Genomic DNA, 142,317 nt, shown 5'->3' with positions numbered 1-142,317 from the left:
GAGTTCTGTAGCCTGGCATAAGGCATACGCAGTAATTGGGATTTCTATATCCTGAGTGTAGGAGACGCCGCTTATGGCAGCTCCGCTACCTGGATATAGATAGAAGCAGTGTACCGGAGTTCTCTACCCTTTGTGTAGAAAGCAGCTGTTTACTGGAGTTCTGTAGCATGGAATGAGGCATTCGCTATATGCGGGTTTTCTCTATGCTGAGTGTAGCAGATGCAGCTTTTGGGAATTCTATACCCTAAGTGTAGAGAGATGCAGTTTCCAGGAGTTCTGTATGTTGAATGTAGAGAGAAGCTGTTTCCAAGTGTTCTGTAGTCTGAGAGTAGGCATACGCTCTATATGGGATTCCAGTAGCCTGAGTGTAGCCGATTCAGCTTATGGGAGTTCTGTAACCCTGAATTAGAAAGTTACATTTTAGCGAAGTTCTGTATCAGAGTGTAGGGAGAAGCTGTTTCCAAGAATTCTGCGGCGTATGAGCAGGTATTCGCTATATGCGGGTTTTCTGTATGCTGAGTGTGGCAGACGCAGCTTATGGAAGTTCTGTATCTTGAATGTAGTGAGACACAGTTTGCCAGAGTTCTGTATATGGGTGTAGAGAGAAACTGTTTCCAAGAGTTCTGTAGCCTGGCAAGAGGCATACGCAGTCATTGGGATTTCTGTATCCTGAGTGTGGGAGACGCCGCTTATGGGAGCTCCGCTACCTGGATATAGAGAGAAGCAGTTTACCAGAGTTCTCTATGCTTTGTGTAGAGAGCAGCTGTTTACTGGTGTTTTGTAGCCTGGAATGAGGCATTACATATATGCGGGTTTTCTGTATGCTGAGTGTAGGAGACGCCGCTTGTGGGAGCTCTGCTACCTGGATATAGATAGAACCAGTTTACTGGAGTTCTCTATGCTTTGTGTAGAAAGCAGCTGTTTACTGGATTTCTGTAGCCTGGAATGAGGCATTCGCTATATGCGGGTTTTCTCTATGCTGAGTGTAGGTGACGGCGCTTCTGGGAGCTCTGCTACCTGGATAGAGAGAGAATCAGTTTACCGGAGTTCCTTATCCTTGTTGTAGAGCGGAGCTGTTTCCAGGAGTTCTGTGTCCTGGAATTAGGCATTCGCTATATGTGGGTATTCTGTATACTGCGTGTAGCAGATGCAGCATTCGGGAGTTCTAGACCCTAAGTGTAGAGAGATGCAGTTTCCATTAGTTCTGTATGTTGAATGTAGAGAGAAGCTGTTTCCAAGAGTTCTGTAGTCTGAGAGTAGGCATACGCTGTATATGGGATTCCTGTAGCCTGAGTGTAGCCAACGCAGCTTATGGGAGATCTGTAACCTAGAATTAGAGAGACGCAGTTTACCGAAGTTCTGTATCAGAATGTAGGGACAAGCTGTTTCCAAGAATTCTGTAGCCTATGGGCATGTATTCGCTATACGCGGGTTTTCTGTATGCTGAATGTGGCAGATGCAGCTTATTGGAATTCTGTATCGTGCTTGTAGTTCGACACAGTTTGCCAGAGTTCTGTTTTTGGGTGTAGAGAGAAACTGTTTCTAGGAGTTCTGTAGCCTGGCATAAGGCATACGCAGTAATTGGGATTTCTATATCCTGAGTGTAGGAGACGCCGCTTATGGCAGCTCCGCTACGTGGATGTAGATAGAAGCAGTTTACCGGAGTTCTCTATCCTTTGTGTAGAAAGCAGCTGTTTACTGGAGTTCTGTAGCATGGAATGAGGCATTCGCTATATGCAGGTTTTCTCTATGCTGAGTGTAGGAGACGGCGCTTATGGAAGCTCTGCTACCTGGATATAGAGAGAAGCGTTTTACCGGAGTTCCCTATCCTTGTTGTAGAGAGGAGCTGATTCCAGGAGTTCTATATCCTGGAATTGGGCATTCGCTGTATGTGGGTATTCTGTATGCTGAGTGTAGCACATGCAGCTTTCTGGAGTTCTGTCATCTAAGTGTAGAGAGATGCAGTTTCCAGTAGTTCTGTATGTTGAATGTAGAGAGAAGCTGTTTCCAAGAGTTCTGTAGTCTGAGAGTAGGCATACGCTGTATATGGGATTCCAGTAGCCTGAGTGTAGCCGATTCAGCTTATGGGAGTTCTGTAACCCTGAATTAGAAAGTTACATTTTAGCGAAGTTCTGTATCAGAGTGTAGGGAGAAGCTGTTTCCAAGAATTCTGCAGCGTATGAGCAGGTATTCGCTATATGCGGGTTTTCTGTATGCTGAGTGTAGCAGATGCAGCTTATGGAAGTTCTGTATCTTGTATGTAGTGAGACACAGTTTGCCAGAGTTCTGTATATGGGTGTAGAGAGAAACTGTTTCCAAGAGTTCTGTAGCCTGGCAAGAGGCATACGCAGTCATTGGGATTTCTGTATCCTGAGTGTGGGAGACGCCGCTTATGGGAGCTCCGCTACCTGGATATAGAGAGAAGCAGTTTACCAGAGTTCTCTATGCTTTGTGTAGAGAGCAGCTGTTTACTGGTGTTTTGTAGCCTGGAATGAGGCATTACATATATGCGGGTTTTCTGTATGCGGAGTGTAGGAGACGCCGCTTGTGGGAGCTCTGTTACCTGGATATAGATAGAACCAGTTTACTGGAGTTCTCTATGCTTTGTGTAGAAAGCAGCTGTTTACTGGATTTCTGTAGCCTGGAATGAGGCATTCGCTATATGCGGGTTTTCTCTATGCTGAGTGTAGGTGACGGCGCTTCTGGGAGCTCTGCTACCTGGATAGAGAGAGAATCAGTTTACCGGAGTTCCTTATCCTTGTTGTAGAGCGGAGCTGTTTCCAGGAGTTCTGTGTCCTGGAATTAGGCATTCGCTATATGTGGGTATTCTGTATACTGCGTGTAGCAGATGCAGCATTCGGGAGTTCTATACCCTAAGTGTAGAGAGATGCAGTTTCCATTAGTTCTGTATGTTGAATGTAGAGAGAAGCTGTTTCCAAGAGTTCTGTAGTCTGAGAGTAGGCATACGCTGTATATGGGATTCCTGTAGCCTGAGTGTAGCCGACGCAGCTTATGGGAGATCTGTAACCTAGAATTAGAGAGACGCAGTTTACCGAAGTTCTGTATCAGAATGTAGGGACAAGCTGTTTCCAAGAATTCTGTAGCCTATGGGCATGTATTCGTTATACGCGGGTTTTCTGTATGCTGAATGTGGCAGATGCAGCTTATTGGAGTTCTGTATCGTGCTTGTAGTTCGACACAGTTTGCCAGAGTTCTGTTTTTGGGTGTAGAGAGAAACTGTTTCTAGGAGTTCTGTAGCCTGGCATAAGGCATACGCAGTAATTGGGATTTCTATATCCTGAGTGTAGGAGACGCCGCTTATGGCAGCTCCGCTACGTGGATGTAGATAGAAGCAGTTTACCGGAGTTCTCTATCCTTTGTGTAGAAAGCAGCTGTTTACTGGAGTTCTGTAGCATGGAATGAGGCATTCGCTATATGCAGGTTTTCTCTATGCTGAGTGTAGGAGACGCCGCTTATGGCAGCTCCGCTACGTGGATGTAGATAGAAGCAGTTTACCGGAGTTCTCTATCCTTTGTGTAGAAAGCAGCTGTTTACTGGAGTTCTGTAGCATGGAATGAGGCATTCGCTATATGCAGGTTTTCTCTATGCTGAGTGTAGGAGACGGCGCTTATGGAAGCTCTGCTACCTGGATATAGAGAGAAGCGTTTTACCGGAGTTCCCTATCCTTGTTGTAGAGAGGAGCTGATTCCAGGAGTTCTATATCCTGGAATTAGGCATTCGCTGTATGTCGGTATTCTGTATGCTGAGTGTAGCACATGCAGCTTTCTGGAGTTCTGTCATCTAAGTGTAGAGAGATGCAGTTTCCAGGAGTTCTGTATGTTGAATGTAGAGAGAAGCTGTTTCCAAGAGTTCTGTAGTCTGAGAGTAGGCATACGCTGTATATGGGATTCCAGTAGCCTGAGTGTAGCCGATTCAGCTTATGGGAGTTCTGTAACCCTGAATTAGAAAGTTACATTTTAGCGAAGTTCTGTATCAGAGTGTAGGGAGAAGCTGTTTCCAAGAATTCTGCAGCGTATGAGCAGGTATTCGCTATATGCGGGTTTTCTGTATGCTGAGTGTAGCAGATGCAGCTTATGGAAGTTCTGTATCTTGAATGTAGTGAGACACAGTTTGCCAGAGTTCTGTATATGGGTGTAGAGAGAAACTGTTTCCAAGAGTTCTGTAGCCTGGCAAGAGGCATACGCAGTCATTGGGATTTCTGTATCCTGAGTGTGGGAGACGCCGCTTATGGGAGCTCCGCTACCTGGATATAGAGAGAAGCAGTTTACCAGAGTTCTCTATGCTTTGTGTAGAGAGCAGCTGTTTACTGGTGTTTTGTAGCCTGGAATGAGGCATTACATATATGCGGGTTTTCTGTATGCTGAGTGTAGGAGACACCGCTTGTGGGAGCTCTGCTACCTGGATATAGATAGAAGCAGTTTACTGGAGTTCTCTATGCTTTGTGTAGAAAGCAGCTGTTTACTGGATTTCTGTAGCCTGGAATGAGGCATTCGCTATATGCGGGTTTTCTCTATGCTGAGTGTAGGAGACGCCGCTTATGGGAGCTCTGCTACCTGGATAGAGAGAGAATCAATTTACCGGAATTCCTTATCCTTGTTGTAGAGCGGAGCTGTTTCCAGGTGTTCTGTGTCCTGGAATTAGGCATTCGCTATATGTGGGTATTCTGTATACTGCGTGTAGCAGATGCAGCATTCGGGAGTTCTATACCCTAAGTGTAGAGAGATGCAGTTTCCATTAGTTCTGTATGTTGAATGTAGAGAGAAGCTGTTTCCAAGTGTTCTGTAGTCTGAGAGTAGGCATACGCTGTATATGGGATTCCTGTAGCCTGAGTGTAGCCGACGCAGCTTATGGGAGATCTGTAACCTAGAATTAGAGAGACGCAGTTTACCGAAGTTCTGTATCAGAATGTAGGACAAGCTGTTTCCAAGAATTCTGTAGCCTATGGGCATGTATTCGCTATACGCGGGTTTTCTGTATGCTGAATGTGGCAGATGCAGCTTATTGGAGTTCTGTATCATGCTTGTAGTTCGACACAGTTTGCCAGAGTTCTGTTTTTGGGTGTAGAGAGAAACTGTTTCTAGGAGTTCTGTAGCCTGGCATAAGGCATACGCAGTAATTGGGATTTCTATATCCTGAGTGTAGGAGACGCCGCTTATGGCAGCTCCGCTACGTGGATGTAGATAGAAGCAGTTTACCGGAGTTCTCTATCCTTTGTGTAGAAAGCAGCTGTTTACTGGAGTTCTGTAGCATGGAATGAGGCATTCGCTATATGCAGGTTTTCTCTATGCTGAGTGTAGGAGACGGCGCTTATGGAAGCTCTGCTACCTGGATATAGAGAGAAGCATTTTACCGGAGTTCCCTATCCTTGTTGTAGAGAGGAGCTGATTCCAGGAGTTCTATATCCTGGAATTAGGCATTCGCTGTATGTGGGTATTCTGTATGCTGAGTGTAGCACATGCAGCTTTCTGGAGTTCTGTCATCTAAGTGTAGAGAGATGCAGTTTCCAGGAGTTCTGTATGTTGAATGTAGAGAGAAGCTGTTTCCAAGAGTTCTGTAGTCTGAGAGTAGGCATACGCTGTATATGGGATTCCAGTAGCCTGAGTGTAGCCGATTCAGCTTATGGGAGTTCTGTAACCCTGAATTAGAAAGTTACATTTTAGCGAAGTTCTGTATCAGAGTGTAGGGAGAAGCTGTTTCCAAGAATTCTGCAGCGTATGAGCAGGTATTCGCTATATGCGGGTTTTCTGTATGCTGAGTGTAGCAGATGCAGCTTATGGAAGTTCTGTATCTTGAATGTAGTGAGACACAGTTTGCCAGAGTTCTGTATATGGGTGTAGAGAGAAACTGTTTCCAAGAGTTCTGTAGCCTGGCAAGAGGCATACGCAGTCATTGGGATTTCTGTATCCTGAGTGTGGGAGACGCCGCTTATGGGAGCTCCGCTACCTGGATATAGAGAGAAGCAGTTTACCAGAGTTCTCTATGCTTTGTGTAGAGAGCAGCTGTTTACTGGTGTTTTGTAGCCTGGAATGAGGCATTACATATATGCGGGTTTTCTGTATGCTGAGTGTAGGAGACGCCGCTTGTGGGAGCTCTGCTACCTGGATATAGATAGAAGCAGTTTACTGGAGTTCTCTATGCTTTGTGTAGAAAGCAGCTGTTTACTGGATTTCTGTAGCCTGGAATGAGGCATTCGCTATATGCGGGTTTTCTCTATGCTGAGTGTAGGAGACGCCGCTTATGGGAGCTCTGCTACCTGGATAGAGAGAGAATCAATTTACCGGAATTCCTTATCCTTGTTGTAGAGCGGAGCTGTTTCCAGGTGTTCTGTGTCCTGGAATTAGGCATTCGCTATATGTGGGTATTCTGTATACTGCGTGTAGCAGATGCAGCATTCGGGAGTTCTATACCCTAAGTGTAGAGAGATGCAGTTTCCATTAGTTCTGTATGTTGAATGTAGAGAGAAGCTGTTTCCAAGTGTTCTGTAGTCTGAGAGTAGGCATACGCTGTATATGGGATTCCTGTAGCCTGAGTGTAGCCGACGCAGCTTATGGGAGATCTGTAACCTAGAATTAGAGAGACGCAGTTTACCGAAGTTCTGTATCAGAATGTAGGACAAGCTGTTTCCAAGAATTCTGTAGCCTATGGGCATGTATTCGCTATACGCGGGTTTTCTGTATGCTGAATGTGGCAGATGCAGCTTATTGGAGTTCTGTATCATGCTTGTAGTTCGACACAGTTTGCCAGAGTTCTGTTTTTGGGTGTAGAGAGAAACTGTTTCTAGGAGTTCTGTAGCCTGGCATAAGGCATACGCAGTAATTGGGATTTCTATATCCTGAGTGTAGGAGACGCCGCTTATGGCAGCTCCGCTACCTGGATATAGATAGAAGCAGTGTACCGGAGTTCTCTATCCTTTGTGTAGAAAGCAGCTGTTTACTGGAGTTCTGTAGCATGGAATGAGGCATTCGCTATATGCGGGTTTTCTCTATGCTGAGTATAGCAGATGCAGCTTTTGGGAATTCTATACCCTAAGTGTAGAGAGATGCAGTTTCCAGTAGTTCTGTATGTTGAATGTAGAGAGAAGCTGTTTCCAAGAGTTCTGTAGTCTGAGAGTAGGCATACGCTCTATATGGGATTCCAGTAGCCTGAGTGTAGCCGATTCAGCTTATGGGAGTTCTGTAACCCTGAATTAGAAAGTTACATTTTAGCGAAGTTCTGTATCAGAGTGTAGGGAGAAGCTGTTTCCAAGAATTCTGCGGCGTATGAGCAGGTATTCGCTATATGCGGGTTTTCTGTATGCTGAGTGTGGCAGACGCAGCTTATGGAAGTTCTGTATCTTGAATGTAGTGAGACACAGTTTGCCAGAGTTCTGTATATGGGTGTAGAGAGAAACTGTTTCCAAGAGTTCTGTAGCCTGGCAAGAGGCATACGCAGTCATTGGGATTTCTGTATCCTGAGTGTGGGAGACGCCGCTTATGGGAGCTCCGCTACCTGGATATAGAGAGAAGCAGTTTACCAGAGTTCTCTATGCTTTGTGTAGAGAGCAGCTGTTTACTGGTGTTTTGTAGCCTGGAATGAGGCATTACATATATGCGGGTTTTCTGTATGCTGAGTGCAGGAGACGCCGCTTGTGGGAGCTCTGCTACCTGGATATAGATAGAACCAGTTTACTGGAGTTCTCTATGCTTTGTGTAGAAAGCAGCTGTTTACTGGATTTCTGTAGCCTGGAATGAGGCATTCGCTATATGCGGGTTTTCTCTATGCTGAGTGTAGGTGACGGCGCTTCTGGGAGCTCTGCTACCTGGATAGAGAGAGAATCAGTTTACCGGAGTTCCTTATCCTTGTTGTAGAGCGGAGCTGTTTCCAGGAGTTCTGTGTCCTGGAATTAGGCATTCGCTATATGTGGGTATTCTGTATACTGCGTGTAGCAGATGCAGCATTCGGGAGTTCTATACCCTAAGTGTAGAGAGATGCAGTTTCCAGTAGTTCTGTATGTTGAATGTAGAGAGAAGCTGTTTCCAAGAGTTCTGTAGTCTGAGAGTAGGCATACGCTGTATATGGGATTCCTGTAGCCTGAGTGTAGCCGACGCAGCTTATGGGAGATCTGTAACCTAGAATTAGAGAGACGCAGTTTACCGAAGTTCTGTATCAGAATGTAGGGACAAGCTGTTTCCAAGAATTCTGTAGCCTATGGGCATGTATTCGCTATACGCGGGTTTTCTGTATGCTGAATGTGGCAGATGCAGCTTATTGGAGTTCTGTATCGTGCTTGTAGTTCGACACAGTTTGCCAGAGTTCTGTTTTTGGGTGTAGAGATAAACTGTTTCTAGGAGTTCTGTAGCCTGGCATAAGGCATACGCAGTAATTGGGATTTCTATATCCTGAGTGTAGGAGACGCCGCTTATGGCAGCTCCGCTACGTGGATGTAGATAGAAGCAGTTTACCGGAGTTCTCTATCCTTTGTGTAGAAAGCAGCTGTTTACTGGAGTTCTGTAGCATGGAATGAGGCATTCGCTATATGCAGGTTTTCTCTATGCTGAGTGTAGGAGACGCCGCTTATGGCAGCTCCGCTACGTGGATGTAGATAGAAGCAGTTTACCGGAGTTCTCTATCCTTTGTGTAGAAAGCAGCTGTTTACTGGAGTTCTGTAGCATGGAATGAGGCATTCGCTATATGCAGGTTTTCTCTATGCTGAGTGTAGGAGACGGCGCTTATGGAAGCTCTGCTACCTGGATATAGAGAGAAGCGTTTTACCGGAGTTCCCTATCCTTGTTGTAGAGAGGAGCTGATTCCAGGAGTTCTATATCCTGGAATTAGGCATTCGCTGTATGTGGGTATTCTGTATGCTGAGTGTAGCACATGCAGCTTTCTGGAGTTCTGTCATCTAAGTGTAGAGAGATGCAGTTTCCAGGAGTTCTGTATGTTGAATGTAGAGAGAAGCTGTTTCCAAGAGTTCTGTAGTCTGAGAGTAGGCATACGCTGTATATGGGATTCCAGTAGCCTGAGTGTAGCCGATTCAGCTTATGGGAGTTCTGTAACCCTGAATTAGAAAGTTACATTTTAGCGAAGTTCTGTATCAGAGTGTAGGGAGAAGCTGTTTCCAAGAATTCTGCAGCGTATGAGCAGGTATTCGCTATATGCGGGTTTTCTGTATGCTGAGTGTAGCAGATGCAGCTTATGGAAGTTCTGTATCTTGAATGTAGTGAGACACAGTTTGCCAGAGTTCTGTATATGGGTGTAGAGAGAAACTGTTTCCAAGAGTTCTGTAGCCTGGCAAGAGGCATACGCAGTCATTGGGATTTCTGTATCCTGAGTGTGGGAGACGCCGCTTATGGGAGCTCCGCTACCTGGATATAGAGAGAAGCAGTTTACCAGAGTTCTCTATGCTTTGTGTAGAGAGCAGCTGTTTACTGGTGTTTTGTAGCCTGGAATGAGGCATTACATATATGCGGGTTTTCTGTATGCTGAGTGTAGGAGACACCGCTTGTGGGAGCTCTGCTACCTGGATATAGATAGAAGCAGTTTACTGGAGTTCTCTATGCTTTGTGTAGAAAGCAGCTGTTTACTGGATTTCTGTAGCCTGGAATGAGGCATTCGCTATATGCGGGTTTTCTCTATGCTGAGTGTAGGAGACGCCGCTTATGGGAGCTCTGCTACCTGGATAGAGAGAGAATCAATTTACCGGAATTCCTTATCCTTGTTGTAGAGCGGAGCTGTTTCCAGGTGTTCTGTGTCCTGGAATTAGGCATTCGCTATATGTGGGTATTCTGTATACTGCGTGTAGCAGATGCAGCATTCGGGAGTTCTATACCCTAAGTGTAGAGAGATGCAGTTTCCATTAGTTCTGTATGTTGAATGTAGAGAGAAGCTGTTTCCAAGTGTTCTGTAGTCTGAGAGTAGGCATACGCTGTATATGGGATTCCTGTAGCCTGAGTGTAGCCGACGCAGCTTATGGGAGATCTGTAACCTAGAATTAGAGAGACGCAGTTTACCGAAGTTCTGTATCAGAATGTAGGACAAGCTGTTTCCAAGAATTCTGTAGCCTATGGGCATGTATTCGCTATACGCGGGTTTTCTGTATGCTGAATGTGGCAGATGCAGCTTATTGGAGTTCTGTATCATGCTTGTAGTTCGACACAGTTTGCCAGAGTTCTGTTTTTGGGTGTAGAGAGAAACTGTTTCTAGGAGTTCTGTAGCCTGGCATAAGGCATACGCAGTAATTGGGATTTCTATATCCTGAGTGTAGGAGACGCCGCTTATGGCAGCTCCGCTACCTGGATATAGATAGAAGCAGTGTACCGGAGTTCTCTACCCTTTGTGTAGAAAGCAGCTGTTTACTGGAGTTCTGTAGCATGGAATGAGGCATTCGCTATATGCGGGTTTTCTCTATGCTGAGTGTAGCAGATGCAGCTTTTGGGAATTCTATACCCTAAGTGTAGAGAGATGCAGTTTCCAGTAGTTCTGTATGTTGAATGTAGAGAGAAGCTGTTTCCAAGTGTTCTGTAGTCTGAGAGTAGGCATACGCTCTATATGGGATTCCAGTAGCCTGAGTGTAGCCGATTCAGCTTATGGGAGTTCTGTAACCCTGAATTAGAAAGTTACATTTTAGCGAAGTTCTGTATCAGAGTGTAGGGAGAAGCTGTTTCCAAGAATTCTGCGGCGTATGAGCAGGTATTCGCTATATGCGGGTTTTCTGTATGCTGAGTGTGGCAGACGCAGCTTATGGAAGTTCTGTATCTTGAATGTAGTGAGACACAGTTTGCCAGAGTTCTGTATATGGGTGTAGAGAGAAACTGTTTCCAAGAGTTCTGTAGCCTGGCAAGAGGCATACGCAGTCATTGGGATTTCTGTATCCTGAGTGTGGGAGACGCCGCTTATGGGAGCTCCGCTACCTGGATATAGAGAGAAGCAGTTTACCAGAGTTCTCTATGCTTTGTGTAGAGAGCAGCTGTTTACTGGTGTTTTGTAGCCTGGAATGAGGCATTACATATATGCGGGTTTTCTGTATGCTGAGTGTAGGAGACGCCGCTTGTGGGAGCTCTGCTACCTGGATATAGATAGAACCAGTTTACTGGAGTTCTCTATGCTTTGTGTAGAAAGCAGCTGTTTACTGGATTTCTGTAGCCTGGAATGAGGCATTCGCTATATGCGGGTTTTCTCTATGCTGAGTGTAGGTGACGGCGCTTCTGGGAGCTCTGCTACCTGGATAGAGAGAGAATCAGTTTACCGGAGTTCCTTATCCTTGTTGTAGAGCGGAGCTGTTTCCAGGAGTTCTGTGTCCTGGAATTAGGCATTCGCTATATGTGGGTATTCTGTATACTGCGTGTAGCAGATGCAGCATTCGGGAGTTCTAGACCCTAAGTGTAGAGAGATGCAGTTTCCATTAGTTCTGTATGTTGAATGTAGAGAGAAGCTGTTTCCAAGAGTTCTGTAGTCTGAGAGTAGGCATACGCTGTATATGGGATTCCTGTAGCCTGAGTGTAGCCAACGCAGCTTATGGGAGATCTGTAACCTAGAATTAGAGAGACGCAGTTTACCGAAGTTCTGTATCAGAATGTAGGGACAAGCTGTTTCCAAGAATTCTGTAGCCTATGGGCATGTATTCGCTATACGCGGGTTTTCTGTATGCTGAATGTGGCAGATGCAGCTTATTGGAATTCTGTATCGTGCTTGTAGTTCGACACAGTTTGCCAGAGTTCTGTTTTTGGGTGTAGAGAGAAACTGTTTCTAGGAGTTCTGTAGCCTGGCATAAGGCATACGCAGTAATTGGGATTTCTATATCCTGAGTGTAGGAGACGCCGCTTATGGCAGCTCCGCTACGTGGATGTAGATAGAAGCAGTTTACCGGAGTTCTCTATCCTTTGTGTAGAAAGCAGCTGTTTACTGGAGTTCTGTAGCATGGAATGAGGCATTCGCTATATGCAGGTTTTCTCTATGCTGAGTGTAGGAGACGGCGCTTATGGAAGCTCTGCTACCTGGATATAGAGAGAAGCGTTTTACCGGAGTTCCCTATCCTTGTTGTAGAGAGGAGCTGATTCCAGGAGTTCTATATCCTGGAATTAGGCATTCGCTGTATGTGGGTATTCTGTATGCTGAGTGTAGCACATGCAGCTTTCTGGAGTTCTGTCATCTAAGTGTAGAGAGATGCAGTTTCCAGTAGTTCTGTATGTTGAATGTAGAGAGAAGCTGTTTCCAAGAGTTCTGTAGTCTGAGAGTAGGCATACGCTGTATATGGGATTCCAGTAGCCTGAGTGTAGCCGATTCAGCTTATGGGAGTTCTGTAACCCTGAATTAGAAAGTTACATTTTAGCGAAGTTCTGTATCAGAGTGTAGGGAGAAGCTGTTTCCAAGAATTCTGCAGCGTATGAGCAGGTATTCGCTATATGCGGGTTTTCTGTATGCTGAGTGTAGCAGATGCAGCTTATGGAAGTTCTGTATCTTGAATGTAGTGAGACACAGTTTGCCAGAGTTCTGTATATGGGTGTAGAGAGAAACTGTTTCCAAGAGTTCTGTAGCCTGGCAAGAGGCATACGCAGTCATTGGGATTTCTGTATCCTGAGTGTGGGAGACGCCGCTTATGGGAGCTCCGCTACCTGGATATAGAGAGAAGCAGTTTACCAGAGTTCTCTATGCTTTGTGTAGAGAGCAGCTGTTTACTGGTGTTTTGTAGCCTGGAATGAGGCATTACATATATGCGGGTTTTCTGTATGCTGAGTGTAGGAGACACCGCTTGTGGGAGCTCTGCTACCTGGATATAGATAGAAGCAGTTTACTGGAGTTCTCTATGCTTTGTGTAGAAAGCAGCTGTTTACTGGATTTCTGTAGCCTGGAATGAGGCATTCGCTATATGCGGGTTTTCTCTATGCTGAGTGTAGGAGACGCCGCTTCTGGGAGCTCTGCTACCTGGATAGAGAGAGAATCAATTTACCGGAATTCCTTATCCTTGTTGTAGAGCGGAGCTGTTTCCAGGAGTTCTGTGTCCTGGAATTAGGCATTCGCTATATGTGGGTATTCTGTATACTGCGTGTAGCAGATGCAGCATTCGGGAGTTCTATACCCTAAGTGTAGAGAGATGCAGTTTCCAGTAGTTCTGTATGTTGAATGTAGAGAGAAGCTGTTTCCAAGAGTTCTGTAGTCTGAGAGTAGGCATACGCTGTATATGGGATTCCTGTAGCCTGAGTGTAGCCGACGCAGCTTATGGGAGATCTGTAACCTAGAATTAGAGAGACGCAGTTTACCGAAGTTCTGTATCAGAATGTAGGGACAAGCTGTTTCCAAGAATTCTGTAGCCTATGGGCATGTATTCGCTATACGCGGGTTTTCTGTATGCTGAATGTGGCAGATGCAGCTTATTGGAGTTCTGTATCATGCTTGTAGTTCGACACAGTTTGCCAGAGTTCTGTTTTTGGGTGTAGAGAGAAACTGTTTCTAGGAGTTCTGTAGCCTGGCATAAGGCATATGCAGTAATTGGGATTTCTATATCCTGAGTGTAGGAGACGCCGCTTATGGCAGCTCCGCTACGTGGATGTAGATAGAAGCAGTTTACCGGAGTTCTCTATCCTTTGTGTAGAAAGCAGCTGTTTACTGGAGTTCTGTAGCATGGAATGAGGCATTCGCTATATGCAGGTTTTCTCTATGCTGAGTGTAGGAGACGGCGCTTATGGAAGCTCTGCTACCTGGATATAGAGAGAAGCGTTTTACCGGAGTTCCCTATCCTTGTTGTAGAGAGGAGCTGATTCCAGGAGTTCTATATCCTGGAATTAGGCATTCGCTGTATGTGGGTATTCTGTATGCTGAGTGTAGCACATGCAGCTTTCTGGAGTTCTGTCATCTAAGTGTAGAGAGATGCAGTTTCCAGTAGTTCTGTATGTTGAATGTAGAGAGAAGCTGTTTCCAAGAGTTCTGTAGTCTGAGAGTAGGCATACGCTGTATATGGGATTCCAGTAGCCTGAGTGTAGCCGATTCAGCTTATGGGAGTTCTGTAACCCTGAATTAGAAAGTTACATTTTAGCGAAGTTCTGTATCAGAGTGTAGGGAGAAGCTGTTTCCAAGAATTCTGCAGCGTATGAGCAGGTATTCGCTATATGCGGGTTTTCTGTATGCTGAGTGTAGCAGATGCAGCTTATGGAAGTTCTGTATCTTGAATGTAGTGAGACACAGTTTGCCAGAGTTCTGTATATGGGTGTAGAGAGAAACTGTTTCCAAGAGTTCTGTAGCCTGGCAAGAGGCATACGCAGTCATTGGGATTTCTGTATCCTGAGTGTGGGAGACGCCGCTTATGGGAGCTCCGCTACCTGGATATAGAGAGAAGCAGTTTACCAGAGTTCTCTATGCTTTGTGTAGAGAGCAGCTGTTTACTGGTGTTTTGTAGCCTGGAATGAGGCATTACATATATGCGGGTTTTCTGTATGCTGAGTGTAGGAGACACCGCTTGTGGGAGCTCTGCTACCTGGATATAGATAGAAGCAGTTTACTGGAGTTCTCTATGCTTTGTGTAGAAAGCAGCTGTTTACTGGATTTCTGTAGCCTGGAATGAGGCATTCGCTATATGCGGGTATTCTCTATGCTGAGTGTAGGAGACGCCGCTTCTGGGAGCTCTGCTACCTGGATAGAGAGAGAATCAATTTACCGGAATTCCTTATCCTTGTTGTAGAGCGGAGCTGTTTCCAGGAGTTCTGTGTCCTGGAATTAGGCATTCGCTATATGTGGGTATTCTGTATACTGCGTGTAGCAGATGCAGCATTCGGGAGTTCTATACCCTAAGTGTAGAGAGATGCAGTTTCCATTAGTTCTGTATGTTGAATGTAGAGAGAAGCTGTTTCCAAGTGTTCTGTAGTCTGAGAGTAGGCATACGCTGTATATGGGATTCCTGTAGCCTGAGTGTAGCCGACGCAGCTTATGGGAGATCTGTAACCTAGAATTAGAGAGACGCAGTTTACCGAAGTTCTGTATCAGAATGTAGGACAAGCTGTTTCCAAGAATTCTGTAGCCTATGGGCATGTATTCGCTATACGCGGGTTTTCTGTATGCTGAATGTGGCAGATGCAGCTTATTGGAGTTCTGTATCATGCTTGTAGTTCGACACAGTTTGCCAGAGTTCTGTTTTTGGGTGTAGAGAGAAACTGTTTCTAGGAGTTCTGTAGCCTGGCATAAGGCATACGCAGTAATTGGGATTTCTATATCCTGAGTGTAGGAGACGCCGCTTATGGCAGCTCCGCTACCTGGATATAGATAGAAGCAATGTACCGGAGTTCTCTATCCTTTGTGTAGAAAGCAGCTGTTTACTGGAGTTCTGTAGCATGGAATGAGGCATTCGCTATATGCGGGTTTTCTCTATGCTGAGTGTAGCAGATGCAGCTTTTGGGAATTCTATACCCTAAGTGTAGAGAGATGCAGTTTCCAGTAGTTCTGTATGTTGAATGTAGAGAGAAGCTGTTTCCAAGAGTTCTGTAGTCTGAGAGTAGGCATACGCTCTATATGGGATTCCAGTAGCCTGAGTGTAGCCGATTCAGCTTATGGGAGTTCTGTAACCCTGAATTAGAAAGTTACATTTTAGCGAAGTTCTGTATCAGAGTGTAGGGAGAAGCTGTTTCCAAGAATTCTGCGGCGTATGAGCAGGTATTCGATATATGCGGGTTTTCTGTATGCTGAGTGTGGCAGATGCAGCTTATGGAAGTTCTGTATCTTGAATGTAGTGAGACACAGTTTGCCAGAGTTCTGTATATGGGTGTAGAGAGAAACTGTTTCCAAGAGTTCTGTAGCCTGGCAAGAGGCATACGCAGTCATTGGGATTTCTGTATCCTGAGTGTGGGAGACGCCGCTTATGGGAGCTCCGCTACCTGGATATAGAGAGAAGCAGTTTACCAGAGTTCTCTATGCTTTGTGTAGAGAGCAGCTGTTTACTGGTGTTTTGTAGCCTGGAATGAGGCATTACATATATGCGGGTTTTCTGTATGCTGAGTGTAGGAGACGCCGCTTGTGGGAGCTCTGCTACCTGGATATAGATAGAAGCAGTTTACTGGAGTTCTCTATGCTTTGTGTAGAAAGCAGCTGTTTACTGGATTTCTGTAGCCTGGAATGAGGCATTCGCTATATGCGGGTTTTCTCTATGCTGAGTGTAGGTGACGGCGCTTCTGGGAGCTCTGCTACCTGGATAGAGAGAGAATCAGTTTACCGGAGTTCCTTATCCTTGTTGTAGAGCGGAGCTGTTTCCAGGAGTTCTGTGTCCTGGAATTAGGCATTCGCTATATGTGGGTATTCTGTATACTGCGTGTAGCAGATGCAGCATTCAGGAGTTCTAGACCCTAAGTGTAGAGAGATGCAGTTTCCAGTAGTTCTGTATGTTGAATGTAGAGAGAAGCTGTTTCCAAGAGTTCTGTAGTCTGAGAGTAGGCATACGCTGTATATGGGATTCCTGTAGCCTGAGTGTAGCCGACGCAGCTTATGGGAGATCTGTAACCTAGAATTAGAGAGACGCAGTTTACCGAAGTTCTGTATCAGAATGTAGGGACAAGCTGTTTCCAAGAATTCTGTAGCCTATGGGCATGTATTCGCTATACGCGGGTTTTCTGTATGCTGAATGTGGCAGATGCAGCTTATTGGAATTCTGTATCGTGCTTGTAGTTCGACACAGTTTGCCAGAGTTCTGTTTTTGGGTGTAGAGAGAAACTGTTTCTAGGAGTTCTGTAGCCTGGCATAAGGCATACGCAGTAATTGGGATTTCTATATCCTGAGTGTAGGAGACGCCGCTTATGGCAGCTCCGCTACGTGGATGTAGATAGAAGCAGTTTACCGGAGTTCTCTATCCTTTGTGTAGAAAGCAGCTGTTTACTGGAGTTCTGTAGCATGGAATGAGGCATTCGCTATATGCAGGTTTTCTCTATGCTGAGTGTAGGAGACGGCGCTTATGGAAGCTCTGCTACCTGGATATAGAGAGAAGCGTTTTACCGGAGTTCCCTATCCTTGTTGTAGAGAGGAGCTGATTCCAGGAGTTCTATATCCTGGAATTAGGCATTCGCTGTATGTGGGTATTCTGTATGCTGAGTGTAGCACATGCAGCTTTCTGGAGTTCTGTCATCTAAGTGTAGAGAGATGCAGTTTCCAGGAGTTCTGTATGTTGAATGTAGAGAGAAGCTGTTTCCAAGAGTTCTGTAGTCTGAGAGTAGGCATACGCTGTATATGGGATTCCAGTAGCCTGAGTGTAGCCGATTCAGCTTATGGGAGTTCTGTAACCCTGAATTAGAAAGTTACATTTTAGCGAAGTTCTGTATCAGAGTGTAGGGAGAAGCTGTTTCCAAGAATTCTGCAGCGTATGAGCAGGTATTCGCTATATGCGGGTTTTCTGTATGCTGAGTGTAGCAGATGCAGCTTATGGAAGTTCTGTATCTTGAATGTAGTGAGACACAGTTTGCCAGAGTTCTGTATATGGGTGTAGAGAGAAACTGTTTCCAAGAGTTCTGTAGCCTGGCAAGAGGCATACGCAGTCATTGGGATTTCTGTATCCTGAGTGTGGGAGACGCCGCTTATGGGAGCTCCGCTACCTGGATATAGAGAGAAGCAGTTTACCAGAGTTCTCTATGCTTTGTGTAGAGAGCAGCTGTTTACTGGTGTTTTGTAGCCTGGAATGAGGCATTACATATATGCGGGTTTTCTGTATGCTGAGTGTAGGAGACGCCGCTTGTGGGAGCTCTGCTACCTGGATATAGATAGAAGCAGTTTACTGGAGTTCTCTATGCTTTGTGTAGAAAGCAGCTGTTTACTGGATTTCTGTAGCCTGGAATGAGGCATTCGCTATATGCGGGTTTTCTCTATGCTGAGTGTAGGAGACGCCGCTTATGGGAGCTCTGCTACCTGGATAGAGAGAGAATCAATTTACCGGAATTCCTTATCCTTGTTGTAGAGCGGAGCTGTTTCCAGGAGTTCTGTGTCCTGGAATTAGGCATTCGCTATATGTGGGTATTCTGTATACTGCGTGTAGCAGATGCAGCATTCGGGAGTTCTAGACCCTAAGTGTAGAGAGATGCAGTTTCCAGTAGTTCTGTATGTTGAATGTAGAGAGAAGCTGTTTCCAAGAGTTCTGTAGTCTGAGAGTAGGCATACGCTGTATATGGGATTCCTGTAGCCTGAGTGTAGCCGACGCAGCTTATGGGAGATCTGTAACCTAGAATTAGAGAGACGCAGTTTACCGAAGTTCTGTATCAGAATGTAGGACAAGCTGTTTCCAAGAATTCTGTAGCCTATGGGCATGTATTCACTATACGCGGGTTTTCTGTATGCTGAATGTGGCAGATGCAGCTTATTGGAGTTCTGTATCATGCTTGTAGTTCGACACAGTTTGCCAGAGTTCTGTTTTTGGGTGTAGAGAGAAACTGTTTCTAGGAGTTCTGTAGCCTGGCATAAGGCATATGCAGTAATTGGGATTTCTATATCCTGAGTGTAGGAGACGCCGCTTATGGCAGCTCCGCTACGTGGATGTAGATAGAAGCAGTTTACCGGAGTTCTCTATCCTTTGTGTAGAAAGCAGCTGTTTACTGGAGTTCTGTAGCATGGAATGAGGCATTCGCTATATGCAGGTTTTCTCTATGCTGAGTGTAGGAGACGGCGCTTATGGAAGCTCTGCTACCTGGATATAGAGAGAAGCGTTTTACCGGAGTTCCCTATCCTTGTTGTAGAGAGGAGCTGATTCCAGGAGTTCTATATCCTGGAATTAGGCATTCGCTGTATGTGGGTATTCTGTATGCTGAGTGTAGCACATGCAGCTTTCTGGAGTTCTGTCATCTAAGTGTAGAGAGATGCAGTTTCCAGTAGTTCTGTATGTTGAATGTAGAGAGAAGCTGTTTCCAAGAGTTCTGTAGTCTGAGAGTAGGCATACGCTCTATATGGGATTCCAGTAGCCTGAGTGTAGCCGATTCAGCTTATGGGAGTTCTGTAACCCTGAATTAGAAAGTTACATTTTAGCGAAGTTCTGTATCAGAGTGTAGGGAGAAGCTGTTTCCAAGAATTCTGCAGCGTATGAGCAGGTATTCGCTATATGCGGGTTTTCTGTATGCTGAGTGTAGCAGATGCAGCTTATGGAAGTTCTGTATCTTGAATGTAGTTCGACACAGTTTGCCAGAGTTCTGTATATGGGTGTAGAGAGAAACTGTTTCCAAGAGTTCTGTAGCCTGGCAAGAGGCATACGCAGTCATTGGGATTTCTGTATCCTGAGTGTGGGAGACGCCGCTTATGGGAGCTCCGCTACCTGGATATAGAGAGAAGCAGTTTACCAGAGTTCTCTATGCTTTGTGTAGAGAGCAGCTGTTTACTGGTGTTTTGTAGCCTGGAATGAGGCATTACATATTTGCGGGTTTTCTGTATGCTGAGTGTAGGAGACACCGCTTGTGGGAGCTCTGCTACCTGGATATAGATAGAAGCAGTTTACTGGAGTTCTCTATGCTTTGTGTAGAAAGCAGCTGTTTACTGGATTTCTGTAGCCTGGAATGAGGCATTCGCTATATGCGGGTTTTCTCTATGCTGAGTGTAGGAGACGCCGCTTATGGGAGCTCTGCTACCTGGATAGAGAGAGAATCAATTTACCGGAATTCCTTATCCTTGTTGTAGAGCGGAGCTGTTTCCAGGTGTTCTGTGTCCTGGAATTAGGCATTCGCTATATGTGGGTATTCTGTATACTGCGTGTAGCAGATGCAGCATTCGGGAGTTCTATACCCTAAGTGTAGAGAGATGCAGTTTCCATTAGTTCTGTATGTTGAATGTAGAGAGAAGCTGTTTCCAAGTGTTCTGTTTTCTGAGAGTAGGCATACGCTGTATATGGGATTCCTGTAGCCTGAGTGTAGCCGACGCAGCTTATGGGAGATCTGTAACCTAGAATTAGAGAGACGCAGTTTACCGAAGTTCTGTATCAGAATGTAGGACAAGCTGTTTCCAAGAATTCTGTAGCCTATGGGCATGTATTCGCTATACGCGGGTTTTCTGTATGCTGAATGTGGCAGATGCAGCTTATTGGAGTTCTGTATCATGCTTGTAGTTCGACACAGTTTGCCAGAGTTCTGTTTTTGGGTGTAGAGAGAAACTGTTTCTAGGAGTTCTGTAGCCTGGCATAAGGCATACGCAGTAATTGGGATTTCTATATCCTGAGTGTAGGAGACGCCGCTTATGGCAGCTCCGCTACCTGGATATAGATAGAAGCAGTGTACCGGAGTTCTCTACCCTTTGTGTAGAAAGCAGCTGTTTACTGGAGTTCTGTAGCATGGAATGAGGCATTCGCTATATGCGGGTTTTCTCTATGCTGAGTGTAGCAGATGCAGCTTTTGGGAATTCTATACCCTAAGTGTAGAGAGATGCAGTTTCCAGTAGTTCTGTATGTTGAATGTAGAGAGAAGCTGTTTCCAAGAGTTCTGTAGTCTGAGAGTAGGCATACGCTCTATATGGGATTCCAGTAGCCTGAGTGTAGCCGATTCAGCTTATGGGAGTTCTGTAACCCTGAATTAGAAAGTTACATTTTAGCGAAGTTCTGTATCAGAGTGTAGGGAGAAGCTGTTTCCAAGAATTCTGCAGCGTATGAGCAGGTATTCGCTATATGCGGGTTTTCTGTATGCTGAGTGTGGCAGACGCAGCTTATGGAAGTTCTGTATCTTGAATGTAGTGAGACACAGTTTGCCAGAGTTCTGTATATGGGTGTAGAGAGAAACTGTTTCCAAGAGTTCTGTAGCCTGGCAAGAGGCATACGCAGTCATTGGGATTTCTGTATCCTGAGTGTGGGAGACGCCGCTTATGGGAGCTCCGCTACCTGGATATAGAGAGAAGCAGTTTACCAGAGTTCTCTATGCTTTGTGTAGAGAGCAGCTGTTTACTGGTGTTTTGTAGCCTGGAATGAGGCATTACATATATGCGGGTTTTCTGTATGCTGAGTGTAGGAGACGCCGCTTGTGGGAGCTCTGCTACCTGGATATAGATAGAACCAGTTTACTGGAGTTCTCTATGCTTTGTGTAGAAAGCAGCTGTTTACTGGATTTCTGTAGCCTGGAATGAGGCATTCGCTATATGCGGGTTTTCTCTATGCTGAGTGTAGGAGACGCCGCTTCTGGGAGCTCTGCTACCTGGATAGAGAGAGAATCAGTTTACCGGAGTTCCTTATCCTTGTTGTAGAGCGGAGCTGTTTCCAGGAGTTCTGTGTCCTGGAATTAGGCATTCGCTATATGTGGGTATTCTGTATACTGCGTGTAGCAGATGCAGCATTCGGGAGTTCTAGACCCTAAGTGTAGAGAGATGCAGTTTCCATTAGTTCTGTATGTTGAATGTAGAGAGAAGCTGTTTCCAAGAGTTCTGTAGTCTGAGAGTAGGCATACGCTGTATATGGGATTCCTGTAGCCTGAGTGTAGCCAACGCAGCTTATGGGAGATCTGTAACCTAGAATTAGAGAGACGCAGTTTACCGAAGTTCTGTATCAGAATGTAGGGACAAGCTGTTTCCAAGAATTCTGTAGCCTATGGGCATGTATTCGCTATACGCGGGTTTTCTGTATGCTGAATGTGGCAGATGCAGCTTATTGGAGTTCTGTATCGTGCTTGTAGTTCAACACAGTTTGCCAGAGTTCTGTTTTTGGGTGTAGAGAGAAACTGTTTCTAGGAGTTCTGTAGCCTGGCATAAGGCATACGCAGTAATTGGGATTTCTATATCCTGAGTGTAGGAGACGCCGCTTATGGCAGCTCCGCTACGTGGATGTAGATAGAAGCAGTTTACCGGAGTTCTCTATCCTTTGTGTAGAAAGCAGCTGTTTACTGGAGTTCTGTAGCATGGAATGAGGCATTCGCTATATGCAGGTTTTCTCTATGCTGAGTGTAGGAGACGGCGCTTATGGAAGCTCTGCTACCTGGATATAGAGAGAAGCATTTTACCGGAGTTCCCTATCCTTGTTGTAGAGAGGAGCTGATTCCAGGAGTTCTATATCCTGGAATTAGGCATTCGCTGTATGTGGGTATTCTGTATGCTGAGTGTAGCACATGCAGCTTTCTGGAGTTCTGTCATCTAAGTGTAGAGAGATGCAGTTTCCAGTAGTTCTGTATGTTGAATGTAGAGAGAAGCTGTTTCCAAGAGTTCTGTAGTCTGAGAGTAGGCATACGCTGTATATGGGATTCAAGTAGCCTGAGTGTAGCCGATTCAGCTTATGGGAGTTCTGTAACCCTGAATTAGAAAGTTACATTTTAGCGAAGTTCTGTATCAGAGTGTAGGGAGAAGCTGTTTCCAAGAATTCTGCAGCGTATGAGCAGGTATTCGCTATATGCGGGTTTTCTGTATGCTGAGTGTAGCAGATGCAGCTTATGGAAGTTCTGTATCTTGAATGTAGTGAGACACAGTTTGCCAGAGTTCTGTATATGGGTGTAGAGAGAAACTGTTTCCAAGAGTTCTGTAGCCTGGCAAGAGGCATACGCAGTCATTGGGATTTCTGTATCCTGAGTGTGGGAGACGCCGCTTATGGGAGCTCCGCTACCTGGATATAGAGAGAAGCAGTTTACCAGAGTTCTCTATGCTTTGTGTAGAGAGCAGCTGTTTACTGGTGTTTTGTAGCCTGGAATGAGGCATTACATATATGCGGGTTTTCTGTATGCTGAGTGTAGGAGACACCGCTTGTGGGAGCTCTGCTACCTGGATATAGATAGAAGCAGTTTACTGGAGTTCTCTATGCTTTGTGTAGAAAGCAGCTGTTTACTGGATTTCTGTAGCCTGGAATGAGGCATTCGCTATATGCGGGTTTTCTCTATGCTGAGTGTAGGAGACGCCGCTTATGGGAGCTCTGCTACCTGGATAGAGAGAGAATCAATTTACCGGAATTCCTTATCCTTGTTGTAGAGCGGAGCTGTTTCCAGGAGTTCTGTGTCCTGGAATTAGGCATTCGCTATATGTGGGTATTCTGTATACTGCGTGTAGCAGATGCAGCATTCGGGAGTTCTATACCCTAAGTGTAGAGAGATGCAGTTTCCATTAGTTCTGTATGTTGAATGTAGAGAGAAGCTGTTTCCAAGTGTTCTGTAGTCTGAGAGTAGGCATACGCTGTATATGGGATTCCTGTAGCCTGAGTGTAGCCGACGCAGCTTATGGGAGATCTGTAACCTAGAATTAGAGAGACGCAGTTTACCGAAGTTCTGTATCAGAATGTAGGACAAGCTGTTTCCAAGAATTCTGTAGCCTATGGGCATGTATTCGCTATACGCGGGTTTTCTGTATGCTGAATGTGGCAGATGCAGCTTATTGGAGTTCTGTATCGTGCTTGTAGTTCGACACAGTTTGCCAGAGTTCTGTTTTTGGGTGTAGAGAGAAACTGTTTCTAGGAGTTCTGTAGCCTGGCATAAGGCATACGCAGTAATTGGGATTTCTATATCCTGAGTGTAGGAGACGCCGCTTATGGCAGCTCCGCTACCTGGATATAGATAGAAGCAGTGTACCGGAGTTCTCTACCCTTTGTGTAGAAAGCAGCTGTTTACTGGAGTTCTGTAGCATGGAATGAGGCATTCGCTATATGCGGGTTTTCTCTATGCTGAGTGTAGCAGATGCAGCTTTTGGGAATTCTATACCCTAAGTGTAGAGAGATGCAGTTTCCAGTAGTTCTGTATGTTGAATGTAGAGAGAAGCTGTTTCCAAGAGTTCTGTAGTCTGAGAGTAGGCATACGCTCTATATGGGATTCCAGTAGCCTGAGTGTAGCCGATTCAGCTTATGGGAGTTCTGTAACCCTGAATTAGAAAGTTACATTTTAGCAAAGTTCTGTATCAGAGTGTAGGGAGAAGCTGTTTCCAAGAATTCTGCGGCGTATGAGCAGGTATTCGCTATATGCGGGTTTTCTGTATGCTGAGTGTGGCAGACGCAGCTTATGGAAGTTCTGTATCTTGAATGTAGTGAGACACAGTTTGCCAGAGTTCTGTATATGGGTGTAGAGAGAAACTGTTTCCAAGAGTTCTGTAGCCTGGCAAGAGGCATACGCAGTCATTGGGATTTCTGTATCCTGAGTGTGGGAGACGCCGCTTATGGGAGCTCCGCTACCTGGATATAGAGAGAAGCAGTTTACCAGAGTTCTCTATGCTTTGTGTAGAGAGCAGCTGTTTACTGGTGTTTTGTAGCCTGGAATGAGGCATTACATATATGCGGGTTTTCTGTATGCTGAGTGTAGGAGACGCCGCTTGTGGGAGCTCTGCTACCTGGATATAGATAGAACCAGTTTACTGGAGTTCTCTATGCTTTGTGTAGAAAGCAGCTGTTTACTGGATTTCTGTAGCCTGGAATGAGGCATTCGCTATATGCGGGTTTTCTCTATGCTGAGTGTAGGAGACGCCGCTTCTGGGAGCTCTGCTACCTGGATAGAGAGAGAATCAGTTTACCGGAGTTCCTTATCCTTGTTGTAGAGCGGAGCTGTTTCCAGGAGTTCTGTGTCCTGGAATTAGGCATTCGCTATATGTGGGTATTCTGTATACTGCGTGTAGCAGATGCAGCATTCGGGAGTTCTAGACCCTAAGTGTAGAGAGATGCAGTTTCCATTAGTTCTGTATGTTGAATGTAGAGAGAAGCTGTTTCCAAGAGTTCTGTAGTCTGAGAGTAGGCATACGCTGTATATGGGATTCCTGTAGCCTGAGTGTAGCCAACGCAGCTTATGGGAGATCTGTAACCTAGAATTAGAGAGACGCAGTTTACCGAAGTTCTGTATCAGAATGTAGGGACAAGCTGTTTCCAAGAATTCTGTAGCCTATGGGCATGTATTCGCTATACGCGGGTTTTCTGTATGCTGAATGTGGCAGATGCAGCTTATTGGAGTTCTGTATCGTGCTTGTAGTTCAACACAGTTTGCCAGAGTTCTGTTTTTGGGTGTAGAGAGAAACTGTTTCTAGGAGTTCTGTAGCCTGGCATAAGGCATACGCAGTAATTGGGATTTCTATATCCTGAGTGTAGGAGACGCCGCTTATGGCAGCTCCGCTACGTGGATGTAGATAGAAGCAGTTTACCGGAGTTCTCTATCCTTTGTGTAGAAAGCAGCTGTTTACTGGAGTTCTGTAGCATGGAATGAGGCATTCGCTATATGCAGGTTTTCTCTATGCTGAGTGTAGGAGACGGCGCTTATGGAAGCTCTGCTACCTGGATATAGAGAGAAGCATTTTACCGGAGTTCCCTATCCTTGTTGTAGAGAGGAGCTGATTCCAGGAGTTCTATATCCTGGAATTAGGCATTCGCTGTATGTGGGTATTCTGTATGCTGAGTGTAGCACATGCAGCTTTCTGGAGTTCTGTCATCTAAGTGTAGAGAGATGCAGTTTCCAGTAGTTCTGTATGTTGAATGTAGAGAGAAGCTGTTTCCAAGAGTTCTGTAGTCTGAGAGTAGGCATACGCTGTATATGGGATTCCAGTAGCCTGAGTGTAGCCGATTCAGCTTATGGGAGTTCTGTAACCCTGAATTAGAAAGTTACATTTTAGCGAAGTTCTGTATCAGAGTGTAGGGAGAAGCTGTTTCCAAGAATTCTGCAGCGTATGAGCAGGTATTCGCTATATGCGGGTTTTCTGTATGCTGAGTGTAGCAGATGCAGCTTATGGAAGTTCTGTATCTTGAATGTAGTGAGACACAGTTTGCCAGAGTTCTGTATATGGGTGTAGAGAGAAACTGTTTCCAAGAGTTCTGTAGCCTGGCAAGAGGCATACGCAGTCATTGGGATTTCTGTATCCTGAGTGTGGGAGACGCCGCTTATGGGAGCTCCGCTACCTGGATATAGAGAGAAGCAGTTTACCAGAGTTCTCTATGCTTTGTGTAGAGAGCAGCTGTTTACTGGTGTTTTGTAGCCTGGAATGAGGCATTACATATATGCGGGTTTTCTGTATGCTGAGTGTAGGAGACACCGCTTGTGGGAGCTCTGCTACCTGGATATAGATAGAAGCAGTTTACTGGAGTTCTCTATGCTTTGTGTAGAAAGCAGCTGTTTACTGGATTTCTGTAGCCTGGAATGAGGCATTCGCTATATGCGGGTTTTCTCTATGCTGAGTGTAGGAGACGCCGCTTATGGGAGCTCTGCTACCTGGATAGAGAGAGAATCAATTTACCGGAATTCCTTATCCTTGTTGTAGAGCGGAGCTGTTTCCAGGAGTTCTGTGTCCTGGAATTAGGCATTCGCTATATGTGGGTATTCTGTATACTGCGTGTAGCAGATGCAGCATTCGGGAGTTCTATACCCTAAGTGTAGAGAGATGCAGTTTCCATTAGTTCTGTATGTTGAATGTAGAGAGAAGCTGTTTCCAAGTGTTCTGTAGTCTGAGAGTAGGCATACGCTGTATATGGGATTCCTGTAGCCTGAGTGTAGCCGACGCAGCTTATGGGAGATCTGTAACCTAGAATTAGAGAGACGCAGTTTACCGAAGTTCTGTATCAGAATGTAGGACAAGCTGTTTCCAAGAATTCTGTAGCCTATGGGCATGTATTCGCTATACGCGGGTTTTCTGTATGCTGAATGTGGCAGATGCAGCTTATTGGAGTTCTGTATCGTGCTTGTAGTTCGACACAGTTTGCCAGAGTTCTGTTTTTGGGTGTAGAGAGAAACTGTTTCTAGGAGTTCTGTAGCCTGGCATAAGGCATACGCAGTAATTGGGATTTCTATATCCTGAGTGTAGGAGACGCCGCTTATGGCAGCTCCGCTACCTGGATATAGATAGAAGCAGTGTACCGGAGTTCTCTACCCTTTGTGTAGAAAGCAGCTGTTTACTGGAGTTCTGTAGCATGGAATGAGGCATTCGCTATATGCGGGTTTTCTCTATGCTGAGTGTAGCAGATGCAGCTTTTGGGAATTCTATACCCTAAGTGTAGAGAGATGCAGTTTCCAGTAGTTCTGTATGTTGAATGTAGAGAGAAGCTGTTTCCAAGAGTTCTGTAGTCTGAGAGTAGGCATACGCTCTATATGGGATTCCAGTAGCCTGAGTGTAGCCGATTCAGCTTATGGGAGTTCTGTAACCCTGAATTAGAAAGTTACATTTTAGCGAAGTTCTGTATCAGAGTGTAGGGAGAAGCTGTTTCCAAGAATTCTGCGGCGTATGAGCAGGTATTCGCTATATGCGGGTTTTCTGTATGCTGAGTGTGGCAGACGCAGCTTATGGAAGTTCTGTATCTTGAATGTAGTGAGACACAGTTTGCCAGAGTTCTGTATATGGGTGTAGAGAGAAACTGTTTCCAAGAGTTCTGTAGCCTGGCAAGAGGCATACGCAGTCATTGGGATTTCTGTATCCTGAGTGTGGGAGACGCCGCTTATGGGAGCTCCGCTACCTGGATATAGAGAGAAGCAGTTTACCAGAGTTCTCTATGCTTTGTGTAGAGAGCAGCTGTTTACTGGTGTTTTGTAGCCTGGAATGAGGCATTACATATATGCGGGTTTTCTGTATGCTGAGTGTAGGAGACGCCGCTTGTGGGAGCTCTGCTACCTGGATATAGATAGAAGCAGTTTACTGGAGTTCTCTATGCTTTGTGTAGAAAGCAGCTGTTTACTGGATTTCTGTAGCCTGGAATGAGGCATTCGCTATATGCGGGTTTTCTCTATGCTGAGTGTAGGAGACGCCGCTTCTGGGAGCTCTGCTACCTGGATAGAGAGAGAATCAGTTTACCGGAGTTCCTTATCCTTGTTGTAGAGCAGAGCTGTTTCCAGGAGTTCTGTGTCCTGGAATTAGGCATTCGCTATATGTGGGTATTCTGTATACTGCGTGTAGCAGATGCAGCATTCGGGAGTTCTAGACCCTAAGTGTAGAGAGATGCAGTTTCCATTAGTTCTGTATGTTGAATGTAGAGAGAAGCTGTTTCCAAGAGTTCTGTAGTCTGAGAGTAGGCATACGCTGTATATGGGATTCCTGTAGCCTGAGTGTAGCCAACGCAGCTTATGGGAGATCTGTAACCTAGAATTAGAGAGACGCAGTTTACCGAAGTTCTGTATCAGAATGTAGGGACAAGCTGTTTCCAAGAATTCTGTAGCCTATGGGCATGTATTCGCTATACGCGGGTTTTCTGTATGCTGAATGTGGCAGATGCAGCTTATTGGAGTTCTGTATCGTGCTTGTAGTTCAACACAGTTTGCCAGAGTTCTGTTTTTGGGTGTAGAGAGAAACTGTTTCTAGGAGTTCTGTAGCCTGGCATAAGGCATACGCAGTAATTGGGATTTCTATATCCTGAGTGTAGGAGACGCCGCTTATGGCAGCTCCGCTACGTGGATGTAGATAGAAGCAGTTTACCGGAGTTCTCTATCCTTTGTGTAGAAAGCAGCTGTTTACTGGAGTTCTGTAGCATGGAATGAGGCATTCGCTATATGCAGGTTTTCTCTATGCTGAGTGTAGGAGACGGCGCTTATGGAAGCTCTGCTACTTGGATATAGAGAGAAGCATTTTACCGGAGTTCCCTATCCTTGTTGTAGAGAGGAGCTGATTCCAGGAGTTCTATATCCTGGAATTAGGCATTCGCTGTATGTGGGTATTCTGTATGCTGAGTGTAGCACATGCAGCTTTCTGGAGTTCTGTCATCTAAGTGTAGAGAGATGCAGTTTCCAGTAGTTCTGTATGTTGAATGTAGAGAGAAGCTGTTTCCAAGAGTTCTGTAGTCTGAGAGTAGGCATACGCTGTATATGGGATTCAAGTAGCCTGAGTGTAGCCGATTCAGCTTATGGGAGTTCTGTAACCCTGAATTAGAAAGTTACATTTTAGCGAAGTTCTGTATCAGAGTGTAGGGAGAAGCTGTTTCCAAGAATTCTGCAGCGTATGAGCAGGTATTCGCTATATGCGGGTTTTCTGTATGCTGAGTGTAGCAGATGCAGCTTATGGAAGTTCTGTATCTTGAATGTAGTGAGACACAGTTTGCCAGAGTTCTGTATATGGGTGTAGAGAGAAACTGTTTCCAAGAGTTCTGTAGCCTGGCAAGAGGCATACGCAGTCATTGGGATTTCTGTATCCTGAGTGTGGGAGACGCCGCTTATGGGAGCTCCGCTACCTGGATATAGAGAGAAGCAGTTTACCAGAGTTCTCTATGCTTTGTGTAGAGAGCAGCTGTTTACTGGTGTTTTGTAGCCTGGAATGAGGCATTACATATATGCGGGTTTTCTGTATGCTGAGTGTAGGAGACACCGCTTGTGGGAGCTCTGCTACCTGGATATAGATAGAAGCAGTTTACTGGAGTTCTCTATGCTTTGTGTAGAAAGCAGCTGTTTACTGGATTTCTGTAGCCTGGAATGAGGCATTCGCTATATGCGGGTTTTCTCTATGCTGAGTGTAGGAGACGCCGCTTATGGGAGCTCTGCTACCTGGATAGAGAGAGAATCAATTTACCGGAATTCCTTATCCTTGTTGTAGAGCGGAGCTGTTTCCAGGAGTTCTGTGTCCTGGAATTAGGCATTCGCTATATGTGGGTATTCTGTATACTGCGTGTAGCAGATGCAGCATTCGGGAGTTCTATACCCTAAGTGTAGAGAGATGCAGTTTCCATTAGTTCTGTATGTTGAATGTAGAGAGAAGCTGTTTCCAAGTGTTCTGTAGTCTGAGAGTAGGCATACGCTGTATATGGGATTCCTGTAGCCTGAGTGTAGCCGACGCAGCTTATGGGAGATCTGTAACCTAGAATTAGAGAGACGCAGTTTACCGAAGTTCTGTATCAGAATGTAGGACAAGCTGTTTCCAAGAATTCTGTAGCCTATGGGCATGTATTCGCTATACGCGGGTTTTCTGTATGCTGAATGTGGCAGATGCAGCTTATTGGAGTTCTGTATCATGCTTGTAGTTCGACACAGTTTGCCAGAGTTCTGTTTTTGGGTGTAGAGAGAAACTGTTTCTAGGAGTTCTGTAGCCTGGCATAAGGCATACGCAGTAATTGGGATTTCTATATCCTGAGTGTAGGAGACGCCGCTTATGGCAGCTCCGCTACGTGGATGTAGATAGAAGCAGTTTACCGGAGTTCTCTATCCTTTGTGTAGAAAGCAGCTGTTTACTGGAGTTCTGTAGCATGGAATGAGGCATTCGCTATATGCGGGTTTTCTCTATGCTGAGTGTAGCAGATGCAGCTTTTGGGAATTCTATACCCTAAGTGTAGAGAGATGCAGTTTCCAGTAGTTCTGTATGTTGAATGTAGAGAGAAGCTGTTTCCAAGAGTTCTGTAGTCTGAGAGTAGGCATACGCTCTATATGGGATTCCAGTAGCCTGAGTGTAGCCGATTCAGCTTATGGGAGTTCTGTAACCCTGAATTAGAAAGTTACATTTTAGCGAAGTTCTGTATCAGAGTGTAGGGAGAAGCTGTTTCCAAGAATTCTGCGGCGTATGAGCAGGTATTCGCTATATGCGGGTTTTCTGTATTCTGAGTGTGGCAGACGCAGCTTATGGAAGTTCTGTATCTTGAATGTAGTGAGACACAGTTTGCCAGAGTTCTGTATATGGGTGTAGAGAGAAACTGTTTCCAAGAGTTCTGTAGCCTGGCAAGAGGCATACGCAGTCATTGGGATTTCTGTATCCTGAGTGTGGGAGACGCCGCTTATGGGAGCTCCGCTACCTGGATATAGAGAGAAGCAGTTTACCAGAGTTCTCTATGCTTTGTGTAGAGAGCAGCTGTTTACTGGTGTTTTGTAGCCTGGAATGAGGCATTACATATATGCGGGTTTTCTGTATGCTGAGTGTAGGAGACGCCGCTTGTGGGAGCTCTGCTACCTGGATATAGATAGAACCAGTTTACTGGAGTTCTCTATGCTTTGTGTAGAAAGCAGCTGTTTACTGGATTTCTGTAGCCTGGAATGAGGCATTCGCTATATGCGGGTTTTCTCTATGCTGAGTGTAGGTGACGGCGCTTCTGGGAGCTCTGCTACCTGGATAGAGAGAGAATCAGTTTACCGGAGTTCCTTATCCTTGTTGTAGAGCGGAGCTGTTTCCAGGAGTTCTGTGTCCTGGAATTAGGCATTCGCTATATGTGGGTATTCTGTATACTGCGTGTAGCAGATGCAGCATTCGGGAGTTCTATACCCTAAGTGTAGAGAGATGCAGTTTCCATTAGTTCTGTATGTTGAATGTAGAGAGAAGCTGTTTCCAAGAGTTCTGTAGTCTGAGAGTAGGCATACGCTGTATATGGGATTCCTGTAGCCTGAGTGTAGCCGACGCAGCTTATGGGAGATCTGTAACCTAGAATTAGAGAGACGCAGTTTACCGAAGTTCTGTATCAGAATGTAGGGACAAGCTGTTTCCAAGAATTCTGTAGCCTATGGGCATGTATTCGCTATACGCGGGTTTTCTGTATGCTGAATGTGGCAGATGCAGCTTATTGGAGTTCTGTATCATGCTTGTAGTTCGACACAGTTTGCCAGAGTTCTGTTTTTGGGTGTAGAGTGAAACTGTTTCTAGGAGTTCTGTAGCCTGGCATAAGGCATACGCAGTAATTGGGATTTCTATATCCTGAGTGTAGGAGACGCCGCTTATGGCAGCTCCGCTACGTGGATGTAGATAGAAGCAGTTTACCGGAGTTCTCTATCCTTTGTGTAGAAAGCAGCTGTTTACTGGAGTTCTGTAGCATGGAATGAGGCATTCGCTATATGCAGGTTTTCTCTATGCTGAGTGTAGGAGACGGCGCTTATGGAAGCTCTGCTACCTGGATATAGAGAGAAGCGTTTTACCGGAGTTCCCTATCCTTGTTGTAGAGAGGAGCTGATTCCAGGAGTTCTATATCCTGGAATTAGGCATTCGCTGTATGTGGGTATTCTGTATGCTGAGTGTAGCACATGCAGCTTTCTGGAGTTCTGTCATCTAAGTGTAGAGAGATGCAGTTTCCAGGAGTTCTGTATGTTGAATGTAGAGAGAAGCTGTTTCCAAGAGTTCTGTAGTCTGAGAGTAGGCATACGCTGTATATGGGATTCCAGTAGCCTGAGTGTAGCCGATTCAGCTTATGGGAGTTCTGTAACCCTGAATTAGAAAGTTACATTTTAGCGAAGTTCTGTATCAGAGTGTAGGGAGAAGCTGTTTCCAAGAATTCTGCAGCGTATGAGCAGGTATTCGCTATATGCGGGTTTTCTGTATGCTGAGTGTAGCAGATGCAGCTTATGGAAGTTCTGTATCTTGAATGTAGTGAGACACAGTTTGCCAGAGTTCTGTATATGGGTGTAGAGAGAAACTGTTTCCAAGAGTTCTGTAGCCTGGCAAGAGGCATACGCAGTCATTGGGATTTCTGTATCCTGAGTGTGGGAGACGCCGCTTATGGGAGCTCCGCTACCTGGATATAGAGAGAAGCAGTTTACCAGAGTTCTCTATGCTTTGTGTAGAGAGCAGCTGTTTACTGGTGTTTTGTAGCCTGGAATGAGGCATTACATATATGCGGGTTTTCTGTATGCTGAGTGTAGGAGACACCGCTTGTGGGAGCTCTGCTACCTGGATATAGATAGAAGCAGTTTACTGGAGTTCTCTATGTTTTGTGTAGAAAGCAGCTGTTTACTGGATTTCTGTAGCCTGGAATGAGGCATTCGCTATATGCGGGTTTTCTCTATGCTGAGTGTAGGAGACGCCGCTTATGGGAGCTCTGCTACCTGGATAGAGAGAGAATCAATTTACCGGAATTCCTTATCCTTGTTGTAGAGCGGAGCTGTTTCCAGGAGTTCTGTGTCCTGGAATTAGGCATTCGCTATATGTGGGTATTCTGTATACTGCGTGTAGCAGATGCAGCATTCGGGAGTTCTAGACCCTAAGTGTAGAGAGATGCAGTTTCCATTAGTTCTGTATGTTGAATGTAGAGAGAAGCTGTTTCCAAGAGTTCTGTAGTCTGAGAGTAGGCATACGCTGTATATGGGATTCCTGTAGCCTGAGTGTAGCCGACGCAGCTTATGGGAGATCTGTAACCTAGAATTAGAGAGACGCAGTTTACCGAAGTTCTGTATCAGAATGTAGGACAAGCTGTTTCCAAGAATTCTGTAGCCTATGGGCATGTATTCACTATACGCGGGTTTTCTGTATGCTGAATGTGGCAGATGCAGCTTATTGGAGTTCTGTATCATGCTTGTAGTTCGACACAGTTTGCCAGAGTTCTGTTTTTGGGTGTAGAGAGAAACTGTTTCTAGGAGTTCTGTAGCCTGGCATAAGGCATACGCAGTAATTGGGATTTCTATATCCTGAGTGTAGGAGACGCCGCTTATGGCAGCTCCGCTACGTGGATGTAGATAGAAGCAGTGTACCGGAGTTCTCTATCCTTTGTGTAGAAAGCAGCTGTTTACTGGAGTTCTGTAGCATGGAATGAGGCATTCGCTATATGCGGGTATTCTGTATACTGCGTGTAGCAGATGCAGCATTCGGGAGTTCTATACCCTAAGTGTAGAGAGATGCAGTTTCCATTAGTTCTGTATGTTGAATGTAGAGAGAAGCTGTTTCCAAGAGTTCTGTAGTCTGAGAGTAGGCATACGCTGTATATGGGATTCCTGTAGCCTGAGTGTAGCCGACGCAGCTTATGGGAGATCTGTAACCTAGAATTAGAGAGACGCAGTTTACCGAAGTTCTGTATCAGAATGTAGGGACAAGCTGTTTCCAAGAATTCTGTAGCCTATGGGCATGTATTCGCTATACGCGGGTTTTCTGTATGCTGAATGTGGCAGATGCAGCTTATTGGAGTTCTGTATCATGCTTGTAGTTCGACACAGTTTGCCAGAGTTCTGTTTTTGGGTGTAGAGAGAAACTGTTTCTAGGAGTTCTGTAGCCTGGCATAAGGCATACGCAGTAATTGGGATTTCTATATCCTGAGTGTAGGAGACGCCGCTTATGGCAGCTCCGCTACGTGGATGTAGATAGAAGCAGTTTACCGGAGTTCTCTATCCTTTGTGTAGAAAGCAGCTGTTTACTGGAGTTCTGTAGCATGGAATGAGGCATTCGCTATATGCAGGTTTTCTCTATGCTGAGTGTAGGAGACGGCGCTTATGGAAGCTCTGCTACCTGGATATAGAGAGAAGCGTTTTACCGGAGTTCCCTATCCTTGTTGTAGAGAGGAGCTGATTCCAGGAGTTCTATATCCTGGAATTAGGCATTCGCTGTATGTGGGTATTCTGTATGCTGAGTGTAGCACATGCAGCTTTCTGGAGTTCTGTCATCTAAGTGTAGAGAGATGCAGTTTCCAGTAGTTCTGTATGTTGAATGTAGAGAGAAGCTGTTTCCAAGAGTTCTGTAGTCTGAGAGTAGGCATACGCTGTATATGGGATTCCAGTAGCCTGAGTGTAGCCGATTCAGCTTATGGGAGTTCTGTAACCCTGAATTAGAAAGTTACATTTTAGCGAAGTTCTGTATCAGAGTGTAGGGAGAAGCTGTTTCCAAGAATTCTGCAGCGTATGAGCAGGTATTCGCTATATGCGGGTTTTCTGTATGCTGAGTGTGGCAGACGCAGCTTACGGAAGTTCTGTATCTTGAATGTAGTGAGACACAGTTTGCCAGAGTTCTGTATATGGGTGTAGAGAGAAACTGTTTCCAAGAGTTCTGTAGCCTGGCAAGAGGCATACGCAGTCATTGGGATTTCTGTATCCTGAGTGTGGGAGACGCCGCTTATGGGAGCTCCGCTACCTGGATATAGAGAGAAGCAGTTTACCAGAGTTCTCTATGCTTTGTGTAGAGAGCAGCTGTTTACTGGTGTTTTGTAGCCTGGAATGAGGCATTACATATATGCGGGTTTTCTGTATGCTGAGTGTAGGAGACACCGCTTGTGGGAGCTCTGCTACCTGGATATAGATAGAAGCAGTTTACTGGAGTTCTCTATGCTTTGTGTAGAAAGCAGCTGTTTACTGGATTTCTGTAGCCTGGAATGAGGCATTCGCTATATGTGGGTTTTCTCTATGCTGAGTGTAGGAGACGCCGCTTATGGGAGCTCTGCTACCTGGATAGAGAGAGAATCAATTTACCGGAATTCCTTATCCTTGTTGTAGAGCGGAGCTGTTTCCAGGTGTTCTGTGTCCTGGAATTAGGCATTCGCTATATGTGGGTATTCTGTATACTGCGTGTAGCAGATGCAGCATTCGGGAGTTCTATACCCTAAGTGTAGAGAGATGCAGTTTCCATTAGTTCTGTATGTTGAATGTAGAGAGAAGCTGTTTCCAAGTGTTCTGTAGTCTGAGAGTAGGCATACGCTGTATATGGGATTCCTGTAGCCTGAGTGTAGCCGACGCAGCTTATGGGAGATCTGTAACCTAGAATTAGAGAGACGCAGTTTACCGAAGTTCTGTATCAGAATGTAGGACAAGCTGTTTCCAAGAATTCTGTAGCCTATGGGCATGTATTCGCTATACGCGGGTTTTCTGTATGCTGAATGTGGCAGATGCAGCTTATTGGAGTTCTGTATCATGCTTGTAGTTCGACACAGTTTGCCAGAGTTCTGTTTTTGGGTGTAGAGAGAAACTGTTTCTAGGAGTTCTGTAGCCTGGCATAAGGCATACGCAGTAATTGGGATTTCTATATCCTGAGTGTAGGAGACGCCGCTTATGGCAGCTCCGCTACCTGGATATAGATAGAAGCAGTGTACCGGAGTTCTCTATCCTTTGTGTAGAAAGCAGCTGTTTACTGGAGTTCTGTAGCATGGAATGAGGCATTCGCTATATGCGGGTATTCTGTATACTGCGTGTAGCAGATGCAGCATTCGGGAGTTCTATACCCTAAGTGTAGAGAGATGCAGTTTCCAGTAGTTCTGTATGTTGAATGTAGAGAGAAGCTGTTTCCAAGAGTTCTGTAGTCTGAGAGTAGGCATACGCTGTATATGGGATTCCTGTAGCCTGAGTGTAGCCGACGCAGCTTATGGGAGATCTGTAACCTAGAATTAGAGAGACGCAGTTTACCGAAGTTCTGTATCAGAATGTAGGGACAAGCTGTTTCCAAGAATTCTGTAGCCTATGGGCATGTATTCGCTATACGCGGGTTTTCTGTATGCTGAATGTGGCAGATGCAGCTTATTGGAGTTCTGTATCATGCTTGTCGTTCGACACAGTTTGCCAGAGTTCTGTTTTTGGGTGTAGAGAGAAACTGTTTCTAGGAGTTCTGTAGCCTGGCATAAGGCATACGCAGTAATTGGGATTTCTATATCCTGAGTGTAGGAGACGCCGCTTATGGCAGCTCCGCTACGTGGATGTAGATAGAAGCAGTTTACCGGAGTTCTCTATCCTTTGTGTAGAAAGCAGCTGTTTACTGGAGTTCTGTAGCATGGAATGAGGCATTCGCTATATGCAGGTTTTCTCTATGCTGAGTGTAGGAGACGGCGCTTATGGAAGCTCTGCTACCTGGATATAGAGAGAAGCGTTTTACCGGAGTTCCCTATCCTTGTTGTAGAGAGGAGCTGATTCCAGGAGTTCTATATCCTGGAATTAGGCATTCACTGTATGTGGGTATTCTGTATGCTGAGTGTAGCACATGCAGCTTTCTGGAGTTCTGTCATCTAAGTGTAGAGAGATGCAGTTTCCAGTAGTTCTGTATGTTGAATGTAGAGAGAAGCTTTTTCCAAGAGTTCTGTAGTCTGAGAGTAGGCATACGCTGTATATGGGATTCCAGTAGCCTGAGTGTAGCCGATTCAGCTTATGGGAGTTCTGTAAGCCTGAATTAGAAAGTTACATTTTAGCGAAGTTCTGTATCAGAGTGTAGGGAGAAGCTGTTTCCAAGAATTCTGCAGCGTATGAGCAGGTATTCGCTATATGCGGGTTTTCTGTATGCTGAGTGTGGCAGACGCAGCTTACGGAAGTTCTGTATCTTGAATGTAGTGAGACACAGTTTGCCAGAGTTCTGTATATGGGTGTAGAGAGAAACTGTTTCCAAGAGTTCTGTAGCCTGGCAAGAGGCATACGCAGTCATTGGGATTTCTGTATCCTGAGTGTGGGAGACGCCGCTTATGGGAGCTCCGCTACCTGGATATAGAGAGAAGCAGTTTACCAGAGTTCTCTATGCTTTGTGTAGAGAGCAGCTGTTTACTGGTGTTTTGTAGCCTGGAATGAGGCATTACATATATGCGGGTTTTCTGTATGCTGAGTGTAGGAGACACCGCTTGTGGGAGCTCTGCTACCTGGATATAGATAGAAGCAGTTTACTGGAGTTCTCTATGCTTTGTGTAGAAAGCAGCTGTTTACTGGATTTCTGTAGCCTGGAATGAGGCATTCGCTATATGCGGGTTTTCTCTATGCTGAGTGTAGGAGACGCCGCTTATGGGAGCTCTGCTACCTGGATAGAGAGAGAATCAATTTACCGGAATTCCTTATCCTTGTTGTAGAGCGGAGCTGTTTCCAGGTGTTCTGTGTCCTGGAATTAGGCATTCGCTATATGTGGGTATTCTGTATACTGCGTGTAGCAGATGCAGCATTCGGGAGTTCTATACCCTAAGTGTAGAGAGATGCAGTTTCCATTAGTTCTGTATGTTGAATGTAGAGAGAAGCTGTTTCCAAGAGTTCTGTAGTCTGAGAGTAGGCATACGCTGTATATGGGATTCCTGTAGCCTGAGTGTAGCCGACGCAGCTTATGGGAGATCTGTAACCTAGAATTAGAGAGACGCAGTTTACCGAAGTTCTGTATCAGAATGTAGGACAAGCTGTTTCCAAGAATTCTGTAGCCTATGGGCATGTATTCGCTATACGCGGGTTTTCTGTATGCTGAATGTGGCAGATGCAGCTTATTGGAGTTCTGTATCATGCTTGTAGTTCGACACAGTTTGCCAGAGTTCTGTTTTTGGGTGTAGAGAGAAACTGTTTCTAGGAGTTCTGTAGCCTGGCATAAGGCATACGCAGTAATTGGGATTTCTATATCCTGAGTGTAGGAGACGCCGCTTATGGCAGCTCCGCTACCTGGATATAGATAGAAGCAGTGTACCGGAGTTCTCTATCCTTTGTGTAGAAAGCAGCTGTTTACTGGAGTTCTGTAGCATGGAATGAGGCATTCGCTATATGCGGGTATTCTGTATACTGCGTGTAGCAGATGCAGCATTCGGGAGTTCTATACCCTAAGTGTAGAGAGATGCAGTTTCCAGTAGTTCTGTATGTTGAATGTAGAGAGAAGCTGTTTCCAAGAGTTCTGTAGTCTGAGAGTAGGCATACGCTGTATATGGGATTCCTGTAGCCTGAGTGTAGCCGACGCAGCTTATGGGAGATCTGTAACCTAGAATTAGAGAGACGCAGTTTACCGAAGTTCTGTATCAGAATGTAGGGACAAGCTGTTTCCAAGAATTCTGTAGCCTATGGGCATGTATTCGCTATACGCGGGTTTTCTGTATGCTGAATGTGGCAGATGCAGCTTATTGGAATTCTGTATCGTGCTTGTAGTTCGACACAGTTTGCCAGAGTTCTGTTTTTGGGTGTAGAGAGAAACTGTTTCTAGGAGTTCTGTAGCCTGGCATAAGGCATACGCAGTAATTGGGATTTCTATATCCTGAGTGTAGGAGACGCCGCTTATGGCAGCTCCGCTACGTGGATGTAGATAGAAGCAGTTTACCGGAGTTCTCTATCCTTTGTGTAGAAAGCAGCTGTTTACTGGAGTTCTGTAGCATGGAATGAGGCATTCGCTATATGCAGGTTTTCTCTATGCTGAGTGTAGGAGACGGCGCTTATGGAAGCTCTGCTACCTGGATATAGAGAGAAGCGTTTTACCGGAGTTCCCTATCCTTGTTGTAGAGAGGAGCTGATTCCAGGAGTTCTATATCCTGGAATTAGGCATTCGCTGTATGTGGGTATTCTGTATGCTGAGTGTAGCACATGCAGCTTTCTGGAGTTCTGTCATCTAAGTGTAGAGAGATGCAGTTTCCAGGAGTTCTGTATGTTGAATGTAGAGAGAAGCTGTTTCCAAGAGTTCTGTAGTCTGAGAGTAGGCATACGCTGTATATGGGATTCCAGTAGCCTGAGTGTAGCCGATTCAGCTTATGGGAGTTCTGTAACCCTGAATTAGAAAGTTACATTTTAGCGAAGTTCTGTATCAGAGTGTAGGGAGAAGCTGTTTCCAAGAATTCTGCAGCGTATGAGCAGGTATTCGCTATATGCGGGTTTTCTGTATGCTGAGTGTAGCAGATGCAGCTTATGGAAGTTCTGTATCTTGAATGTAGTGAGACACAGTTTGCCAGAGTTCTGTATATGGGTGTAGAGAGAAACTGTTTCCAAGAGTTCTGTAGCCTGGCAAGAGGCATACGCAGTCATTGGGATTTCTGTATCCTGAGTGTGGGAGACGCCGCTTATGGGAGCTCCGCTACCTGGATATAGAGAGAAGCAGTTTACCAGAGTTCTCTATGCTTTGTGTAGAGAGCAGCTGTTTACTGGTGTTTTGTAGCCTGGAATGAGGCATTACATATATGAGGGTTTTCTGTATGCTGAGTGTAGGAGACGCCGCTTGTGGGAGCTCTGCTACCTGGATATAGATAGAAGCAGTTTACTGGAGTTCTCTATGCTTTGTGTAGAAAGCAGCTGTTTACTGGATTTCTGTAGCCTGGAATGAGGCATTCGCTATATGCGGGTTTTCTCTATGCTGAGTGTAGGAGACGCCGCTTATGGGAGCTCTGCTACCTGGATAGAGAGAGAATCAATTTACCGGAATTCCTTATCCTTGTTGTAGAGCGGAGCTGTTTCCAGGAGTTCTGTGTCCTGGAATTAGGCATTCGCTATATGTGGGTATTCTGTATACTGCGTGTAGCAGATGCAGCATTCGGGAGTTCTAGACCCTAAGTGTAGAGAGATGCAGTTTCCATTAGTTCTGTATGTTGAATGTAGAGAGAAGCTGTTTCCAAGAGTTCTGTAGTCTGAGAGTAGGCATACGCTGTATATGGGATTCCTGTAGCCTGAGTGTAGCCGACGCAGCTTATGGGAGATCTGTAACCTAGAATTAGAGAGACGCAGTTTAACGAAGTTCTGTATCAGAATGTAGGGACAAGCTGTTTCCAAGAATTCTGTAGCCTTTGGGCATGTATTCGCTATACGCGGGTTTTCTGTATGCTGAATGTGGCAGATGCAGCTTATTGGAGTTCTGTATCGTGCTTGTAGTTCGACACAGTTTGCCAGAGTTCTGTTTTTGGGTGTAGAGAGAAACTTTTTCTAGGAGTTCTGTAGCCTGGCATAAGGCATACGCAGTAATTGGGATTTCTATATCCTGAGTGTAGGAGACGCCGCTTATGGCAGCTCCGCTACCTGGATATAGATAGAAGCAGTGTACCGGAGTTCTCTATCCTTTGTGTAGAAAGCAGCTGTTTACTGGAGTTCTGTAGCATGGAATGAGGCATTCGCTATATGCGGGTATTCTGTATACTGCGTGTAGCAGATGCAGCATTCGGGAGTTCTATACCCTAAGTGTAGAGAGATGCAGTTTCCAGTAGTTCTGTATGTTGAATGTAGAGAGAAGCTGTTTCCAAGTGTTCTGTAGTCTGAGAGTAGGCATACGCTGTATATGGGATTCCTGTAGCCTGAGTGTAGCCGACGCAGCTTATGGGAGATCTGTAACCTAGAATTAGAGAGACGCAGTTTACCGAAGTTCTGTATCAGAATGTAGGGACAAGCTGTTTCCAAGAATTCTGTAGCCTATGGGCATGTATTCGCTATACGCGGGTTTTCTGTATGCTGAATGTGGCAGATGCAGCTTATTGGAGTTCTGTATCGTGCTTGTCGTTCGACACAGTTTGCCAGAGTTCTGTTTTTGGGTGTAGAGAGAAACTGTTTCTAGGAGTTCTGTAGCCTGGCATAAGGCATACGCAGTAATTGGGATTTCTATATCCTGAGTGTAGGAGACGCCGCTTATGGCAGCTCCGCTACGTGGATGTAGATAGAAGCAGTTTACCGGAGTTCTCTATCCTTTGTGTAGAAAGCAGCTGTTTACTGGAGTTCTGTAGCATGGAATGAGGCATTCGCTATATGCAGGTTTTCTCTATGCTGAGTGTAGGAGGCGGCGCTTATGGAAGCTCTGCTACCTGGATATAGAGAGAAGCGTTTTACCGGAGTTCCCTATCCTTGTTGTAGAGAGGAGCTGATTCCAGGAGTTCTATATCCTGGAATTAGGCATTCGCTGTATGTGGGTATTCTGTATGCTGAGTGTAGCACATGCAGCTTTCTGGAGTTCTGTCATCTAAGTGTAGAGAGATGCAGTTTCCAGGAGTTCTGTATGTTGAATGTAGAGAGAAGCTGTTTCCAAGAGTTCTGTAGTCTGAGAGTAGGCATACGCTGTATATGGGATTCCAGTAGCCTGAGTGTAGCCGATTCAGCTTATGGGAGTTCTGTAACCCTGAATTAGAAAGTTACATTTTAGCGAAGTTCTGTATCAGAGTGTAGGGAGAAGCTGTTTCCAAGAATTCTGCAGCGTATGAGCAGGTATTCGCTATATGCGGGTTTTCTGTATGCTGAGTGTGGCAGACGCAGCTTACGGAAGTTCTGTATCTTGAATGTAGTGAGACACAGTTTGCCAGAGTTCTGTATATGGGTGTAGAGAGAAACTGTTTCCAAGAGTTCTGTAGCCTGGCAAGAGGCATACGCAGTCATTGGGATTTCTGTATCCTGAGTGTGGGAGACGCCGCTTATGGGAGCTCCGCTACCTGGATATAGAGAGAAGCAGTTTACCAGAGTTCTCTATGCTTTGTGTAGAGAGCAGCTGTTTACTGGTGTTTTGTAGCCTGGAATGAGGCATTACATATATGCGGGTTTTCTGTATGCTGAGTGTAGGAGACACCGCTTGTGGGAGCTCTGCTACCTGGATATAGATAGAAGCAGTTTACTGGAGTTCTCTATGCTTTGTGTAGAAAGCAGCTGTTTACTGGATTTCTGTAGCCTGGAATGAGGCATTCGCTATATGCGGGTTTTCTCTATGCTGAGTGTAGGAGACGCCGCTTATGGGAGCTCTGCTACCTGGATAGAGAGAGAATCAATTTACCGGAATTCCTTATCCTTGTTGTAGAGCGGAGCTGTTTCCAGGTGTTCTGTGTCCTGGAATTAGGCATTCGCTATATGTGGGTATTCTGTATACTGCGTGTAGCAGATGCAGCATTCGGGAGTTCTATACCCTAAGTGTAGAGAGATGCAGTTTCCATTAGTTCTGTATGTTGAATGTAGAGAGAAGCTGTTTCCAAGTGTTCTGTAGTCTGAGAGTAGGCATACGCTGTATATGGGATTCCTGTAGCCTGAGTGTAGCCGACGCAGCTTATGGGAGATCTGTAACCTAGAATTAGAGAGACGCAGTTTACCGAAGTTCTGTATCAGAATGTAGGACAAGCTGTTTCCAAGAATTCTGTAGCCTATGGGCATGTATTCGCTATACGCGGGTTTTCTGTATGCTGAATGTGCCAGATGCAGCTTATTGGAGTTCTGTATCATGCTTGTAGTTCGACACAGTTTGCCAGAGTTCTGTTTTTGGGTGTAGAGAGAAACTGTTTCTAGGAGTTCTGTAGCCTGGCATAAGGCATACGCAGTAATTGGGATTTCTATATCCTGAGTGTAGGAGACGCCGCTTATGGCAGCTCCGCTACCTGGATATAGATAGAAGCAGTGTACCGGAGTTCTCTATCCTTTGTGTAGAAAGCAGCTGTTTACTGGAGTTCTGTAGCATGGAATGAGGCATTCGCTATATGCGGGTATTCTGTATACTGCGTGTAGCAGATGCAGCATTCGGGAGTTCTATACCCTAAGTGTAGAGAGATGCAGTTTCCAGTAGTTCTGTATGTTGAATGTAGAGAGAAGCTGTTTCCAAGAGTTCTGTAGTCTGAGAGTAGGCATACGCTGTATATGGGATTCCTGTAGCCTGAGTGTAGCCGACGCAGCTTATGGGAGATCTGTAACCTAGAATTAGAGAGACGCAGTTTACCGAAGTTCTGTATCAGAATGTAGGGACAAGCTGTTTCCAAGAATTCTGTAGCCTATGGGCATGTATTCGCTATACGCGGGTTTTCTGTATGCTGAATTTGGCAGATGCAGCTTATTGGAATTCTGTATCGTGCTTGTAGTTCGACACAGTTTGCCAGAGTTCTGTTTTTGGGTGTAGAGAGAAACTGTTTCTAGGAGTTCTGTAGCCTGGCATAAGGCATACGCAGTAATTGGGATTTCTATATCCTGAGTGTAGGAGACGCCGCTTATGGCAGCTCCACTACGTGGATGTAGATAGAAGCAGTTTACCGGAGTTCTCTATCCTTTGTGTAGAAAGCAGCTGTTTACTGGAGTTCTGTAGCATGGAATGAGGCATTCGCTATATGCAGGTTTTCTCTATGCTGAGTGTAGGAGACGGCGCTTATGGAAGCTCTGCTACCTGGATATAGAGAGAAGCGTTTTACCGGAGTTCCCTATCCTTGTTGTAGAGAGGAGCTGATTCCAGGAGTTCTATATCCTGGATTTAGGCATTCGCTGTATGTGGGTATTCTGTATGCTGAGTGTAGCACATGCAGCTTTCTGGAATTCTGTCATCTAAGTGTAGAGAGATGCAGTTTCCAGTAGTTCTGTATGTTGAATGTAGAGAGAAGCTGTTTCCAAGAGTTCTGTAGTCTGAGAGTAGGCATACGCTGTATATGGGATTCCAGTAGCCTGAGTGTAGCCGATTCAGCTTATGGGAGTTCTGTAACCCTGAATTAGAAAGTTACATTTTAGCGAAGTTCTGTATCAGAGTGTAGGGAGAAGCTGTTTCCAAGAATTCTGCAGCGTATGAGCAGGTATTCGCTATATGCGGGTTTTCTGTATGCTGAGTGTAGCAGATGCAGCTTATGGAAGTTCTGTATCTTGAATGTAGTGAGACACAGTTTGCCAGAGTTCTGTATATGGGTGTAGAGAGAAACTGTTTCCAAGAGTTCTGTAGCCTGGCAAGAGGCATACACAGTCATTGGGATTTCTGTATCCTGAGTGTGGGAGACGCCGCTTATGGGAGCTCCGCTACCTGGATATAGAGAGAAGCAGTTTACCAGAGTTCTCTATGCTTTGTGTAGAGAGCAGCTGTTTACTGGTGTTTTGTAGCCTGGAATGAGGCATTACATATATGCGGGTTTTCTGTATGCTGAGTGTAGGAGACTCCGCTTGTGGGAGCTCTGCTACCTGGATATAGATAGAAGCAGTTTACTGGAGTTCTCTATGCTTTGTGTAGAAAGCAGCTGTTTACTGGATTTCTGTAGCCTGGAATGAGGCATTCGCTATATGCGGGTTTTCTCTATGCTGAGTGTAGGAGACGCCGCTTATGGGAGCTCTGCTACCTGGATAGAGAGAGAATCAATTTACCGGAATTCCTTATCCTTGTTGTAGAGCGGAGCTGTTTCCAGGAGTTCTGTGTCCTGGAATTAGGCATTCGCTATATGTGGGTATTCTGTATACTGCGTGTAGCAGATGCAGCATTCGGGAGTTCTAGACCCTAAGTGTAGAGAGATGCAGTTTCCAGTAGTTCTGTATGTTGAATGTAGAGAGAAGCTGTTTCCAAGAGTTCTGTAGTCTGAGAGTAGGCATACGCTGTATATGGGATTCCTGTAGCCTGAGTGTAGCCGACGCAGCTTATGGGAGATCTGTAACCTAGAATTAGAGAGACGCAGTTTAAGGAAGTTCTGTATCAGAATGTAGGGACAAGCTGTTTCCAAGAATTCTGTAGCCTTTGGGCATGTATTCGCTATACGCGGGTTTTCTGTATGCTGAATGTGGCAGATGCAGCTTATTGGAGTTCTGTATCGTGCTTGTAGTTCGACACCGTTTGCCAGAGTTCTGTTTTTGGGTGTAGAGAGAAACTGTTTCTAGGAGTTCTGTAGCCTGGCATAAGGCATACGCAGTAATTGGGATTTCTATATCCTGAGTGTAGGAGACGCCGCTTATGGGAGCTCCGCTACCTGGATATAGATAGAAGCAGTGTACCGGAGTTCTCTATCCTTTGTGTAGAAAGCAGCTGTTTACTGGAGTTCTGTAGCATGGAATGAGGCATTCGCTATATGCGGGTATTCTGTATACTGCGTGTAGCAGATGCAGCATTCGGGAGTTCTATACCCTAAGTGTAGAGAGATGCAGTTTCCAGTAGTTCTGTATGTTGAATGTAGAGAGAAGCTGTTTCCAAGAGTTCTGTAGTCTGAGAGTAGGCATACGCTGTATATGGGATTCCTGTAGCCTGAGTGTAGCCGACGCAGCTTATGGGAGATCTGTAACCTAGAATTAGAGAGACGCAGTTTACCGAAGTTCTGTATCAGAATGTAGGGACAAGCTGTTTCCAAGAATTCTGTAGCCTATGGGCATGTATTCGCTATACGCGGGTTTTCTGTATGCTGAATGTGGCAGATGCAGCTTATTGGAGTTCTGTATCATGCTTGTCGTTCGACACAGTTTGCCAGAGTTCTGTTTTTGGGTGTAGAGAGAAACTGTTTCTAGGAGTTCTGTAGCCTGGCATAAGGCATACGCAGTAATTGGGATTTCTATATCCTGAGTGTAGGAGACGCCGCTTATGGCAGCTCCGCTACGTGGATGTAGATAGAAGCAGTTTACCGGAGTTCTCTATCCTTTGTGTAGAAAGCAGCTGTTTACTGGAGTTCTGTAGCATGGAATGAGGCATTCGCTATATGCAGGTTTTCTCTATGCTGAGTGTAGGAGACGGCGCTTATGGAAGCTCTGCTACCTGGATATAGAGAGAAGCGTTTTACCGGAGTTCCCTATCCTTGTTGTAGAGAGGAGCTGATTCCAGGAGTTCTATATCCTGGATTTAGGCATTCGCTGTATGTGGGTATTCTGTATGCTGAGTGTAGCACATGCAGCTTTCTGGAGTTCTGTCATCTAAGTGTAGAGAGATGCAGTTTCCAGTAGTTCTGTATGTTGAATGTAGAGAGAAGCTGTTTCCAAGAGTTCTGTAGTCTGAGAGTAGGCATACGCTGTATATGGGATTCCAGTAGCCTGAGTGTAGCCGATTCAGCTTATGGGAGTTCTGTAACCCTGAATTAGAAAGTTACATTTTAGCGAAGTTCTGTATCAGAGTGTAGGGAGAAGCTGTTTCCAAGAATTCTGCAGCGTATGAGCAGGTATTCGCTATATGCGGGTTTTCTGTATGCTGAGTGTGGCAGACGCAGCTTACGGAAGTTCTGTATCTTGAATGTAGTGAGACACAGTTTGCCAGAGTTCTGTATATGGGTGTAGAGAGAAACTGTTTCCAAGAGTTCTGTAGCCTGGCAAGAGGCATACGCAGTCATTGGGATTTCTGTATCCTGAGTGTGGGAGACGCCGCTTATGGGAGCTCCGCTACCTGGATATAGAGAGAAGCAGTTTACCAGAGTTCTCTATGCTTTGTGTAGAGAGCAGCTGTTTACTGGTGTTTTGTAGCCTGGAATGAGGCATTACATATATGCGGGTTTTCTGTATGCTGAGTGTAGGAGACACCGCTTGTGGGAGCTCTGCTACCTGGATATAGATAGAAGCAGTTTACTGGAGTTCTCTATGCTTTGTGTAGAAAGCAGCTGTTTACTGGATTTCTGTAGCCTGGAATGAGGCATTCGCTATATGCGGGTTTTCTCTATGCTGAGTGTAGGAGACGCCGCTTATGGGAGCTCTGCTACCTGGATAGAGAGAGAATCAATTTACCGGAATTCCTTATCCTTGTTGTAGAGCGGAGCTGTTTCCAGGTGTTCTGTGTCCTGGAATTAGGCATTCGCTATATGTGGGTATTCTGTATACTGTGTGTAGCAGATGCAGCATTCGGGAGTTCTATACCCTAAGTGTAGAGAGATGCAGTTTCCATTAGTTCTGTATGTTGAATGTAGAGAGAAGCTGTTTCCAAGTGTTCTGTAGTCTGAGAGTAGGCATACGCTGTATATGGGATTCCTGTAGCCTGAGTGTAGCCGACGCAGCTTATGGGAGATCTGTAACCTAGAATTAGAGAGACGCAGTTTACCGAAGTTCTGTATCAGAATGTAGGACAAGCTGTTTCCAAGAATTCTGTAGCCTATGGGCATGTATTCGCTATACGCGGGTTTTCTGTATGCTGAATGTGGCAGATGCAGCTTATTGGAGTTCTGTATCATGCTTGTCGTTCGACACAGTTTGCCAGAGTTCTGTTTTTGGGTGTAGAGAGAAACTGTTTCTAGGAGTTCTGTAGCCTGGCATAAGGCATACGCAGTAATTGGGATTTCTATATCCTGAGTGTAGGAGACGCCGCTTATGGCAGCTCCGCTACCTGGATATAGATAGAAGCAGTGTACCGGAGTTCTCTATCCTTTGTGTAGAAAGCAGCTGTTTACTGGAGTTCTGTAGCATGGAATGAGGCATTCGCTATATGCGGGTATTCTGTATACTGCGTGTAGCAGATGCAGCATTCGGGAGTTCTATACCCTAAGTGTAGAGAGATGCAGTTTCCAGTAGTTCTGTATGTTGAATGTAGAGAGAAGCTGTTTCCAAGAGTTCTGTAGTCTGAGAGTAGGCATACGCTGTATATGGGATTCCTGTAGCCTGAGTGTAGCCGACGCAGCTTATGGGAGATCTGTAACCTAGAATTAGAGAGACGCAGTTTACCGAAGTTCTGTATCAGAATGTAGGGACAAGCTGTTTCCAAGAATTCTGTAGCCTATGGGCATGTATTCGCTATACGCGGGTTTTCTGTATGCTGAATGTGGCAGATGCAGCTTATTGGAGTTCTGTATCATGCTTGTAGTTCGACACAGTTTGCCAGAGTTCTGTTTTTGGGTGTAGAGAGAAACTGTTTCTAGGAGTTCTGTAGCCTGGCATAAGGCATACGCAGTAATTGAGATTTCTATATCCTGAGTGTAGGAGACGCCGCTTATGGCAGCTCCGCTACGTGGATGTAGATAGAAGCAGTTTACCGGAGTTCTCTATCCTTTGTGTAGAAAGCAGCTGTTTACTGGAGTTCTGTAGCATGGAATGAGGCATTCGCTATATGCAGGTTTTCTCTATGCTGAGTGTAGGAGACGGCGCTTATGGAAGCTCTGCTACCTGGATATAGAGAGAAGCGTTTTACCGGAGTTCCCTATCCTTGTTGTAGAGAGGAGCTGATTCCAGGAGTTCTATATCCTGGAATTAGGCATTCGCTGTATGTGGGTATTCTGTATGCTGAGTGTAGCACATGCAGCTTTCTGGAGTTCTGTCATGTAAGTGTAGAGAGATGCAGTTTCCAGGAGTTCTGTATGTTGAATGTAGAGAGAAGCTGTTTCCAAGAGTTCTGTAGTCTGAGCGTAGGCATACGCTGTATATGGGATTCCAGTAGCCTGAGTGTAGCCGATTCAGCTTATGGGAGTTCTGTAACCCTGAATTAGAAAGTTACATTTTAGCGAAGTTCTGTATCAGAGTGTAGGGAGAAGCTGTATCCAAGAATTCTGCAGCGTATGAGCAGGTATTCGCTATATGCGGGTTTTCTGTATGCTGAGTGTAGCAGATGCAGCTTATGGAAGTTCTGTATCTTGAATGTAGTGAGACACAGTTTGCCAGAGTTCTGTATATGGGTGTAGAGAGAAACTGTTTCCAAGAGTTCTGTAGCCTGGCAAGAGGCATACGCAGTCATTGGGATTTCTGTATCCTGAGTGTGGGAGACGCCGCTTATGGGAGCTCCGCTACCTGGATATAGAGAGAAGCAGTTTACCAGAGTTCTCTATGCTTTGTGTAGAGAGCAGCTGTTTACTGGTGTTTTGTAGCCTGGAATGAGGCATTACATATATGCGGGTTTTCTGTATGCTGAGTGTAGGAGACACCGCTTGTGGGAGCTCTGCTACCTGGATATAGATAGAAGCAGTTTACTGGAGTTCTCTATGCTTTGTGTAGAAAGCAGCTGTTTACTGGATTTCTGTAGCCTGGAATGAGGCATTCGCTATATGCGGGTTTTCTCTATGCTGAGTGTAGGAGACGCCGCTTATGGGAGCTCTGCTACCTGGATAGAGAGAGAATCAATTTACCGGAATTCCTTATCCTTGTTGTAGAGCGGAGCTGTTTCCAGGAGTTCTGTGTCCTGGAATTAGGCATTCGCTATATGTGGGTATTCTGTATACTGCGTGTAGCAGATGCAGCATTCGGGAGTTCTAGACCCTAAGTGTAGAGAGATGCAGTTTCCATTAGTTCTGTATGTTGAATGTAGAGAGAAGCTGTTTCCAAGTGTTCTGTAGTCTGAGAGTAGGCATACGCTGTATATGGGATTCCTGTAGCCTGAGTGTAGCCGACGCAGCTTATGGGAGATCTGTAACCTAGAATTAGAGAGACGCAGTTTACCGAAGTTCTGTATCAGAATGTAGGACAAGCTGTTTCCAAGAATTCTGTAGCCTATGGGCATGTATTCGCTATACGCGGGTTTTCTGTATGCTGAATGTGGCAGATGCAGCTTATTGGAGTTCTGTATCGTGCTTGTAGTTCGACACAGTTTGCCAGAGTTCTGTTTTTGGGTGTAGAGAGAAACTGTTTCTAGGAGTTCTGTAGCCTGGCATAAGGCATACGCAGTAATTGGGATTTCTATATCCTGAGTGTAGGATACGCCGCTTATGGCAGCTCCGCTACCTGGATATAGATAGAAGCAATGTACCGGAGTTCTCTATCCTTTGTGTAGAAAGCAGCTGTTTACTGGAGTTCTGTAGCATGGAATGAGGCATTCGCTATATGCGGGTTTTCTCTATGCTGAGTGTAGCAGATGCAGCTTTTGGGAATTCTATACCCTAAGTGTAGAGAGATGCAGTTTCCAGTAGTTCTGTATGTTGAATGTAGAGAGAAGCTGTTTCCAAGAGTTCTGTAATCTGAGAGTAGGCATACGCTCTATATGGGATTCCAGTAGCCTGAGTGTAGCCGATTCAGCTTATGGGAGTTCTGTAACCCTGAATTAGAAAGTTACATTTTAGCGAAGTTCTGTATCAGAGTGTAGGGAGAAGCTGTTTCCAAGAATTCTGCGGCGTATGAGCAGGTATTCGATATATGCGGGTTTTCTGTATGCTGAGTGTGGCAGACGCAGCTTATGGAAGTTCTGTATCTTGAATGTAGTGAGACACAGTTTGCCAGAGTTCTGTATATGGGTGTAGAGAGAAACTGTTTCCAAGAGTTCTGTAGCCTGGCAAGAGGCATACGCAGTCATTGGGATTTCTGTATCCTGAGTGTGGGAGACGCCGCTTATGGGAGCTCCGCTACCTGGATATAGAGAGAAGCAGTTTACCAGAGTTCTCTATGCTTTGTGTAGAGAGCAGCTGTTTACTGGTGTTTTGTAGCCTGGAATGAGGCATTACATATATGCGGGTTTTCTGTATGCTGAGTGTAGGAGACACCGCTTGTGGGAGCTCTGCTACCTGGATATAGATAGAAGCAGTTTACTGGAGTTCTCTATGCTTTGTGTAGAAAGCAGCTGTTTACTGGATTTCTGTAGCCTGGAATGAGGCATTCGCTATATGCGGGTTTTCTCTATGCTGAGTGTAGGAGACGCCGCTTATGGGAGCTCTGCTACCTGGATAGAGAGAGAATCAATTTACCGGAATTCCTTATCCTTGTTGTAGAGCGGAGCTGTTTCCAGGAGTTCTGTGTCCTGGAATTAGGCATTCGCTATATGTGGGTATTCTGTATACTGCGTGTAGCAGATGCAGCATTCGGGAGTTCTATACCCTAAGTGTAGAGAGATGCAGTTTCCATTAGTTCTGTATGTTGAATGTAGAGAGAAGCTGTTTCCAAGTGTTCTGTAGTCTGAGAGTAGGCATACGCTGTATATGGGATTCCTGTAGCCTGAGTGTAGCCGACGCAGCTTATGGGAGATCTGTAACCTAGAATTAGAGAGACGCAGTTTACCGAAGTTCTGTATCAGAATGTAGGACAAGCTGTTTCCAAGAATTCTGTAGCCTATGGGCATGTATTCGCTATACGCGGGTTTTCTGTATGCTGAATGTGGCAGATGCAGCTTATTGGAGTTCTGTATCATGCTTGTAGTTCGACACAGTTTGCCAGAGTTCTGTTTTTGGGTGTAGAGAGAAACTGTTTCTAGGAGTTCTGTAGCCTGGCATAAGGCATACGCAGTAATTGGGATTTCTATATCCTGAGTGTAGGAGACGCCGCTTATGGCAGCTCCGCTACCTGGATATAGATAGAAGCAGTGTACCGGAGTTCTCTATCCTTTGTGTAGAAAGCAGCTGTTTACTGGAGTTCTGTAGCATGGAATGAGGCATTCGCTATATGCGGGTATTCTGTATACTGCGTGTAGCAGATGCAGCATTCGGGAGTTCTATACCCTAAGTGTAGAGAGATGCAGTTTCCAGTAGTTCTGTATGTTGAATGTAGAGAGAAGCTGTTTCCAAGAGTTCTGTAGTCTGAGAGTAGGCATACGCTGTATATGGGATTCCTGTAGCCTGAGTGTAGCCGACGCAGCTTATGGGAGATCTGTAACCTAGAATTAGAGAGACGCAGTTTACCGAAGTTCTGTATCAGAATGTAGGGACAAGCTGTTTCCAAGAATTCTGTAGCCTATGGGCATGTATTCGCTATACGCGGGTTTTCTGTATGCTGAATGTGGCAGATGCAGCTTATTGGAATTCTGTATCGTGCTTGTAGTTCGACACAGTTTGCCAGAGTTCTGTTTTTGGGTGTAGAGAGAAACTGTTTCTAGGAGTTCTGTAGCCTGGCATAAGGCATACGCAGTAATTGGGATTTCTATATCCTGAGTGTAGGAGACGCCGCTTATGGCAGCTCCGCTACGTGGATGTAGATAGAAGCAGTTTACCGGAGTTCTCTATCCTTTGTGTAGAAAGCAGCTGTTTACTGGAGTTCTGTAGCATGGAATGAGGCATTCGCTATATGCAGGTTTTCTCTATGCTGAGTGTAGGAGACGGCGCTTATGGAAGCTCTGCTACCTGGATATAGAGAGAAGCGTTTTACCGGAGTTCCCTATCCTTGTTGTAGAGAGGAGCTGATTCCAGGAGTTCTATATCCTGGAATTAGGCATTCGCTGTATGTGGGTATTCTGTATGCTGAGTGTAGCACATGCAGCTTTCTGGAGTTCTGTCATCTAAGTGTAGAGAGATGCAGTTTCCAGGAGTTCTGTATGTTGAATGTAGAGAGAAGCTGTTTCCAAGAGTTCTGTAGTCTGAGAGTAGGCATACGCTGTATATGGGATTCCAGTAGCCTGAGTGTAGCCGATTCAGCTTATGGGAGTTCTGTAACCCTGAATTAGAAAGTTACATTTTAGCGAAGTTCTGTATCAGAGTGTAGGGAGAAGCTGTTTCCAAGAATTCTGCAGCGTATGAGCAGGTATTCGCTATATGCGGGTTTTCTGTATGCTGAGTGTAGCAGATGCAGCTTATGGAAGTTCTGTATCTTGAATGTAGTGAGACACAGTTTGCCAGAGTTCTGTATATGGGTGTAGAGAGAAACTGTTTCCAAGAGTTCTGTAGCCTGGCAAGAGGCATACGCAGTCATTGGGATTTCTGTATCCTGAGTGTGGGAGACGCCGCTTATGGGAGCTCCGCTACCTGGATATAGAGAGAAGCAGTTTACCAGAGTTCTCTATGCTTTGTGTAGAGAGCAGCTGTTTACTGGTGTTTTGTAGCCTGGAATGAGGCATTACATATATGCGGGTTTTCTGTATGCTGAGTGTAGGAGACTCCGCTTGTGGGAGCTCTGCTACCTGGATATAGATAGAAGCAGTTTCCTGGAGTTCTCTATGCTTTGTGTAGAAAGCAGCTGTTTACTGGATTTCTGTAGCCTGGAATGAGGCATTCGCTATATGCGGGTTTTCTCTATGCTGAGTGTAGGAGACGCCGCTTATGGGAGCTCTGCTACCTGGATAGAGAGAGAATCAATTTACCGGAATTCCTTATCCTTGTTGTAGAGCGGAGCTGTTTCCAGGAGTTCTGTGTCCTGGAATTAGGCATTCGCTATATGTGGGTATTCTGTATACTGCGTGTAGCAGATGCAGCATTCGGGAGTTCTAGACCCTAAGTGTAGAGAGATGCAGTTTCCAGTAGTTCTGTATGTTGAATGTAGAGAGAAGCTGTTTCCAAGAGTTCTGTAGTCTGAGAGTAGGCATACGCTGTATATGGGATTCCTGTAGCCTGAGTGTAGCCGACGCAGCTTATGGGAGATCTGTAACCTAGAATTAGAGAGACGCAGTTTAACGAAGTTCTGTATCAGAATGTAGGGACAAGCTGTTTCCAAGAATTCTGTAGCCTTTGGGCATGTATTCGCTATATGCGGGTTTTCTGTATGCTGAATGTGGCAGATGCAGCTTATTGGAGTTCTGTATCATGCTTGTAGTTCGACACAGTTTGCCAGAGTTCTGTTTTTGGGTGTAGAGAGAAACTGTTTCTAGGAGTTCTGTAGCCTGGCATAAGGCATACGCAGTAATTGGGATTTCTATATCCTGAGTGTAGGAGACGCCGCTTATGGCAGCTCCGCTACCTGGATATAGATAGAAGCAGTGTACCGGAGTTCTCTATCCTTTGTGTAGAAAGCAGCTGTTTACTGGAGTTCTGTAGCATGGAATGAGGCATTCGCTATATGTGGGTATTCTGTATACTGCGTGTAGCAGATGCAGCATTCGGGAGTTCTAGACCCTAAGTGTAGAGAGATGCAGTTTCCAGTAGTTCTGTATGTTGAATGTAGAGAGAAGCTGTTTCCAAGAGTTCTGTAGTCTGAGAGTAGGCATACGCTGTATATGGGATTCCTGTAGCCTGAGTGTAGCCGACGCAGCTTATGGGAGATCTGTAACCTAGAATTAGAGAGACGCAGTTTACCGAAGTTCTGTATCAGAATGTAGGGACAAGCTGTTTCCAAGAATTCTGTAGCCTATGGGCATGTATTCGCTATACGCGGGTTTTCTGTATGCTGAATGTGGCAGATGCAGCTTATTGGAGTTCTGTATCATGCTTGTCGTTCGACACAGTTTGCCAGAGTTCTGTTTTTGGGTGTAGAGAGAAACTGTTTCTAGGAGTTCTGTAGCCTGGCATAAGGCATACGCAGTAATTGGGATTTCTATATCCTGAGTGTAGGAGACGCCGCTTATGGCAGCTCCGCTACGTGGATGTAGATAGAAGCAGTTTACCGGAGTTCTCTATCCTTTGTGTAGAAAGCAGCTGTTTACTGGAGTTCTGTAGCATGGAATGAGGCATTCGCTATATGCAGGTTTTCTCTATGCTGAGTGTAGGAGACGGCGCTTATGGAAGCTCTGCTACCTGGATATAGAGAGAAGCGTTTTACCGGAGTTCCCTATCCTTGTTGTAGAGAGGAGCTGATTCCAGGAGTTCTATATCCTGGAATTAGGCATTCGCTGTATGTGGGTATTCTGTATGCTGAGTGTAGCACATGCAGCTTTCTGGAGTTCTGTCATCTAAGTGTAGAGAGATGCAGTTTCCAGTAGTTCTGTATGTTGAATGTAGAGAGAAGCTGTTTCCAAGAGTTCTGTAGTCTGAGAGTAGGCATACGCTCTATATGGGATTCCAGTAGCCTGAGTGTAGCCGATTCAGCTTATGGGAGTTCTGTAACCCTGAATTAGAAAGTTACATTTTAGCGAAGTTCTGTATCAGAGTGTAGGGAGAAGCTGTTTCCAAGAATTCTGCAGCGTATGAGCAGGTATTCGCTATATGCGGGTTTTCTGTATGCTGAGTGTAGCAGATGCAGCTTATGGAAGTTCTGTATCTTGAATGTAGTGAGACACAGTTTGCCAGAGTTCTGTATATGGGTGTAGAGAGAAACTGTTTCCAAGAGTTCTGTAGCCTGGCAAGAGGCATACGCAGTCATTGGGATTTCTGTATCCTGAGTGTGGGAGACGCCGCTTATGGGAGCTCCGCTACCTGGATATAGAGAGAAGCAGTTTACCAGAGTTCTCTATGCTTTGTGTAGAGAGCAGCTGTTTACTGGTGTTTTGTAGCCTGGAATGAGGCATTACATATATGCGGGTTTTCTGTATGCTGAGTGTAGGAGACACCGCTTGTGGGAGCTCTGCTACCTGGATATAGATAGAAGCAGTTTACTGGAGTTCTCTATGCTTTGTGTAGAAAGCAGCTGTTTACTGGATTTCTGTAGCCTGGAATGAGGCATTCGCTATATGCGGGTTTTCTCTATGCTGAGTGTAGGAGACGCCGCTTATGGGAGCTCTGCTACCTGGATAGAGAGAGAATCAATTTACCGGAATTCCTTATCCTTGTTGTAGAGCGGAGCTGTTTCCAGGTGTTCTGTGTCCTGGAATTAGGCATTCGCTATATGTGGGTATTCTGTATACTGTGTGTAGCAGATGCAGCATTCGGGAGTTCTATACCCTAAGTGTAGAGAGATGCAGTTTCCATTAGTTCTGTATGTTGAATGTAGAGAGAAGCTGTTTCCAAGTGTTCTGTAGTCTGAGAGTAGGCATACGCTGTATATGGGATTCCTGTAGCCTGAGTGTAGCCAACGCAGCTTATGGGAGATCTGTAACCTAGAATTAGAGAGACGCAGTTTACCGAAGTTCTGTATCAGAATGTAGGACAAGCTGTTTCCAAGAATTCTGTAGCCTATGGGCATGTATTCGCTATACGCGGGTTTTCTGTATGCTGAATGTGGCAGATGCAGCTTATTGGAGTTCTGTATCATGCTTGTAGTTCGACACAGTTTGCCAGAGTTCTGTTTTTGGGTGTAGAGAGAAACTGTTTCTAGGAGTTCTGTAGCCTGGCATAAGGCATACGCAGTAATTGGGATTTCTATATCCTGAGTGTAGGAGACGCCGCTTATGGCAGCTCCGCTACCTGGATATAGATAGAAGCAGTTTACCGGAGTTCTCTATCCTTTGTGTAGAAAGCAGCTGTTTACTGGAGTTCTGTAGCATGGAATGAGGCATTCGCTATATGCGGGTATTCTGTATACTGCGTGTAGCAGATGCAGCATTCGGGAGTTCTATACCCTAAGTGTAGAGAGATGCAGTTTCCAGTAGTTCTGTATGTTGAATGTAGAGAGAAGCTGTTTCCAAGAGTTCTGTAGTCTGAGAGTAGGCATACGCTGTATATGGGATTCCTGTAGCCTGAGTGTAGCCGACGCAGCTTATGGGAGATCTGTAACCTAGAATTAGAGAGACGCAGTTTACCGAAGTTCTGTATCAGAATGTAGGGACAAGCTGTTTCCAAGAATTCTGTAGCCTATGGGCATGTATTCGCTATACGCGGGTTTTCTGTATGCTGAATGTGGCAGATGCAGCTTATTGGAGTTCTGTATCATGCTTGTCGTTCGACACAGTTTGCCAGAGTTCTGTTTTTGGGTGTAGAGAGAAACTGTTTCTAGGAGTTCTGTAGCCTGGCATAAGGCATACGCAGTAATTGGGATTTCTATATCCTGAGTGTAGGAGACGCCGCTTATGGCAGCTCCGCTACGTGGATGTAGATAGAAGCAGTTTAGCGGAGTTCTCTATCCTTTGTGTAGAAAGCAGCTGTTTACTGGAGTTCTGTAGCATGGAATGAGGCATTCGCTATATGCAGGTTTTCTCTATGCTGAGTGTAGGAGACGGCGCTTATGGAAGCTCTGCTACCTGGATATAGAGAGAAGCGTTTTACCGGAGTTCCCTATCCTTGTTGTAGAGAGGAGCTGATTCCAGGAGTTCTATATCCTGGAATTAGGCATTCGCTGTATGTGGGTATTCTGTATGCTGAGTGTAGCACATGCAGCTTTCTGGAGTTCTGTCATCTAAGTGTAGAGAGATGCAGTTTCCAGGAGTTCTGTATGTTGAATGTAGAGAGAAGCTGTTTCCAAGAGTTCTGTAGTCTGAGAGTAGGCATACGCTGTATATGGGATTCCAGTAGCCTGAGTGTAGCCGATTCAGCTTATGGGAGTTCTGTAACCCTGAATTAGAAAGTTACATTTTAGCGAAGTTCTGTATCAGAGTGTAGGGAGAAGCTGTTTCCAAGAATTCTGCAGCGTATGAGCAGGTATTCGCTATATGCGGGTTTTCTGTATGCTGAGTGTAGCAGATGCAGCTTATGGAAGTTCTGTATCTTGAATGTAGTGAGACACAGTTTGCCAGAGTTCTGTATATGGGTGTAGAGAGAAACTGTTTCCAAGAGTTCTGTAGCCTGGCAAGAGGCATACGCAGTCATTGGGATTTCTGTATCCTGAGTGTGGGAGACGCCGCTTATGGGAGCTCCGCTACCTGGATATAGAGAGAAGCAGTTTACCAGAGTTCTCTATGCTTTGTGTAGAGAGCAGCTGTTTACTGGTGTTTTGTAGCCTGGAATGAGGCATTACATATATGCGGGTTTTCTGTATGCTGATTGTAGGAGACACCGCTTGTGGGAGCTCTGCTACCTGGATATAGATAGAAGCAGTTTACTGGAGTTCTCTATGCTTTGTGTAGAAAGCAGCTGTTTACTGGATTTCTGTAGCCTGGAATGAGGCATTCGCTATATGCGGGTTTTCTCTATGCTGAGTGTAGGAGACGCCGCTTATGGGAGCTCTGCTACCTGGATAGAGAGAGAATCAATTTACCGGAATTCCTTATCCTTGTTGTAGAGCGGAGCTGTTTCCAGGAGTTCTGTGTCCTGGAATAGGCATTCGCTATATGTGGGTATTCTGTATACTGCGTGTAGCAGATGCAGCATTCGGGAGTTCTATACCCTAAGTGTAGAGAGATGCAGTTTCCATTAGTTCTGTATGTTGAATGTAGAGAGAAGCTGTTTCCAAGTGTTCTGTAGTCTGAGAGTAGGCATACGCTGTATATGGGATTCCTGTAGCCTGAGTGTAGCCGACGCAGCTTATGGGAGATCTGTAACCTAGAATTAGAGAGACGCAGTTTACCGAAGTTCTGTATCAGAATGTAGGACAAGCTGTTTCCAAGAATTCTGTAGCCTATGGGCATGTATTCGCTATACGCGGGTTTTCTGTATGCTGAATGTGGCAGATGCAGCTTATTGGAGTTCTGTATCATGCTTGTAGTTCGACACAGTTTGCCAGAGTTCTGTTTTTGGGTGTAGAGAGAAACTGTTTCTAGGAGTTCTGTAGCCTGGCATAAGGCATACGCAGTAATTGGGATTTCTATATCCTGAGTGTAGGATACGCCGCTTATGGCAGCTCCGCTACCTGGATATAGATAGAAGCAGTTTACCGGAGTTCTCTATCCTTTGTGTAGAAAGCAGCTGTTTACTGGAGTTCTGTAGCATGGAATGAGGCATTCGCTATATGCGGGTTTTCTCTATGCTGAGTGTAGCAGATGCAGCTTTTGGGAATTCTATACCCTAAGTGTAGAGAGATGCAGTTTCCAGTAGTTCTGTATGTTGAATGTAGAGAGAAGCTGTTTCCAAGAGTTCTGTAGTCTGAGAGTAGGCATACGCTCTATATGGGATTCCAGTAGCCTGAGTGTAGCCGATTCAGCTTATGGGAGTTCTGTAACCCTGAATTAGAAAGTTACATTTTAGCGAAGTTCTGTATCAGAGTGTAGGGAGAAGCTGTTTCCAAGAATTCTGCAGCGTATGAGCAGGTATTCGCTATATGCGGGTTTTCTGTATGCTGAGTGTAGCAGATGCAGCTTATGGAAGTTCTGTATCTTGAATGTAGTGAGACACAGTTTGCCAGAGTTCTGTATATGGGTGTAGAGAGAAACTGTTTCCAAGAGTTCTGTAGCCTGGCAAGAGGCATACGCAGTCATTGGGATTTCTGTATCCTGAGTGTGGGAGACGCCGCTTATGGGAGCTCCGCTACCTGGATATAGAGAGAAGCAGTTTACCAGAGTTCTCTATGCTTTGTGTAGAGAGCAGCTGTTTACTGGTGTTTTGTAGCCTGGAATGAGGCATTACATATATGCGGGTTTTCTGTATGCTGAGTGTAGGAGACACCGCTTGTGGGAGCTCTGCTACCTGGATATAGATAGAAGCAGTTTACTGGAGTTCTCTATGCTTTGTGTAGAAAGCAGCTGTTTACTGGATTTCTGTAGCCTGGAATGAGGCATTCGCTATATGCGGGTTTTCTCTATGCTGAGTGTAGGAGACGCCGCTTATGGGAGCTCTGCTACCTGGATAGAGAGAGAATCAATTTACCGGAATTCCTTATCCTTGTTGTAGAGCGGAGCTGTTTCCAGGTGTTCTGTGTCCTGGAATTAGGCATTCGCTATATGTGGGTATTCTGTATACTGTGTGTAGCAGATGCAGCATTCGGGAGTTCTATACCCTAAGTGTAGAGAGATGCAGTTTCCATTAGTTCTGTATGTTGAATGTAGAGAGAAGCTGTTTCCAAGTGTTCTGTAGTCTGAGAGTAGGCATACGCTGTATATGGGATTCCTGTAGCCTGAGTGTAGCCAACGCAGCTTATGGGAGATCTGTAACCTAGAATTAGAGAGACGCAGTTTACCGAAGTTCTGTATCAGAATGTAGGACAAGCTGTTTCCAAGAATTCTGTAGCCTATGGGCATGTATTCGCTATACGCGGGTTTTCTGTATGCTGAATGTGGCAGATGCAGCTTATTGGAGTTCTGTATCATGCTTGTAGTTCGACACAGTTTGCCAGAGTTCTGTTTTTGGGTGTAGAGAGAAACTGTTTCTAGGAGTTCTGTAGCCTGGCATAAGGCATACGCAGTAATTGGGATTTCTATATCCTGAGTGTAGGAGACGCCGCTTATGGCAGCTCCGCTACCTGGATATAGATAGAAGCAGTTTACCGGAGTTCTCTATCCTTTGTGTAGAAAGCAGCTGTTTACTGGAGTTCTGTAGCATGGAATGAGGCATTCGCTATATGCGGGTATTCTGTATACTGCGTGTAGCAGATGCAGCATTCGGGAGTTCTATACCCTAAGTGTAGAGAGATGCAGTTTCCAGTAGTTCTGTATGTTGAATGTAGAGAGAAGCTGTTTCCAAGAGTTCTGTAGTCTGAGAGTAGGCATACGCTGTATATGGGATTCCTGTAGCCTGAGTGTAGCCGACGCAGCTTATGGGAGATCTGTAACCTAGAATTAGAGAGACGCAGTTTACCGAAGTTCTGTATCAGAATGTAGGGACAAGCTGTTTCCAAGAATTCTGTAGCCTATGGGCATGTATTCGCTATACGCGGGTTTTCTGTATGCTGAATGTGGCAGATGCAGCTTATTGGAGTTCTGTATCATGCTTGTCGTTCGACACAGTTTGCCAGAGTTCTGTTTTTGGGTGTAGAGAGAAACTGTTTCTAGGAGTTCTGTAGCCTGGCATAAGGCATACGCAGTAATTGGGATTTCTATATCCTGAGTGTAGGAGACGCCGCTTATGGCAGCTCCGCTACGTGGATGTAGATAGAAGCAGTTTAGCGGAGTTCTCTATCCTTTGTGTAGAAAGCAGCTGTTTACTGGAGTTCTGTAGCATGGAATGAGGCATTCGCTATATGCAGGTTTTCTCTATGCTGAGTGTAGGAGACGGCGCTTATGGAAGCTCTGCTACCTGGATATAGAGAGAAGCGTTTTACCGGAGTTCCCTATCCTTGTTGTAGAGAGGAGCTGATTCCAGGAGTTCTATATCCTGGAATTAGGCATTCGCTGTATGTGGGTATTCTGTATGCTGAGTGTAGCACATGCAGCTTTCTGGAGTTCTGTCATCTAAGTGTAGAGAGATGCAGTTTCCAGGAGTTCTGTATGTTGAATGTAGAGAGAAGCTGTTTCCAAGAGTTCTGTAGTCTGAGAGTAGGCATACGCTGTATATGGGATTCCAGTAGCCTGAGTGTAGCCGATTCAGCTTATGGGAGTTCTGTAACCCTGAATTAGAAAGTTACATTTTAGCGAAGTTCTGTATCAGAGTGTAGGGAGAAGCTGTTTCCAAGAATTCTGCAGCGTATGAGCAGGTATTCGCTATATGCGGGTTTTCTGTATGCTGAGTGTAGCAGATGCAGCTTATGGAAGTTCTGTATCTTGAATGTAGTGAGACACAGTTTGCCAGAGTTCTGTATATGGGTGTAGAGAGAAACTGTTTCCAAGAGTTCTGTAGCCTGGCAAGAGGCATACGCAGTCATTGGGATTTCTGTATCCTGAGTGTGGGAGACGCCGCTTATGGGAGCTCCGCTACCTGGATATAGAGAGAAGCAGTTTACCAGAGTTCTCTATGCTTTGTGTAGAGAGCAGCTGTTTACTGGTGTTTTGTAGCCTGGAATGAGGCATTACATATATGCGGGTTTTCTGTATGCTGATTGTAGGAGACACCGCTTGTGGGAGCTCTGCTACCTGGATATAGATAGAAGCAGTTTACTGGAGTTCTCTATGCTTTGTGTAGAAAGCAGCTGTTTACTGGATTTCTGTAGCCTGGAATGAGGCATTCGCTATATGCGGGTTTTCTCTATGCTGAGTGTAGGAGACGCCGCTTATGGGAGCTCTGCTACCTGGATAGAGAGAGAATCAATTTACCGGAATTCCTTATCCTTGTTGTAGAGCGGAGCTGTTTCCAGGAGTTCTGTGTCCTGGAATAGGCATTCGCTATATGTGGGTATTCTGTATACTGCGTGTAGCAGATGCAGCATTCGGGAGTTCTATACCCTAAGTGTAGAGAGATGCAGTTTCCATTAGTTCTGTATGTTGAATGTAGAGAGAAGCTGTTTCCAAGTGTTCTGTAGTCTGAGAGTAGGCATACGCTGTATATGGGATTCCTGTAGCCTGAGTGTAGCCGACGCAGCTTATGGGAGATCTGTAACCTAGAATTAGAGAGACGCAGTTTACCGAAGTTCTGTATCAGAATGTAGGACAAGCTGTTTCCAAGAATTCTGTAGCCTATGGGCATGTATTCGCTATACGCGGGTTTTCTGTATGCTGAATGTGGCAGATGCAGCTTATTGGAGTTCTGTATCATGCTTGTAGTTCGACACAGTTTGCCAGAGTTCTGTTTTTGGGTGTAGAGAGAAACTGTTTCTAGGAGTTCTGTAGCCTGGCATAAGGCATACGCAGTAATTGGGATTTCTATATCCTGAGTGTAGGATACGCCGCTTATGGCAGCTCCGCTACCTGGATATAGATAGAAGCAGTTTACCGGAGTTCTCTATCCTTTGTGTAGAAAGCAGCTGTTTACTGGAGTTCTGTAGCATGGAATGAGGCATTCGCTATATGCGGGTTTTCTCTATGCTGAGTGTAGCAGATGCAGCTTTTGGGAATTCTATACCCTAAGTGTAGAGAGATGCAGTTTCCAGTAGTTCTGTATGTTGAATGTAGAGAGAAGCTGTTTCCAAGAGTTCTGTAGTCTGAGAGTAGGCATACGCTCTATATGGGATTCCAGTAGCCTGAGTGTAGCCGATTCAGCTTATGGGAGTTCTGTAACCCTGAATTAGAAAGTTACATTTTAGCGAAGTTCTGTATCAGAGTGTAGGGAGAAGCTGTTTCCAAGAATTCTGCGGCGTATGAGCAGGTATTCGCTATATGCGGGTTTTCTGTATGCTGAGTGTGGCAGACGCAGCTTATGGAAGTTCTGTATCTTGAATGTAGTGAGACACAGTTTGCCAGAGTTCTGTATATGGGTGTAGAGAGAAACTGTTTCCAAGAGTTCTGTAGCCTGGCAAGAGGCATACGCAGTCATTGGGATTTCTGTATCCTGAGTGTGGGAGACGCCGCTTATGGGAGCTCCGCTACCTGGATATAGAGAGAAGCAGTTTACCAGAGTTCTCTATGCTTTGTGTAGAGAGCAGCTGTTTACTGGTGTTTTGTAGCCTGGAATGAGGCATTACATATATGCGGGTTTTCTGTATGCTGAGTGTAGGAGACGCCGCTTGTGGGAGCTCTGCTACCTGGATATAGATAGAAGCAGTTTACTGGAGTTCTCTATGCTTTGTGTAGAAAGCAGCTGTTTACTGGATTTCTGTAGCCTGGAATGAGGCATTCGCTATATGCGGGTTTTCTCTATGCTGAGTGTAGGTGACGGCGCTTCTGGGAGCTCTGCTACCTGGATAGAGAGAGAATCAGTTTACCGGAGTTCCTTATCCTTGTTGTAGAGCGGAGCTGTTTCCAGGAGTTCTGTGTCCTGGAATTAGGCATTCGCTATATGTGGGTATTCTGTATACTGCGTGTAGCAGATGCAGCATTCAGGAGTTCTATACCCTAAGTGTAGAGAGATGCAGTTTCCAGTAGTTCTGTATGTTGAATGTAGAGAGAAGCTGTTTCCAAGAGTTCTGTAGTCTGAGAGTAGGCATACGCTGTATATGGGATTCCTGTAGCCTGAGTGTAGCCGACGCAGCTTATGGGAGATCTGTAACCTAGAATTAGAGAGACGCAGTTTACCGAAGTTCTGTATCAGAATGTAGGGACAAGCTGTTTCCAAGAATTCTGTAGCCTATGGGCATGTATTCGCTATACGCGGGTTTTCTGTATGCTGAATGTGGCAGATGCAGCTTATTGGAGTTCTGTATCGTGCTTGTAGTTCGACACAGTTTGCCAGAGTTCTGTTTTTGGGTGTAGAGAGAAACTGTTTCTAGGAGTTCTGTAGCCTGGCATAAGGCATACGCAGTAATTGGGATTTCTATATCCTGAGTGTAGGAGACGCCGCTTATGGCAGCTCCGCTACGTGGATGTAGATAGAAGCAGTTTACCGGAGTTCTCTATCCTTTGTGTAGAAAGCAGCTGTTTACTGGAGTTCTGTAGCATGGAATGAGGCATTCGCTATATGCAGGTTTTCTCTATGCTGAGTGTAGGAGACGGCGCTTATGGAAGCTCTGCTACCTGGATATAGAGAGAAGCGTTTTACCGGAGTTCCCTATCCTTGTTGTAGAGAGGAGCTGATTCCAGGAGTTCTATATCCTGGAATTAGGCATTCGCTGTATGTGGGTATTCTGTATGCTGAGTGTAGCACATGCAGCTTTCTGGAGTTCTGTCATCTAAGTGTAGAGAGATGCAGTTTCCAGGAGTTCTGTATGTTGAATGTAGAGAGAAGCTGTTTCCAAGAGTTCTGTAGTCTGAGAGTAGGCATACGCTGTATATGGGATTCCAGTAGCCTGAGTGTAGCCGATTCAGCTTATGGGAGTTCTGTAACCCTGAATTAGAAAGTTACATTTTAGCGAAGTTCTGTATCAGAGTGTAGGGAGAAGCTGTTTCCAAGAATTCTGCAGCGTATGAGCAGGTATTCGCTATATGCGGGTTTTCTGTATGCTGAGTGTAGCAGATGCAGCTTATGGAAGTTCTGTATCTTGAATGTAGTGAGACACAGTTTGCCAGAGTTCTGTATATGGGTGTAGAGAGAAACTGTTTCCAAGAGTTCTGTAGCCTGGCAAGAGGCATACGCAGTCATTGGGATTTCTGTATCCTGAGTGTGGGAGACGCCGCTTATGGGAGCTCCGCTACCTGGATATAGAGAGAAGCAGTTTACCAGAGTTCTCTATGCTTTGTGTAGAGAGCAGCTGTTTACTGGTGTTTTGTCGCCTGGAATGAGGCATTACATATATGCGGGTTTTCTGTATGCTGAGTGTAGGAGACGCCGCTTGTGGGAGCTCTGCTACCTGGATATAGATAGAACCAGTTTACTGGAGTTCTCTATGCTTTGTGTAGAAAGCAGCTGTTTACTGGATTTCTGTAGCCTGGAATGAGGCATTCGCTATATGCGGGTTTTCTGTATGCTGAGTGTAGGAGACGCCGCTTCTGGGAGCTCTGCTACCTGGATAGAGAGAGAATCAATTTACCGGAATTCCTTATCCTTGTTGTAGAGCGGAGCTGTTTCCAGGAGTTCTGTGTCCTGGAATTAGGCATTCGCTATATGTGGGTATTCTGTATACTGCGTGTAGCAGATGCAGCATTCGGGAGTTCTAGACCCTAAGTGTAGAGAGATGCAGTTTCCAGTAGTTCTGTATGTTGAATGTAGAGAGAAGCTGTTTCCAAGAGTTCTGTAGTCTGAGAGTAGGCATACGCTGTATATGGGATTCCTGTAGCCTGAGTGTAGCCGACGCAGCTTATGGGAGATCTGTAACCTAGAATTAGAGAGACGCAGTTTACCGAAGTTCTGTATCAGAATGTAGGGACAAGCTGTTTCCAAGAATTCTGTAGCCTATGGGCATGTATTCACTATACGCGGGTTTTCTGTATGCTGAATGTGCCAGATGCAGCTTATTGGAGTTCTGTATCATGCTTGTAGTTCGACACAGTTTGCCAGGGTTCTGTTTTTGGGTGTAGAGATAAACTGTTTCTAGGAGTTCTGTAGCCTGGCATAAGGCATACACAGTAATTGGGATTTCTATATCCTGAGTGTAGGAGACGCCGCTTATGGCAGCTCCGCTACGTGGATGTAGATAGAAGCAGTTTACCGGAGTTCTCTATCCTTTGTGTAGAAAGCAGCTGTTTACTGGAGTTCTGTAGCATGGAATGAGGCATTCGCTATATGCAGGTTTTCTCTATGCTGAGTGTAGGAGACGGCGCTTATGGAAGCTCTGCTACCTGGATATAGAGAGAAGCGTTTTACCGGAGTTCCCTATCCTTGTTGTAGAGAGGAGCTGATTCCAGGAGTTCTATATCCTGGAATTAGGCATTCGCTGTATGTGGGTATTCTGTATGCTGAGTGTAGCACATGCAGCTTTCTGGAGTTCTGTCATCTAAGTGTAGAGAGATGCAGTTTCCAGTAGTTCTGTATGTTGAATGTAGAGAGAAGCTGTTTCCAAGAGTTCTGTAGTCTGAGAGTAGGCATACGCTGTATATGGGATTCCAGTAGCCTGAGTGTAGCCGATTCAGCTTATGGGAGTTCTGTAACCCTGAATTAGAAAGTTACATTTTAGCGAAGTTCTGTATCAGAGTGTAGGGAGAAGCTGTTTCCAAGAATTCTGCAGCGTATGAGCAGGTATTCGCTATATGCGGGTTTTCTGTATGCTGAGTGTAGCAGATGCAGCTTATGGAAGTTCTGTATCTTGAATGTAGTGAGACACAGTTTGCCAGAGTTCTGTATATGGGTGTAGAGAGAAACTGTTTCCAAGAGTTCTGTAGCCTGGCAAGAGGCATACGCAGTCATTGGGATTTCTGTATCCTGAGTGTGGGAGACGCCGCTTATGGGAGCTCCGCTACCTGGATATAGAGAGAAGCAGTTTACCAGAGTTCTCTATGCTTTGTGTAGAGAGCAGCTGTTTACTGGTGTTTTGTAGCCTGGAATGAGGCATTACATATATGCGGGTTTTCTGTATGCTGAGTGTAGGAGACGCCGCTTGTGGGAGCTCTGCTACCTGGATATAGATAGAAGCAGTTTACTGGAGTTCTCTATGCTTTGTGTAGAAAGCAGCTGTTTACTGGAGTTCTGTAGCATGGAATGAGGCATTCGCTATATGCAGGTTTTCTCTATGCTGAGTGTAGGAGACGGCGCTTATGGAAGCTCTGCTACCTGGATATAGAGAGAAGCGTTTTACCGGAGTTCCCTATCCTTGTTGTAGAGAGGAGCTGATTCCAGGAGTTCTATATCCTGGAATTAGGCATTCGCTGTATGTGGGTATTCTGTATGCTGAGTGTAGCACATGCAGCTTTCTGGAGTTCTGTCATCTAAGTGTAGAGAGATGCAGTTTCCAGGAGTTCTGTATGTTGAATGTAGAGAGAAGCTGTTTCCAAGAGTTCTGTAGTCTGAGAGTAGGCATACGCTGTATATGGGATTCCAGTAGCCTGAGTGTAGCCGATTCAGCTTATGGGAGTTCTGTAACCCTGAATTAGAAAGTTACATTTTAGCGAAGTTCTGTATCAGAGTGTAGGGAGAAGCTGTTTCCAAGAATTCTGCAGCGTATGAGCAGGTATTCGCTATATGCGGGTTTTCTGTATGCTGAGTGTAGCAGATGCAGCTTATGGAAGTTCTGTATCTTGAATGTAGTGAGACACAGTTTGCCAGAGTTCTGTATATGGGTGTAGAGAGAAACTGTTTCCAAGAGTTCTGTAGCCTGGCAAGAGGCATACGCAGTCATTGGGATTTCTGTATCCTGAGTGTGGGAGACGCCGCTTATGGGAGCTCCACTACCTGGATATAGAGAGAAGCAGTTTACCAGAGTTCTCTATGCTTTGTGTAGAGAGCAGCTGTTTACTGGTGTTTTGTAGCCTGGAATGAGGCATTACATATATGCGGGTTTTCTGTATGCTGAGTGTAGGAGACGCCGCTTGTGGGAGCTCTGCTACCTGGATATAGATAGAAGCAGTTTACTGGAGTTCTCTATGCTTTGTGTAGAAAGCAGCTGTTTACTGGATTTCTGTAGCCTGGAATGAGGCATTCGCTATATGCGGGTTTTCTGTATGCTGAGTGTAGGAGACGCCGCTTATGGGAGCTCTGCTACCTGGATAGAGAGAGAATCAATTTACCGGAATTCCTTATCCTTGTTGTAGAGCGGAGCTGTTTCCAGGAGTTCTGTGTCCTGGAATTAGGCATTCGCTATATGTGGGTATTCTGTATACTGCGTGTAGCAGATGCAGCATTCGGGAGTTCTAGACCCTAAGTGTAGAGAGATGCAGTTTCCATTAGTTCTGTATGTTGAATGTAGAGAGAAGCTGTTTCCAAGAGTTCTGTAGTCTGAGAGTAGGCATACGCTGTATATGGGATTCCTGTAGCCTGAGTGTAGCCGACGCAGCTTATGGGAGATCTGTAACCTAGAATTAGAGAGACGCAGTTTACCGAAGTTCTGTATCAGAATGTAGGACAAGCTGTTTCCAAGAATTCTGTAGCCTATGTATTCGCTATACGCGGGTTTTCTGTATGCTGAATGTGGCAGATGCAGCTTATTGGAGTTCTGTATCGTGCTTGTAGTTTGACACAGTTTGCCAGAGTTCTGTTTTTGGGTGTAGAGAGAAACTGTTTCTAGGAGTTCTGTAGCCTGGCATAAGGCATACGCAGTAATTGGGATTTCTATATCCTGAGTGTAGGAGACGCCGCTTATGGCAGCTCCGCTACGTGGATGTAGATAGAAGCAGTTTACCGGAGTTCTCTATCCTTTGTGTAGAAAGCAGCTGTTTACTGGAGTTCTGTAGCATGGAATGAGGCATTCGCTATATGCAGGTTTTCTCTATGCTGAGTGTAGGAGACGGCGCTTATGGAAGCTCTGCTACCTGGATATAGAGAGAAGCGTTTTACCGGAGTTCCCTATCCTTGTTGTAGAGAGGAGCTGATTCCAGGAGTTCTATATCCTGGAATTAGGCATTCGCTGTATGTGGGTATTCTGTATGCTGAGTGTAGCACATGCAGCTTTCTGGAGTTCTGTCATCTAAGTGTAGAGAGATGCAGTTTCCAGGAGTTCTGTATGTTGAATGTAGAGAGAAGCTGTTTCCAAGAGTTCTGTAGTCTGAGAGTAGGCATACGCTGTATATGGGATTCCAGTAGCCTGAGTGTAGCCGATTCAGCTTATGGGAGTTCTGTAACCCTGAATTAGAAAGTTACATTTTAGCGAAGTTCTGTATCAGAGTGTAGGGAGAAGCTGTTTCCAAGAATTCTGCAGCGTATGAGCAGGTATTCGCTATATGCGGGTTTTCTGTATGCTTAGTGTAGCAGATGCAGCTTATGGAAGTTCTGTATCTTGAATGTAGTGAGACACAGTTTGCCAGAGTTCTGTATATGGGTGTAGAGAGAAACTGTTTCCAAGAGTTCTGTAGCCTGGCAAGAGGCATACGCAGTCATTGGGATTTCTGTATCCTGAGTGTGGGAGACGCCGCTTATGGGAGCTCCGCTACCTGGATATAGAGAGAAGCAGTTTACCAGAGTTCTCTATGCTTTGTGTAGAGAGCAGCTGTTTACTGGTGTTTTGTAGCCTGGAATGAGGCATTACATATATGCGGGTTTTCTGTATGCTGAGTGTAGGAGACACCGCTTGTGGGAGCTCTGCTACCTGGATATAGATAGAAGCAGTTTACTGGAGTTCTCTATGCTTTGTGTAGAAAGCAGCTGTTTACTGGATTTCTGTAGCCTGGAATGAGGCATTCGCTATATGCGGGTTTTCTCTATGCTGAGTGTAGGTGACGGCGCTTATGGGAGCTCTGCTACCTGGATAGAGAGAGAATCAATTTACCGGAATTCCTTATCCTTGTTGTAGAGCGGAGCTGTTTCCAGGTGTTCTGTGTCCTGGAATTAGGCATTCGCTATATGTGGGTATTCTGTATACTGCGTGTAGCAGATGCAGCATTCGGGAGTTCTATACCCTAAGTGTAGAGAGATGCAGTTTCCATTAGTTCTGTATGTTGAATGTAGAGAGAAGCTGTTTCCAAGTGTTCTGTAGTCTGAGAGTAGGCATACGCTGTATATGGGATTCCTGTAGCCTGAGTGTAGCCGACGCAGCTTATGGGAGATCTGTAACCTAGAATTAGAGAGACGCAGTTTACCGAAGTTCTGTATCAGAATGTAGGACAAGCTGTTTCCAAGAATTCTGTAGCCTATGGGCATGTATTCGCTATACGCGGGTTTTCTGTATGCTGAATGTGGCAGATGCAGCTTATTGGAGTTCTGTATCATGCTTGTAGTTCGACACAGTTTGCCAGAGTTCTGTTTTTGGGTGTAGAGAGAAACTGTTTCTAGGAGTTCTGTAGCCTGGCATAAGGCATACGCAGTAATTGGGATTTCTATATCCTGAGTGTAGGAGACGCCGCTTATGGCAGCTCCGCTACCTGGATATAGATAGAAGCAGTGTACCGGAGTTCTCTATCCTTTGTGTAGAAAGCAGCTGTTTACTGGAGTTCTGTAGCATGGAATGAGGCATTCGCTATATGCGGGTTTTCTCTATGCTGAGTGTAGCAGATGCAGCTTTTGGGAATTCTATACCCTAAGTGTAGAGAGATGCAGTTTCCAGTAGTTCTGTATGTTGAATGTAGAGAGAAGCTGTTTCCAAGAGTTCTGTAGTCTGAGAGTAGGCATACGCTGTATATGGGATTCCAGTAGCCTGAGTGTAGCCGATTCAGCTTATGGGAGTTCTGTAACCCTGAATTAGAAAGTTACATTTTAGCGAAGTTCTGTATCAGAGTGTAGGGAGAAGCTGTTTCCAAGAATTCTGCGGCGTATGAGCAGGTATTCGCTATATGCGGGTTTTCTGTATGCTGAGTGTGGCAGACGCAGCTTATGGAAGTTCTGTATCTTGAATGTAGTGAGACACAGTTTGCCAGAGTTCTGTATATGGGTGTAGAGAGAAACTGTTTCCAAGAGTTCTGTAGCCTGGCAAGAGGCATACGCAGTCATTGGGATTTCTGTATCCTGAGTGTGGGAGACGCCGCTTATGGGAGCTCCGCTACCTGGATATAGAGAGAAGCAGTTTACCAGAGTTCTCTATGCTTTGTGTAGAGAGCAGCTGTTTACTGGTGTTTTGTAGCCTGGAATGAGGCATTACATATATGCGGGTTTTCTGTATGCTGAGTGTAGGAGACGCCGCTTGTGGGAGCTCTGCTACCTGGATATAGATAGAACCAGTTTACTGGAGTTCTCTATGCTTTGTGTAGAAAGCAGCTGTTTACTGGATTTCTGTAGCCTGGAATGAGGCATTCGCTATATGCGGGTTTTCTCTATGCTGAGTGTAGGTGACGGCGCTTCTGGGAGCTCTGCTACCTGGATAGAGAGAGAATCAGTTTACCGGAGTTCCTTATCCTTGTTGTAGAGCGGAGCTGTTTCCAGGAGTTCTGTGTCCTGGAATTAGGCATTCGCTATATGTGGGTATTCTGTATACTGCGTGTAGCAGATGCAGCATTCGGGAGTTCTATACCCTAAGTGTAGAGAGATGCAGTTTCCAGTAGTTCTGTATGTTGAATGTAGAGAGAAGCTGTTTCCAAGAGTTCTGTAGTCTGAGAGTAGGCATACGCTGTATATGGGATTCCTGTAGCCTGAGTGTAGCCGACGCAGCTTATGGGAGATCTGTAACCTAGAATTAGAGAGACGCAGTTTACCGAAGTTCTGTATCAGAATGTAGGGACAAGCTGTTTCCAAGAATTCTGTAGCCTATGGGCATGTATTCGCTATACGCGGGTTTTCTGTATGCTGAATGTGGCAGATGCAGCTTATTGGAGTTCTGTATCGTGCTTGTAGTTCGACACAGTTTGCCAGAGTTCTGTTTTTGGGTGTAGAGATAAACTGTTTCTAGGAGTTCTGTAGCCTGGCATAAGGCATACGCAGTAATTGGGATTTCTATATCCTGAGTGTAGGAGACGCCGCTTATGGCAGCTCCGCTACGTGGATGTAGATAGAAGCAGTTTACCGGAGTTCTCTATCCTTTGTGTAGAAAGCAGCTGTTTACTGGAGTTCTGTAGCATGGAATGAGGCATTCGCTATATGCAGGTTTTCTCTATGCTGAGTGTAGGAGACGCCGCTTATGGCAGCTCCGCTACGTGGATGTAGATAGAAGCAGTTTACCGGAGTTCTCTATCCTTTGTGTAGAAAGCAGCTGTTTACTGGAGTTCTGTAGCATGGAATGAGGCATTCGCTATATGCAGGTTTTCTCTATGCTGAGTGTAGGAGACGGCGCTTATGGAAGCTCTGCTACCTGGATATAGAGAGAAGCGTTTTACCGGAGTTCCCTATCCTTGTTGTAGAGAGGAGCTGATTCCAGGAGTTCTATATCCTGGAATTAGGCATTCGCTGTATGTGGGTATTCTGTATGCTGAGTGTAGCACATGCAGCTTTCTGGAGTTCTGTCATCTAAGTGTAGAGAGATGCAGTTTCCAGGAGTTCTGTATGTTGAATGTAGAGAGAAGCTGTTTCCAAGAGTTCTGTAGTCTGAGAGTAGGCATACGCTGTATATGGGATTCCAGTAGCCTGAGTGTAGCCGATTCAGCTTATGGGAGTTCTGTAACCCTGAATTAGAAAGTTACATTTTAGCGAAGTTCTGTATCAGAGTGTAGGGAGAAGCTGTTTCCAAGAATTCTGCAGCGTATGAGCAGGTATTCGCTATATGCGGGTTTTCTGTATGCTGAGTGTAGCAGATGCAGCTTATGGAAGTTCTGTATCTTGAATGTAGTGAGACACAGTTTGCCAGAGTTCTGTATATGGGTGTAGAGAGAAACTGTTTCCAAGAGTTCTGTAGCCTGGCAAGAGGCATACGCAGTCATTGGGATTTCTGTATCCTGAGTGTGGGAGACGCCGCTTATGGGAGCTCCGCTACCTGGATATAGAGAGAAGCAGTTTACCAGAGTTCTCTATGCTTTGTGTAGAGAGCAGCTGTTTACTGGTGTTTTGTAGCCTGGAATGAGGCATTACATATATGCGGGTTTTCTGTATGCTGAGTGTAGGAGACGCCGCTTGTGGGAGCTCTGCTACCTGGATATAGATAGAAGCAGTTTACTGGAGTTCTCTATGCTTTGTGTAGAAAGCAGCTGTTTACTGGATTTCTGTAGCCTGGAATGAGGCATTCGCTATATGCGGGTTTTCTCTATGCTGAGTGTAGGAGACGCCGCTTATGGGAGCTCTGCTACCTGGATAGAGAGAGAATCAATTTACCGGAATTCCTTATCCTTGTTGTAGAGCGGAGCTGTTTCCAGGAGTTCTGTGTCCTGGAATTAGGCATTCGCTATATGTGGGTATTCTGTATACTGCGTGTAGCAGATGCAGCATTCGGGAGTTCTAGACCCTAAGTGTAGAGAGATGCAGTTTCCAGTAGTTCTGTATGTTGAATGTAGAGAGAAGCTGTTTCCAAGAGTTCTGTAGTCTGAGAGTAGGCATACGCTGTATATGGGATTCCTGTAGCCTGAGTGTAGCCGACGCAGCTTATGGGAGATCTGTAACCTAGAATTAGAGAGACGCAGTTTACCGAAGTTCTGTATCAGAATGTAGGGACAAGCTGTTTCCAAGAATTCTGTAGCCTATGGGCATGTATTCACTATACGCGGGTTTTCTGTATGCTGAATGTGCCAGATGCAGCTTATTGGAGTTCTGTATCATGCTTGTAGTTCGACACAGTTTGCCAGGGTTCTGTTTTTGGGTGTAGAGATAAACTGTTTCTAGGAGTTCTGTAGCCTGGCATAAGGCATATGCAGTAATTGGGATTTCTATATCCTGAGTGTAGGAGACGCCGCTTATGGCAGCTCCGCTACGTGGATGTAGATAGAAGCAGTTTACCGGAGTTCTCTATCCTTTGTGTAGAAAGCAGCTGTTTACTGGAGTTCTGTAGCATGGAATGAGGCATTCGCTATATGCAGGTTTTCTCTATGCTGAGTGTAGGAGACGGCGCTTATGGAAGCTCTGCTACCTGGATATAGAGAGAAGCGTTTTACCGGAGTTCCCTATCCTTGTTGTAGAGAGGAGCTGATTCCAGGAGTTCTATATCCTGGAATTAGGCATTCGCTGTATGTGGGTATTCTGTATGCTGAGTGTAGCACATGCAGCTTTCTGGAGTTCTGTCATCTAAGTGTAGAGAGATGCAGTTTCCAGTAGTTCTGTATGTTGAATGTAGAGAGAAGCTGTTTCCAAGAGTTCTGTAGTCTGAGAGTAGGCATACGCTGTATATGGGATTCCAGTAGCCTGAGTGTAGCCGATTCAGCTTATGGGAGTTCTGTAACCCTGAATTAGAAAGTTACATTTTAGCGAAGTTCTGTATCAGAGTGTAGGGAGAAGCTGTTTCCAAGAATTCTGCAGCGTATGAGCAGGTATTCGCTATATGCGGGTTTTCTGTATGCTGAGTGTAGCAGATGCAGCTTATGGAAGTTCTGTATCTTGAATGTAGTGAGACACAGTTTGCCAGAGTTCTGTATATGGGTGTAGAGAGAAACTGTTTCCAAGAGTTCTGTAGCCTGGCAAGAGGCATACGCAGTCATTGGGATTTCTGTATCCTGAGTGTGGGAGACGCCGCTTATGGGAGCTCCGCTACCTGGATATAGAGAGAAGCAGTTTACCAGAGTTCTCTATGCTTTGTGTAGAGAGCAGCTGTTTACTGGTGTTTTGTAGCCTGGAATGAGGCATTACATATATGCGGGTTTTCTGTATGCTGAGTGTAGGAGACGCCGCTTGTGGGAGCTCTGCTACCTGGATATAGATAGAAGCAGTTTACTGGAGTTCTCTATGCTTTGTGTAGAAAGCAGCTGTTTACTGGATTTCTGTAGCCTGGAATGAGGCATTCGCTATATGCGGGTTTTCTCTATGCTGAGTGTAGGAGACGCCGCTTATGGGAGCTCTGCTACCTGGATAGAGAGAGAATCAATTTACCGGAATTCCTTATCCTTGTTGTAGAGCGGAGCTGTTTCCAGGTGTTCTGTGTCCTGGAATTAGGCATTCGCTATATGTGGGTATTCTGTATACTGCGTGTAGCAGATGCAGCATTCGGGAGTTCTATACCCTAAGTGTAGAGAGATGCAGTTTCCATTAGTTCTGTATGTTGAATGTAGAGAGAAGCTGTTTCCAAGTGTTCTGTAGTCTGAGAGTAGGCATACGCTGTATATGGGATTCCTGTAGCCTGAGTGTAGCCGACGCAGCTTATGGGAGATCTGTAACCTAGAATTAGAGAGACGCAGTTTACCGAAGTTCTGTATCAGAATGTAGGACAAGCTGTTTCCAAGAATTCTGTAGCCTATGGGCATGTATTCGCTATACGCGGGTTTTCTGTATGCTGAATGTGGCAGATGCAGCTTATTGGAGTTCTGTATCATGCTTGTAGTTCGACACAGTTTGCCAGAGTTCTGTTTTTGGGTGTAGAGAGAAACTGTTTCTAGGAGTTCTGTAGCCTGGCATAAGGCATACGCAGTAATTGGGATTTCTATATCCTGAGTGTAGGAGACGCCGCTTATGGCAGCTCCGCTACCTGGATATAGATAGAAGCAGTGTACCGGAGTTCTCTATCCTTTGTGTAGAAAGCAGCTGTTTACTGGAGTTCTGTAGCATGGAATGAGGCATTCGCTATATGCGGGTTTTCTCTATGCTGAGTGTAGCAGATGCAGCTTTTGGGAATTCTATACCCTAAGTGTAGAGTGATGCAGTTTCCAGTAGTTCTGTATGTTGAATGTAGAGAGAAGCTGTTTCCAAGAGTTCTGTAGTCTGAGAGTAGGCATACGCTCTATATGGGATTCCAGTAGCCTGAGTGTAGCCGATTCAGCTTATGGGAGTTCTGTAACCCTGAATTAGAAAGTTACATTTTAGCGAAGTTCTGTATCAGAGTGTAGGGAGAAGCTGTTTCCAAGAATTCTGCGGCGTATGAGCAGGTATTCGCTATATGCGGGTTTTCTGTATGCTGAGTGTGGCAGACGCAGCTTATGGAAGTTCTGTATCTTGAATGTAGTGAGACACAGTTTGCCAGAGTTCTGTATATGGGTGTAGAGAGAAACTGTTTCCAAGAGTTCTGTAGCCTGGCAAGAGGCATACGCAGTCATTGGGATTTCTGTATCCTGAGTGTGGGAGACGCCGCTTATGGGAGCTCCGCTACCTGGATATAGAGAGAAGCAGTTTACCAGAGTTCTCTATGCTTTGTGTAGAGAGCAGCTGTTTACTGGTGTTTTGTAGCCTGGAATGAGGCATTACATATATGCGGGTTTTCTGTATGCTGAGTGTAGGAGACGCCGCTTGTGGGAGCTCTGCTACCTGGATATAGATAGAACCAGTTTACTGGAGTTCTCTATGCTTTGTGTAGAAAGCAGCTGTTTACTGGATTTCTGTAGCCTGGAATGAGGCATTCGCTATATGCGGGTTTTCTCTATGCTGAGTGTAGGTGACGGCGCTTCTGGGAGCTCTGCTACCTGGATAGAGAGAGAATCAGTTTACCGGAGTTCCTTATCCTTGTTGTAGAGCGGAGCTGTTTCCAGGAGTTCTGTGTCCTGGAATTAGGCATTCGCTATATGTGGGTATTCTGTATACTGCGTGTAGCAGATGCAGCATTCGGGAGTTCTATACCCTAAGTGTAGAGAGATGCAGTTTCCAGTAGTTCTGTATGTTGAATGTAGAGAGAAGCTGTTTCCAAGAGTTCTGTAGTCTGAGAGTAGGCATACGCTGTATATGGGATTCCTGTAGCCTGAGTGTAGCCGACGCAGCTTATGGGAGATCTGTAACCTAGAATTAGAGAGACGCAGTTTACCGAAGTTCTGTATCAGAATGTAGGGACAAGCTGTTTCCAAGAATTCTGTAGCCTATGGGCATGTATTCGCTATACGCAGGTTTTCTGTATGCTGAATGTGGCAGATGCAGCTTATTGGAGTTCTGTATCGTGCTTGTAGTTCGACACAGTTTGCCAGAGTTCTGTTTTTGGGTGTAGAGAGAAACTGTTTCTAGGAGTTCTGTAGCCTGGCATAAGGCATACGCAGTAATTGGGATTTCTATATCCTGAGTGTAGGAGACGCCGCTTATGGCAGCTCCGCTACGTGGATGTAGATAGAAGCAGTTTACCGGAGTTCTCTATCCTTTGTGTAGAAAGCAGCTGTTTACTGGAGTTCTGTAGCATGGAATGAGGCATTCGCTATATGCAGGTTTTCTCTATGCTGAGTGTAGGAGACGGCGCTTATGGAAGCTCTGCTACCTGGATATAGAGAGAAGCATTTTACCGGAGTTCCCTATCCTTGTTGTAGAGAGGAGCTGATTCCAGGAGTTCTATATCCTGGAATTAGGCATTCGCTGTATGTGGGTATTCTGTATGCTGAGTGTAGCACATGCAGCTTTCTGGAGTTCTGTCATCTAAGTGTAGAGAGATGCAGTTTCCAGGAGTTCTGTATGTTGAATGTAGAGAGAAGCTGTTTCCAAGAGTTCTGTAGTCTGAGAGTAGGCATACGCTGTATATGGGATTCCAGTAGCCTGAGTGTAGCCGATTCAGCTTATGGGAGTTCTGTAACCCTGAATTAGAAAGTTACATTTTAGCGAAGTTCTGTATCAGAGTGTAGGGAGAAGCTGTTTCCAAGAATTCTGCAGCGTATGAGCAGGTATTCGCTATATGCGGGTTTTCTGTATGCTGAGTGTAGCAGATGCAGCTTATGGAAGTTCTGTATCTTGAATGTAGTGAGACACAGTTTGCCAGAGTTCTGTATATGGGTGTAGAGAGAAACTGTTTCCAAGAGTTCTGTAGCCTGGCAAGAGGCATACACAGTCATTGGGATTTCTGTATCCTGAGTGTGGGAGACGCCGCTTATGGGAGCTCCGCTACCTGGATATAGAGAGAAGCAGTTTACCAGAGTTCTCTATGCTTTGTGTAGAGAGCAGCTGTTTACTGGTGTTTTGTAGCCTGGAATGAGGCATTACATATATGCGGGTTTTCTGTATGCTGAGTGTAGGAGACGCCGCTTGTGGGAGCTCTGCTACCTGGATATAGATAGAAGCAGTTTACTGGAGTTCTCTATGCTTTGTGTAGAAAGCAGCTGTTTACTGGATTTCTGTAGCCTGGAATGAGGCATTCGCTATATGCGGGTTTTCTCTATGCTGAGTGTAGGAGACGCCGCTTATGGGAGCTCTGCTACCTGGATAGAGAGAGAATCAATTTACCGGAATTCCTTATCCTTGTTGTAGAGCGGAGCTGTTTCCAGGAGTTCTGTGTCCTGGAATTAGGCATTCGCTATATGTGGGTATTCTGTATACTGCGTGTAGCAGATGCAGCATTCGGGAGTTCTATACCCTAAGTGTAGAGAGATGCAGTTTCCAGTAGTTCTGTATGTTGAATGTAGAGAGAAGCTGTTTCCAAGTGTTCTGTAGTCTGAGAGTAGGCATACGCTGTATATGGGATTCCTGTAGCCTGAGTGTAGCCGACGCAGCTTATGGGAGATCTGTAACCTAGAATTAGAGAGACGCAGTTTACCGAAGTTCTGTATCAGAATGTAGGACAAGCTGTTTCCAAGAATTCTGTAGCCTATGGGCATGTATTCGCTATACGCGGGTTTTCTGTATGCTGAATGTGGCAGATGCAGCTTATTGGAGTTCTGTATCATGCTTGTAGTTCGACACAGTTTGCCAGAGTTCTGTTTTTGGGTGTAGAGAGAAACTGTTTCTAGGAGTTCTGTAGCCTGGCATAAGGCATACGCAGTAATTGGGATTTCTATATCCTGAGTGTAGGAGACGCCGCTTATGGCAGCTCCGCTACCTGGATATAGATAGAAGCAGTGTACCGGAGTTCTCTATCCTTTGTGTAGAAAGCAGCTGTTTACTGGAGTTCTGTAGCATGGAATGAGGCATTCGCTATATGCGGGTTTTCTCTATGCTGAGTGTAGCAGATGCAGCTTTTGGGAATTCTATACCCTAAGTGTAGAGAGATGCAGTTTCCAGTAGTTCTGTATGTTGAATGTAGAGAGAAGCTGTTTCCAAGAGTTCTGTAGTCTGAGAGTAGGCATACGCTGTATATGGGATTCCAGTAGCCTGAGTGTAGCCGATTCAGCTTATGGGAGTTCTGTAACCCTGAATTAGAAAGTTACATTTTAGCGAAGTTCTGTATCAGAGTGTAGGGAGAAGCTGTTTCCAAGAATTCTGCGGCGTATGAGCAGGTATTCGCTATATGCGGGTTTTCTGTATGCTGAGTGTGGCAGACGCAGCTTATGGAAGTTCTGTATCTTGAATGTAGTGAGACACAGTTTGCCAGAGTTCTGTATATGGGTGTAGAGAGAAACTGTTTCCAAGAGTTCTGTAGCCTGGCAAGAGGCATACGCAGTCATTGGGATTTCTGTATCCTGAGTGTGGGAGACGCCGCTTATGGGAGCTCCGCTACCTGGATATAGAGAGAAGCAGTTTACCAGAGTTCTCTATGCTTTGTGTAGAGAGCAGCTGTTTACTGGTGTTTTGTAGCCTGGAATGAGGCATTACATATATGCGGGTTTTCTGTATGCTGAGTGTAGGAGACGCCGCTTGTGGGAGCTCTGCTACCTGGATATAGATAGAACCAGTTTACTGGAGTTCTCTATGCTTTGTGTAGAAAGCAGCTGTTTACTGGATTTCTGTAGCCTGGAATGAGGCATTCGCTATATGCGGGTTTTCTCTATGCTGAGTGTAGGTGACGGCGCTTCTGGGAGCTCTGCTACCTGGATAGAGAGAGAATCAGTTTACCGGAGTTCCTTATCCTTGTTGTAGAGCGGAGCTGTTTCCAGGAGTTCTGTGTCCTGGAATTAGGCATTCGCTATATGTGGGTATTCTGTATACTGCGTGTAGCAGATGCAGCATTCGGGAGTTCTATACCCTAAGTGTAGAGAGATGCAGTTTCCAGTAGTTCTGTATGTTGAATGTAGAGAGAAGCTGTTTCCAAGAGTTCTGTAGTCTGAGAGTAGGCATACGCTGTATATGGGATTCCTGTAGCCTGAGTGTAGCCGACGCAGCTTATGGGAGATCTGTAACCTAGAATTAGAGAGACGCAGTTTACCGAAGTTCTGTATCAGAATGTAGGGACAAGCTGTTTCCAAGAATTCTGTAGCCTATGGGCATGTATTCGCTATACGCGGGTTTTCTGTATGCTGAATGTGGCAGATGCAGCTTATTGGAGTTCTGTATCGTGCTTGTAGTTCGACACAGTTTGCCAGAGTTCTGTTTTTGGGTGTAGAGAGAAACTGTTTCTAGGAGTTCTGTAGCCTGGCATAAGGCATACGCAGTAATTGGGATTTCTATATCCTGAGTGTAGGAGACGCCGCTTATGGCAGCTCCGCTACGTGGATGTAGATAGAAGCAGTTTACCGGAGTTCTCTATCCTTTGTGTAGAAAGCAGCTGTTTACTGGAGTTCTGTAGCATGGAATGAGGCATTCGCTATATGCAGGTTTTCTCTATGCTGAGTGTAGGAGACGGCGCTTATGGAAGCTCTGCTACCTGGATATAGAGAGAAGCGTTTTACCGGAGTTCCCTATCCTTGTTGTAGAGAGGAGCTGATTCCAGGAGTTCTATATCCTGGAATTAGGCATTCGCTGTATGTGGGTATTCTGTATGCTGAGTGTAGCACATGCAGCTTTCTGGAGTTCTGTCATCTAAGTGTAGAGAGATGCAGTTTCCAGGAGTTCTGTATGTTGAATGTAGAGAGAAGCTGTTTCCAAGAGTTCTGTAGTCTGAGAGTAGGCATACGCTGTATATGGGATTCCAGTAGCCTGAGTGTAGCCGATTCAGCTTATGGGAGTTCTGCAACCCTGAATTAGAAAGTTACATTTTAGCGAAGTTCTGTATCAGAGTGTAGGGAGAAGCTGTTTCCAAGAATTCTGCAGCGTATGAGCAGGTATTCGCTATATGCGGGTTTTCTGTATGCTGAGTGTAGCAGATGCAGCTTATGGAAGTTCTGTATCTTGAATGTAGTGAGACACAGTTTGCCAGAGTTCTGTATATGGGTGTAGAGAGAAACTGTTTCCAAGAGTTCTGTAGCCTGGCAAGAGGCATACGCAGTCATTGGGATTTCTGTATCCTGAGTGTGGGAGACGCCGCTTATGGGAGCTCCGCTACCTGGATATAGAGAGAAGCAGTTTACCAGAGTTCTCTATGCTTTGTGTAGAGAGCAGCTGTTTACTGGTGTTTTGTAGCCTGGAATGAGGCATTACATATATGCGGGTTTTCTGTATGCTGAGTGTAGGAGACACCGCTTGTGGGAGCTCTGCTACCTGGATATAGATAGAAGCAGTTTACTGGAGTTCTCTATGCTTTGTGTAGAAAGCAGCTGTTTACTGGATTTCTGTAGCCTGGAATGAGGCATTCGCTATATGCGGGTTTTCTGTATGCTGAGTGTAGGAGACGCCGCTTGTGGGAGCTCTGCTACCTGGATATAGATAGAAGCAGTTTACTGGAGTTCTCTATGCTTTGTGTAGAAAGCAGCTGTTTACTGGATTTCTGTAGCCTGGAATGAGGCATTCGCTATATGCGGGTTTTCTGTATGCTGAGTGTAGGAGACGCCGCTTCTGGGAGCTCTGCTACCTGGATAGAGAGAGAATCAATTTACCGGAATTCCTTATCCTTGTTGTAGAGCGGAGCTGTTTCCAGGAGTTCTGTGTCCTGGAATTAGGCATTCGCTATATGTGGGTATTCTGTATACTGCGTGTAGCAGATGCAGCATTCGGGAGTTCTAGACCCTAAGTGTAGAGAGATGCAGTTTCCATTAGTTCTGTATGTTGAATGTAGAGAGAAGCTGTTTCCAAGTGTTCTGTAGTCTGAGAGTAGGCATACGCTGTATATGGGATTCCTGTAGCCTGAGTGTAGCCGACGCAGCTTATGGGAGATCTGTAACCTAGAATTAGAGAGACGCAGTTTACCGAAGTTCTGTATCAGAATGTAGGACAAGCTGTTTCCAAGAATTCTGTAGCCTATGGGCATGTATTCGCTATACGCGGGTTTTCTGTATGCTGAATGTGGCAGATGCAGCTTATTGGAGTTCTGTATCATGCTTGTAGTTCGACACAGTTTGCCAGAGTTCTGTTTTTGGGTGTAGAGAGAAACTGTTTCTAGGAGTTCTGTAGCCTGGCATAAGGCATACGCAGTAATTGGGATTTCTATATCCTGAGTGTAGGAGACGCCGCTTATGGCAGCTCCGCTACCTGGATATAGATAGAAGCAGTGTACCGGAGTTCTCTATCCTTTGTGTAGAAAGCAGCTGTTTACTGGAGTTCTGTAGCATGGAATGAGGCATTCGCTATATGCGGGTATTCTGTATACTGCGTGTAGCAGATGCAGCATTCGGGAGTTCTATACCCTAAGTGTAGAGAGATGCAGTTTCCAGTAGTTCTGTATGTTGAATGTAGAGAGAAGCTGTTTCCAAGAGTTCTGTAGTCTGAGAGTAGGCATACGCTGTATATGGGATTCCTGTAGCCTGAGTGTAGCCGACGCAGCTTATGGGAGATCTGTAACCTAGAATTAGAGAGACGCAGTTTACCGAAGTTCTGTATCAGAATGTAGGGACAAGCTGTTTCCAAGAATTCTGTAGCCTATGGGCATGTATTCGCTATACGCGGGTTTTCTGTATGCTGAATGTGGCAGATGCAGCTTATTGGAGTTCTGTATCATGCTTGTCGTTCGACACAGTTTGCCAGAGTTCTGTTTTTGGGTGTAGAGAGAAACTGTTTCTAGGAGTTCTGTAGCCTGGCATAAGGCATACGCAGTAATTGGGATTTCTATATCCTGAGTGTAGGAGACGCCGCTTATGGCAGCTCCGCTACGTGGATGTAGATAGAAGCAGTTTACCGGAGTTCTCTATCCTTTGTGTAGAAAGCAGCTGTTTACTGGAGTTCTGTAGCATGGAATGAGGCATTCGCTATATGCAGGTTTTCTCTATGCTGAGTGTAGGAGACGGCGCTTATGGAAGCTCTGCTACCTGGATATAGAGAGAAGCGTTTTACCGGAGTTCCCTATCCTTGTTGTAGAGAGGAGCTGATTCCAGGAGTTCTATATCCTGGAATTAGGCATTCGCTGTATGTGGGTATTCTGTATGCTGAGTGTAGCACATGCAGCTTTCTGGAGTTCTGTCATCTAAGTGTAGAGAGATGCAGTTTCCAGTAGTTCTGTATGTTGAATGTAGAGAGAAGCTGTTTCCAAGAGTTCTGTAGTCTGAGAGTAGGCATACGCTGTATATGGGATTCCAGTAGCCTGAGTGTAGCCGATTCAGCTTATGGGAGTTCTGTAACCCTGAATTAGAAAGTTACATTTTAGCGAAGTTCTGTATCAGAGTGTAGGGAGAAGCTGTTTCCAAGAATTCTGCAGCGTATGAGCAGGTATTCGCTATATGCGGGTTTTCTGTATGCTGAGTGTGGCAGACGCAGCTTACGGAAGTTCTGTATCTTGAATGTAGTGAGACACAGTTTGCCAGAGTTCTGTATATGGGTGTAGAGAGAAACTGTTTCCAAGAGTTCTGTAGCCTGGCAAGAGGCATACGCAGTCATTGGGATTTCTGTATCCTGAGTGTGGGAGACGCCGCTTATGGGAGCTCCGCTACCTGGATATAGAGAGAAGCAGTTTACCAGAGTTCTCTAAGCTTTGTGTAGAGAGCAGCTGTTTACTGGTGTTTTGTAGCCTGGAATGAGGCATTACATATATGCGGGTTTTCTGTATGCTGAGTGTAGGAGACACCGCTTGTGGGAGCTCTGCTACCTGGATATAGATAGAAGCAGTTTACTGGAGTTCTCTATGCTTTGTGTAGAAAGCAGCTGTTTACTGGATTTCTGTAGCCTGGAATGAGGCATTCGCTATATGCGGGTTTTCTCTATGCTGAGTGTAGGAGACGCCGCTTATGGGAGCTCTGCTACCTGGATAGAGAGAGAATCAATTTACCGGAATTCCTTATCCTTGTTGTAGAGCGGAGCTGTTTCCAGGTGTTCTGTGTCCTGGAATTAGGCATTCGCTATATGTGGGTATTCTGTATACTGCGTGTAGCAGATGCAGCATTCGGGAGTTCTATACCCTAAGTGTAGAGAGATGCAGTTTCCATTAGTTCTGTATGTTGAATGTAGAGAGAAGCTGTTTCCAAGTGTTCTGTAGTCTGAGAGTAGGCATACGCTGTATATGGGATTCCTGTAGCCTGAGTGTAGCCGACGCAGCTTATGGGAGATCTGTAACCTAGAATTAGAGAGACGCAGTTTACCGAAGTTCTGTATCAGAATGTAGGACAAGCTGTTTCCAAGAATTCTGTAGCCTATGGGCATGTATTCGCTATACGCGGGTTTTCTGTATGCTGAATGTGGCAGATGTAGCTTATTGGAGTTCTGTATCATGCTTGTCGTTCGACACAGTTTGCCAGAGTTCTGTTTTTGGGTGTAGAGAGAAACTGTTTCTAGGAGTTCTGTAGCCTGGCATAAGGCATACGCAGTAATTGGGATTTCTATATCCTGAGTGTAGGAGACGCCGCTTATGGCAGCTCCGCTACGTGGATGTAGATAGAAGCAGTTTACCGGAGTTCTCTATCCTTTGTGTAGAAAGCAGCTGTTTACTGGAGTTCTGTAGCATGGAATGAGGCATTCGCTATATGCAGGTTTTCGCTATGCTGAGTGTAGGAGACGGCGCTTATGGAAGCTCTGCTACCTGGATATAGAGAGAAGCGTTTTACCGGAGTTCCCTATCCTTGTTGTAGAGAGGAGCTGATTCCAGGAGTTCTATATCCTGGAATTAGGCATTCGCTGTATGTGGGTATTCTGTATGCTGAGTGTAGCACATGCAGCTTTCTGGAGTTCTGTCATCTAAGTGTAGAGAGATGCAGTTTCCAGTAGTTCTGTATGTTGAATGTAGAGAGAAGCTGTTTCCAAGAGTTCTGTAGTCTGAGAGTAGGCATACGCTGTATATGGGATTCCAGTAGCCTGAGTGTAGCCGATTCAGCTTATGGGAGTTCTGTAACCCTGAATTAGAAAGTTACATTTTAGCGAAGTTCTGTATCAGAGTGTAGGGAGAAGCTGTTTCCAAGAATTCTGCAGCGTATGAGCAGGTATTCGCTATATGCGGGTTTTCTGTATGCTGAGTGTAGCAGATGCAGCTTATGGAAGTTCTGTATCTTGAATGTAGTGAGACACAGTTTGCCAGAGTTCTGTATATGGGTGTAGAGAGAAACTGTTTCCAAGAGTTCTGTAGCCTGGCAAGAGGCATACGCAGTCATTGGGATTTCTGTATCCTGAGTGTGGGAGACGCCGCTTATGGGAGCTCCGCTACCTGGATATAGAGAGAAGCAGTTTACCAGAGTTCTCTATGCTTTGTGTAGAGAGCAGCTGTTTACTGGTGTTTTGTAGCCTGGAATGAGGCATTACATATATGCGGGTTTTCTGTATGCTGAGTGTAGGAGACGCCGCTTGTGGGAGCTCTGCTACCTGGATATAGATAGAAGCAGTTTACTGGAGTTCTCTATGCTTTGTGTAGAAAGCAGCTGTTTACTGGATTTCTGTAGCCTGGAATGAGGCATTCGCTATATGCGGGTTTTCTCTATGCTGAGTGTAGGAGACGCCGCTTATGGGAGCTCTGCTACCTGGATAGAGAGAGAATCAATTTACCGGAATTCCTTATCCTTGTTGTAGAGCGGAGCTGTTTCCAGGTGTTCTGTGTCCTGGAATTAGGCATTCGCTATATGTGGGTATTCTGTATACTGCGTGTAGCAGATGCAGCATTCGGGAGTTCTATACCCTAAGTGTAGAGAGATGCAGTTTCCATTAGTTCTGTATGTTGAATGTAGAGAGAAGCTGTTTCCAAGAGTTCTGTAGTCTGAGAGTAGGCATACGCTGTATATGGGATTCCTGTAGCCTGAGTGTAGCCGACGCAGCTTATGGGAGATCTGTAACCTAGAATTAGAGAGACGCAGTTTAACGAAGTTCTGTATCAGAATGTAGGACAAGCTGTTTCCAAGAATTCTGTAGCCTTTGGGCTCTATTCGCTATACGCGGGTTTTCTGTATGCTGAATGTGGCAGATGCAGCTTATTGGAGTTCTGTATCGTGCTTGTAGTTCGACACAGTTTGCCAGAGTTCTGTTTTTGGGTGTAGAGAGAAACTGTTTCTAGGAGTTCTGTAGCCTGGCATAAGGCATACGCAGTAATTGGGATTTCTATATCCTGAGTGTAGGAGACGCCGCTTATGGCAGCTCCGCTACCTGGATATAGATAGAAGCAGTGTACCGGAGTTCTCTATCCTTTGTGTAGAAAGCAGCTGTTTACTGGAGTTCTGTAGCATGGAATGAGGCATTCGCTATATGCGGGTATTCTGTATACTGCGTGTAGCAGATGCAGCATTCGGGAGTTCTATACCCTAAGTGTAGAGAGATGCAGTTTCCAGTAGTTCTGTATGTTGAATGTAGAGAGAAGCTGTTTCCAAGAGTTCTGTAGTCTGAGAGTAGGCATACGCTGTATATGGGATTCCTGTAGCCTGAGTGTAGCCGACGCAGCTTATGGGAGATCTGTAACCTAGAATTAGAGAGACGCAGTTTAACGAAGTTCTGTATCAGAATGTAGGGACAAGCTGTTTCCAAGAATTCTGTAGCCTTTGGGCATGTATTCGCTATACGCGGGTTTTCTGTATGCTGAATGTGGCAGATGCAGCTTATTGGAGTTCTGTATCGTGCTTGTAGTTCGACACAGTTTGCCAGAGTTCTGTTTTTGGGTGTAGAGAGAAACTGTTTCTAGGAGTTCTGTAGCCTGGCATAAGGCATACGCAGTAATTGGGATTTCTATATCCTGAGTGTAGGAGACGCCGCTTATGGCAGCTCCGCTACCTGGATATAGATAGAAGCAGTGTACCGGAGTTCTCTATCCTTTGTGTAGAAAGCAGCTGTTTACTGGAGTTCTGTAGCATGGAATGAGGCATTCGCTATATGCGGGTATTCTGTATACTGCGTGTAGCAGATGCAGCATTCGGGAGTTCTATACCCTAAGTGTAGAGAGATGCAGTTTCCAGTAGTTCTGTATGTTGAATGTAGAGAGAAGCTGTTTCCAAGAGTTCTGTAGTCTGAGAGTAGGCATACGCTGTATATGGGATTCCTGTAGCCTGAGTGTAGCCGACGCAGCTTATGGGAGATCTGTAACCTAGAATTAGAGAGACGCAGTTTACCGAAGTTCTGTATCAGAATGTAGGGACAAGCTGTTTCCAAGAATTCTGTAGCCTATGGGCATGTATTCGCTATACGCGGGTTTTCTGTATGCTGAATGTGGCAGATGCAGCTTATTGGAGTTCTGTATCATGCTTGTCGTTCGACACAGTTTGCCAGAGTTCTGTTTTTGGGTGTAGAGAGAAACTGTTTCTAGGAGTTCTGTAGCCTGGCATAAGGCATACGCAGTAATTGGGATTTCTATATCCTGAGTGTAGGAGACGCCGCTTATGGCAGCTCCGCTACGTGGATGTAGATAGAAGCAGTTTACCGGAGTTCTCTATCCTTTGTGTAGAAAGCAGCTGTTTACTGGAGTTCTGTAGCATGGAATGAGGCATTCGCTATATGCAGGTTTTCGCTATGCTGAGTGTAGGAGACGGCGCTTATGGAAGCTCTGCTACCTGGATATAGAGAGAAGCGTTTTACCGGAGTTCCCTATCCTTGTTGTAGAGAGGAGCTGATTCCAGGAGTTCTATATCCTGGAATTAGGCATTCGCTGTATGTGGGTATTCTGTATGCTGAGTGTAGCACATGCAGCTTTCTGGAGTTCTGTCATCTATGTGTAGAGAGATGCAGTTTCCAGTAGTTCTGTATGTTGAATGTAGAGAGAAGCTGTTTCCAAGAGTTCTGTAGTCTGAGAGTAGGCATACGCTGTATATGGGATTCCAGTAGCCTGAGTGTAGCCGATTCAGCTTATGGGAGTTCTGTAACCCTGAATTAGAAAGTTACATTTTAGCGAAGTTCTGTATCAGAGTGTAGGGAGAAGCTGTTTCCAAGAATTCTGCAGCGTATGAGCAGGTATTCGCTATATGCGGGTTTTCTGTATGCTGAGTGTAGCAGATGCAGCTTATGGAAGTTCTGTATCTTGAATGTAGTGAGACACAGTTTGCCAGAGTTCTGTATATGGGTGTAGAGAGAAACTGTTTCCAAGAGTTCTGTAGCCTGGCAAGAGGCATACGCAGTCATTGGGATTTCTGTATCCTGAGTGTGGGAGACGCCGCTTATGGGAGCTCCGCTACCTGGATATAGAGAGAAGCAGTTTACCAGAGTTCTCTATGCTTTGTGTAGAGAGCAGCTGTTTACTGGTGTTTTGTAGCCTGGAATGAGGCATTACATATATGCGGGTTTTCTGTATGCTGAGTGTAGGAGACACCGCTTGTGGGAGCTCTGCTACCTGGATATAGATAGAAGCAGTTTACTGGAGTTCTCTATGCTTTGTGTAGAAAGCAGCTGTTTACTGGATTTCTGTAGCCTGGAATGAGGCATTCGCTATATGCGGGTTTTCTCTATGCTGAGTGTAGGAGACGCCGCTTATGGGAGCTCTGCTACCTGGATAGAGAGAGAATCAATTTACCGGAATTCCTTATCCTTGTTGTAGAGCGGAGCTGTTTCCAGGAGTTCTGTGTCCTGGAATTAGGCATTCGCTATATGTGGGTATTCTGTATACTGCGTGTAGCAGATGCAGCATTCGGGAGTTCTATACCCTAAGTGTAGAGAGATGCAGTTTCCATTAGTTCTGTATGTTGAATGTAGAGAGAAGCTGTTTCCAAGAGTTCTGTAGTCTGAGAGTAGGCATACGCTGTATATGGGATTCCTGTAGCCTGAGTGTAGCCGACGCAGCTTATGGGAGATCTGTAACCTAGAATTAGAGAGACGCAGTTTAACGAAGTTCTGTATCAGAATGTAGGACAAGCTGTTTCCAAGAATTCTGTAGCCTTTGGGCATGTATTCGCTATACGCGGGTTTTCTGTATGCTGAATGTGGCAGATGCAGCTTATTGGAGTTCTGTATCGTGCTTGTAGTTCGACACAGTTTGCCAGAGTTCTGTTTTTGGGTGTAGAGAGAAACTGTTTCTAGGAGTTCTGTAGCCTGGCATAAGGCATACGCAGTAATTGGGATTTCTATATCCTGAGTGTAGGAGACGCCGCTTATGGCAGCTCCGCTACCTGGATATAGATAGAAGCAGTGTACCGGAGTTCTCTATCCTTTGTGTAGAAAGCAGCTGTTTACTGGAGTTCTGTAGCATGGAATGAGGCATTCGCTATATGCGGGTATTCTGTATACTTCGTGTAGCAGATGCAGCATTCGGGAGTTCTATACCCTAAGTGTAGAGAGATGCAGTTTCCAGTAGTTCTGTATGTTGAATGTAGAGAGAAGCTGTTTCCAAGAGTTCTGTAGTCTGAGAGTAGGCATACGCTGTATATGGGATTCCTGTAGCCTGAGTGTAGCCGACGCAGCTTATGGGAGATCTGTAACCTAGAATTAGAGAGACGCAGTTTAACGAAGTTCTGTATCAGAATGTAGGGACAAGCTGTTTCAAAGAATTCTGTAGCCTTTGGGCATGTATTCGCTATACGCGGGTTTTCTGTATGCTGAATGTGGCAGATGCAGCTTATTGGAGTTCTGTATCGTGCTTGTAGTTCGACACAGTTTGCCAGAGTTCTGTTTTTGGGTGTAGAGAGAAACTGTTTCTAGGAGTTCTGTAGCCTGGCAAGAGGCATACGCAGTCATTGGGATTTCTGTATCCTGAGTGTGGGAGACGCCGCTTATGGGAGCTCCGCTACCTGGATATAGAGAGAAGCAGTTTACCAGAGTTCTCTATGCTTTGTGTAGAGAGCAGCTGTTTACTGGTGTTTTGTAGCCTGGAATGAGGCATTACATATATGCGGGTTTTCTGTATGCTGAGTGTAGGAGACGCCGCTTGTGGGAGCTCTGCTACCTGGATATAGATAGAACCAGTTTACTGGAGTTCTCTATGCTTTGTGTAGAAAGCAGCTGTTTACTGGATTTCTGTAGCCTGGAATGAGGCATTCGCTATATGCGGGTTTTCTCTATGCTGAGTGTAGGTGACGGCGCTTCTGGGAGCTCTGCTACCTGGATAGAGAGAGAATCAGTTTACCGGAGTTCCTTATCCTTGTTGTAGAGCGGAGCTGTTTCCAGGAGTTCTGTGTCCTGGAATTAGGCATTCGCTATATGTGGGTATTCTGTATACTGCGTGTAGCAGATGCAGCATTCAGGAGTTCTATACCCTAAGTGTAGAGAGATGCAGTTTCCAGTAGTTCTGTATGTTGAATGTAGAGAGAAGCTGTTTCCAAGAGTTCTGTAGTCTGAGAGTAGGCATACGCTGTATATGGGATTCCTGTAGCCTGAGTGTAGCCGACGCAGCTTATGGGAGATCTGTAACCTAGAATTAGAGAGACGCAGTTTACCGAAGTTCTGTATCAGAATGTAGGGACAAGCTGTTTCCAAGAATTCTGTAGCCTATGGGCATGTATTCGCTATACGCGGGTTTTCTGTATGCAGAATGTGGCAGATGCAGCTTATTGGAGTTCTGTATCGTGCTTGTAGTTCGACACAGTTTGCCAGAGTTCTGTTTTTGGGTGTAGAGAGAAACTGTTTCTAGGAGTTCTGTAGCCTGGCATAAGGCATACGCAGTAATTGGGATTTCTATATCCTGAGTGTAGGAGACGCCGCTTATGGCAGCTCCGCTACGTGGATGTAGATAGAAGCAGTTTACCGGAGTTCTCTATCCTTTGTGTAGAAAGCAGCTGTTTACTGGAGTTCTGTAGCATGGAATGAGGCATTCGCTATATGCAGGTTTTCTCTATGCTGAGTGTAGGAGACGGCGCTTATGGAAGCTCTGCTACCTGGATATAGAGAGAAGCGTTTTACCGGAGTTCCCTATCCTTGTTGTAGAGAGGAGCTGATTCCAGGAGTTCTATATCCTGGAATTAGGCATTCGCTGTATGTGGGTATTCTGTATGCTGAGTGTAGCACATGCAGCTTTCTGGAGTTCTGTCATCTAAGTGTAGAGAGATGCAGTTTCCAGGAGTTCTGTATGTTGAATGTAGAGAGAAGCTGTTTCCAAGAGTTCTGTAGTCTGAGAGTAGGCATACGCTGTATATGGGATTCCAGTAGCCTGAGTGTAGCCGATTCAGCTTATGGGAGTTCTGTAACCCTGAATTAGAAAGTTACATTTTAGCGAAGTTCTGTATCAGAGTGTAGGGAGAAGCTGTTTCCAAGAATTCTGCAGCGTATGAGCAGGTATTCGCTATATGCGGGTTTTCTGTATGCTGAGTGTAGCAGATGCAGCTTATGGAAGTTCTGTATCTTGAATGTAGTGAGACACAGTTTGCCAGAGTTCTGTATATGGGTGTAGAGAGAAACTGTTTCCAAGAGTTCTGTAGCCTGGCAAGAGGCATACGCAGTCATTGGGATTTCTGTATCCTGAGTGTGGGAGACGCCGCTTATGGGAGCTCCGCTACCTGGATATAGAGAGAAGCAGTTTACCAGAGTTCTCTATGCTTTGTGTAGAGAGCAGCTGTTTACTGGTGTTTTGTAGCCTGGAATGAGGCATTACATATATGCGGGTTTTCTGTATGCTGAGTGTAGGAGACGCCGCTTGTGGGAGCTCTGCTACCTGGATATAGATAGAACCAGTTTACTGGAGTTCTCTATGCTTTGTGTAGAAAGCAGCTGTTTACTGGATTTCTGTAGCCTGGAATGAGGCATTCGCTATATGCGGGTTTTCTGTATGCTGAGTGTAGGAGACGCCGCTTATGGGAGCTCTGCTACCTGGATAGAGAGAGAATCAATTTACCGGAATTCCTTATCCTTGTTGTAGAGCGGAGCTGTTTCCAGGAGTTCTGTGTCCTGGAATTAGGCATTCGCTATATGTGGGTATTCTGTATACTGCGTGTAGCAGATGCAGCATTCGGGAGTTCTAGACCCTAAGTGTAGAGAGATGCAGTTTCCAGTAGTTCTGTATGTTGAATGTAGAGAGAAGCTGTTTCCAAGAGTTCTGTAGTCTGAGAGTAGGCATACGCTGTATATGGGATTCCTGTAGCCTGAGTGTAGCCGACGCAGCTTATGGGAGATCTGTAACCTAGAATTAGAGAGACGCAGTTTACCGAAGTTCTGTATCAGAATGTAGGGACAAGCTGTTTCCAAGAATTCTGTAGCCTATGGGCATGTATTCACTATACGCGGGTTTTCTGTATGCTGAATGTGCCAGATGCAGCTTATTGGAGTTCTGTATCATGCTTGTAGTTCGACACAGTTTGCCAGGGTTCTGTTTTTGGGTGTAGAGATAAACTGTTTCTAGGAGTTCTGTAGCCTGGCATAAGGCATATGCAGTAATTGGGATTTCTATATCCTGAGTGTAGGAGACGCCGCTTATGGCAGCTCCGCTACGTGGATGTAGATAGAAGCAGTTTACCGGAGTTCTCTATCCTTTGTGTAGAAAGCAGCTGTTTACTGGAGTTCTGTAGCATGGAATGAGGCATTCGCTATATGCAGGTTTTCTCTATGCTGAGTGTAGGAGACGGCGCTTATGGAAGCTCTGCTACCTGGATATAGAGAGAAGCGTTTTACCGGAGTTCCCTATCCTTGTTGTAGAGAGGAGCTGATTCCAGGAGTTCTATATCCTGGAATTAGGCATTCGCTGTATGTGGGTATTCTGTATGCTGAGTGTAGCACATGCAGCTTTCTGGAGTTCTGTCATCTAAGTGTAGAGAGATGCAGTTTCCAGTAGTTCTGTATGTTGAATGTAGAGAGAAGCTGTTTCCAAGAGTTCTGTAGTCTGAGAGTAGGCATACGCTGTATATGGGATTCCAGTAGCCTGAGTGTAGCCGATTCAGCTTATGGGAGTTCTGTAACCCTGAATTAGAAAGTTACATTTTAGCGAAGTTCTGTATCAGAGTGTAGGGAGAAGCTGTTTCCAAGAATTCTGCAGCGTATGAGCAGGTATTCGCTATATGCGGGTTTTCTGTATGCTGAGTGTAGCAGATGCAGCTTATGGAAGTTCTGTATCTTGAATGTAGTGAGACACAGTTTGCCAGAGTTCTGTATATGGGTGTAGAGAGAAACTGTTTCCAAGAGTTCTGTAGCCTGGCAAGAGGCATACGCAGTCATTGGGATTTCTGTATCCTGAGTGTGGGAGACGCCGCTTATGGGAGCTCCGCTACCTGGATATAGAGAGAAGCAGTTTACCAGAGTTCTCTATGCTTTGTGTAGAGAGCAGCTGTTTACTGGTGTTTTGTAGCCTGGAATGAGGCATTACATATATGCGGGTTTTCTGTATGCTGAGTGTAGGAGACGCCGCTTGTGGGAGCTCTGCTACCTGGATATAGATAGAAGCAGTTTACTGGAGTTCTCTATGCTTTGTGTAGAAAGCAGCTGTTTACTGGATTTCTGTAGCCTGGAATGAGGCATTCGCTATATGCGGGTTTTCTCTATGCTGAGTGTAGGAGACGCCGCTTATGGGAGCTCTGCTACCTGGATAGAGAGAGAATCAATTTACCGGAATTCCTTATCCTTGTTGTAGAGCGGAGCTGTTTCCAGGAGTTCTGTGTCCTGGAATTAGGCATTCGCTATATGTGGGTATTCTGTATACTGCGTGTAGCAGATGCAGCATTCGGGAGTTCTAGACCCTAAGTGTAGAGAGATGCAGTTTCCAGTAGTTCTGTATGTTGAATGTAGAGAGAAGCTGTTTCCAAGAGTTCTGTAGTCTGAGAGTAGGCATACGCTGTATATGGGATTCCTGTAGCCTGAGTGTAGCCGACGCAGCTTATGGGAGATCTGTAACCTAGAATTAGAGAGACGCAGTTTACCGAAGTTCTGTATCAGAATGTAGGACAAGCTGTTTCCAAGAATTCTGTAGCCTATGGGCATGTATTCGCTATACGCGGGTTTTCTGTATGCTGAATGTGGCAGATGCAGCTTATTGGAGTTCTGTATCATGCTTGTAGTTCGACACAGTTTGCCAGAGTTCTGTTTTTGGGTGTAGAGAGAAACTGTTTCTAGGAGTTCTGTAGCCTGGCATAAGGCATACGCAGTAATTGGGATTTCTATATCCTGAGTGTAGGAGACGCCGCTTATGGCAGCTCCGCTACCTGGATATAGATAGAAGCAATGTACCGGAGTTCTCTATCCTTTGTGTAGAAAGCAGCTGTTTACTGGAGTTCTGTAGCATGGAATGAGGCATTCGCTATATGCGGGTTTTCTCTATGCTGAGTGTAGCAGATGCAGCTTTTGGGAATTCTATACCCTAAGTGTAGAGAGATGCAGTTTCCAGTAGTTCTGTATGTTGAATGTAGAGAGAAGCTGTTTCCAAGAGTTCTGTAGTCTGAGAGTAGGCATACGCTCTATATGGGATTCCAGTAGCCTGAGTGTAGCCGATTCAGCTTATGGGAGTTCTGTAACCCTGAATTAGAAAGTTACATTTTAGCGAAGTTCTGTATCAGAGTGTAGGGAGAAGCTGTTTCCAAGAATTCTGCGGCGTATGAGCAGGTATTCGCTATATGCGGGTTTTCTGTATGCTGAGTGTGGCAGACGCAGCTTACGGAAGTTCTGTATCTTGAATGTAGTGAGACACAGTTTGCCAGAGTTCTGTATATGGGTGTAGAGAGAAACTGTTTCCAAGAGTTCTGTAGCCTGGCAAGAGGCATACGCAGTCATTGGGATTTCTGTATCCTGAGTGTGGGAGACGCCGCTTATGGGAGCTCCGCTACCTGGATATAGAGAGAAGCAGTTTACCAGAGTTCTCTATGCTTTGTGTAGAGAGCAGCTGTTTACTGGTGTTTTGTAGCCTGGAATGAGGCATTACATATATGCGGGTTTTCTGTATGCTGAGTGTAGGAGACGCCGCTTGTGGGAGCTCTGCTACCTGGATATAGATAGAAGCAGTTTACTGGAGTTCTCTATGCTTTGTGTAGAAAGCAGCTGTTTACTGGATTTCTGTAGCCTGGAATGAGGCATTCGCTATATGCGGGTTTTCTCTATGCTGAGTGTAGGTGACGGCGCTTCTGGGAGCTCTGCTACCTGGATAGAGAGAGAATCAGTTTACCGGAGTTCCTTATCCTTGTTGTAGAGCGGAGCTGTTTCCAGGAGTTCTGTGTCCTGGAATTAGGCATTCGCTATATGTGGGTATTCTGTATACTGCGTGTAGCAGATGCAGCATTCAGGATTTCTATACCCTAAGTGTAGAGAGATGCAGTTTCCAGTAGTTCTGTATGTTGAATGTAGAGAGAAGCTGTTTCCAAGAGTTCTGTAGTCTGAGAGTAGGCATACGCTGTATATGGGATTCCTGTAGCCTGAGTGTAGCCGACGCAGCTTATGGGAGATCTGTAACCTAGAATTAGAGAGACGCAGTTTACCGAAGTTCTGTATCAGAATGTAGGGACAAGCTGTTTCCAAGAATTCTGTAGCCTATGGGCATGTATTCGCTATACGCGGGTTTTCTGTATGCAGAATGTGGCAGATGCAGCTTATTGGAGTTCTGTATCGTGCTTGTAGTTCGACACAGTTTGCCAGAGTTCTGTTTTTGGGTGTAGAGAGAAACTGTTTCTAGGAGTTCTGTAGCCTGGCATAAGGCATACGCAGTAATTGGGATTTCTATATCCTGAGTGTAGGAGACGCCGCTTATGGCAGCTCCGCTACGTGGATGTAGATAGAAGCAGTTTACCGGAGTTCTCTATCCTTTGTGTAGAAAGCAGCTGTTTACTGGAGTTCTGTAGCATGGAATGAGGCATTCGCTATATGCAGGTTTTCTCTATGCTGAGTGTAGGAGACGGCGCTTATGGAAGCTCTGCTACCTGGATATAGAGAGAAGCGTTTTACCGGAGTTCCCTATCCTTGTTGTAGAGAGGAGCTGATTCCAGGAGTTCTATATCCTGGAATTAGGCATTCGCTGTATGTGGGTATTCTGTATGCTGAGTGTAGCACATGCAGCTTTCTGGAGTTCTGTCATCTAAGTGTAGAGAGATGCAGTTTCCAGGAGTTCTGTATGTTGAATGTAGAGAGAAGCTGTTTCCAAGAGTTCTGTAGTCTGAGAGTAGGCATACGCTGTATATGGGATTCCAGTAGCCTGAGTGTAGCCGATTCAGCTTATGGGAGTTCTGTAACCCTGAATTAGAAAGTTACATTTTAGCGAAGTTCTGTATCAGAGTGTAGGGAGAAGCTGTTTCCAAGAATTCTGCAGCGTATGAGCAGGTATTCGCTATATGCGGGTTTTCTGTATGCTGAGTGTAGCAGATGCAGCTTATGGAAGTTCTGTATCTTGAATGTACTGAGACACAGTTTGCCAGAGTTCTGTATATGGGTGTAGAGAGAAACTGTTTCCAAGAGTTCTGTAGCCTGGCAAGAGGCATACGCAGTCATTGGGATTTCTGTATCCTGAGTGTGGGAGACGCCGCTTATGGGAGCTCCGCTACCTGGATATAGAGAGAAGCAGTTTACCAGAGTTCTCTATGCTTTGTGTAGAGAGCAGCTGTTTACTGGTGTTTTGTAGCCTGGAATGAGGCATTACATATATGCGGGTTTTCTGTATGCTGAGTGTAGGAGACGCCGCTTGTGGGAGCTCTGCTACCTGGATATAGATAGAACCAGTTTACTGGAGTTCTCTATGCTTTGTGTAGAAAGCAGCTGTTTACTGGATTTCTGTAGCCTGGAATGAGGCATTCGCTATATGCGGGTTTTCTCTATGCTGAGTGTAGGAGACGCCGCTTATGGGAGCTCTGCTACCTGGATAGAGAGAGAATCAATTTACCGGAATTCCTTATCCTTGTTGTAGAGCGGAGCTGTTTCCAGGAGTTCTGTGTCCTGGAATTAGGCATTCGCTATATGTGGGTATTCTGTATACTGCGTGTAGCAGATGCAGCATTCGGGAGTTCTAGACCCTAAGTGTAGAGAGATGCAGTTTCCAGTAGTTCTGTATGTTGAATGTAGAGAGAAGCTGTTTCCAAGAGTTCTGTAGTCTGAGAGTAGGCATACGCTGTATATGGGATTCCTGTAGCCTGAGTGTAGCCGACGCAGCTTATGGGAGATCTGTAACCTAGAATTAGAGAGACGCAGTTTACCGAAGTTCTGTATCAGCATGTAGGGACAAGCTGTTTCCAAGAATTCTGTAGCCTATGGGCATGTATTCACTATACGCGGGTTTTCTGTATGCTGAATGTGCCAGATGCAGCTTATTGGAGTTCTGTATCATGCTTGTAGTTCGACACAGTTTGCCAGGGTTCTGTTTTTGGGTGTAGAGATAAACTGTTTCTAGGAGTTCTGTAGCCTGGCATAAGGCATATGCAGTAATTGGGATTTCTATATCCTGAGTGTAGGAGACGCCGCTTATGGCAGATCCGCTACGTGGATGTAGATAGAAGCAGTTTACCGGAGTTCTCTATCCTTTGTGTAGAAAGCAGCTGTTTACTGGAGTTCTGTAGCATGGAATGAGGCATTCGCTATATGCAGGTTTTCTCTATGCTGAGTGTAGGAGACGGCGCTTATGGAAGCTCTGCTACCTGGATATAGAGAGAAGCGTTTTACCGGAGTTCCCTATCCTTGTTGTAGAGAGGAGCTGATTCCAGGAGTTCTATATCCTGGAATTAGGCATTCGCTGTATGTGGGTATTCTGTATGCTGAGTGTAGCACATGCAGCTTTCTGGAGTTCTGTCATCTAAGTGTAGAGAGATGCAGTTTCCAGTAGTTCTGTATGTTGAATGTAGAGAGAAGCTGTTTCCAAGAGTTCTGTAGTCTGAGAGTAGGCATACGCTGTATATGGGATTCCAGTAGCCTGAGTGTAGCCGATTCAGCTTATGGGAGTTCTGTAACCCTGAATTAGAAAGTTACATTTTAGCGAAGTTCTGTATCAGAGTGTAGGGAGAAGCTGTTTCCAAGAATTCTGCAGCGTATGAGCAGGTATTCGCTATATGCGGGTTTTCTGTATGCTGAGTGTAGCAGATGCAGCTTATGGAAGTTCTGTATCTTGAATGTAGTGAGACACAGTTTGCCAGAGTTCTGTATATGGGTGTAGAGAGAAACTGTTTCCAAGAGTTCTGTAGCCTGGCAAGAGGCATACGCAGTCATTGGGATTTCTGTATCCTGAGTGTGGGAGACGCCGCTTATGGGAGCTCCGCTACCTGGATATAGAGAGAAGCAGTTTACCAGAGTTCTCTATGCTTTGTGTAGAGAGCAGCTGTTTACTGGTGTTTTGTAGCCTGGAATGAGGCATTACATATATGCGGGTTTTCTGTATGCTGAGTGTAGGAGACGCCGCTTGTGGGAGCTCTGCTACCTGGATATAGATAGAACCAGTTTACTGGAGTTCTCTATGCTTTGTGTAGAAAGCAGCTGTTTACTGGATTTCTGTAGCCTGGAATGAGGCATTCGCTATATGCGGGTTTTCTCTATGCTGAGTGTAGGAGACGCCGCTTATGGGAGCTCTGCTACCTGGATAGAGAGAGAATCAATTTACCGGAATTCCTTATCCTTGTTGTAGAGCGGAGCTGTTTCCAGGAGTTCTGTGTCCTGGAATTAGGCATTCGCTATATGTGGGTATTCTGTATACTGCGTGTAGCAGATGCAGCATTCGGGAGTTCTAGACCCTAAGTGTAGAGAGATGCAGTTTCCAGTAGTTCTGTATGTTGAATGTAGAGAGAAGCTGTTTCCAAGAGTTCTGTAGTCTGAGAGTAGGCATACGCTGTATATGGGATTCCTGTAGCCTGAGTGTAGCCGACGCAGCTTATGGGAGATCTGTAACCTAGAATTAGAGAGACGCAGTTTACCGAAGTTCTGTATCAGAATGTAGGACAAGCTGTTTCCAAGAATTCTGTAGCCTATGGGCATGTATTCGCTATACGCGGGTTTTCTGTATGCTGAATGTGGCAGATGCAGCTTATTGGAGTTCTGTATCATGCTTGTAGTTCGACACAGTTTGCCAGAGTTCTGTTTTTGGGTGTAGAGAGAAACTGTTTCTAGGAGTTCTGTAGCCTGGCATAAGGCATACGCAGTAATTGGGATTTCTATATCCTGAGTGTAGGAGACGCCGCTTATGGCAGCTCCGCTACCTGGATATAGATAGAAGCAATGTACCGGAGTTCTCTATCCTTTGTGTAGAAAGCAGCTGTTTACTGGAGTTCTGTAGCATGGAATGAGGCATTCGCTATATGCGGGTTTTCTCTATGCTGAGTGTAGCAGATGCAGCTTTTGGGAATTCTATACCCTAAGTGTAGAGAGATGCAGTTTCCAGTAGTTCTGTATGTTGAATGTAGAGAGAAGCTGTTTCCAAGAGTTCTGTAGTCTGAGAGTAGGCATACGCTCTATATGGGATTCCAGTAGCCTGAGTGTAGCCGATTCAGCTTATGGGAGTTCTGTAACCCTGAATTAGAAAGTTACATTTTAGCGAAGTTCTGTATCAGAGTGTAGGGAGAAGCTGTTTCCAAGAATTCTGCGGCGTATGAGCAGGTATTCGCTATATGCGGGTTTTCTGTATGCTGAGTGTGGCAGACGCAGCTTACGGAAGTTCTGTATCTTGAATGTAGTGAGACACAGTTTGCCAGAGTTCTGTATATGGGTGTAGAGAGAAACTGTTTCCAAGAGTTCTGTAGCCTGGCAAGAGGCATACGCAGTCATTGGGATTTCTGTATCCTGAGTGTGGGAGACGCCGCTTATGGGAGCTCCGCTACCTGGATATAGAGAGAAGCAGTTTACCAGAGTTCTCTATGCTTTGTGTAGAGAGCAGCTGTTTACTGGTGTTTTGTAGCCTGGAATGAGGCATTACATATATGCGGGTTTTCTGTATGCTGAGTGTAGGAGACGCCGCTTGTGGGAGCTCTGCTACCTGGATATAGATAGAAGCAGTTTACTGGAGTTCTCTATGCTTTGTGTAGAAAGCAGCTGTTTACTGGATTTCTGTAGCCTGGAATGAGGCATTCGCTATATGCGGGTTTTCTCTATGCTGAGTGTAGGTGACGGCGCTTCTGGGAGCTCTGCTACCTGGATAGAGAGAGAATCAGTTTACCGGAGTTCCTTATCCTTGTTGTAGAGCGGAGCTGTTTCCAGGAGTTCTGTGTCCTGGAATTAGGCATTCGCTATATGTGGGTATTCTGTATACTGCGTGTAGCAGATGCAGCATTCAGGAGTTCTATACCCTAAGTGTAGAGAGATGCAGTTTCCAGTAGTTCTGTATGTTGAATGTAGAGAGAAGCTGTTTCCAAGAGTTCTGTAGTCTGAGAGTAGGCATACGCTGTATATGGGATTCCTGTAGCCTGAGTGTAGCCGACGCAGCTTATGGGAGATCTGTAACCTAGAATTAGAGAGACGCAGTTTACCGAAGTTCTGTATCAGAATGTAGGGACAAGCTGTTTCCAAGAATTCTGTAGCCTATGGGCATGTATTCGCTATACGCGGGTTTTCTGTATGCTGAATGTGGCAGATGCAGCTTATTGGAGTTCTGTATCGTGCTTGTAGTTCGACACAGTTTGCCAGAGTTCTGTTTTTGGGTGTAGAGAGAAACTGTTTCTAGGAGTTCTGTAGCCTGGCATAAGGCATACGCAGTAATTGGGATTTCTATATCCTGAGTGTAGGAGACGCCGCTTATGGCAGCTCCGCTACGTGGATGTAGATAGAAGCAGTTTACCGGAGTTCTCTATCCTTTGTGTAGAAAGCAGCTGTTTACTGGAGTTCTGTAGCATGGAATGAGGCATTCGCTATATGCAGGTTTTCTCTATGCTGAGTGTAGGAGACGGCGCTTATGGAAGCTCTGCTACCTGGATATAGAGAGAAGCGTTTTACCGGAGTTCCCTATCCTTGTTGTAGAGAGGAGCTGATTCCAGGAGTTCTATATCCTGGAATTAGGCATTCGCTGTATGTGGGTATTCTGTATGCTGAGTGTAGCACATGCAGCTTTCTGGAGTTCTGTCATCTAAGTGTAGAGAGATGCAGTTTCCAGGAGTTCTGTATGTTGAATGTAGAGAGAAGCTGTTTCCAAGAGTTCTGTAGTCTGAGAGTAGGCATACGCTGTATATGGGATTCCAGTAGCCTGAGTGTAGCCGATTCAGCTTATGGGAGTTCTGTAACCCTGAATTAGAAAGTTACATTTTAGCGAAGTTCTGTATCAGAGTGTAGGGAGAAGCTGTTTCCAAGAATTCTGCAGCGTATGAGCAGGTATTCGCTATATGCGGGTTTTCTGTATGCTGAGTGTAGCAGATGCAGCTTATGGAAGTTCTGTATCTTGAATGTAGTGAGACACAGTTTGCCAGAGTTCTGTATATGGGTGTAGAGAGAAACTGTTTCCAAGAGTTCTGTAGCCTGGCAAGAGGCATACGCAGTCATTGGGATTTCTGTATCCTGAGTGTGGGAGACGCCGCTTATGGGAGCTCCGCTACCTGGATATAGAGAGAAGCAGTTTACCAGAGTTCTCTATGCTTTGTGTAGAGAGCAGCTGTTTACTGGTGTTTTGTAGCCTGGAATGAGGCATTACATATATGCGGGTTTTCTGTATGCTGAGTGTAGGAGACGCCGCTTGTGGGAGCTCTGCTACCTGGATATAGATAGAACCAGTTTACTGGAGTTCTCTATGCTTTGTGTAGAAAGCAGCTGTTTACTGGATTTCTGTAGCCTGGAATGAGGCATTCACTATATGCGGGTTTTCTGTATGCTGAGTGTAGGAGACGCCGCTTATGGGAGCTCTGCTACCTGGATAGAGAGAGAATCAATTTACCGGAATTCCTTATCCTTGTTGTAGAGCGGAGCTGTTTCCAGGAGTTCTGTGTCCTGGAATTAGGCATTCGCTATATGTGGGTATTCTGTATACTGCGTGTAGCAGATGCAGCATTCGGGAGTTCTAGACCCTAAGTGTAGAGAGATGCAGTTTCCAGTAGTTCTGTATGTTGAATGTAGAGAGAAGCTGTTTCCAAGAGTTCTGTAGTCTGAGAGTAGGCATACGCTGTATATGGGATTCCTGTAGCCTGAGTGTAGCCGACGCAGCTTATGGGAGATCTGTAACCTAGAATTAGAGAGACGCAGTTTACCGAAGTTCTGTATCAGAATGTAGGGACAAGCTGTTTCCAAGAATTCTGTAGCCTATGGGCATGTATTCACTATACGCGGGTTTTCTGTATGCTGAATGTGCCAGATGCAGCTTATTGGAGTTCTGTATCATGCTTGTAGTTCGACACAGTTTGCCAGAGTTCTGTTTTTGGGTGTAGAGAGAAACTGTTTCTAGGAGTTCTGTAGCCTGGCATAAGGCATACGCAGTAATTGGGATTTCTATATCCTGAGTGTAGGAGACGCCGCTTATGGCAGCTCCGCTACCTGGATATAGATAGAAGCAATGTACCGGAGTTCTCTATCCTTTGTGTAGAAAGCAGCTGTTTACTGGAGTTCTGTAGCATGGAATGAGGCATTCGCTATATGCGGGTTTTCTCTATGCTGAGTGTAGCAGATGCAGCTTTTGGGAATTCTATACCCTAAGTGTAGAGAGATGCAGTTTCCAGTAGTTCTGTATGTTGAATGTAGAGAGAAGCTGTTTCCAAGAGTTCTGTAGTCTGAGAGTAGGCATACGCTGTATATGGGATTCCAGTAGCCTGAGTGTAGCCGATTCAGCTTATGGGAGTTCTGTAACCCTGAATTAGAAAGTTACATTTTAGCGAAGTTCTGTATCAGAGTGTAGGGAGAAGCTGTTTCCAAGAATTCTGCAGCGTATGAGCAGGTATTCGCTATATGCGGGTTTTCTGTATGCTGAGTGTAGCAGATGCAGCTTATGGAAGTTCTGTATCTTGAATGTAGTGAGACACAGTTTGCCAGAGTTCTGTATATGGGTGTAGAGAGAAACTGTTTCCAAGAGTTCTGTAGCCTGGCAAGAGGCATACGCAGTCATTGGGATTTCTGTATCCTGAGTGTGGGAGACGCCGCTTATGGGAGCTCCGCTACCTGGATATAGAGAGAAGCAGTTTACCAGAGTTCTCTATGCTTTGTGTAGAGAGCAGCTGTTTACTGGTGTTTTGTAGCCTGGAATGAGGCATTACATATATGCGGGTTTTCTGTATGCTGAGTGTAGGAGATGCCGCTTGTGGGAGCTCTGCTACCTGGATATAGATAGAAGCAGTTTACTGGAGTTCTCTATGCTTTGTGTAGAAAGCAGCTGTTTACTGGATTTCTGTAGCCTGGAATGAGGCATTCGCTATATGCGGGTTTTCTGTATGCTGAGTGTAGGAGACGCCGCTTATGGGAGCTCTGCTACCTGGATAGAGAGAGAATCAATTTACCGGAATTCCTTATCCTTGTTGTAGAGCGGAGCTGTTTCCAGGAGTTCTGTGTCCTGGAATTAGGCATTCGCTATATGTGGGTATTCTGTATACTGCGTGTAGCAGATGCAGCATTCGGGAGTTCTAGACCCTAAGTGTAGAGAGATGCAGTTTCCATTAGTTCTGTATGTTGAATGTAGAGAGAAGCTGTTTCCAAGAGTTCTGTAGTCTGAGAGTAGGCATACGCTGTATATGGGATTCCTGTAGCCTGAGTGTAGCCGACGCAGCTTATGGGAGATCTGTAACCTAGAATTAGAGAGACGCAGTTTACCGAAGTTCTGTATCAGAATGTAGGACAAGCTGTTTCCAAGAATTCTGTAGCCTATGGGCATGTATTCGCTATACGCGGGTTTTCTGTATGCTGAATGTGGCAGATGCAGCTTATTGGAGTTCTGTATCATGCTTGTAGTTCGACACAGTTTGCCAGAGTTCTGTTTTTGGGTGTAGAGAGAAACTGTTTCTAGGAGTTCTGTAGCCTGGCATAAGGCATACGCAGTAATTGGGATTTCTATATCCTGAGTGTAGGAGACGCCGCTTATGGCAGCTCCGCTACCTGGATATAGATAGAAGCAATGTACCGGAGTTCTCTATCCTTTGTGTAGAAAGCAGCTGTTTACTGGAGTTCTGTAGCATGGAATGAGGCATTCGCTATATGCGGGTTTTCTCTATGCTGAGTGTAGCAGATGCAGCTTTTGGGAATTCTATACCCTAAGTGTAGAGAGATGCAGTTTCCAGTAGTTCTGTATGTTGAATGTAGAGAGAAGCTGTTTCCAAGAGTTCTGTAGTCTGAGAGTAGGCATACGCTCTATATGGGATTCCAGTAGCCTGAGTGTAGCCGATTCAGCTTATGGGAGTTCTGTAACCCTGAATTAGAAAGTTACATTTTAGCGAAGTTCTGTATCAGAGTGTAGGGAGAAGCTGTTTCCAAGAATTCTGCGGCGTATGAGCAGGTATTCGCTATATGCGGGTTTTCTGTATGCTGAGTGTGGCAGACGCAGCTTACGGAAGTTCTGTATCTTGAATGTAGTGAGACACAGTTTGCCAGAGTTCTGTATATGGGTGTAGAGAGAAACTGTTTCCAAGAGTTCTGTAGCCTGGCAAGAGGCATACGCAGTCATTGGGATTTCTGTATCCTGAGTGTGGGAGACGCCGCTTATGGGAGCTCCGCTACCTGGATATAGAGAGAAGCAGTTTACCAGAGTTCTCTATGCTTTGTGTAGAGAGCAGCTGTTTACTGGTGTTTTGTAGCCTGGAATGAGGCATTACATATATGCGGGTTTTCTGTATGCTGAGTGTAGGAGACGCCGCTTGTGGGAGCTCTGCTACCTGGATATAGATAGAAGCAGTTTACTGGAGTTCTCTATGCTTTGTGTAGAAAGCAGCTGTTTACTGGATTTCTGTAGCCTGGAATGAGGCATTCGCTATATGCGGGTTTTCTCTATGCTGAGTGTAGGTGACGGCGCTTCTGGGAGCTCTGCTACCTGGATAGAGAGAGAATCAGTTTACCGGAGTTCCTTATCCTTGTTGTAGAGCGGAGCTGTTTCCAGGAGTTCTGTGTCCTGGAATTAGGCATTCGCTATATGTGGGTATTCTGTATACTGCGTGTAGCAGATGCAGCATTCAGGAGTTCTATACCCTAAGTGTAGAGAGATGCAGTTTCCAGTAGTTCTGTATGTTGAATGTAGAGAGAAGCTGTTTCCAAGAGTTCTGTAGTCTGAGAGTAGGCATACGCTGTATATGGGATTCCTGTAGCCTGAGTGTAGCCGACGCAGCTTATGGGAGATCTGTAACCTAGAATTAGAGAGACGCAGTTTACCGAAGTTCTGTATCAGAATGTAGGGACAAGCTGTTTCCAAGAATTCTGTAGCCTATGGGCATGTATTCGCTATACGCGGGTTTTCTGTATGCTGAATGTGGCAGATGCAGCTTATTGGAGTTCTGTATCGTGCTTGTAGTTCGACACAGTTTGCCAGAGTTCTGTTTTTGGGTGTAGAGAGAAACTGTTTCTAGGAGTTCTGTAGCCTGGCATAAGGCATACGCAGTAATTGGGATTTCTATATCCTGAGTGTAGGAGACGCCGCTTATGGCAGCTCCGCTACGTGGATGTAGATAGAAGCAGTTTACCGGAGTTCTCTATCCTTTGTGTAGAAAGCAGCTGTTTACTGGAGTTCTGTAGCATGGAATGAGGCATTCGCTATATGCAGGTTTTCTCTATGCTGAGTGTAGGAGACGGCGCTTATGGAAGCTCTGCTACCTGGATATAGAGAGAAGCGTTTTACCGGAGTTCCCTATCCTTGTTGTAGAGAGGAGCTGATTCCAGGAGTTCTATATCCTGGAATTAGGCATTCGCTGTATGTGGGTATTCTGTATGCTGAGTGTAGCACATGCAGCTTTCTGGAGTTCTGTCATCTAAGTGTAGAGAGATGCAGTTTCCAGGAGTTCTGTATGTTGAATGTAGAGAGAAGCTGTTTCCAAGAGTTCTGTAGTCTGAGAGTAGGCATACGCTGTATATGGGATTCCAGTAGCCTGAGTGTAGCCGATTCAGCTTATGGGAGTTCTGTAACCCTGAATTAGAAAGTTACATTTTAGCGAAGTTCTGTATCAGAGTGTAGGGAGAAGCTGTTTCCAAGAATTCTGCAGCGTATGAGCAGGTATTCGCTATATGCGGGTTTTCTGTATGCTGAGTGTAGCAGATGCAGCTTATGGAAGTTCTGTATCTTGAATGTAGTGAGACACAGTTTGCCAGAGTTCTGTATATGGGTGTAGAGAGAAACTGTTTCCAAGAGTTCTGTAGCCTGGCAAGAGGCATACGCAGTCATTGGGATTTCTGTATCCTGAGTGTGGGAGACGCCGCTTATGGGAGCTCCGCTACCTGGATATAGAGAGAAGCAGTTTACCAGAGTTCTCTATGCTTTGTGTAGAGAGCAGCTGTTTACTGGTGTTTTGTAGCCTGGAATGAGGCATTACATATATGCGGGTTTTCTGTATGCTGAGTGTAGGAGACGCCGCTTGTGGGAGCTCTGCTACCTGGATATAGATAGAACCAGTTTACTGGAGTTCTCTATGCTTTGTGTAGAAAGCAGCTGTTTACTGGATTTCTGTAGCCTGGAATGAGGCATTCGCTATATGCGGGTTTTCTGTATGCTGAGTGTAGGAGACGCCGCTTATGGGAGCTCTGCTACCTGGATAGAGAGAGAATCAATTTACCGGAATTCCTTATCCTTGTTGTAGAGCGGAGCTGTTTCCAGGAGTTCTGTGTCCTGGAATTAGGCATTCGCTATATGTGGGTATTCTGTATACTGCGTGTAGCAGATGCAGCATTCGGGAGTTCTATACCCTAAGTGTAGAGAGATGCAGTTTCCAGTAGTTCTGTATGTTGAATGTAGAGAGAAGCTGTTTCCAAGAGTTCTGTAGTCTGAGAGTAGGCATACGCTGTATATGGGATTCCTGTAGCCTGAGTGTAGCCGACGCAGCTTATGGGAGATCTGTAACCTAGAATTAGAGAGACGCAGTTTACCGAAGTTCTGTATCAGAATGTAGGGACAAGCTGTTTCCAAGAATTCTGTAGCCTATGGGCATGTATTCACTATACGCGGGTTTTCTGTATGCTGAATGTGGCAGATGCAGCTTATTGGAGTTCTGTATCATGCTTGTAGTTCGACACAGTTTGCCAGGGTTCTGTTTTTGGGTGTAGAGATAAACTGTTTCTAGGAGTTCTGTAGCCTGGCATAAGGCATACGCAGTAATTGGGATTTCTATATCCTGAGTGTAGGAGACGCCGCTTATGGCAGCTCCGCTACGTGGATGTAGATAGAAGCAGTTTACCGGAGTTCTCTATCCTTTGTGTAGAAAGCAGCTGTTTACTGGAGTTCTGTAGCATGGAATGAGGCATTCGCTATATGCAGGTTTTCTCTATGCTGAGTGTAGGAGACGGCGCTTATGGAAGCTCTGCTACCTGGATATAGAGAGAAGCGTTTTACCGGAGTTCCCTATCCTTGTTGTAGAGAGGAGCTGATTCCAGGAGTTCTATATCCTGGAATTAGGCATTCGCTGTATGTGGGTATTCTGTATGCTGAGTGTAGCACATGCAGCTTTCTGGAGTTCTGTCATCTAAGTGTAGAGAGATGCAGTTTCCAGTAGTTCTGTATGTTGAATGTAGAGAGAAGCTGTTTCCAAGAGTTCTGTAGTCTGAGAGTAGGCATACGCTGTATATGGGATTCCAGTAGCCTGAGTGTAGCCGATTCAGCTTATGGGAGTTCTGTAACCCTGAATTAGAAAGTTACATTTTAGCGAAGTTCTGTATCAGAGTGTAGGGAGAAGCTGTTTCCAAGAATTCTGCAGCGTATGAGCAGGTATTCGCTATATGCGGGTTTTCTGTATGCTGAGTGTAGCAGATGCAGCTTATGGAAGTTCTGTATCTTGAATGTAGTGAGACACAGTTTGCCAGAGTTCTGTATATGGGTGTAGAGAGAAACTGTTTCCAAGAGTTCTGTAGCCTGGCAAGAGGCATACGCAGTCATTGGGATTTCTGTATCCTGAGTGTGGGAGACGCCGCTTATGGGAGCTCCGCTACCTGGATATAGAGAGAAGCAGTTTACCAGAGTTCTCTATGCTTTGTGTAGAGAGCAGCTGTTTACTGGTGTTTTGTAGCCTGGAATGAGGCATTACATATATGCGGGTTTTCTGTATGCTGAGTGTAGGAGACGCCGCTTGTGGGAGCTCTGCTACCTGGATATAGATAGAAGCAGTTTACTGGAGTTCTCTATGCTTTGTGTAGAAAGCAGCTGTTTACTGGATTTCTGTAGCCTGGAATGAGGCATTCGCTATATGCGGGTTTTCTCTATGCTGAGTGTAGGAGACGCCGCTTATGGGAGCTCTGCTACCTGGATAGAGAGAGAATCAATTTACCGGAATTCCTTATCCTTGTTGTAGAGCGGAGCTGTTTCCAGGAGTTCTGTGTCCTGGAATTAGGCATTCGCTATATGTGGGTATTCTGTATACTGCGTGTAGCAGATGCAGCATTCGGGAGTTCTAGACCCTAAGTGTAGAGAGATGCAGTTTCCATTAGTTCTGTATGTTGAATGTAGAGAGAAGCTGTTTCCAAGAGTTCTGTAGTCTGAGAGTAGGCATACGCTGTATATGGGATTCCTGTAGCCTGAGTGTAGCCGACGCAGCTTATGGGAGATCTGTAACCTAGAATTAGAGAGACGCAGTTTACCGAAGTTCTGTATCAGAATGTAGGGACAAGCTGTTTCCAAGAATTCTGTAGCCTATGGGCATGTATTCGCTATACGCGGGTTTTCTGTATGCTGAATGTGGCAGATGCAGCTTATTGGAGTTCTGTATCGTGCTTGTAGTTCGACACAGTTTGCCAGAGTTCTGTTTTTGGGTGTAGAGAGAAACTGTTTCTAGGAGTTCTGTAGCCTGGCATAAGGCATACGCAGTAATTGGGATTTCTATATCCTGAGTGTAGGAGACGCCGCTTATGGCAGCTCCGCTACGTGGATGTAGATAGAAGCAGTTTACCGGAGTTCTCTATCCTTTGTGTAGAAAGCAGCTGTTTACTGGAGTTCTGTAGCATGGAATGAGGCATTCGCTATATGCAGGTTTTCTCTATGCTGAGTGTAGGAGACGGCGCTTATGGAAGCTCTGCTACCTGGATATAGAGAGAAGCGTTTTACCGGAGTTCCCTATCCTTGTTGTAGAGAGGAGCTGATTCCAGGAGTTCTATATCCTGGAATTAGGCATTCGCTGTATGTGGGTATTCTGTATGCTGAGTGTAGCACATGCAGCTTTCTGGAGTTCTGTCATCTAAGTGTAGAGAGATGCAGTTTCCAGGAGTTCTGTATGTTGAATGTAGAGAGAAGCTGTTTCCAAGAGTTCTGTAGTCTGAGAGTAGGCATACGCTGTATATGGGATTCCAGTAGCCTGAGTGTAGCCGATTCAGCTTATGGGAGTTCTGTAACCCTGAATTAGAAAGTTACATTTTAGCGAAGTTCTGTATCAGAGTGTAGGGAGAAGCTGTTTCCAAGAATTCTGCAGCGTATGAGCAGGTATTCGCTATATGCGGGTTTTCTGTATGCTGAGTGTAGCAGATGCAGCTTATGGAAGTTCTGTATCTTGAATGTAGTGAGACACAGTTTGCCAGAGTTCTGTATATGGGTGTAGAGAGAAACTGTTTCCAAGAGTTCTGTAGCCTGGCAAGAGGCATACGCAGTCATTGGGATTTCTGTATCCTGAGTGTGGGAGACGCCGCTTATGGGAGCTCTGCTACCTGGATATAGAGAGAAGCAGTTTACCAGAGTTCTCTATGCTTTGTGTAGAGAGCAGCTGTTTACTGGTGTTTTGTAGCCTGGAATGAGGCATTACATATATGCGGGTTTTCTGTATGCTGAGTGTAGGAGACGCCGCTTGTGGGAGCTCTGCTACCTGGATATAGATAGAACCAGTTTACTGGAGTTCTCTATGCTTTGTGTAGAAAGCAGCTGTTTACTGGATTTCTGTAGCCTGGAATGAGGCATTCGCTATATGCGGGTTTTCTGTATGCTGAGTGTAGGAGACGCCGCTTATGGGAGCTCTGCTACCTGGATAGAGAGAGAATCAATTTACCGGAATTCCTTATCCTTGTTGTAGAGCGGAGCTGTTTCCAGGAGTTCTGTGTCCTGGAATTAGGCATTCGCTATATGTGGGTATTCTGTATACTGCGTGTAGCAGATGCAGCATTCGGGAGTTCTATACCCTAAGTGTAGAGAGATGCAGTTTCCAGTAGTTCTGTATGTTGAATGTAGAGAGAAGCTGTTTCCAAGAGTTCTGTAGTCTGAGAGTAGGCATACGCTGTATATGGGATTCCTGTAGCCTGAGTGTAGCCGACGCAGCTTATGGGAGATCTGTAACCTAGAATTAGAGAGACGCAGTTTACCGAAGTTCTGTATCAGAATGTAGGGACAAGCTGTTTCCAAGAATTCTGTAGCCTATGGGCATGTATTCACTATACGCGGGTTTTCTGTATGCTGAATGTGCCAGATGCAGCTTATTGGAGTTCTGTATCATGCTTGTAGTTCGACACAGTTTGCCAGGGTTCTGTTTTTGGGTGTAGAGATAAACTGTTTCTAGGAGTTCTGTAGCCTGGCATAAGGCATATGCAGTAATTGGGATTTCTATATCCTGAGTGTAGGAGACGCCGCTTATGGCAGCTCCGCTACGTGGATGTAGATAGAAGCAGTTTACCGGAGTTCTCTATCCTTTGTGTAGAAAGCAGCTGTTTACTGGAGTTCTGTAGCATGGAATGAGGCATTCGCTATATGCAGGTTTTCTCTATGCTGAGTGTAGGAGACGGCGCTTATGGAAGCTCTGCTACCTGGATATAGAGAGAAGCGTTTTACCGGAGTTCCCTATCCTTGTTGTAGAGAGGAGCTGATTCCAGGAGTTCTATATCCTGGAATTAGGCATTCGCTGTATGTGGGTATTCTGTATGCTGAGTGTAGCACATGCAGCTTTCTGGAGTTCTGTCATCTAAGTGTAGAGAGATGCAGTTTCCAGGAGTTCTGTATGTTGAATGTAGAGAGAAGCTGTTTCCAAGAGTTCTGTAGTCTGAGAGTAGGCATACGCTGTATATGGGATTCCAGTAGCCTGAGTGTAGCCGATTCAGCTTATGGGAGTTCTGTAACCCTGAATTAGAAAGTTACATTTTAGCGAAGTTCTGTATCAGAGTGTAGGGAGAAGCTGTTTCCAAGAATTCTGCAGCGTATGAGCAGGTATTCGCTATATGCGGGTTTTCTGTATGCTGAGTGTAGCAGATGCAGCTTATGGAAGTTCTGTATCTTGAATGTAGTGAGACACAGTTTGCCAGAGTTCTGTATATGGGTGTAGAGAGAAACTGTTTCCAAGAGTTCTGTAGCCTGGCAAGAGGCATACGCAGTCATTGGGATTTCTGTATCCTGAGTGTGGGAGACGCCGCTTATGGGAGCTCTGCTACCTGGATATAGAGAGAAGCAGTTTACCAGAGTTCTCTATGCTTTGTGTAGAGAGCAGCTGTTTACTGGTGTTTTGTAGCCTGGAATGAGGCATTACATATATGCGGGTTTTCTGTATGCTGAGTGTAGGAGACGCCGCTTGTGGGAGCTCTGATACCTGGATATAGATAGAAGCAGTTTACTGGAGTTCTCTATGCTTTGTGTAGAAAGCAGCTGTTTACTGGATTTCTGTAGCCTGGAATGAGGCATTCGCTATATGCGGGTTTTCTCTATGCTGAGTGTAGGAGACGCCGCTTATGGGAGCTCTGCTACCTGGATAGAGATAGAATCAATTTACCGGAATTCCTTATCCTTGTTGTAGAGCGGAGCTGTTTCCAGGAGTTCTGTGTCCTGGAATTAGGCATTCGCTATATGTGGGTATTCTGTATACTGCGTGTAGCAGATGCAGCATTCGGGAGTTCTAGACCCTAAGTGTAGAGAGATGCAGTTTCCATTAGTTCTGTATGTTGAATGTAGAGAGAAGCTGTTTCCAAGAGTTCTGTAGTCTGAGAGTAGGCATACGCTGTATATGGGATTCCTGTAGCCTGAGTGTAGCCGACGCAGCTTATGGGAGATCTGTAACCTAGAATTAGAGAGACGCAGTTTAACGAAGTTCTGTATCAGAATGTAGGGACAAGCTGTTTCCAAGAATTCTGTAGCCTTTGGGCATGTATTCGCTATACGCGGGTTTTCTGTATGCTGAATGTGGCAGATGCAGCTTATTGGAGTTCTGTATCGTGCTTGTAGTTCGACACAGTTTGCCAGAGTTCTGTTTTTGGGTGTAGAGAGAAACTGTTTCTAGGAGTTCTGTAGCCTGGCATAAGGCATACGCAGTAATTGGGATTTCTATATCCTGAGTGTAGGAGACGCCGCTTATGGCAGCTCCGCTACGTGGATGTAGATAGAAGCAGTTTACCGGAGTTCTCTATCCTTTGTGTAGAAAGCAGCTGTTTACTGGAGTTCTGTAGCATGGAATGAGGCATTCGCTATATGCAGGTTTTCTCTATGCTGAGTGTAGGAGACGGCGCTTATGGAAGCTCTGCTACCTGGATATAGAGAGAAGCGTTTTACCGGAGTTCCCTATCCTTGTTGTAGAGAGGAGCTGATTCCAGGAGTTCTATATCCTGGAATTAGGCATTCGCTGTATGTGGGTATTCTGTATGCTGAGTGTAGCACATGCAGCTTTCTGGAGTTCTGTCATCTAAGTGTAGAGAGATGCAGTTTCCAGGAGTTCTGTATGTTGAATGTAGAGAGAAGCTGTTTCCAAGAGTTCTGTAGTCTGAGAGTAGGCATACGCTGTATATGGGATTCCAGTAGCCTGAGTGTAGCCGATTCAGCTTATGGGAGTTCTGTAACCCTGAATTAGAAAGTTACATTTTAGCGAAGTTCTGTATCAGAGTGTAGGGAGAAGCTGTTTCCAAGAATTCTGCAGCGTATGAGCAGGTATTCGCTATATGCGGGTTTTCTGTATGCTGAGTGTAGCAGATGCAGCTTATGGAAGTTCTGTATCTTGAATGTAGTGAGACACAGTTTGCCAGAGTTCTGTATATGGGTGTAGAGAGAAACTGTTTCCAAGAGTTCTGTAGCCTGGCAAGAGGCATACGCAGTCATTGGGATTTCTGTATCCTGAGTGTGGGAGACGCCGCTTATGGGAGCTCCGCTACCTGGATATAGAGAGAAGCAGTTTACCAGAGTTCTCTATGCTTTGTGTAGAGAGCAGCTGTTTACTGGTGTTTTGTAGCCTGGAATGAGGCATTACATATATGCGGGTTTTCTGTATGCTGAGTGTAGGAGACGCCGCTTGTGGGAGCTCTGCTACCTGGATATAGATAGAAGCAGTTTACTGGAGTTCTCTATGCTTTGTGTAGAAAGCAGCTGTTTACTGGATTTCTGTAGCCTGGAATGAGGCATTCGCTATATGCGGGTTTTCTCTATGCTGAGTGTAGGAGACGCCGCTTATGGGAGCTCTGCTACCTGGATAGAGAGAGAATCAATTTACCGGAATTCCTTATCCTTGTTGTAGAGCGGAGCTGTTTCCAGGTGTTCTGTGTCCTGGAATTAGGCATTCGCTATATGTGGGTATTCTGTATACTGCGTGTAGCAGATGCAGCATTCGGGAGTTCTATACCCTAAGTGTAGAGAGATGCAGTTTCCATTAGTTCTGTATGTTGAATGTAGAGAGAAGCTGTTTCCAAGTGTTCTGTAGTCTGAGAGTAGGCATACGCTGTATATGGGATTCCTGTAGCCTGAGTGTAGCCGACGCAGCTTATGGGAGATCTGTAACCTAGAATTAGAGAGACGCAGTTTACCGAAGTTCTGTATCAGAATGTAGGACAAGCTGTTTCCAAGAATTCTGTAGCCTATGGGCATGTATTCGCTATACGCGGGTTTTCTGTATGCTGAATGTGGCAGATGCAGCTTATTGGAGTTCTGTATCATGCTTGTAGTTCGACACAGTTTGCCAGAGTTCTGTTTTTGGGTGTAGAGAGAAACTGTTTCTAGGAGTTCTGTAGCCTGGCATAAGGCATACGCAGTAATTGGGATTTCTATATCCTGAGTGTAGGAGACGCCGCTTATGGCAGCTCCGCTACGTGGATGTAGATAGAAGCAGTTTACCGGAGTTCTCTATCCTTTGTGTAGAAAGCAGCTGTTTACTGGAGTTCTGTAGCATGGAATGAGGCATTCGCTATATGCAGGTTTTCTCTATGCTGAGTGTAGGAGACGGCGCTTATGGAAGCTCTGCTACCTGGATATAGAGAGAAGCATTTTACCGGAGTTCCCTATCCTTGTTGTAGAGAGGAGCTGATTCCAGGAGTTCTATATCCTGGAATTAGGCATTCGCTGTATGTGGGTATTCTGTATGCTGAGTGTAGCACATGCAGCTCTCTGGAGTTCTGTCATCTAAGTGTAGAGAGATGCAGTTTCCAGTAGTTCTGTATGTTGAATGTAGAGAGAAGCTGTTTCCAAGAGTTCTGTAGTCTGAGAGTAGGCATACGCTGTATATGGGATTCCAGTAGCCTGAGTGTAGCCGATTCAGCTTATGGGAGTTCTGTAACCCTGAATTAGAAAGTTACATTTTAGCGAAGTTCTGTATCAGAGTGTAGGGAGAAGCTGTTTCCAAGAATTCTGCAGCGTATGAGCAGGTATTCGCTATATGCGGGTTTTCTGTATGCTGAGTGTAGCAGATGCAGCTTATGGAAGTTCTGTATCTTGAATGTAGTGAGACACAGTTTGCCAGAGTTCTGTATATGGGTGTAGAGAGAAACTGTTTCCAAGAGTTCTGTAGCCTGGCAAGAGGCATACGCAGTCATTGGGATTTCTGTATCCTGAGTGTGGGAGACGCCGCTTATGGGATCTCCGCTACCTGGATATAGAGAGAAGCAGTTTACCAGAGTTCTCTATGCTTTGTGTAGAGAGCAGCTGTTTACTGGTGTTTTGTAGCCTGGAATGAGGCATTACATATATGCGGGTTTTCTGTATGCTGAGTGTAGGAGACACCGCTTGTGGGAGCTCTGCTACCTGGATATAGATAGAAGCAGTTTACTGGAGTTCTCTATGCTTTGTGTAGAAAGCAGCTGTTTACTGGATTTCTGTAGCCTGGAATGAGGCATTCGCTATATGCGGGTTTTCTGTATGCTGAGTGTAGGAGACGCCGCTTGTGGGAGCTCTGCTACCTGGATATAGATAGAAGCAGTTTACTGGAGTTCTCTATGCTTTGTGTAGAAAGCAGCTGTTTACTGGATTTCTGTAGCCTGGAATGAGGCATTCGCTATATGCGGGTTTTCTGTATGCTGAGTGTAGGAGACGCCGCTTCTGGGAGCTCTGCTACCTGGATAGAGAGAGAATCAATTTACCGGAATTCCTTATCCTTGTTGTAGAGCGGAGCTGTTTCCAGGAGTTCTGTGTCCTGGAATTAGGCATTCGCTATATGTGGGTATTCTGTATACTGCGTGTAGCAGATGCAGCATTCGGGAGTTCTAGACCCTAAGTGTAGAGAGATGCAGTTTCCAGTAGTTCTGTATGTTGAATGTAGAGAGAAGCTGTTTCCAAGTGTTCTGTAGTCTGAGAGTAGGCATACGCTGTATATGGGATTCCTGTAGCCTGAGTGTAGCCGACGCAGCTTATGGGAGATCTGTAACCTAGAATTAGAGAGACGCAGTTTACCGAAGTTCTGTATCAGAATGTAGGACAAGCTGTTTCCAAGAATTCTGTAGCCTATGGGCATGTATTCGCTATACGCGGGTTTTCTGTATGCTGAATGTGGCAGATGCAGCTTATTGGAGTTCTGTATCATGCTTGTAGTTCGACACAGTTTGCCAGAGTTCTGTTTTTGGGTGTAGAGAGAAACTGTTTCTAGGAGTTCTGTAGCCTGGCATAAGGCATACGCAGTAATTGGGATTTCTATAACCTGAGTGTAGGAGACGCCGCTTATGGCAGCTCCGCTACCTGGATATAGATAGAAGCAGTGTACCGGAGTTCTCTATCCTTTGTGTAGAAAGCAGCTGTTTACTGGAGTTCTGTAGCATGGAATGAGGCATTCGCTATATGCGGGTATTCTGTATACTGCGTGTAGCAGATGCAGCATTCGGGAGTTCTATACCCTAAGTGTAGAGAGATGCAGTTTCCAGTAGTTCTGTATGTTGAATGTAGAGAGAAGCTGTTTCCAAGACTTCTGTAGTCTGAGAGTAGGCATACGCTGTATATGGGATTCCTGTAGCCTGAGTGTAGCCGACGCAGCTTATGGGAGATCTGTAACCTAGAATTAGAGAGACGCAGTTTAACGAAGTTCTGTATCAGAATGTAGGGACAAGCTGTTTCCAAGAATTCTGTAGCCTATGGGCATGTATTCGCTATACGCGGGTTTTCTGTATGCTGAATGTGGCAGATGCAGCTTATTGGAGTTCTGTATCGTGCTTGTCGTTCGACACAGTTTGCCAGAGTTCTGTTTTTGGGTGTAGAGAGAAACTGTTTCTAGGAGTTCTGTAGCCTGGCATAAGGCATACGCAGTAATTGGGATTTCTATATCCTGAGTGTAGGAGACGCCGCTTATGGCAGCTCCGCTATGTGGATGTAGATAGAAGCAGTTTACCGGAGTTCTCTATCCTTTGTGTAGAAAGCAGCTGTTTACTGGAGTTCTGTAGCATGGAATGAGGCATTCGCTATATGCAGGTTTTCTCTATGCTGAGTGTAGGAGACGGCGCTTATGGAAGCTCTGCTACCTGGATATAGAGAGAAGCGTTTTACCGGAGTTCCCTATCCTTGTTGTAGAGAGGAGCTGATTCCAGGAGTTCTATATCCTGGAATTAGGCATTCGCTGTATGTGGGTATTCTGTATGCTGAGTGTAGCACATGCAGCTTTCTGGAGTTCTGTCATCTAAGTGTAGAGAGATGCAGTTTCCAGGAGTTCTGTATGTTGAATGTAGAGAGAAGCTGTTTCCAAGAGTTCTGTAGTCTGAGAGTAGGCATACGCTGTATATGGGATTCCAGTAGCCTGAGTGTAGCCGATTCAGCTTATGGGAGTTCTGTAACCCTGAATTAGAAAGTTACATTTTAGCGAAGTTCTGTATCAGAGTGTAGGGAGAAGCTGTTTCCAAGAATTCTGCAGCGTATGAGCAGGTATTCGCTATATGCGGGTTTTCTGTATGCTGAGTGTAGCAGATGCAGCTTATGGAAGTTCTGTATCTTGAATGTAGTGAGACACAGTTTGCCAGAGTTCTGTATATGGGTGTAGAGAGAAACTGTTTCCAAGAGTTCTGTAGCCTGGCAAGAGGCATACGCAGTCATTGGGATTTCTGTATCCTGAGTGTGGGAGACGCCGCTTATGGGAGCTCCGCTACCTGGATATAGAGAGAAGCAGTTTACCAGAGTTCTCTATGCTTTGTGTAGAGAGCAGCTGTTTACTGGTGTTTTGTAGCCTGGAATGAGGCATTACATATATGCGGGTTTTCTGTATGCTGAGTGTAGGAGACGCCGCTTGTGGGAGCTCTGCTACCTGGATATAGATAGAAGCAGTTTACTGGAGTTCTCTATGCTTTGTGTAGAAAGCAGCTGTTTACTGGATTTCTGTAGCCTGGAATGAGGCATTCGCTATATGCGGGTTTTCTGTATGCTGAGTGTAGGAGACGCCGCTTATGGGAGCTCTGCTACCTGGATAGAGAGAGAATCAATTTACCGGAATTCCTTATCCTTGTTGTAGAGCGGAGCTGTTTCCAGGAGTTCTGTGTCCTGGAATTAGGCATTCGCTATATGTGGGTATTCTGTATACTGCGTGTAGCAGATGCAGCATTCGGGAGTTCTATACCCTAAGTGTAGAGAGATGCAGTTTCCAGTAGTTCTGTATGTTGAATGTAGAGAGAAGCTGTTTCCAAGAGTTCTGTAGTCTGAGAGTAGGCATACGCTGTATATGGGATTCCTGTAGCCTGAGTGTAGCCGACGCAGCTTATGGGAGATCTGTAACCTAGAATTAGAGAGACGCAGTTTACCGAAGTTCTGTATCAGAATGTAGGGACAAGCTGTTTCCAAGAATTCTGTAGCCTATGGGCATGTATTCACTATACGCGGGTTTTCTGTATGCTGAATGTGCCAGATGCAGCTTATTGGAGTTCTGTATCATGCTTGTAGTTCGACACAGTTTGCCAGGGTTCTGTTTTTGGGTGTAGAGATAAACTGTTTCTAGGAGTTCTGTAGCCTGGCATAAGGCATATGCAGTAATTGGGATTTCTATATCCTGAGTGTAGGAGACGCCGCTTATGGCAGCTCCGCTACGTGGATGTAGATAGAAGCAGTTTACCGGAGTTCTCTATCCTTTGTGTAGAAAGCAGCTGTTTACTGGAGTTCTGTAGCATGGAATGAGGCATTCGCTATATGCAGGTTTTCTCTATGCTGAGTGTAGGAGACGGCGCTTATGGAAGCTCTGCTACCTGGATATAGAGAGAAGCGTTTTACCGGAGTTCCCTATCCTTGTTGTAGAGAGGAGCTGATTCCAGGAGTTCTATATCCTGGAATTAGGCATTCGCTGTATGTGGGTATTCTGTATGCTGAGTGTAGCACATGCAGCTTTCTGGAGTTCTGTCATCTAAGTGTAGAGAGATGCAGTTTCCAGGAGTTCTGTATGTTGAATGTAGAGAGAAGCTGTTTCCAAGAGTTCTGTAGTCTGAGAGTAGGCATACGCTGTATATGGGATTCCAGTAGCCTGAGTGTAGCCGATTCAGCTTATGGGAGTTCTGTAACCCTGAATTAGAAAGTTACATTTTAGCGAAGTTCTGTATCAGAGTGTAGGGAGAAGCTGTTTCCAAGAATTCTGCAGCGTATGAGCAGGTATTCGCTATATGCGGGTTTTCTGTATGCTGAGTGTAGCAGATGCAGCTTATGGAAGTTCTGTATCTTGAATGTAGTGAGACACAGTTTGCCAGAGTTCTGTATATGGGTGTAGAGAGAAACTGTTTCCAAGAGTTCTGTAGCCTGGCAAGAGGCATACGCAGTCATTGGGATTTCTGTATCCTGAGTGTGGGAGACGCCGCTTATGGGAGCTCTGCTACCTGGATATAGAGAGAAGCAGTTTACCAGAGTTCTCTATGCTTTGTGTAGAGAGCAGCTGTTTACTGGTGTTTTGTAGCCTGGAATGAGGCATTACATATATGCGGGTTTTCTGTATGCTGAGTGTAGGAGACGCCGCTTGTGGGAGCTCTGCTACCTGGATATAGATAGAAGCAGTTTACTGGAGTTCTCTATGCTTTGTGTAGAAAGCAGCTGTTTACTGGATTTCTGTAGCCTGGAATGAGGCATTCGCTATATGCGGGTTTTCTCTATGCTGAGTGTAGGAGACGCCGCTTATGGGAGCTCTGCTACCTGGATAGAGATAGAATCAATTTACCGGAATTCCTTATCCTTGTTGTAGAGCGGAGCTGTTTCCAGGAGTTCTGTGTCCTGGAATTAGGCATTCGCTATATGTGGGTATTCTGTATACTGCGTGTAGCAGATGCAGCATTCGGGAGTTCTAGACCCTAAGTGTAGAGAGATGCAGTTTCCATTAGTTCTGTATGTTGAATGTAGAGAGAAGCTGTTTCCAAGAGTTCTGTAGTCTGAGAGTAGGCATACGCTGTATATGGGATTCCTGTAGCCTGAGTGTAGCCGACGCAGCTTATGGGAGATCTGTAACCTAGAATTAGAGAGACGCAGTTTAACGAAGTTCTGTATCAGAATGTAGGGACAAGCTGTTTCCAAGAATTCTGTAGCCTTTGGGCATGTATTCGCTATACGCGGGTTTTCTGTATGCTGAATGTGGCAGATGCAGCTTATTGGAGTTCTGTATCGTGCTTGTAGTTCGACACAGTTTGCCAGAGTTCTGTTTTTGGGTGTAGAGAGAAACTGTTTCTAGGAGTTCTGTAGCCTGGCATAAGGCATACGCAGTAATTGGGATTTCTATATCCTGAGTGTAGGAGACGCCGCTTATGGCAGCTCCGCTACGTGGATGTAGATAGAAGCAGTTTACCGGAGTTCTCTATCCTTTGTGTAGAAAGCAGCTGTTTACTGGAGTTCTGTAGCATGGAATGAGGCATTCGCTATATGCAGGTTTTCTCTATGCTGAGTGTAGGAGACGGCGCTTATGGAAGCTCTGCTACCTGGATATAGAGAGAAGCGTTTTACCGGAGTTCCCTATCCTTGTTGTAGAGAGGAGCTGATTCCAGGAGTTCTATATCCTGGAATTAGGCATTCGCTGTATGTGGGTATTCTGTATGCTGAGTGTAGCACATGCAGCTTTCTGGAGTTCTGTCATCTAAGTGTAGAGAGATGCAGTTTCCAGTAGTTCTGTATGTTGAATGTAGAGAGAAGCTGTTTCCAAGAGTTCTGTAGTCTGAGAGTAGGCATACGCTGTATATGGGATTCCAGTAGCCTGAGTGTAGCCGATTCAGCTTATGGGAGTTCTGTAACCCTGAATTAGAAAGTTACATTTTAGCGAAGTTCTGTATCAGAGTGTAGGGAGAAGCTGTTTCCAAGAATTCTGCAGCGTATGAGCAGGTATTCGCTATATGCGGGTTTTCTGTATGCTGAGTGTAGCAGATGCAGCTTATGGAAGTTCTGTATCTTGAATGTACTGAGACACAGTTTGCCAGAGTTCTGTATATGGGTGTAGAGAGAAACTGTTTCCAAGAGTTCTGTAGCCTGGCAAGAGGCATACGCAGTCATTGGGATTTCTGTATCCTGAGTGTGGGAGACGCCGCTTATGGGAGCTCCGCTACCTGGATATAGAGAGAAGCAGTTTACCAGAGTTCTCTATGCTTTGTGTAGAGAGCAGCTGTTTACTGGTGTTTTGTAGCCTGGAATGAGGCATTACATATATGCGGGTTTTCTGTATGCTGAGTGTAGGAGACGCCGCTTGTGGGAGCTCTGCTACCTGGATATAGATAGAAGCAGTTTACTGGAGTTCTCTATGCTTTGTGTAGAAAGCAGCTGTTTACTGGATTTCTGTAGCCTGGAATGAGGCATTCGCTATATGCGGGTTTTCTCTATGCTGAGTGTAGGAGACGCCGCTTATGGGAGCTCTGCTACCTGGATAGAGAGAGAATCAATTTACCGGAATTCCTTATCCTTGTTGTAGAGCGGAGCTGTTTCCAGGTGTTCTGTGTCCTGGAATTAGGCATTCGCTATATGTGGGTATTCTGTATACTGCGTGTAGCAGATGCAGCATTCGGGAGTTCTATACCCTAAGTGTAGAGAGATGCAGTTTCCATTAGTTCTGTATGTTGAATGTAGAGAGAAGCTGTTTCCAAGTGTTCTGTAGTCTGAGAGTAGGCATACGCTGTATATGGGATTCCTGTAGCCTGAGTGTAGCCGACGCAGCTTATGGGAGATCTGTAACCTAGAATTAGAGAGACGCAGTTTACCGAAGTTCTGTATCAGAATGTAGGACAAGCTGTTTCCAAGAATTCTGTAGCCTATGGGCATGTATTCGCTATACGCGGGTTTTCTGTATGCTGAATGTGGCAGATGCAGCTTATTGGAGTTCTGTATCATGCTTGTAGTTCGACACAGTTTGCCAGAGTTCTGTTTTTGGGTGTAGAGAGAAACTGTTTCTAGGAGTTCTGTAGCCTGGCATAAGGCATACGCAGTAATTGGGATTTCTATATCCTGAGTGTAGGAGACGCCGCTTATGGCAGCTCCGCTACCTGGATATAGATAGAAGCAGTGTACCGGAGTTCTCTATCCTTTGTGTAGAAAGCAGCTGTTTACTGGAGTTCTGTAGCATGGAATGAGGCATTCGCTATATGCGGGTTTTCTCTATGCTGAGTGTAGCAGATGCAGCTTTTGGGAATTCTATACCCTAAGTGTAGAGAGATGCAGTTTCCAGTAGTTCTGTATGTTGAATGTAGAGAGAAGCTGTTTCCAAGAGTTCTGTAGTCTGAGAGTAGGCATACGCTCTATATGGGATTCCAGTAGCCTGAGTGTAGCCGATTCAGCTTATGGGAGTTCTGTAACCCTGAATTAGAAAGTTACATTTTAGCGAAGTTCTGTATCAGAGTGTAGGGAGAAGCTGTTTCCAAGAATTCTGCGGCGTATGAGCAGGTATTCGCTATATGCAGGTTTTCTGTATGCTGAGTGTGGCAGACGCAGCTTATGGAAGTTCTGTATCTTGAATGTAGTGAGACACAGTTTGCCAGAGTTCTGTATATGGGTGTAGAGAGAAACTGTTTCCAAGAGTTCTGTAGCCTGGCAAGAGGCATACGCAGTCATTGGGATTTCTGTATCCTGAGTGTGGGAGACGCCGCTTATGGGAGCTCCGCTACCTGGATATAGAGAGAAGCAGTTTACCAGAGTTCTCTATGCTTTGTGTAGAGAGCAGCTGTTTACTGGTGTTTTGTAGCCTGGAATGAGGCATTACATATATGCGGGTTTTCTGTATGCTGAGTGTAGGAGACGCCGCTTGTGGGAGCTCTGCTACCTGGATATAGATAGAAGCAGTTTACTGGAGTTCTCTATGCTTTGTGTAGAAAGCAGCTGTTTACTGGATTTCTGTAGCCTGGAATGAGGCATTCGCTATATGCGGGTTTTCTCTATGCTGAGTGTAGGTGACGGCGCTTCTGGGAGCTCTGCTACCTGGATAGAGAGAGAATCAGTTTACCGGAGTTCCTTATCCTTGTTGTAGAGCGGAGCTGTTTCCAGGAGTTCTGTGTCCTGGAATTAGGCATTCGCTATATGTGGGTATTCTGTATACTGCGTGTAGCAGATGCAGCATTCGGGAGTTCTATACCCTAAGTGTAGAGAGATGCAGTTTCCAGTAGTTCTGTATGTTGAATGTAGAGAGAAGCTGTTTCCAAGAGTTCTGTAGTCTGAGAGTAGGCATACGCTGTATATGGGATTCCTGTAGCCTGAGTGTAGCCGACGCAGCTTATGGGAGATCTGTAACCTAGAATTAGAGAGACGCAGTTTACCGAAGTTCTGTATCAGAATGTAGGACAAGCTGTTTCCAAGAATTCTGTAGCCTATGGGCATGTATTCGCTATACGCGGGTTTTCTGTATGCTGAATGTGGCAGATGCAGCTTATTGGAGTTCTGTATCGTGCTTGTAGTTCGACACAGTTTGCCAGAGTTCTGTTTTTGGGTGTAGAGAGAAACTGTTTCTAGGAGTTCTGTAGCCTGGCATAAGGCATACGCAGTAATTGGGATTTCTATATCCTGAGTGTAGGAGACGCCGCTTATGGCAGCTCCGCTACGTGGATGTAGATAGAAGCAGTTTACCGGAGTTCTCTATCCTTTGTGTAGAAAGCAGCTGTTTACTGGAGTTCTGTAGCATGGAATGAGGCATTCGCTATATGCAGGTTTTCTCTATGCTGAGTGTAGGAGACGGCGCTTATGGAAGCTCTGCTACCTGGATATAGAGAGAAGCGTTTTACCGGAGTTCCCTATCCTTGTTGTAGAGAGGAGCTGATTCCAGGAGTTCTATATCCTGGAATTAGGCATTCGCTGTATGTGGGTATTCTGTATGCTGAGTGTAGCACATGCAGCTTTCTGGAGTTCTGTCATCTAAGTGTAGAGAGATGCAGTTTCCAGGAGTTCTGTATGTTGAATGTAGAGAGAAGCTGTTTCCAAGAGTTCTGTAGTCTGAGAGTAGGCATACGCTGTATATGGGATTCCAGTAGCCTGAGTGTAGCCGATTCAGCTTATGGGAGTTCTGTAACCCTGAATTAGAAAGTTACATTTTAGCGAAGTTCTGTATCAGAGTGTAGGGAGAAGCTGTTTCCAAGAATTCTGCAGCGTATGAGCAGGTATTCGCTATATGCGGGTTTTCTGTATGCTGAGTGTAGCAGATGCAGCTTATGGAAGTTCTGTATCTTGAATGTAGTGAGACACAGTTTGCCAGAGTTCTGTATATGGGTGTAGAGAGAAACTGTTTCCAAGAGTTCTGTAGCCTGGCAAGAGGCATACGCAGTCATTGGGATTTCTGTATCCTGAGTGTGGGAGACGCCGCTTATGGGAGCTCTGCTACCTGGATATAGAGAGAAGCAGTTTACCAGAGTTCTCTATGCTTTGTGTAGAGAGCAGCTGTTTACTGGTGTTTTGTAGCCTGGAATGAGGCATTACATATATGCGGGTTTTCTGTATGCTGAGTGTAGGAGACGCCGCTTGTGGGAGCTCTGCTACCTGGATATAGATAGAAGCAGTTTACTGGAGTTCTCTATGCTTTGTGTAGAAAGCAGCTGTTTACTGGATTTCTGTAGCCTGGAATGAGGCATTCGCTATATGCGGGTTTTCTCTATGCTGAGTGTAGGAGACGCCGCTTATGGGAGCTCTGCTACCTGGATAGAGATAGAATCAATTTACCGGAATTCCTTATCCTTGTTGTAGAGCGGAGCTGTTTCCAGGAGTTCTGTGTCCTGGAATTAGGCATTCGCTATATGTGGGTATTCTGTATACTGCGTGTAGCAGATGCAGCATTCGGGAGTTCTAGACCCTAAGTGTAGAGAGATGCAGTTTCCATTAGTTCTGTATGTTGAATGTAGAGAGAAGCTGTTTCCAAGAGTTCTGTAGTCTGAGAGTAGGCATACGCTGTATATGGGATTCCTGTAGCCTGAGTGTAGCCGACGCAGCTTATGGGAGATCTGTAACCTAGAATTAGAGAGACGCAGTTTACCGAAGTTCTGTATCAGAATGTAGGGACAAGCTGTTTCCAAGAATTCTGTAGCCTATGGGCATGTATTCGCTATACGCGGGTTTTCTGTATGCTGAATGTGGCAGATGCAGCTTATTGGAGTTCTGTATCGTGCTTGTCGTTCGACACAGTTTGCCAGAGTTCTGTTTTTGGGTGTAGAGAGAAACTGTTTCTAGGAGTTCTGTAGCCTGGCATAAGGCATACGCAGTAATTGGGATTTCTATATCCTGAGTGTAGGAGACGCCGCTTATGGCAGCTCCGCTATGTGGATGTAGATAGAAGCAGTTTACCGGAGTTCTCTATCCTTTGTGTAGAAAGCAGCTGTTTACTGGAGTTCTGTAGCATGGAATGAGGCATTCGCTATATGCAGGTTTTCTCTATGCTGAGTGTAGGAGACGGCGCTTATGGAAGCTCTGCTACCTGGATATAGAGAGAAGCGTTTTACCGGAGTTCCCTATCCTTGTTGTAGAGAGGAGCTGATTCCAGGAGTTCTATATCCTGGAATTAGGCATTCGCTGTATGTGGGTATTCTGTATGCTGAGTGTAGCACATGCAGCTTTCTGGAGTTCTGTCATCTAAGTGTAGAGAGATGCAGTTTCCAGGAGTTCTGTATGTTGAATGTAGAGAGAAGCTGTTTCCAAGAGTTCTGTAGTCTGAGAGTAGGCATACGCTGTATATGGGATTCCAGTAGCCTGAGTGTAGCCGATTCAGCTTATGGGAGTTCTGTAACCCTGAATTAGAAAGTTACATTTTAGCGAAGTTCTGTATCAGAGTGTAGGGAGAAGCTGTTTCCAAGAATTCTGCAGCGTATGAGCAGGTATTCGCTATATGCGGGTTTTCTGTATGCTGAGTGTAGCAGATGCAGCTTATGGAAGTTCTGTATCTTGAATGTAGTGAGACACAGTTTGCCAGAGTTCTGTATATGGGTGTAGAGAGAAACTGTTTCCAAGAGTTCTGTAGCCTGGCAAGAGGCATACGCAGTCATTGGGATTTCTGTATCCTGAGTGTGGGAGACGCCGCTTATGGGAGCTCCGCTACCTGGATATAGAGAGAAGCAGTTTACCAGAGTTCTCTATGCTTTGTGTAGAGAGCAGCTGTTTACTGGTGTTTTGTAGCCTGGAATGAGGCATTACATATATGCGGGTTTTCTGTATGCTGAGTGTAGGAGACGCCGCTTGTGGGAGCTCTGCTACCTGGATATAGATAGAAGCAGTTTACTGGAGTTCTCTATGCTTTGTGTAGAAAGCAGCTGTTTACTGGATTTCTGTAGCCTGGAATGAGGCATTCGCTATATGCAGGTTTTCTCTATGCTGAGTGTAGGAGACGCCGCTTATGGGAGCTCTGCTACCTGGATAGAGAGAGAATCAATTTACCGGAATTCCTTATCCTTGTTGTAGAGCGGAGCTGTTTCCAGGTGTTCTGTGTCCTGGAATTAGGCATTCGCTATATGTGGGTATTCTGTATACTGCGTGTAGCAGATGCAGCATTCGGGAGTTCTATACCCTAAGTGTAGAGAGATGCAGTTTCCATTAGTTCTGTATGTTGAATGTAGAGAGAAGCTGTTTCCAAGTGTTCTGTAGTCTGAGAGTAGGCATACGCTGTATATGGGATTCCTGTAGCCTGAGTGTAGCCGACGCAGCTTATGGGAGATCTGTAACCTAGAATTAGAGAGACGCAGTTTACCGAAGTTCTGTATCAGAATGTAGGACAAGCTGTTTCCAAGAATTCTGTAGCCTATGGGCATGTATTCGCTATACGCGGGTTTTCTGTATGCTGAATGTGGCAGATGCAGCTTATTGGAGTTCTGTATCATGCTTGTAGTTCGACACAGTTTGCCAGAGTTCTGTTTTTGGGTGTAGAGAGAAACTGTTTCTAGGAGTTCTGTAGCCTGGCATAAGGCATACGCAGTAATTGGGATTTCTATATCCTGAGTGTAGGAGACGCCGCTTATGGCAGCTCCGCTACGTGGATGTAGATAGAAGCAGTTTACCGGAGTTCTCTATCCTTTGTGTAGAAAGCAGCTGTTTACTGGAGTTCTGTAGCATGGAATGAGGCATTCGCTATATGCAGGTTTTCTCTATGCTGAGTGTAGGAGACGGCGCTTATGGAAGCTCTGCTACCTGGATATAGAGAGAAGCGTTTTACCGGAGTTCCCTATCCTTGTTGTAGAGAGGAGCTGATTCCAGGAGTTCTATATCCTGGAATTAGGCATTCGCTGTATGTGGGTATTCTGTATGCTGAGTGTAGCACATGCAGCTTTCTGGAGTTCTGTCATCTAAGTGTAGAGAGATGCAGTTTCCAGGAGTTCTGTATGTTGAATGTAGAGAGAAGCTGTTTCCAAGAGTTCTGTAGTCTGAGAGTAGGCATACGCTGTATATGGGATTCCAGTAGCCTGAGTGTAGCCGATTCAGCTTATGGGAGTTCTGTAACCCTGAATTAGAAAGTTACATTTTAGCGAAGTTCTGTATCAGAGTGTAGGGAGAAGCTGTTTCCAAGAATTCTGCAGCGTATGAGCAGGTATTCGCTATATGCGGGTTTTCTGTATGCTGAGTGTAGCAGATGCAGCTTATGGAAGTTCTGTATCTTGAATGTAGTGAGACACAGTTTGCCAGAGTTCTGTATATGGGTGTAGAGAGAAACTGTTTCCAAGAGTTCTGTAGCCTGGCAAGAGGCATACGCAGTCATTGGGATTTCTGTATCCTGAGTGTGGGAGACGCCGCTTATGGGAGCTCCGCTACCTGGATATAGAGAGAAGCAGTTTACCAGAGTTCTCTATGCTTTGTGTAGAGAGCAGCTGTTTACTGGTGTTTTGTAGCCTGGAATGAGGCATTACATATATGCGGGTTTTCTGTATGCTGAGTGTAGGAGACGCCGCTTGTGGGAGCTCTGCTACCTGGATATAGATAGAAGCAGTTTACTGGAGTTCTCTATGCTTTGTGTAGAAAGCAGCTGTTTACTGGATTTCTGTAGCCTGGAATGAGGCATTCGCTATATGCGGGTTTTCTGTATGCTGAGTGTAGGAGACGCCGCTTATGGGAGCTCTGCTACCTGGATAGAGAGAGAATCAATTTACCGGAATTCCTTATCCTTGTTGTAGAGCGGAGCTGTTTCCAGGAGTTCTATGTCCTGGAATTAGGCATTCGCTATATGTGGGTATTCTGTATACTGCGTGTAGCAGATGCAGCATTCGGGAGTTCTATACCCTAAGTGTAGAGAGATGCAGTTTCCAGTAGTTCTGTATGTTGAATGTAGAGAGAAGCTGTTTCCAAGAGTTCTGTAGTCTGAGAGTAGGCATACGCTGTATATGGGATTCCTGTAGCCTGAGTGTAGCCGACGCAGCTTATGGGAGATCTGTAACCTAGAATTAGAGAGACGCAGTTTACCGAAGTTCTGTATCAGAATGTAGGGACAAGCTGTTTCCAAGAATTCTGTAGCCTATGGGCATGTATTCGCTATACGCGGGTTTTCTGTATGCTGAATGTGCCAGATGCAGCTTATTGGAGTTCTGTATCATGCTTGTAGTTCGACACAGTTTGCCAGGGTTCTGTTTTTGGGTGTAGAGATAAACTGTTTCTAGGAGTTCTGTAGCCTGGCATAAGGCATATGCAGTAATTGGGATTTCTATATCCTGAGTGTAGGAGACGCCGCTTATGGCAGCTCCGCTACGTGGATGTAGATAGAAGCAGTTTACCGGAGTTCTCTATCCTTTGTGTAGAAAGCAGCTGTTTACTGGAGTTCTGTAGCATGGAATGAGGCATTCGCTATATGCAGGTTTTCTCTATGCTGAGTGTAGGAGACGGCGCTTATGGAAGCTCTGCTACCTGGATATAGAGAGAAGCGTTTTACCGGAGTTCCCTATCCTTGTTGTAGAGAGGAGCTGATTCCAGGAGTTCTATATCCTGGAATTAGGCATTCGCTGTATGTGGGTATTCTGTATGCTGAGTGTAGCACATGCAGCTTTCTGGAGTTCTGTCATCTAAGTGTAGAGAGATGCAGTTTCCAGGAGTTCTGTATGTTGAATGTAGAGAGAAGCTGTTTCCAAGAGTTCTGTAGTCTGAGAGTAGGCATACGCTGTATATGGGATTCCAGTAGCCTGAGTGTAGCCGATTCAGCTTATGGGAGTTCTGTAACCCTGAATTAGAAAGTTACATTTTAGCGAAGTTCTGTATCAGAGTGTAGGGAGAAGCTGTTTCCAAGAATTCTGCAGCGTATGAGCAGGTATTCGCTATATGCGGGTTTTCTGTATGCTGAGTGTAGCAGATGCAGCTTATGGAAGTTCTGTATCTTGAATGTAGTGAGACACAGTTTGCCAGAGTTCTGTATATGGGTGTAGAGAGAAACTGTTTCCAAGAGTTCTGTAGCCTGGCAAGAGGCATACGCAGTCATTGGGATTTCTGTATCCTGAGTGTGGGAGACGCCGCTTATGGGAGCTCTGCTACCTGGATATAGAGAGAAGCAGTTTACCAGAGTTCTCTATGCTTTGTGTAGAGAGCAGCTGTTTACTGGTGTTTTGTAGCCTGGAATGAGGCATTACATATATGCGGGTTTTCTGTATGCTGAGTGTAGGAGACGCCGCTTGTGGGAGCTCTGCTACCTGGATATAGATAGAAGCAGTTTACTGGAGTTCTCTATGCTTTGTGTAGAAAGCAGCTGTTTACTGGATTTCTGTAGCCTGGAATGAGGCATTCGCTATATGCGGGTTTTCTCTATGCTGAGTGTAGGAGACGCCGCTTATGGGAGCTCTGCTACCTGGATAGAGATAGAATCAATTTACCGGAATTCCTTATCCTTGTTGTAGAGCGGAGCTGTTTCCAGGAGTTCTGTGTCCTGGAATTAGGCATTCGCTATATGTGGGTATTCTGTATACTGCGTGTAGCAGATGCAGCATTCGGGAGTTCTAGACCCTAAGTGTAGAGAGATGCAGTTTCCATTAGTTCTGTATGTTGAATGTAGAGAGAAGCTGTTTCCAAGAGTTCTGTAGTCTGAGAGTAGGCATACGCTGTATATGGGATTCCTGTAGCCTGAGTGTAGCCGACGCAGCTTATGGGAGATCTGTAACCTAGAATTAGAGAGACGCAGTTTAACGAAGTTCTGTATCAGAATGTAGGGACAAGCTGTTTCCAAGAATTCTGTAGCCTTTGGGCATGTATTCGCTATACGCGGGTTTTCTGTATGCTGAATGTGGCAGATGCAGCTTATTGGAGTTCTGTATCGTGCTTGTAGTTCGACACAGTTTGCCAGAGTTCTGTTTTTGGGTGTAGAGAGAAACTGTTTCTAGGAGTTCTGTAGCCTGGCATAAGGCATACGCAGTAATTGGGATTTCTATATCCTGAGTTTAGGAGACGCCGCTTATGGCAGCTCCGCTACGTGGATGTAGATAGAAGCAGTTTACCGGAGTTCTCTATCCTTTGTGTAGAAAGCAGCTGTTTACTGGAGTTCTGTAGCATGGAATGAGGCATTCGCTATATGCAGGTTTTCTCTATGCTGAGTGTAGGAGACGGCGCTTATGGAAGCTCTGCTACCTGGATATAGAGAGAAGCGTTTTACCGGAGTTCCCTATCCTTGTTGTAGAGAGGAGCTGATTCCAGGAGTTCTATATCCTGGAATTAGGCATTCGCTGTATGTGGGTATTCTGTATGCTGAGTGTAGCACATGCAGCTTTCTGGAGTTCTGTCATCTAAGTGTAGAGAGATGCAGTTTCCAGTAGTTCTGTATGTTGAATGTAGAGAGAAGCTGTTTCCAAGAGTTCTGTAGTCTGAGAGTAGGCATACGCTGTATATGGGATTCCAGTAGCCTGAGTGTAGCCGATTCAGCTTATGGGAGTTCTGTAACCCTGAATTAGAAAGTTACATTTTAGCGAAGTTCTGTATCAGAGTGTAGGGAGAAGCTGTTTCCAAGAATTCTGCAGCGTATGAGCAGGTATTCGCTATATGCGGGTTTTCTGTATGCTGAGTGTAGCAGATGCAGCTTATGGAAGTTCTGTATCTTGAATGTACTGAGACACAGTTTGCCAGAGTTCTGTATATGGGTGTAGAGAGAAACTGTTTCCAAGAGTTCTGTAGCCTGGCAAGAGGCATACGCAGTCATTGGGATTTCTGTATCCTGAGTGTGGGAGACGCCGCTTATGGGAGCTCCGCTACCTGGATATAGAGAGAAGCAGTTTACCAGAGTTCTCTATGCTTTGTGTAGAGAGCAGCTGTTTACTGGTGTTTTGTAGCCTGGAATGAGGCATTACATATATGCGGGTTTTCTGTATGCTGAGTGTAGGAGACGCCGCTTGTGGGAGCTCTGCTACCTGGATATAGATAGAAGCAGTTTACTGGAGTTCTCTATGCTTTGTGTAGAAAGCAGCTGTTTACTGGATTTCTGTAGCCTGGAATGAGGCATTCGCTATATGCGGGTTTTCTCTATGCTGAGTGTAGGAGACGCCGCTTATGGGAGCTCTGCTACCTGGATAGAGAGAGAATCAATTTACCGGAATTCCTTATCCTTGTTGTAGAGCGGAGCTGTTTCCAGGTGTTCTGTGTCCTGGAATTAGGCATTCGCTATATGTGGGTATTCTGTATACTGCGTGTAGCAGATGCAGCATTCGGGAGTTCTATACCCTAAGTGTAGAGAGATGCAGTTTCCATTAGTTCTGTATGTTGAATGTAGAGAGAAGCTGTTTCCAAGTGTTCTGTAGTCTGAGAGTAGGCATACGCTGTATATGGGATTCCTGTAGCCTGAGTGTAGCCGACGCAGCTTATGGGAGATCTGTAACCTAGAATTAGAGAGACGCAGTTTACCGAAGTTCTGTATCAGAATGTAGGACAAGCTGTTTCCAAGAATTCTGTAGCCTATGGGCATGTATTCGCTATACGCGGGTTTTCTGTATGCTGAATGTGGCAGATGCAGCTTATTGGAGTTCTGTATCATGCTTGTAGTTCGACACAGTTTGCCAGAGTTCTGTTTTTGGGTGTAGAGAGAAACTGTTTCTAGGAGTTCTGTAGCCTGGCATAAGGCATACGCAGTAATTGGGATTTCTATATCCTGAGTGTAGGAGACGCCGCTTATGGCAGCTCCGCTACGTGGATGTAGATAGAAGCAGTTTACCGGAGTTCTCTATCCTTTGTGTAGAAAGCAGCTGTTTACTGGAGTTCTGTAGCATGGAATGAGGCATTCGCTATATGCAGGTTTTCTCTATGCTGAGTGTAGGAGACGGCGCTTATGGAAGCTCTGCTACCTGGATATAGAGAGAAGCATTTTACAGGAGTTCCCTATCCTTGTTGTAGAGAGGAGCTGATTCCAGGAGTTCTATATCCTGGAATTAGGCATTCGCTGTATGTGGGTATTCTGTATGCTGAGTGTAGCACATGCAGCTTTCTGGAGTTCTGTCATCTAAGTGTAGAGAGATGCAGTTTCCAGGAGTTCTGTATGTTGAATGTAGAGAGAAGCTGTTTCCAAGAGTTCTGTAGTCTGAGAGTAGGCATACGCTGTATATGGGATTCCAGTAGCCTGAGTGTAGCCGATTCAGCTTATGGGAGTTCTGTAACCCTGAATTAGAAAGTTACATTTTAGTGAAGTTCTGTATCAGAGTGTAGGGAGAAGCTGTTTCCAAGAATTCTGCAGCGTATGAGCAGGTATTCGCTATATGCGGGTTTTCTGTATGCTGAGTGTAGCAGATGCAGCTTATGGAAGTTCTGTATCTTGAATGTAGTGAGACACAGTTTGCCAGAGTTCTGTATATGGGTGTAGAGAGAAACTGTTTCCAAGAGTTCTGTAGCCTGGCAAGAGGCATACGCAGTCATTGGGATTTCTGTATCCTGAGTGTGGGAGACGCCGCTTATGGGAGCTCCGCTACCTGGATATAGAGAGAAGCAGTTTACCAGAGTTCTCTATGCTTTGTGTAGAGAGCAGCTGTTTACTGGTGTTTTGTAGCCTGGAATGAGGCATTACATATATGCGGGTTTTCTGTATGCTGAGTGTAGGAGACACCGCTTGTGGGAGCTCTGCTACCTGGATATAGATAGAAGCAGTTTACTGGAGTTCTCTATGCTTTGTGTAGAAAGCAGCTGTTTACTGGATTTCTGTAGCCTGGAATGAGGCATTCGCTATATGCGGGTTTTCTGTATGCTGAGTGTAGGAGACGCCGCTTGTGGGAGCTCTGCTACCTGGATATAGATAGTAGCAGTTTACTGGAGTTCTCTATGCTTTGTGTAGAAAGCAGCTGTTTACTGGATTTCTGTAGCCTGGAATGAGGCATTCGCTATATGCGGGTTTTCTGTATGCTGAGTGTAGGAGACGCCGCTTCTGGGAGCTCTGCTACCTGGATAGAGAGAGAATCAATTTACCGGAATTCCTTATCCTTGTTGTAGAGCGGAGCTGTTTCCAGGAGTTCTGTGTCCTGGAATTAGGCATTCGCTATATGTGGGTATTCTGTATACTGCGTGTAGCAGATGCAGCATTCGGGAGTTCTAGACCCTAAGTGTAGAGAGATGCAGTTTCCAGTAGTTCTGTATGTTGAATGTAGAGAGAAGCTGTTTCCAAGTGTTCTGTAGTCTGAGAGTAGGCATACGCTGTATATGGGATTCCTGTAGCCTGAGTGTAGCCGACGCAGCTTATGGGAGATCTGTAACCTAGAATTAGAGAGACGCAGTTTACCGAAGTTCTGTATCAGAATGTAGGACAAGCTGTTTCCAAGAATTCTGTAGCCTATGGGCATGTATTCGCTATACGCGGGTTTTCTGTATGCTGAATGTGGCAGATGCAGCTTATTGGAGTTCTGTATCATGCTTGTAGTTCGACACAGTTTGCCAGAGTTCTGTTTTTGGGTGTAGAGAGAAACTGTTTCTAGGAGTTCTGTAGCCTGGCATAAGGCATACGCAGTAATTGGGATTTCTATATCCTGAGTGTAGGAGACGCCGCTTATGGCAGCTCCGCTACCTGGATATAGATAGAAGCAGTGTACCGGAGTTCTCTATCCTTTGTGTAGAAAGCAGCTGTTTACTGGAGTTCTGTAGCATGGAATGAGGCATTCGCTATATGCGGGTTTTCTCTATGCTGAGTGTAGCAGATGCAGCTTTTGGGAATTCTATACCCTAAGTGTAGAGAGATGCAGTTTCCAGTAGTTCTGTATGTTGAATGTAGAGAGAAGCTGTTTCCAAGAGTTCTGTAGTCTGAGAGTAGGCATACGCTCTATATGGGATTCCAGTAGCCTGAGTGTAGCCGATTCAGCTTATGGGAGTTCTGTAACCCTGAATTAGAAAGTTACATTTTAGCGAAGTTCTGTATCAGAGTGTAGGGAGAAGCTGTTTCCAAGAATTCTGCGGCGTATGAGCAGGTATTCGCTATATGCAGGTTTTCTGTATGCTGAGTGTGGCAGACGCAGCTTATGGAAGTTCTGTATCTTGAATGTAGTGAGACACAGTTTGCCAGAGTTCTGTATATGGGTGTAGAGAGAAACTGTTTCCAAGAGTTCTGTAGCCTGGCAAGAGGCATACGCAGTCATTGGGATTTCTGTATCCTGAGTGTGGGAGACGCCGCTTATGGGAGCTCCGCTACCTGGATATAGAGAGAAGCAGTTTACCAGAGTTCTCTATGCTTTGTGTAGAGAGCAGCTGTTTACTGGTGTTTTGTAGCCTGGAATGAGGCATTACATATATGCGGGTTTTCTGTATGCTGAGTGTAGGAGACGCCGCTTGTGGGAGCTCTGCTACCTGGATATAGATAGAAGCAGTTTACTGGAGTTCTCTATGCTTTGTGTAGAAAGCAGCTGTTTACTGGATTTCTGTAGCCTGGAATGAGGCATTCGCTATATGCGGGTTTTCTCTATGCTGAGTGTAGGTGACGGCGCTTCTGGGAGCTCTGCTACCTGGATAGAGAGAGAATCAGTTTACCGGAGTTCCTTATCCTTGTTGTAGAGCGGAGCTGTTTCCAGGAGTTCTGTGTCCTGGAATTAGGCATTCGCTATATGTGGGTATTCTGTATACTGCGTGTAGCAGATGCAGCATTCGGGAGTTCTATACCCTAAGTGTAGAGAGATGCAGTTTCCAGTAGTTCTGTATGTTGAATGTAGAGAGAAGCTGTTTCCAAGAGTTCTGTAGTCTGAGAGTAGGCATACGCTGTATATGGGATTCCTGTAGCCTGAGTGTAGCCGACGCAGCTTATGGGAGATCTGTAACCTAGAATTAGAGAGACGCAGTTTACCGAAGTTCTGTATCAGAATGTAGGACAAGCTGTTTCCAAGAATTCTGTAGCCTATGGGCATGTATTCGCTATACGCGGGTTTTCTGTATGCTGAATGTGGCAGATGCAGCTTATTGGAGTTCTGTATCGTGCTTGTAGTTCGACACAGTTTGCCAGAGTTCTGTTTTTGGGTGTAGAGAGAAACTGTTTCTAGGAGTTCTGTAGCCTGGCATAAGGCATACGCAGTAATTGGGATTTCTATATCCTGAGTGTAGGAGACGCCGCTTATGGCAGCTCCGCTACGTGGATGTAGATAGAAGCAGTTTACCGGAGTTCTCTATCCTTTGTGTAGAAAGCAGCTGTTTACTGGAGTTCTGTAGCATGGAATGAGGCATTCGCTATATGCAGGTTTTCTCTATGCTGAGTGTAGGAGACGGCGCTTATGGAAGCTCTGCTACCTGGATATAGAGAGAAGCGTTTTACCGGAGTTCCCTATCCTTGTTGTAGAGAGGAGCTGATTCCAGGAGTTCTATATCCTGGAATTAGGCATTCGCTGTATGTGGGTATTCTGTATGCTGAGTGTAGCACATGCAGCTTTCTGGAGTTCTGTCATCTAAGTGTAGAGAGATGCAGTTTCCAGTAGTTCTGTATGTTGAATGTAGAGAGAAGCTGTTTCCAAGAGTTCTGTAGTCTGAGAGTAGGCATACGCTGTATATGGGATTCCAGTAGCCTGAGTGTAGCCGATTCAGCTTATGGGAGTTCTGTAACCCTGAATTAGAAAGTTACATTTTAGCGAAGTTCTGTATCAGAGTGTAGGGAGAAGCTGTTTCCAAGAATTCTGCAGCGTATGAGCAGGTATTCGCTATATGCGGGTTTTCTGTATGCTGAGTGTAGCAGATGCAGCTTATGGAAGTTCTGTATCTTGAATGTACTGAGACACAGTTTGCCAGAGTTCTGTATATGGGTGTAGAGAGAAACTGTTTCCAAGAGTTCTGTAGCCTGGCAAGAGGCATACGCAGTCATTGGGATTTCTGTATCCTGAGTGTGGGAGACGCCGCTTATGGGAGCTCCGCTACCTGGATATAGAGAGAAGCAGTTTACCAGAGTTCTCTATGCTTTGTGTAGAGAGCAGCTGTTTACTGGTGTTTTGTAGCCTGGAATGAGGCATTACATATATGCGGGTTTTCTGTATGCTGAGTGTAGGAGACGCCGCTTGTGGGAGCTCTGCTACCTGGATATAGATAGAAGCAGTTTACTGGAGTTCTCTATGCTTTGTGTAGAAAGCAGCTGTTTACTGGATTTCTGTAGCCTGGAATGAGGCATTCGCTATATGCGGGTTTTCTCTATGCTGAGTGTAGGAGACGCCGCTTATGGGAGCTCTGCTACCTGGATAGAGAGAGAATCAATTTACCGGAATTCCTTATCCTTGTTGTAGAGCGGAGCTGTTTCCAGGTGTTCTGTGTCCTGGAATTAGGCATTCGCTATATGTGGGTATTCTGTATACTGCGTGTAGCAGATGCAGCATTCGGGAGTTCTATACCCTAAGTGTAGAGAGATGCAGTTTCCATTAGTTCTGTATGTTGAATGTAGAGAGAAGCTGTTTCCAAGTGTTCTGTAGTCTGAGAGTAGGCATACGCTGTATATGGGATTCCTGTAGCCTGAGTGTAGCCGACGCAGCTTATGGGAGATCTGTAACCTAGAATTAGAGAGACGCAGTTTACCGAAGTTCTGTATCAGAATGTAGGACAAGCTGTTTCCAAGAATTCTGTAGCCTATGGGCATGTATTCGCTATACGCGGGTTTTCTGTATGCTGAATGTGGCAGATGCAGCTTATTGGAGTTCTGTATCATGCTTGTAGTTCGACACAGTTTGCCAGAGTTCTGTTTTTGGGTGTAGAGAGAAACTGTTTCTAGGAGTTCTGTAGCCTGGCATAAGGCATACGCAGTAATTGGGATTTCTATATCCTGAGTGTAGGAGACGCCGCTTATGGCAGCTCCGCTACGTGGATGTAGATAGAAGCAGTTTACCGGAGTTCTCTATCCTTTGTGTAGAAAGCAGCTGTTTACTGGAGTTCTGTAGCATGGAATGAGGCATTCGCTATATGCAGGTTTTCTCTATGCTGAGTGTAGGAGACGGCGCTTATGGAAGCTCTGCTACCTGGATATAGAGAGAAGCATTTTACAGGAGTTCCCTATCCTTGTTGTAGAGAGGAGCTGATTCCAGGAGTTCTATATCCTGGAATTAGGCATTCGCTGTATGTGGGTATTCTGTATGCTGAGTGTAGCACATGCAGCTTTCTGGAGTTCTGTCATCTAAGTGTAGAGAGATGCAGTTTCCAGGAGTTCTGTATGTTGAATGTAGAGAGAAGCTGTTTCCAAGAGTTCTGTAGTCTGAGAGTAGGCATACGCTGTATATGGGATTCCAGTAGCCTGAGTGTAGCCGATTCAGCTTATGGGAGTTCTGTAACCCTGAATTAGAAAGTTACATTTTAGTGAAGTTCTGTATCAGAGTGTAGGGAGAAGCTGTTTCCAAGAATTCTGCAGCGTATGAGCAGGTATTCGCTATATGCGGGTTTTCTGTATGCTGAGTGTAGCAGATGCAGCTTATGGAAGTTCTGTATCTTGAATGTAGTGAGACACAGTTTGCCAGAGTTCTGTATATGGGTGTAGAGAGAAACTGTTTCCAAGAGTTCTGTAGCCTGGCAAGAGGCATACGCAGTCATTGGGATTTCTGTATCCTGAGTGTGGGAGACGCCGCTTATGGGAGCTCCGCTACCTGGATATAGAGAGAAGCAGTTTACCAGAGTTCTCTATGCTTTGTGTAGAGAGCAGCTGTTTACTGGTGTTTTGTAGCCTGGAATGAGGCATTACATATATGCGGGTTTTCTGTATGCTGAGTGTAGGAGACACCGCTTGTGGGAGCTCTGCTACCTGGATATAGATAGAAGCAGTTTACTGGAGTTCTCTATGCTTTGTGTAGAAAGCAGCTGTTTACTGGATTTCTGTAGCCTGGAATGAGGCATTCGCTATATGCGGGTTTTCTGTATGCTGAGTGTAGGAGACGCCGCTTGTGGGAGCTCTGCTACCTGGATATAGATAGTAGCAGTTTACTGGAGTTCTCTATGCTTTGTGTAGAAAGCAGCTGTTTACTGGATTTCTGTAGCCTGGAATGAGGCATTCGCTATATGCGGGTTTTCTGTATGCTGAGTGTAGGAGACGCCGCTTCTGGGAGCTCTGCTACCTGGATAGAGAGAGAATCAATTTACCGGAATTCCTTATCCTTGTTGTAGAGCGGAGCTGTTTCCAGGAGTTCTGTGTCCTGGAATTAGGCATTCGCTATATGTGGGTATTCTGTATACTGCGTGTAGCAGATGCAGCATTCGGGAGTTCTAGACCCTAAGTGTAGAGAGATGCAGTTTCCAGTAGTTCTGTATGTTGAATGTAGAGAGAAGCTGTTTCCAAGTGTTCTGTAGTCTGAGAGTAGGCATACGCTGTATATGGGATTCCTGTAGCCTGAGTGTAGCCGACGCAGCTTATGGGAGATCTGTAACCTAGAATTAGAGAGACGCAGTTTACCGAAGTTCTGTATCAGAATGTAGGACAAGCTGTTTCCAAGAATTCTGTAGCCTATGGGCATGTATTCGCTATACGCGGGTTTTCTGTATGCTGAATGTGGCAGATGCAGCTTATTGGAGTTCTGTATCATGCTTGTAGTTCGACACAGTTTGCCAGAGTTCTGTTTTTGGGTGTAGAGAGAAACTGTTTCTAGGAGTTCTGTAGCCTGGCATAAGGCATACGCAGTAATTGGGATTTCTATATCCTGAGTGTAGGAGACGCCGCTTATGGCAGCTCCGCTACCTGGATATAGATAGAAGCAGTGTACCGGAGTTCTCTATCCTTTGTGTAGAAAGCAGCTGTTTACTGGAGTTCTGTAGCATGGAATGAGGCATTCGCTATATGCGGGTTTTCTCTATGCTGAGTGTAGCAGATGCAGCTTTTGGGAATTCTATACCCTAAGTGTAGAGAGATGCAGTTTCCAGTAGTTCTGTATGTTGAATGTAGAGAGAAGCTGTTTCCAAGAGTTCTGTAGTCTGAGAGTAGGCATACGCTCTATATGGGATTCCAGTAGCCTGAGTGTAGCCGATTCAGCTTATGGGAGTTCTGTAACCCTGAATTAGAAAGTTACATTTTAGCGAAGTTCTGTATCAGAGTGTAGGGAGAAGCTGTTTCCAAGAATTCTGCGGCGTATGAGCAGGTATTCGCTATATGCAGGTTTTCTGTATGCTGAGTGTGGCAGACGCAGCTTATGGAAGTTCTGTATCTTGAATGTAGTGAGACACAGTTTGCCAGAGTTCTGTATATGGGTGTAGAGAGAAACTGTTTCCAAGAGTTCTGTAGCCTGGCAAGAGGCATACGCAGTCATTGGGATTTCTGTATCCTGAGTGTGGGAGACGCCGCTTATGGGAGCTCCGCTACCTGGATATAGAGAGAAGCAGTTTACCAGAGTTCTCTATGCTTTGTGTAGAGAGCAGCTGTTTACTGGTGTTTTGTAGCCTGGAATGAGGCATTACATATATGCGGGTTTTCTGTATGCTGAGTGTAGGAGACGCCGCTTGTGGGAGCTCTGCTACCTGGATATAGATAGAAGCAGTTTACTGGAGTTCTCTATGCTTTGTGTAGAAAGCAGCTGTTTACTGGATTTCTGTAGCCTGGAATGAGGCATTCGCTATATGCGGGTTTTCTCTATGCTGAGTGTAGGTGACGGCGCTTCTGGGAGCTCTGCTACCTGGATAGAGAGAGAATCAGTTTACCGGAGTTCCTTATCCTTGTTGTAGAGCGGAGCTGTTTCCAGGAGTTCTGTGTCCTGGAATTAGGCATTCGCTATATGTGGGTATTCTGTATACTGCGTGTAGCAGATGCAGCATTCGGGAGTTCTATACCCTAAGTGTAGAGAGATGCAGTTTCCAGTAGTTCTGTATGTTGAATGTAGAGAGAAGCTGTTTCCAAGAGTTCTGTAGTCTGAGAGTAGGCATACGCTGTATATGGGATTCCTGTAGCCTGAGTGTAGCCGACGCAGCTTATGGGAGATCTGTAACCTAGAATTAGAGAGACGCAGTTTACCGAAGTTCTGTATCAGAATGTAGGACAAGCTGTTTCCAAGAATTCTGTAGCCTATGGGCATGTATTCGCTATACGCGGGTTTTCTGTATGCTGAATGTGGCAGATGCAGCTTATTGGAGTTCTGTATCGTGCTTGTAGTTCGACACAGTTTGCCAGAGTTCTGTTTTTGGGTGTAGAGAGAAACTGTTTCTAGGAGTTCTGTAGCCTGGCATAAGGCATACGCAGTAATTGGGATTTCTATATCCTGAGTGTAGGAGACGCCGCTTATGGCAGCTCCGCTACGTGGATGTAGATAGAAGCAGTTTACCGGAGTTCTCTATCCTTTGTGTAGAAAGCAGCTGTTTACTGGAGTTCTGTAGCATGGAATGAGGCATTCGCTATATGCAGGTTTTCTCTATGCTGAGTGTAGGAGACGGCGCTTATGGAAGCTCTGCTACCTGGATATAGAGAGAAGCGTTTTACCGGAGTTCCCTATCCTTGTTGTAGAGAGGAGCTGATTCCAGGAGTTCTATATCCTGGAATTAGGCATTCGCTGTATGTGGGTATTCTGTATGCTGAGTGTAGCACATGCAGCTTTCTGGAGTTCTGTCATCTAAGTGTAGAGAGATGCAGTTTCCAGGAGTTCTGTATGTTGAATGTAGAGAGAAGCTGTTTCCAAGAGTTCTGTAGTCTGAGAGTAGGCATACGCTGTATATGGGATTCCAGTAGCCTGAGTGTAGCCGATTCAGCTTATGGGAGTTCTGTAACCCTGAATTAGAAAGTTACATTTTAGCGAAGTTCTGTATCAGAGTGTAGGGAGAAGCTGTTTCCAAGAATTCTGCAGCGTATGAGCAGGTATTCGCTATATGCGGGTTTTCTGTATGCTGAGTGTAGCAGATGCAGCTTATGGAAGTTCTGTATCTTGAATGTAGTGAGACACAGTTTGCCAGAGTTCTGTATATGGGTGTAGAGAGAAACTGTTTCCAAGAGTTCTGTAGCCTGGCAAGAGGCATACGCAGTCATTGGGATTTCTGTATCCTGAGTGTGGGAGACGCCGCTTATGGGAGCTCCGCTACCTGGATATAGAGAGAAGCAGTTTACCAGAGTTCTCTATGCTTTGTGTAGAGAGCAGCTGTTTACTGGTGTTTTGTAGCCTGGAATGAGGCATTACATATATGCGGGTTTTCTGTATGCTGAGTGTAGGAGACGCCGCTTGTGGGAGCTCTGCTACCTGGATATAGATATAAGCAGTTTACTGGAGTTCTCTATGCTTTGTGTAGAAAGCAGCTGTTTACTGGATTTCTGTAGCATGGAATGAGGCATTCGCTATATGCAGGTTTTCTCTATGCTGAGTGTAGGAGACGGCGCTTATGGAAGCTCTGCTACCTGGATATAGAGAGAAGCGTTTTACCGGAGTTCCCTATCCTTGTTGTAGAGAGGAGCTGATTCCAGGAGTTCTGTGTCCTGGAATTAGGCATTCGCTGTATGTGGGTATTCTGTATACTGCGTGTAGCAGATGCAGCATTCGGGAGTTCTATACCCTAAGTGTAGAGAGATGCAGTTTCCATTAGTTCTGTATGTTGAATGTAGAGAGAAGCTGTTTCCAAGTGTTCTGTAGTCTGAGAGTAGGCATACGCTGTATATGGGATTCCTGTAGCCTGAGTGTAGCCGACGCAGCTTATGGGAGATCTGTAACCTAGAATTAGAGAGACGCAGTTTACCGAAGTTCTGTATCAGAATGTAGGACAAGCTGTTTCCAAGAATTCTGTAGCCTATGGGCATGTATTCGCTATACGCGGGTTTTCTGTATGCTGAATGTGGCAGATGCAGCTTATTGGAGTTCTGTATCATGCTTGTAGTTCGACACAGTTTGCCAGAGTTCTGTTTTTGGGTGTAGAGAGAAACTGTTTCTAGGAGTTCTGTAGCCTGGCATAAGGCATACGCAGTAATTGGGATTTCTATATCCTGAGTGTAGGAGACGCCGCTTATGGCAGCTCCGCTACCTGGATATAGATAGAAGCAGTGTACCGGAGTTCTCTATCCTTTGTGTAGAAAGCAGCTGTTTACTGGAGTTCTGTAGCATGGAATGAGGCATTCGCTATATGCGGGTTTTCTCTATGCTGAGTGTAGCAGATGCAGCTTTTGGGAATTCTATACCCTAAGTGTAGAGAGATGCAGTTTCCAGTAGTTCTGTATGTTGAATGTAGAGAGAAGCTGTTTCCAAGAGTTCTGTAGTCTGAGAGTAGGCATACGCTCTATATGGGATTCCAGTAGCCTGAGTGTAGCCGATTCAGCTTATGGGAGTTCTGTAACCCTGAATTAGAAAGTTACATTTTAGCGAAATTCTGTATCAGAGTGTAGGGAGAAGCTGTTTCCAAGAATTCTGCGGCGTATGAGCAGGTATTCGCTATATGCGGGTTTTCTGTATGCTGAGTGTGGCAGACGCAGCTTATGGAAGTTCTGTATCTTGAATGTAGTGAGACACAGTTTGCCAGAGTTCTGTATATGGGTGTAGAGAGAAACTGTTTCCAAGAGTTCTGTAGCCTGGCAAGAGGCATACGCAGTCATTGGGATTTCTGTATCCTGAGTGTGGGAGACGCCGCTTATGGGAGCTCCGCTACCTGGATATAGAGAGAAGCAGTTTACCAGAGTTCTCTATGCTTTGTGTAGAGAGCAGCTGTTTACTGGTGTTTTGTAGCCTGGAATGAGGCATTACATATATGCGGGTTTTCTGTATGCTGAGTGTAGGAGACGCCGCTTGTGGGAGCTCTGCTACCTGGATATAGATAGAAGCAGTTTACTGGAGTTCTCTATGCTTTGTGTAGAAAGCAGCTGTTTACTGGATTTCTGTAGCCTGGAATGAGGCATTCGCTATATGCGGGTTTTCTCTATGCTGAGTGTAGGTGACGGCGCTTCTGGGAGCTCTGCTACCTGGATAGAGAGAGAATCAGTTTACCGGAGTTCCTTATCCTTGTTGTAGAGCGGAGCTGTTTCCAGGAGTTCTGTGTCCTGGAATTAGGCATTCGCTATATGTGGGTATTCTGTATACTGCGTGTAGCAGATGCAGCATTCGGGAGTTCTAGACCCTAAGTGTAGAGAGATGCAGTTTCCATTAGTTCTGTATGTTGAATGTAGAGAGAAGCTGTTTCCAAGAGTTCTGTAGTCTGAGAGTAGGCATACGCTGTATATGGGATTCCTGTAGCCTGAGTGTAGCCGACGCAGCTTATGGGAGATCTGTAACCTAGAATTAGAGAGACGCAGTTTACCGAAGTTCTGTATCAGAATGTAGGGACAAGCTGTTTCCAAGAATTCTGTAGCCTATGGGCATGTATTCGCTATACGCGGGTTTTCTGTATGCTGAATGTGGCAGATGCAGCTTATTGGAGTTCTGTATCGTGCTTGTAGTTCAACACAGTTTGCCAGAGTTCTGTTTTTGGGTGTAGAGAGAAACTGTTTCTAGGAGTTCTGTAGCCTGGCATAAGGCATACGCAGTAATTGGGATTTCTATATCCTGAGTGTAGGAGACGCCGCTTATGGCAGCTCCGCTACGTGGATGTAGATAGAAGCAGTTTACCGGAGTTCTCTATCCTTTGTGTAGAAAGCAGCTGTTTACTGGAGTTCTGTAGCATGGAATGAGGCATTCGCTATATGCAGGTTTTCTCTATGCTGAGTGTAGGAGACGGCGCTTATGGAAGCTCTGCTACCTGGATATAGAGAGAAGCGTTTTACCGG

This window comes from Lepus europaeus, unplaced genomic scaffold (assembly GCF_033115175.1).
Source record: "Lepus europaeus isolate LE1 unplaced genomic scaffold, mLepTim1.pri SCAFFOLD_35, whole genome shotgun sequence".
NCBI classification, from domain to species: Eukaryota; Metazoa; Chordata; class Mammalia; order Lagomorpha; family Leporidae; genus Lepus; species Lepus europaeus.
The sequence above is the reverse complement of the archived record's forward strand: the minus strand, read 5'-3'. Positions refer to the sequence as shown.